We start from the raw sequence: 121,896 nt of genomic DNA on the forward strand, positions 1-121,896 counted from the left end.
ACATGCACCGACCGATATACGAAATTTTCTCCATTGATGTTGTACAACGCGGTGCTCCTTCATGAAACCTTCTGCACTCTGACTGCGCTCTGACTGACCCCGCCGCTTCTACCCGGAGGCTCATTCCTTCTATTTGCAACAGGCAGCCGTGTTAATGGCTGTAAGAACATGAGCGGCTGTAAGAACACGAGCGGCTCTGACACGCCGCCGCAGTCACTTGGACCTGCCACCACAGGCCAGGGGGAAGGCTGCTCACATAAATCTGCCAGAGAATCTCGGAGCGGCATGTCAGCGAGATGACAGGAGAGTAGCAGAGATAAGAAAAGGAGCCGGTTCACCTCGGCGCAACGTCAGATACGCTGACGATAGGTATTTGATCTCTGGGATAAATGGAATGGCTGCAGGGGCAACACAAAGATCCATGTAGTGATGGAGGACTGCCGCTTCGCATTCTGGAGAAACATGAGGAGAGGAATCAATTGACACACAGTGGAATGCCCTCAAAGTAGTAAATTATAGAGTTGATCAAATGTGGGATGTAGGGGGGAGGGGATATGTCTCAAAAGTCAAACAACTCTCAGTAGACTTCACATTCGGGGTGGATGATTATGGAAAATTTGATTGATCTTGAAACCACGATGAATAAACACAAATTGTCATTGATTTCAAAGCTTAGTATTTCTCACTAAGCGACAAACGTTTGCACCGAACGAATGTTTTTCCTCGTCAGGGTTCGCTCAAGGTCGCCAACGGCCGCAGAGCAAAGAAGTTTAGAACATCTTCAAAATTTGATAGCCACAAGAAAAACTCTTTGCAACCATTCAAACTGGTTGGGAATGTCTGGCGAACATCTTTACAACTGTTAGATTAATTCTATTACTGCCTATAAGAACAAATTGGAAGTCAACTTGGAAGTCAGGAGCGTGCAAAGAGGATTGCGGGCAACAGGGCAGCAATGTCTTTTTTCAGGCGACGCACCAGATGCATACCAACTAAAAAAAAACAACAACCCCCCCTTCCCCCCAAAAAACCTGAACACAGATGCATAAAAACTAAAAGCAGTGATTGACAACATTTTCCGCCCGCACAAAATATTTTCAGGGGCATCATATTCATTTGCTGGCCCAGGGCATCAATTGCGCTTCGCACACCACTGCAACCAGCAACTGTGAATTTGGAGCTTTCACCGTGCCTCGACCCCCCCCCCCCCCCCCCAACATCTTTTCATGCACTCCCCTCTCTCTCCATCCAGAAAGCCTACACTCGCCTGCTCTTTTTTCCGTAGAGGTGCTGACAGACGTTAACATTCACAGTTTCGCTGTTCTGGGCTTTAACGGGAGCCAGATGAAAGACAGCAGCCGATTAACATGTTTGGTACGGGATGGCACGGGACAAGTGAGTGAACACAGCCGGTATGGAGGCAAACAAAAGCTGAAGGAATGTCAAATGCAGGGATCGTGTTGCACGGGCCTTCAGGAATAAGAGGTGTTATTAGGAGTGGCTGCCCTCATGGCCGGGGAGCCCTCAAGGGACACTTGTGGTGCACCCCCCCACCCCGCTAAAAACCTCACGCCTGGGGGACTAAACATGTCTCCTGTGGATACTTCACAGGCCAAGTTCCTGCCACTCAGTGTTGAATACGTTTTAAGAAGCCGCTAGCAGAATATGCAACGCCTCGCGTTAGCTTTTTAATAATCTGTCAGTGTGTCTTCCACTTGCGGCGCGCAGATGTAAAGTTTACTGCCTAGCATGACATTGATTTATGGCTTGCGATTGAGTGAGCATCATAAATATTTCTCTTTAAGTCCAAGACCGTTTCACTACCTAGGAAGCTCCAAACACAAGCTAGAGCTAATGTACACGTTTATTGCATCTCACTAGTTTATTAGCAGAGCACAAACAGTGAATGTAATTCATTTGTTAAAAAGTACATAATACAGTATTGAATCTTAAAATTCGCACTCGAATCAGAATAAATCTTAAAATACTGCTTGTTGTGTGTGCTGTATGTGGGGAGTGCGCATGCGTCATCTCGCGGGAAGCAAGTTCCTTAATTCAGAAGTAGATGAGCGTGTATGTGAATAGTTAGTTAGCTAGCTAATGAGTTTTAAATCAACTGTACAGTCAATGAAGCCCATCTTGGCAGTGGATCAACACTTCTGTCATTAGCCCCTTTGTCACGCCGTCACAGATGGCAAGAAATGATGCCGGTTTTCCCCAGAGAAAAAAGTCTCAGCTCATTAGCTTAGCTTTAGGATGCAGCTGATCCCCAGAGAGGGGTCTGCACGGCTGCAGCCAGACTCGACACCGGCAACGAGAATTTATCTTGTTTGACAATGATAGGCACAATAACTAAACTGGATTTTACCTTTGGCCACACTATGACATGCGATCCTGGTTAAAGGAAGCCGTTTTCAACTAAAATGAAAAATAGTAATGGTTGTCATCATAGCAGTCTTATGTCATGTACAACATATTTTCCTTTCTTTCTTTCCAGTGAAGACAGTAAAAAGCAGTTGCAGCCCTACCCTCCTATGAATCACACAGGTGCAGTTCCAAAACATTCAAATAAACACAAATGTTAGTGGCTTGACACTCCCAATTCAAATTCAAACAAAATGACTGAACATGTAGAACGACAGGTCACCGTTTACTGCTCTCTTGGACGGCCGCCCATACACAAAATGTTATGTGCTATTTTCCTTTCCAATTTCTCTTGCAGCAAGACAGTAATAGCAATACACCATCCATTTTTCTGTACTTACTTATTTTTCGATTGCGACTGATTGGCGAGGAAGGTGGGGCACACCCAACCCTCCTCGCCAATCAATCACAGGGCACAGACTGTCCAGACAAACAACGAATTACACTCACATTCACACCTATGAACAATCAATGAATATAGGACAACACCAAAACTGCAAGATTGAACCAGGAACCCCAGAACTGTAAGGCAGGTATGACAACCACATACAATAATCATGATCACTTTTAAAACATCATAATGGAAACTTTTTTTTTTTCATAGCAAGTCACAACACGTATTTTTCATGGCTGCTACAGAAGTAGAATTATATTCAACGATCAACGAACAGTTATTGGAATAAAATATATATGTGTGTTTGTATATATATATATATATATATATATACATATATATATATATATATATACATATACACACACACATATGCACATACACAATGCCATATATACTTAGGCACGCACGTTAAATTCTCAACTGAATATTTTACTCTGCATTGAATATAAACTACATACAGTATGTGAAGTGAAAACCAGCGCCATCTGGTGGAGCAGTCGCCAACATGTCACCGGCTGCAGAGTGGTCATTGGACAAGTTTTCTGTTTCTATCCAACGGATCAAACCATCTCAGTCCATTGTCAGTTGATGTCAATATGATGCCCATTGCGACACAATCGTAATCCGAGTGCAGGACACAGTGTGCCAGAGTGTGTGTGTAAATATGTGTATGCGCATACACACATTCCAGAACCCACGCTGGCACAGATACACGTGCACGCACGCATGCACCCCCTCCCCCACACACACACAACAGGTATATGTCAGTGTGCGTGGCCGTGGAATGTGTAACTTGACCTCTGCAGCCTCCCCACTCATCTTCTGCCTTCTCACCAACAAGTGATGGCTGCTCCCTTCCCACAACACTGGATGAGCATCTCGAGAACAACTAGACAGTCAAGTACAGCATCAACTTGACTTACATTTGATTCCTAAACAGCAGCAAGAAAGGCAGAGCACAATGATACTCACAGGCATCTACTCGTCTCGTATTGGTTGTTTTCCCTCAGATGTGGTGGTTTCTTAAATCAGTGTTTTCCCAAACTTTTTGGAGCCAAGGCACACTTCCTTCATTGAAAAAATCTCATCGCACACCACTAGCTGAAAATGTGGAAAACCCCCCCGCTTATTTTAACAATTAACGTGTTATATTGTTACGATAACCGTGTTTAACATTGAAGAATGACGTTATAACAGCTTGAATTGGAATCAAATGAACACAAAGAAAAAGGTATTTTTTCATCTTTCATATTTATTGTTTCACCGTCAACCTGCATTCATGCGTCACAAATTCGCTTGTCTCTCGTCTAAACACAAGGCAATTGGCTAGCTGTTGCTGCTCCCTAGCGGTATGGGAGGGTACTACACGATTACTTTCTGGGCGATAGACCGCACAGGCATGCGAATTGGATATTTTCCCGCGGCACACCTGACAATGTCTCGCGTGTGCCGCGGCACAGGGTTTGAAAAACACTGTCTTCAACAACCTAGTTAGAAGTACATGAATTCATTTCGGACTGAAAACCGAGCAAATGTTTATTTTAGTTCGATGGCAATTTTTAAAAAAACACTTCCGTTGACTTCACCAAAGGTTCAAAAAAAGGGGACTGCTTGTTCGTGGCATGCGTCATGATTTAACTGCGATGACAACACGAGAGGAAATTACTAAGTGCAACCAACGGATGATTAAAATAAGACAAACAGGTTAATGAAAGAGCTGACGTGGTTGGGCTTTACGCAGTCTTTATTCACAAATTGTAGCCTTATATGTGGCTTTTATCGTGAAAAAAAGGGGAACCTCTAACTTCTGACCTCCTCTGTGCACTTGTACACATCAAGTTGACATGAAGCTGCAGGATGTAAACACAGGTCGAAGAGGGAGAAGCAAACAACCCGCGAGGCGAAAGAGAAGTGGCGACGTGGACATGTCGAGGAGGAGGGAAGGCCACATGAGCAGCACGCAATCAGCCCGCCTGCATTCAACCACCGGCGACGCATGCCAAACCTCAGACTGGAAGCTTGGAAGGCAACGCAGTGTGACTGCATTTCCTGAATCCACCCCATTTAAACTCACAATATGGAACGTATTAGGAGGAAGGGAAAAAAAAAAAAGAAAGACAGGAGGAGGAGATGGCCGGGGTTAGAGATCCTAGATCTTCTCTTTTACGGTTTCTTGGAAAAGAGCTTGACGTCCTTTCATATACAGACTTCTGAACACTACAGAACACATTCCACAATGGCGGAGGTGGCATAAGTACTCTGTACAGAAGTGCAGTGGATGAACAGATACTTGTGTCAAAAAAGGACTTCTTGGTAACAGTAAAAAAATTAATACAAATTGTGACTGAAATGTACAAATAATTACTGGGCATGCCGTCATAAAGTGTTAGAATAGGTTTGACAATGTTGTGAGCTGACTAACCCAAATAGAACTGATAAATTATCTAATAGTAACCGAATTGAATTTTTTTTTCAGATGACATAGACATTTTGGGTTTTTTAGGCCAACACAAGACACAAGTCCAGCGAAAGCTGATAAATAGAAGGCTGAAGTGACTACAGTCATACCTCGGTTTTCAAGCATAATCCGTTGCAGAAGGCTGTTCGAAAAGCGATTTGTACGAAACTATTTTATTAGCCCATGATTAGGGGCTAATACACTATGCAGAAATAACAACCAAAAAAAACTGTCAGATTTGCGTAAATCACAACAAACACATAATTGTCCCACGGGGATAAATAAAGTTTTCTGAATCTGAAACACGTCTGCTCACAATGAACATTACACGAGGACTTCCTCATGTAAGGAAGCGTATTTGGGTTTGCTCAGTTTGGTCGAAAAACGGTTTTCGTTCGTAGTCCGAGGCGTAAAAGTCTCGAATTTTCTGGTCGAAATCCGATTTGGTCGATAACAGAGACGTTCGAAATCCGAGGTTTGGTTTCTACATTCAAATCCTGCCAGAGGTTTAACAACTGCAAACTCCCCGCCAAGTGCAGTAATTAAGTATTTCTACTTTGTTACGTTCCATCACCCCACAATGGAGCGCCCCCCGCCCTCCGCAAAAAAACCTCCCATTTCCCCCTCAAAAGTGCCCACAGGCAGAATGAGTATGAGCATGGCGGCATTCATGTGCTATTGCCTCACAATTTAGATAGCAGGGTCTGGAAGAGGTTTGATTATAGCCTGTAAAGGAGCTCTATTAAAGGCTCCTCTAAATTACAGGGCCTTTTTTTTCCTTCATACTTTTTGACACACTGTCACATGTACACACACAAACACCTCTCATCAGTGAAACTCTTTGTGCGGGGGGGGGGGGGGGGGGGGATTTGCACGCATGCTTTGCAAGTTAACGCAATGAAATGAGTTTCTGCAATGGTGTAATTAAAAGCAAATTGAATTGTCGGTGAAAAAGAGACAGACGCCTGCATTGTATCATATTGAGTGTGTGTGTGTGTGTGTGTGTGTGTGTGTGTGTGTGTGTGTGTGTGTGTGTGTGTGTGTGTGTGTGTGTGTCGGTGTGTGAGAATGTGAGACTCTACTCGGAGAGGGGTCGACGGCATGATTTGGATGGAGTAGAATGTGAATTTGTTTTGTTTCTGAAAGCCTTTTTTTTAAACATACTTCCACACCACAGGAGTTTGTTGTGCTTGCACGATCGTGGGGGAATTAAACAAGGTGATATGGTGTTGATGAATGCTGTCAGATAAATTTTTTTATCCAAATGTGTGTGGGAGTGTGTGCGCGTGTGTGTGTGTGTGTGCGTGTGTGCTCGCGCACTCACACTGTGGCATTCTTTTAACCTCTGTGGAAACTCACTAAAATAATTCCTTTTTGTACGTCAGAGAGGCCCCTTTTGCACCCTGTAATTACCCAAGGGCGGGAAGAGACGCTGGAGGGAGGGAGGGAGGGAGGGAGGGAGCAAGCTACAAGATTTGCAGAGGAGCATCCCCATTGCTTTGCTTTTTGGCTTCTGACAAAGTGGCAAGTCGTGTGTTGACGGCTCGCTTGGTGGGCTGACAGAGCTTGTAAAATCCCCCCCCCCCCAATCAGAGCCATGACAGAAGATCCTGCCTTGATCTGTCTGTCGCTTTTCCACAGCAAAGCAGGATAGACAATGAGGGCCGGAAAAGGAAGGAACACTCCACCATCATTGACTTCAATCCAGCCTTAAATGGGTTCATGATTTGGGTCTCCTTCATTTTCGTTGTTTTTGTTTTTTTTGCCGTGGGTGAACGAACGTCATGTGGTCTTTCCATTCACACTTCCTGTCGGTGTTCAGAATTGTCTCAACACTTTTGTCCAGGTCGTGAAAGCCATTTGAGAATTTACAGTTCTGATAATCATCTCAACGTACTACCATGTACAGGTAATAGTAGTACACTCTTTGTCTGACACCTTGGTAACACAATTCAGTGCACCAGTAGAACGACTGTCATACTTGTACAAATTTTCCCACGACTAGTTCTTATTGTTAAAAAAAAAAAAAAAAACTACCGGTAACAAAATGAATACAACTCAGTTGAAAAAACTTTTTCCAAAAAAGCCATCGTGTTTTTCGGGGGGAATTAATGCTCATACGGCTCAAATCTTGATATCCGGCAACTGATAGTGTAGTTGCACAAGTGTGCACACCCTTAACTCATTCAGTACCAGCCAATTCTAGACCAAGTCTGAAAAGACGTTTAAAAACGTCTTTGGGAGTGAATGAGTTAAATATATGGGGAGGTGGCTGTGGTCAGAATTAACTGACATTCAAAATCAGGTTAAATGGAGATCAGCACACACTTGCAACCGTTTAACCCTTTCAGGGACAGCCGTCACTACAATGGACAGCTTATCATGTTATCAGGTTACAGGTTATCACTATTGGTGCATGAAAGGGTTAAAGTGCCCCTGATTGATTAACCCCAAATATTATCCGGGTGAAGGTCTGTGTACACAATTCATCTAAACTTGGCGTACATGATACAAGTGAGGAAAAGCCATACACTGGCTGACATCTGTACACTGCTAGCACCAGTGAAGCACTAGATGTTAAATGGTAGAAATTTTAAATGGTACTACGTATGGGACTAGTAGTGGTAGCGCTAGTTAAGTGCAGTTGCCCTACAAAGACACAAAAGTATCTTACGTGTGTGCAGAAATGTAAAATAGAGAGAAACACATGACTAGGAAGACACAGTCATGCTACTAGTGTACTGATTTGTCTTACTTGTGAGGGAAAAGCTCTTACGAGTACACGCATCTGAAATTGGACTTGAAGGATATCGAAAAATGCTCAAATGGCTTCCCATAAGCCACAGCATTGGACAATCAGGATTTGGCGCATTTTAGTGAGCCAAATGGTGCTGGCGTGCCTTCCCATAATCCCCCATGAGAGCGTGGATCCCCAGCACGCTGGCATGTGTCGGCACGCCCCGTAAGTGGTGAGCACGGCAGCTGCGAGGAGCCGTAATTAACACCCTTCGCTGCAGAGGTGAGAAGAAGACACGTTGTGGGATGGCGTTCATGACAAGAGAACAGGAACTAGTTCCGGACCGCTCTGTGTAATCTCCATTCGTCTCCAAATGTGCTATTAACTCACTTGTGTGTATGTTTTTGTTTTTTTGTTTTTTTTGGAGGTGCCAGATGTGCAGCACGGCGAGGTCATGAAATAGAGTGGCAGCAAGCTGCTCCACATCTGCCTGACTTAACTAAACAATTGATTTACAGCCATGTTTCCTCCGAGCTTGCCAGTTCACTTTGGCGCAGCTCTGTACAGTTTTGAACGGTACAGTCAGATCTGGCTCGGTGTCCATTATGCAATGTCAACATGGGATGTCCTCCACCTCAATAGCAGTGGTGGAAAAAAACCCCAAATCAAACCAAAACAATTATTTGTTACCGTAAGTAATTAGATTTTTCAGGTATCTGCACTTAAGGCTCAACACAGAGAAAATCTGGGACAGTATTCCTCCCAAGGTTCTACAGAAGCATCCTGAACAACTTCATCACAGTCCGATTCGGGAACAGTCCCGTACAGCAGCGGTCCCCAAACTTTTTTGCCCCACGGACAAGTTTTATGTCAGACAATATTTTCACGGACCGGCTTAAGGTGTGGCGGATAAATACAACAAAATAATATGATAAGACCTGCATAAAAACTGTGGTATTTTCTAAACATAATAATAAACATGACATGAGGAACGTCGTCTCTGGCCGCAACACTCTCTGGTCACTATAGTAATGTTTAGACATGCCTTCAAATGAATCACTTTGAAATGTACCTTTATTTTTCTTCTAAGTCGAAGGCTTCTGTCTCTTGGCTGGGCCGTTTCCCCTTCCCAAAGAAACCGTCCACTTTTGTTTTGTTTTTTTACTCATTTTGCGAGCTCCTGCGTTTCGTTTTAGCGTAAGCTATCAGGTGACCCAGAAGCGTGCCTCGACGTGCGTCAAGAATGACATAGACAGATAATCAAATAATTTTTCAAAATAAAACGTCTTTCGGATTCCAAAATAAATACAACGGAATTAATATAGGTTATTTATTCTTTCTGTGCGACCCGGTACCAAATGAACCGCGGACCGGGGGTTGGGGACCTCTGCCATACCGAACAGAAAGGCTCTCGAGCTTGTCAACAGAACGGCACAACCCATCCACATAAATCCACGCCACATACAGTATATGTGCTGCACAACATACCGTATATCAGGCGTGCCCAAACTTTTTTTGACCTAAAATCGACTTTTCAAGCCACCGTCCTCCCGCCATCGACCCGCTACCGCACGTTAACGCATATACACGCGCATGGCATAATTAGCAACAGCCAAAACAACTGAGAACAAGAACGGAACGGAAAAATAAAGTAGACACAAGAGCTTGTGAGTTTGTAAAAAAGAATCCGTGCCTACCTTCGTCGAGACCTGACGCGGCGGCATGGGACGCACTTTGGCAGCGTCTTCAGTGGAACAACGTCACTATCGTAGCTCATATGGATAGTTTTAAAATGTTTCTCCTGGGAGTTCAGATTCCCATTCTTTGCCTGTGCCATCGGTGAATTGTACATGAAACAACCTTTGAATGAGAATAATAAAAATAAAAAATATATATGGCAACAGCTCTGATCGCAAACTGCGAGTAGACTGCTGACTGCTAACAACTTCCGGTGACGCAGGTCACCCGCCAGTGGAGGTTAAAGGTGACCTGCTTTGTTATATTATTAAATTTTTTAAAATAATTTTTTTTGTGTGTGTGAAAGTGAAAACGAGAGGATGCTTAGGGTGCCGTGTACACTAACACAAACATATTGAATATTAAAAACATGCACACAGACACACATCACATTTTTAAAAATCTATTTTCCCCAGACCCCCCCACGATCGACTTGGGACCAGATCGCGATCGACTGGTTGGGCACCCCAGCACAGTGTATATGATAGCCCTGCCACAGAACATTAGCGTCACAGCCAGATCAAGACTAAGAACAGCTTACCCACAACCCATCTGACCTCTGAATCAACGACATCACAATTTGTCAATCACAATGGACAATTTTTCTTTTCTCATTCTGTTTACTTGACACGATGAAATACCGCTGCAAATGGCCAAATGCCTGCATCTTTTCTGTTGCCTAACTCGGACACTGTCCTTTTTATTAAAAAATAAATCACAATTTTTAACGATGTATGCTGCCTGCCCCCCTTTCCCTTCAGTGTTTATCTTTGATTATTATGACTTTTTTTTTTGTCTTTTGGATTTTTTTTTGTATAAATGGAGGAGGACTAGCAAAGTAGGAATGTCTTTGCTCAGTGTTACTGTTGAGTTTTTACTGTGTGTATGAGAAATATCTATAATCTTAACATTTGATAGAAGACAAAACTATATGATAATAAAATATACTCATTGCTTTCTGTAAAGCATCTTTGCTTATTTGACTCGTTCCTCCCACTTGTTGAAGACTCCCCATTTGTCATGGCCGAGATCGCCATAAATTGTCAAGCTCTCCCAATTTGTCAGACAAATGGGAATGTAACCAGCAATGTGAAAAATATGACTCACTTTTGCCAAACAAATAAATCAGGACAATTCTGGATTGGACAATCAGCAGGTTGGTGTCGAGCTCCACCCTTTTTGGTTCATGACCCCACTTTTATTCACGAAACTCCCTTTGCTTATCTATTGTACCAAATGTAAACAGATTTTTTTTTTTTTTTTGACTCAGCGTGTTTGTTGATTCTTCAGATTCATTGAGTGACTTAAGAGGAATACGGGAACAGCTCTCATTGCTTTGTTGCAGGGTTCCCGGCGTCGGGAAAAGGCTACAGTCTGAGGAATGCAATGAGGCTTTGGCAGCGCACAAACCCTAATAACAGGCTTTGGAAATTCTGAGCTTTAAAAAGCAATAATGTGCTCACACACATGCTTGCGACACAGATACAGCAAAATCCGGCATTTTTGGGGTGGTTACAGCGCACATTCTGCGATATGGTGGAACAATTTTCTGGGGTGACTTCTGAAAGAAATGATTGAGGCGTGCGAGTCTGTAGTATCAACAAAACAGCTTACAAGGACTTTTACTTTCAGTGCAATTAACAAAAACAAGATGTGCGCATATGAACTGTGACCCCCCCCCCCCATCTAATTAAAGCCCCTTCTCTCCTCTGTGGTGGCTTGTATAATGCGGCCACGAGGAGCCTTAGTTCTTCGCCCACCCCCGTATATTGTATATAATTGTCTGCTAGTTCCTCTCCAGTGGTGATCTGGACCCTTTTTTTCCCATAACAGAGACACAAAGGAGCAGGATAATGGCCCCCAGTTGTTGGGGAAGAGAGCAGAGGCAGAGCGGAGCCACTCCTCTCCACAACGTTGGCTCCAGACAGGCAGCGGGCCTGGAGGAGGCTGTCTGGGCCGCTTTATGTAAAGGGAAGAAGGAGCGAGGCGCCTCGCTCAGCAGCACATTCAATCGGAAAATCGTATTATCGAGTTTAAAAGCGCTCCTCATTGTAATAACTTTTTTTTTTCAAATGCTCTCTTTAGCGGACGTTGATGCCGGGTCTATTAAAAGCTGCCCATGAAAGCAGAATGAGGGGAGCTGAATGGCTCCTTTGCTGAATGCTGGCAAACACTGACGCACGCTCACCACCAGCACACCACCAATCGAACCCAACACCAGCAATTATGAAGGAAGCCAGCAAAACCACATCCACCCTGGCACCCTGGCAGATTCCAGGAGGCTTGTAAAAAAGAAAGAAAAAAAAACATGCGCATTCCACCATCTCAGAGGCCGTTCTCAAGTTGCTGGGTCCCCCGGACTCTTTCAACGTGCATTGTGAGATCCCGTGGATGGATCATGCTCATGTCTGAGCTTGACACCTACGGGAGGACGGTCATTTTCTCCTTGCACTGCATCATTGTCTTTGGCTTCTTAGGACCTCAAGGACAAGTTGGCAAGTCTAATTAATTGAAACAATGGTTGGGTGACACATACAGCTACCTATGGCCAATAGTTTATGGAGTGAAGGTCATCATCTATCTATTTAATTTAAAAAATGTAAATTTAAAAAAAAACATTTCGTAAAACGAATAACGGTCAGCCAAAACCGAACACATACAGTCATACCTCGGTTTTCGACCAAAATCCTTTCCAGAAGGCTGTTCGAAAAACCGGTTTGTTTGAAAACCGAAACCACGCTCTTTAAAAAAAATAAAAATAAAAAAATTATTGAACATGTCTGCTCACAATTGGAACGCTACACGAGGAAGCGTCACTTCCTTGTGTAAGGAAGGCGAGAGGAGTCAAGTGGCGCGTTCAAGTGCGCTCAGTTTGGTCGAGAACCGATTTTCGGTCGTAATCCGAGGCATAAAAAACTCGAAATTTTTGGTCGAGAACCGATTTGGTCGAGAACATAGAAGTTCGAAAACCGAGGTTTGACTGTATTGACAAACATTCACACTCAAATGAATCGAAACATTTGAGACTTCAATGACCCCGTCATGTTTTTGGAATACGGTAGGAAGACGGAGGACCCAAACATCCGCAAAAGCAGCGTAGAAACAAATTGGAAGGTCCACGCTGAGATTCGAACCTTGAACCTGAGAATCGTACGGCAGACGTACTAACCACTCGGCGCTCAAGCTGCCGCTCCTCTTTTAATTGTCGAGGCAAATGAAAGGGCACGGACGGAACAGACGAAAACAAGTCGACGTATTATGCGAATACTTTATTATCAATGTGTGAATGGTTAGCTTTTCGTCTGGATATTAAGAGTATATAAAATCTATACACCAAATCCAGGCTCTGTCCTAATTTTGCTGTATAATTTCTCAAGTTGGTATTGAAATTTTCTTTCTCTTTATATATACTGTATATGTATGGGTTCATACATATAGATGAGCCAAAGTGCATATTCCATTTTTTTTTCCTCTTACACATTGCACCATACATAAATAATGACATTGTAAAAAGGACTCCGTATTTACAAGTATAATATATATATATATATATACAGTATATATATATATATATATATATATATATATATATACAGTATATATATATATATGTATTTCATATAATATATAAAACTTTATATTAAATCTAGGTAGATGATATTTGGGATAGTGTGTGGGGTCCGTTCCGTGTTATCTGTGGTTGTTCAGGAGGATCTCCAGCCAGCAGGGGCAGGAGGTGATGAACTGTCTGGAGTAGCAGGGCCCCCAGCCCTTGGCGAAGCTGATGCGCACGCTGTTGGGGTCGTAGGGTCCGTCCAGGAGCTCGGCCTCGGCCGTGTAGCGCAGCAGGCACGAGCGCTCGTAGTCGAACACCTTGATGGAGAAGCCCGGCATCACCTTACGCACCACCAAGCTCCTGCCGTTGGGCGCGTCCAGCGTGGGCGAGTTGACGAAGATGGGGTGCTCGCTGCGGTTGTACGCCCACACGCCGTCCGGCTCTTTGCTGAGGAGGATGCCGTAGCCGATTTTGCCGCGCGTGCGCTGCACCGTGCTGCTGCGGTGCTCCAGGTTGAGCTGGCCCAGGCAGAAGCCCGTGCCCTGAGGTAGATCGTAGAAGATGCTGACGGAGTGCTCGTACACTGTGTAGAGGCGGCCCACGCGCGTGCGGTGCTCCCAGTACGCCACGTTGCACCAGTGTCTCTGCTTGGGGGCATCGGGTGACATGCTGGCATCTGCGAAGACACACGCAGGGAGACGCGCTGGAGTCAAAACATCAACACGAGCAAACACGGCGAGTAAAAAGGAAGGCTTACGTTTGGAGGGATCTGCTTTTTATTGTTGGAAGCAGATGGCTACGCTATAAATACCGACGAAGGCACTGTATTGAAATCGAAGCCTTGTATAAATACCGCCGCTTGCGCATCCATCCAACACACACACACACGCACACGACTGACTATATATACATATCCCGAGGGTTTATCGAGGTCAATCCGAGGGAAGACCTGCAGTGCCCGCCACCGTCTCAAGAGGTCCCCATCACGACTGAAACCCGGGCGACTTACACACTCACTCTTTCCACTGGTGAAATAAAGCCCAAAACGTGTCCTTGACACAGAGGAATGAATTTGGCATTTACCAATGACCAGTAAATCCGGTTGCTAATCCACTTTTCATGGCTGCTGTCTGTGAACACTTTTCAGCAACGGCCCAGAGGTGACTTAGTGCTCTCTCGGTGGATGTCTGTTCTGCGCACACGCGTGCTGCCCGTTTTCATGCCTGATGAAATATGTCCATGGTGAATAAGAGGGGTTTTTTTCTGCACCTTTTTACTCCTGGAGAATAAGATCCCGTCTTCCTCCTCACATTCCACAGTAGAGGGAGGGGGTGGGGGGGTGATAGGGCTGAGGCAGGGGGTCCCCTCCCCCAGCGCATAACTCTTCCCCCTGCTGTGGGCCCAGGGACGGCATTCAGCTCCCTGACAACTTAGCACAAGCCCGTGACCTGCTGACCCCCCCCGGCCTTCATGCTATCAGCTCCCATTAACTCACACACAGAGTGATGCCATTATTTTGCTTCACAGTGTCTATTGGCACAGAGGATTTAAAGCCCAAGGCCTGTGGCCCCATTCCTTTCAGCCTGTGAGCTTTTGGGTGTGGGGTGGGGAAGGGGGGGGCCGTAATGACCGCCCACCGCATTAACAGACGCCTTGAAGGTGGAAGAACTAAAGACACGTCCGAGTGACGCACTGCGCCGCGTTAATGAAGTTTGCGGAAAAGATTAGCGGCGAGCCAGACGTGCGCAGACACAACCGCGCCTGCTGGCAACAGGCTTTTCGTTGCAGTGCAAGGACCAGGAGTGACTGAGTGGGAGTCGGGGGCAGTGTCTGTTTGCGCACACACTGGTGGCTGAAACGACCCCCCCCCCCCCCAAATACCCCTCACCTCACCCTGTTGTCTGGGGCCCCAAAATGCATGTGCCATTAGTGAATTCCACACTGCGACGCCTCCACTCCAAGCTGAGCGTTCACTGCAAGCGGCCTGTACAAAGAAGTCAGACCCAACTTGTTTACGGCCTCCTCCATTGTCTCAGAAATCAAATAGGGGCCACACATCAAGGTAAACTTGCAAAGTGTGCAACGCAGAAGGCCAAATGGCTAAATGTCTCCTCTCTGGTCAACGCGATTGATCTACCCTTCACACGTAGGCATAGAATGACTGGGCGATTAATCGAAATATAATCACGATTTCCAATTTGACTTCTCACGATCGTTAAAACTTCACACTTGAGACACTCTGTTTTTCTCTCTCACGTCAAGTTTTCGACCTACAGGATGCCTGTATTCTTCAAAACCCCCAAATAAATGTGTTTGTAAATATATATAAAACACTAAGATGGAATAGTAACAGGCTTTAAAAAAAAACAACAACAACAAAAAAAACCCCCAGCATAGTACAAAACAGAATTTACTACGGTATGCTCACGGTTACGAGGTTAAATGAAAAGACAGCGCGAATACTTTAAATTCCTACTATGTTAGCTTTGTGTTGGCAGACATTGATAGCACGGATTAATTTTTTATTAATGGGAGCTGCATGCACCTCTCACCGCATTGTCTCAATTGTGACTGCACAAACGGGTTGCCACGTACTGTAGTTCCAGATGAGTCCAATCGTAATCAGCTCTTCTTACTACAGTCTTACTCCGTTTTATTGTATCTGCGCCAGCTAATCAGTGAAATTTTTCAGATCTAGATTAAAAGCTGTGGAGAAAAAATGGGCGCTCAAAAAACAAAACAAAACTGACTACAATTTCTTCAACATCGACCCGATTTTAGGTCTAATCAACCTCAAAATCGAACTCAACTGAATTTTCCAAATTGTTCCCCAATGTGATACAGTAATCGAAGAAAAATGATGTGCACGCGTGCAAGTTTCATTTTTATCTATTGCTTTGTATTTCTATTATTTAAATACATTACTATTTTACTTTGATATTTATTTTCCGGTTGTTCTTTCGAGTTAGGTTTCAAGTTGTGTTTTGGGAGGTGAAGTTTTCAACCCAATAAATAATCGTGCTTATCGATTGTGATTTCAAGATCAATCAAAATAATAATACATTTTTCAGAGACTGCTAAGTGACTTTGCGTGGACCAGTATGAACGAGCGGGACAAAGGTTAGAAACGTACCTAATGTTAAGCCAGAGGGAAGACAATGAAGGCACGGTGAGCCAAGCCTTTTCCTGCTTCTCTGTTGTGTCAAAAGTGAATACGTGTGCTTTTGCGCACGTGTCTGCAACCCAGACGCGTTTGTGTTTTTGTCCTCAACTTGTATGTTTTGGCTACGGGAAGGGGGGGGGCACGGAGGTGAGAGCTTTGAGAGAAGGGCTCATTAGGATCTCTTTGGCTGAGCGCGACTATCCGCAAGCAGCTGGACAGCTTGGAAAATCACCAAGGTAACCGCGCGCCTTCTTCAGCTACGCATGTCTTAGAAGTTGAGCTGAATGGAATTATTCTTTTGCAGTGGAACCTCTGACTTCGTACGACTCGGAACTGGACCAAATGTTTTGCCTAGGCCTCGGAGCGTGACACACTTCTTGCAAAACAAAGAGCAGTCGGAGCAAAGGGCGTTAGGTAGGAGGAGAAGATTTTACAACAGAATTTAGCTCTGCCATATTCAGTGTTTTGAAATATTTTGTCCTCGCGCCCTATTTGTTAACCCGTTTTATGGTTTCACTTCTTTTGACCCAAGAATGCAAATGGGGAAAATCATGACGACACAATCCGTCTTTGCACAACCTAAGTCTGATGTCCAGAATGTTAAAATGATTGCTCGGCCAGTTAACCCTTTCAGGAACAGCGGTTACTCCAGTGGACAGTTTATCGTGTTATCAGGTTACATGAAAGGTTTTTTCAATATTTATTTTGTGCTTGGAACAGTTCAATTGATGGCTAGCTTTTTTTGCATCATTTTGCTAACAAACCACTTGGCCAACAAATGCACAAACATGGCCAATTTTACAGCTTTAAAAACATCCGTATCGGTTGATGATTTAAATGATGATTTAAGAACTTGCTCGAGTTTTACATGGTCTTTCTCCTTCACTCCATGAAGTGCCTCATCTTTTCTCACGATGGTGATACACACTTTCTTCTACCTACTGTGACACATACGCTGTTGAACCCATACATAAACATACTCTGTTCAAATATGAGGTGTTCTGTTCATAATCGTCATGACGAGCGGAACTTCACCGCCTAATCCTTATCTTCTACTTAAAATCTGTGCTGATCTCAAATCCAAAGCGATGCAACGGCGCCATCTGCTTGTCAAAGCTGAATTTCACAAGCAAGCTAGGCAAGAACCTCTTCCATCCCTACCAGTTGAAAATACATTCGCGTGGAAGACTAAACACTTGGATTCCAGTTATGACTAAAGATTTCACCAGTCAACAATCAAATCACCCTGCTCACAAACAAAGACCTGGTGGTAAAGCCTCAACTTCATTGGCCATGAATGTGAAACTCTGTGAGCAAACTGCGACAGAAAGAGAGCGAGCGCGAGGAAACGCACAGGCGGGCCGGTCAAATACGACACGCGGCGGTGAATTAGGGGAGGGCGTGCGTCTTCCTCCCCTCTGACCACAGCAGAGGCGCCCAACTCTTTGAATCCATGTTGGCCTTTGAGAGGGTCTGCTCAGGGTGGAGTCGTGGCAGGATGGTAGCAATTACTGCTGCTCTGCATCCATTTAACCCCATCACCCTTTAACAGCTCCGTTTACCCATTAGAATAGTAGCACGTGTTATTATTGTTATTTTATTCTCAAAAGCCTCTCCTCTTAGTGTCACTCTCGGAGTCCACGCACCCGACCGCAACGCGGCATGCGTACACTTCCTCTTCCGACGAGGCCGACGCGCAAAGGAGTTAATGAGCTGCAACCCGTTACATAACGGGATTCAAAGTGCGCCGTTGTTACGCACAAACGACTTTGGAAAAAAAAAATTCCTGACACACTTAAAAGATAATATATCAAACCCGTGCCTTTGAAATGTCCTCCATTATCCACTGTAATGACATTAAAAATAAATGACTTCATTCGAGAAACATGATCTGCCCAAAAAGGAACATTTAATTTGGCAATATTTCTTAAAAATAACTAGCCCAGGAAACTTCAAAAACGATAATTATATTAATTAATTGTATGTAGAACTTATTGTAAAGAAAATATTTGACTCGCCTTCCACTTTAAGGCTCATTGCTAGTCGAAGATTATCATTGACCGTCATGCAGCTAATGCAATTCATAATTTCATAACCCTTCAAGTTATTCAATGACAATTTTGAGACTGACAGTCAAAGACAAAACAACATTAAAAAATGATGATAAAAAAATGTTAGGGTGGCCGTTATAGTGCCCCCCCCTCCTCCAGGATGGCTAATAAATCACAACTGTTTGCAAGGTGGTGGAGGACCCCAAAAAGCAGGCAGGAGGGAGAAGCAGGGTGAATTTGAAGAATTGTATTAAAACACAGAGAAAACTAAATCCTAAACAAACAAAGTCTTGACATCAAAAAGAATCCAAAGTAACAAACAAAAAACATTGCAGAAGCTAAAAAAAAACCTCTCAAAAACAGAAACATGACTGAAACAAACAATGGCCCGACAATGAGTGTTCGGGCGGGAGTCCTTTTATACAACTAATTACCTAACGGCCAACAGGTGTGCAGCTGTAGGCGGAGCCCTACAGTGCCACCTGTTGGTCACAAACAGAATCATGACAGCAACAAAGAAGGTTAACATCTGAACATCCTTGAGCAAATGACACAAAAATGGAAGCGTTGAAAGTTTACTTAACAGTCCAGAAATGACTTTAAGTGGGTGATAAAGCCTAAAAAGGAACTAATCCGTGTTAAAACGCCACAACCTCCAGGAGGGCAGCCAAACAAACAACGGTTTCCCCTCCGTGTTCACTGGGCCACCTCCGTGTCACTTCATCTCTGCTAATCCAGAGCGGAGTGCGCACATGAACTCATTCCTCTCCCGGTCTACAGCGGAGGGGAGGGAGAAAAAAAAAAAAAGACGCCAACAAAAAAACAAAAACACTGTTTCCAGTCCAGCTTTGAGCAGCCCAGTGGAGGGGAAGGGGGCGGCAAGGAGAAAAGGGAGGAGAGGGGTGCAGCAGCCTCTCATCCTGTGCCAAGGATTAGATTCCCCTCCGGCTATTAGTCTCTCCCAATGAACTGATAGGCTGGAGGGGGCCTGCGGTGAGGGGGGGGGGGGGGGGGGGTGGAAAGAGCGCAGGCGGACTTTACGTTGTGGTCTTTGTATTGCGCTTGTAACATTTTGTGAGCATTCCTGAGCAGCTCGCCCCGTACATTCTTTACCTTTTTTTTTTTTTCGACCTAAAACAACAACCCAAGCATCGGCCTCCCCCCTCGTGCTTGGAGTCGGCCTTTCATTCAGCGCACAATGGCTCCCACTGGCAGACTATAACCCTTGAGCAGGCAACATTTAGGCTGGCGTCTGGGCTATCTCTCCCATCAAAGTCAGCTTTATCAGTCGGACACGCCAACTGAAGCTGCTTTTATATGTCGATGGATTTTTTTTTTCCTTTCCCCGAGGTCTGGTGTGCTTGGCAGAGAGGGGGTAGGGGGAGAAGAAGAAAGAGAGATATGCGCCCCCTACAAAACACGGCCAAGGCAAAACTGAGAAACCGAATCCAGCAAAGCGCGCCCGGCTCGTCACACTGGGGAATACTTGACATTGTTACCCACGTCATCTACACTTTCTCTCCATTCTGCGACGGCGCCTCCAGGGAGGAAAAGCGCTGCGCCCTTCGCGTAGCAGATAACAAACACAGCCCATAAATTAAATCAATAAATTACAGCAAGGCTAACAGGGAGCAAAAGGGCCTAACGCGGAGGAGCGGCGTTGGCTGGGAAGGACAGAGGAAGACGACGTGCTACTCATTTCCTGCGAGTTTCCTCCATAGCTCCGCAAAGTACCAAAAGCCTGGCGCTCAAGTGAGTTGTGTGATCGACTCCTTCGGTGCCCTTCGTAAGTGTGTGGCTGGGGGTGGGGTGTTGGGGGGGGGGGGGGGTGCTCCTATGAAGGTCGTGTCTCCAGGACGCCTTCAAGGCCCGCAGACGTGGAAGAGGGCAGGCAGCCGAGCACCGAAAGCAAAACACTCAGTGAACATCCTGCTGGGTGGCTGCGCTCTTTGACCCCCCCCCCCCCCTGTACAACCTACGTGTGCATGTGTGTGCGCGCTAGTGTTTGTTTGCGAGTGCGCGAGGCACATTTCAGCCAAGTAGGCTAGAGCCTTTGACTAAAGAGGACCCTGCACATTCCTCAACCACCACACCCCACCCGCCCCTCCCCGCCCCCGTGCCTACAAACTTCCTCCTCTGGTTAGGATGTGGGGGCAGGGTACGGCAAGGAGGCCCGCTTTTTGAACGGAACCCTGCAAATGTCGATTATTTTTTCCATTGGGCAGCATGGTTGGGTCGTGGCTAGGTCATCGGTATCAGTTCTGAGTTGGGGGTTCGAATCCCAACTCTGATCTTTCTTGTGGTTTGTTTGGATGCAGGGATGGATTTTTTTCTTTCAGTTTTCCGCTTGAAAATCGTACAGCGGGAAAGGGCGCAAAAATCCCGACACGCTTAATGCGCCCGTTGGAACGAGAAACGTGAACAGTCACAAATGAAAAGAACTCTTGTGCAGTTTTTAAGTCGATGCATAATAATTTAATCCAAGAGGGGACTGATGGAGGCAAGAAAATTGAGCACTGTAGCATCATCGGAGAGAGTGTGGGGTAAAATACTGCAAAGCATAGTGACGGGGTTAGCTAATGGTTTTTGAACGTCTCTGTTCTCGACCCAATCGGTTTTCGACCAAAAATTTCGAGTTTTTTATGCCTCAGATGATGACCGAATTTCGGTTTTAAAAACAAATCGGTTTTCGAACAGCCTTCTGGAACGGATTATGGTTGAAAACCGAGGTATGACTGTATTTAAAAAGTATCATCTCGTCGCGGTCGGGAGGAATCTTCACAACTCCAAGACTTTTCTGAATTTTTTTTTCCCATAATCATGTTCAGTTGCTAATAAAGTTATATATATTTTTTAAAAATGCTTTAAGACTTAATGACAGCCAAGGACTCCAATCTTGAGATGACATAATGCTGAACTGCCGCCCCCAGAATCAACAAAAGTTGGAATTCTACAAAGCTTCTCAGACAGTCAAAAGTGCCCAACATCGGTAAAAGATTTGCCCTCGAGCTATTTCCAATCCATGAAATTGGTTAATAATTTGTAAAAAAAAATAAATAAATGAAGGACCACATGGGGAATGATCAATGGCATCAATTTGTGACAAAATACAAGATTGACCATATTTGGACATATGAAGACAATATGTAAAAACGCAACCGAATCGAACAAACACATCACGTCAGTGTTCAACACTACCGTTGCTTTAATTGTGATACTCATGTCTGACAACACTGAACACTGCACAGCCAAGTGCTCAGTTTTCAGTTGCCGGACGGAAAACGGTTACAGCAACTTTGCCATGAGCGCAAACAGGCTCCGAAGAGCTGTTGCCAAACGAAACGAAAAGGAAAAAAAAAAAGTCCTAAAGGCTTGGGTGTCAAATGAACAGTCACAAGAAACTCTTAATATTCCGAGTTATATTAGCGAGACTAATTTAAGGCGAAGGGCATGTTTTTGCTTTGCAGCGTCTGGGATGGACGGGAGTCGTAGTTGAAACGAGTTGAAACTATTGATCGGGCCTACTGGATCAGAGTCAGTGAAGAAAAATGTGTTCTGTCAGGATAATGTGGCACCAGAGTTTATGTTTCAATCACAACACTCTCGCCGGCCTGTACGACACACCGCTCCAGCGTGAACATCCAGACACCAGCTCCACCAAACACAGACAACAACACCCCCCCCCCCCCCGCCCCGCCCCCACTTTCCATTCAGTCCGTTTCACAACAAGTGAGACATCAATTAAAAATGCGGCAGTGAACATTACCGATCGCCGGCACGGCCCTTCCCCTGTCAACATCTGCGAAAAGTCTTGGAGCTAAAAGGCGATGGCAGGATTTCATTAAGAAAATGATGTGCTGGCTTTCACAGAGAAGGGGAAGAGGGGGAAGTTACAGCCAGACCTCTAATTGAAACCGTACCCTGAAATGCGACAGCCTGACTGCACGTACTGAAGTCACACAGCCAAGACTTGAAGAAAAGCACATTAAAGAAAAGACACGGAAAGAAAAAATATATACTGTGTATATATATATATATATATATATATATATATAGTTCAAACATCAACAGATTTCGTTTTCCAACTCGAGGCCAGGGACAAAATTAATAGGAGTTTACACATCAAATCTCTTGATTTTCACGGCAGTTTCACCAGTCAACATTGTTTGTCTGTCAGGTTGTCTGGGGTCAAAAATCCACAATATGGACTAAAGCAGTGGTGTCAAACATACGGTCTGCGGGCCGGAACCGGCCCCCAAGGAGGTTCCATTAGGCCTGCGGGATAATTTAAAAGACAAAAAAAATGCATAAAAGACATGGAAATAATATTTTAATAAGGTGCAATTCATGGAGTATCGCTAGGGGACACACTGATTTAATCAGAGTAGAAGACAACATTGTTTTGATCAGAGAAGAAGCCAACTGCCACTTGATCTCTCACTGAGTCAGACCCAACACAGCAGACGCTATCAAGGACATGTAAATACTTAATTCTTTTCACATTTAATAGCACTCTCCCTAGTTTGTAAGGTGCAGGCAGGGATTACATTTAGATTTTATATGCACATGTCTTAAAGTGCATTACTATATTTTTCAATACCAATCACTTGTTAAAGTTTCGTGCCTTTGTACAATTAGTGGGATCGGTTGCAATGCATATATGTGAACGATAAAAGTAAATTGCACATTTGTCAAAGGAAATCTAAGGTGCTTAATGAAATGTTTTATAAAAGATGTGTTCATTACATTTCAACATTTTCCGAATGTTCTTGGTGCTTCCTTAGACCAAAACAAAGGAAAGACATATTTTGGTAAATTATAGCAGAGTATGGGATCATTTTAATGGTCCGGCCCACTTGACATCAACCGAGGCTGTATGTGACCCACAATGTGAAATGGGTTTGACACCCCTGGACTAAAGTATTGAGACAACCCGTGAATTTAAAACCTGCTACTTATCATTTTTAAGTCACCGCGGATGCAATTTTGTGGAAACGGTTTGGGGAGCGCCTGTTTCTTTTACGAGGGCCAAGGGAAGAGCCCATAAAGTCAATGCTCGGTGGGTTTTGGTGTGGAAGAACTGACCGAAACCCCGACTTCAACCTCACCCAACACCTTTGAGGCGAACTCAAATGGAGACTGTTGAGCTCCTTTGGCTTAATGAATGCAAATTCCCAGACACACTCCAAAATACGTTTCCCCTAAAGAAGGACCAACTCCGTATTTTCAACCGCCAGTTGTTTCAATATTTTGGTCCGTATACTACACTGCATGGATAACTTAGCTTAGCATGGTCAAAAAAAAAAAGCCTTTAGGCAATTAAAAATAAGGTACTTTGCTAAAGCATCAAACAAATGTACCGACTTTTTAAAAAATGATGCCGATGTCGACTCTTGGTCCCGTGTTCATTGTGTGAGAGATTTATGGCCGGCAGATCAAGTTTAAGATAATGAAGGAGAGAAATTCATGTTTCTCCAGTTACATGTGAACAGCCAGAGAAAATGAAGCACTTTATTGTTCCTCTCTGTCCACAATGAGCTTCTGTCCTTCCCCTCCTCGCTGTAAAAAGGCCTGTTTGGAGATGTCGACCGACGTGGGCCTCAGTGGCTAATCCGCACACGGCATTCTGGTGGCTCAATGAAAGCACCGGCTATTCTGAGTTTTAAAAATACTGACGGCTATAGATTGGGGCGCAACTGTCCGTGCTCCTCTGGGGAGGAAGAGTGGGGGGGGGGGGGGGGGGGAATCTTGAGTCTATTTTAGCCGGCAATCAGACCACAGGCCAAAAATCAGGACCGACCAAGGCCAGTGTCTGGATTTATAATTGTGGGTAAAAAAACGGTCAGAAAATAAAAACAGCCTCCGCAACTGGCACCTCCTCCACTCGTCTTTGCCAGGCAAGCACATTTACAGTGGCTGCTCAAAGGGGAGCATTGTCCCCCCCGCCCCCCTCTCCCTCTCAGCCTTGAGAGGAGGCACACTAAAACACTAAACTAACAGTTGGACATTCCATACATTTTTAATGGCATTGCACGCTCCTTATTTGTTGCTGTAACCCCATGCCCCCGAGCTGAATGAATGGAGCTTTTGCTGCTGTGCTGCGGTGTGAAGCCAGCGAAGATGGCGGCGGCATCCCCCCTTCCCCTGCACGATTAGGTCACTTGCATGGCAAAAAAAAAAAAAAAAAAAAAAGGGACTTCTTAGCGCACACGTTATTCTGGTTGAACACAGCGCACTGTGTTAACTTGAATGACAAGCGTGGTGCCGGGAGATTAGATTCAGAGTCATGCATGAGGTTTTTGATGAATCTATATCCGCGCGCCCTTCAGAAGTTCGTCAAACACCCAACAGCGCTGGCACCACACTGGCTGGCCAGAAGACAGATAAATACAGAGCCCGCATGCTTGTTTCTCGTGGCACGTAAAAGGTTTTAGGGCCATGCCGAGGACTGCTTTCGATTAGCAGCGCAGCCGCGCTATGTATGTGCGCTGGCAACGTTATATGACTTCGTCAAGAGGCAGAGGTGGGGGGGGGGGCAGGCCAAACAGCAGAGTGGCCATGAAATTTGTTGTTTTAATTATACAAAGACCATCTATATCGCGACAATGTGGCTCAATTTAGCACGGAACTTCAAACAAAGCCGAATTGTTAACAAAAGGGACAAAAATGTGACGCGGTTGTATTCTGGCCAACTTCCCGAGACTTGTAGTGCCATTATAGAATTGCTTGGGTGGAAGGGTCTCTTTAATGCCAATGTGACTCAAACCATGAAAATAAATATGGTCCAGAGTAGGGCGGAGTGATTTACTAATTGCAGGTTTTAGGGGAGGGGGCGGGGGGGGGGGGTTCCCCCTCAATTTTGCGATCATGATTTTTTTTGGTGTGATTTCTTTCAAGGTCTTTGCTTGTATTTTTTTTAATGAAAAAAACCATAAGCAATACTTTGATCCATATAACAATAAACAATTACTATACAGAAATGTCCCCCCCCCCAAAAAAGTGAAATTAAAATGAAAGACAGTTTATCCATTTCTATTCTAGCTGTTAACTTACTAAACACCGGCAGTCTTTTAAGCGTTCACGGTGACAACTTCACAAAATTCTCCCAAACAAGTGTGGCGTAAATATAAATCAGTAAATCCTAAATCGGATTACGATCATAATCCAAGCACACCGGCGGCTTTATCACTTCGACTTTTTTTTTTTTTTAAATAAACACCACCCATCAACAAACCTAGTAAACAGTAAATAGAAAGGACATATATAATATTTAATAGAAAGGACATATATAATATTTACTGTTTACTAGGTCACAAGAACTGCTGTTAACTATTTGCGGACTAGGACAGCTATGCACATTGTCAATTACTCTGCATCCAATTTTAGCTTCCTTTCTTTGCAGGACCAAGCTCAGAGGTGGTCTCTTACGCAAAGATTGAAGCTTGACCAACTGCAGACAGTTGATTTATCAAAAAAAAAAAAAATCACATACCTGTCAAATTGTACGTTTTTCCCGAATTTTGTACGTTTTTTAAAATCATTTCAAATCATGTACGGCGTATTACAACTTTTATACATGGGGAAAAAAAAAACAATTGTGAACCGATTTCACAAAGATCATTTTGGCTCAAATCCAGATCGTCTCACCTGCTGGTAGCCAACGACAATGCCGTCGTCAATCGCTACTATTGTCACGGCAAACCAGCAAAAGTAATCCTCAATCGTCTAATTTTTTTCATCGCTTTAAAGCATGACGTGCGCATGCGCGGTAAGCCGTTGTACGGGTTTTTGTTGCTTTGTAAGGGGAATCGTAATCATTTATAAGGGCAGGTCTTCGCCGAGGTTGACAGGTATGAGGATCACAATTTCATTCCGGCAATTATAACGGGAAGAGCGCAAAATACGCCTTCTTCACAAACAAAGCGTGTCTTGTAATATGCAGACACATGATCCTCTTTGTAGAATTCATAAGTGGGTGTCGCGCCGCCGCGATGCCACACTAATTACGGCGCAGACACGGCTATCGCCATCTTGCGCGACACACCCCGCAGGGGAAGGATAAATCAGATCAGAGATTAGTGTGCTAAACGGTCCCATGGCGAGCTGGACTGAACTGGACACAGCAACAGACTCCTCGACTCGGGAAAAATCATAAAAGGTTTTAAATATAGCTCAATGTTTACTTTGCCTTTTGTCTACATGTCTTCAACCGAGAGTAAAAATATGGATACCTCTTAATCTAAAGGCCAGATGAGCACTTTTTTTTTTTCTTGGTCAGAGTGGAAACAATCTAGACGGCAATCAATCTACAAACAATCAAAACAACTACCAAACATGCACACACCCTTGCGTACACAACAACGGGGGTGTGGGGGCGGGAGGGGGGCATGTTTAACGAACCGCTGCTGTGGACTCGAGTTGAGGACATTCGGCGGCACAGCCCCCGAGAGGAAAAGTTGAAAGTGGATTTCTGATCGCAGCCTAACAATGCTGAGAAAGGGAAAATGAAAAATGTGCTTATCGCTCTTATCAATGGCTCGTGCGTGTGTGTGTTGTTGTGTGTGTGCGTGTGTTACGTAAGAGGAAACGGAAACCAGCCTCCCAGGACAGGAACAGATACTTGAGACAGGGATTGTGGGTAAGGCCTTTACACGGCTACACAGAGAATAGAGCACAAGACCCTTCAGGATGTACAGCATCGAGCTGGACGTGACAAACGGGGTGACGAGAGCCCCTACAAGACCGCCCAAACATCGCGCTCCTCTCTCCAACATTCCACAGTCAGAGGGGCAGTGCACCTCCCCGCTACCGCTACAAAACCCAGGCCACTGTTTTTTTTTTTGTTTTTTTTTAAAGCAGGATGTTTGTCTGAGGACTCCTTCCCCTCAAATAAACAATCCGCAAAACCTGATTTCAGGAGGCAGGGTGGAAGCACTCCAGTCACATTATTTCCACATCCCGTATCCTGGAGCATCGCTGTTCCTGAGGGAGTGTGGGCAGCGAGGCGCTGGGAAAGACTCAGGTCTGCGGTGGAAACCCGAGGATATGTGCCAGGCTGCCCGGGGGGGGATGAGCCCAACCGACAAGATGCCGATCTGGTTGTTGCTACGTGACAACCTGGCAGCGACATGCCAGAAGCAGATCTTGTTTTGCCATAAAAACCAAATTCATTAATTGCGTCTCACGTTGCATTTATCGCCATTCATTTGCCAGGACATCATCTGAAGTCACATCGATTCCTTTGGTGAAAAACACAGCTTACAGTTTCATTGACGGAAATTTACATTTTTGTTTGTCTTGTTGTCTTTTTGCATGATCAACCACATTGTGGTTAAATGCCCATTGGCGGCATCTCCACCTCGGCATGAGTTGCTAATCGCCAACTACAAAAGAAACGTTTTATCGATCCAGAATAGCATTCTAATTTCAGATAGTCCACCAGCGTGGGTGGTTTAGAGTGCCTTGTTGTCAGCCGTGAGCGCGGTGTCGTGCAGAGAAAGTCAGCATGCGGACTAGGGCTTTGGGCCGGTGTCGCCGCTTTAGAGTGCCTCGTGGTTCGCCATCAGTGCGTGCACGTCTCGGAGAGAAGTAAAAAAAAAAACAAACAAAAAAAAACAAAACAAAAAACGTAACGAGTCCAACGTGATAATCACCGTGTGGACAGGGCCTTCCTGCTGGCGTCACCCCTTTAGAGCGCTTCGTTGTTGTGACAACCCGGGGGCTTGAAATGGATCCATTTTGTGGCTCAAACATGTAGTTACGCGTCGATATAAGAGTACTGTAATAACAATGCATGGAAGAAGGTGCCTCCCCATTCAGTCCACACTCACATCTGTTAAGCTCCGCTTCCAAGGGCTTTGCCAGGGAATTGTCTATCACCAGAAGAAATCCAGCTGGTGAAATCAAGTTTTCCCTGAATGAGAGTGCCATAATAAAGTGAATGCGTAGGGAGCCGGCGGCCCTCAGACAGTCATACAGGAAGCAATGAGGCTTGCTTCAAAGGCCTTCATTCTGATGTGCACACGACGAGTCCCGGGCGCTGAGGAAACAGGTGTGCGGGCACACGTGGGGGGGGGGGGGGGGGGTAGGAGGGGGGCATCGCAGGCCAAGGCACACACAGACACACACAGACATACTATGCGTGCAAAGGCTCCCAAGTCGACCTGACGTAAACAGACATCCCAGAGTGTCTGGTGGAGGCTGTCTTTCTCCCACAATGTGACGCAGCCATGTTTAAATAAAACGCTGAGAATGCTCCAGATGGCTATGAGCACATATTGGCTAAAGATAGCAGCGCAAGCCTGAGATATTGATAACGGCCACACGGTCTTTGATGCTTCTTAATGACGTACGCACCAGTAAAGACGAAGGATATATCAGCGACGTGAACAGAAATTTGACGTGAATGTTTTGTCGCGTGAGGGCATAAAATGATGCAAATGATTTGGAAAAAAAATCTGCCGGAACCATTTGTAATGTGTTTCAATTGTGCTACACAGAGGAATGCGCATCGATCATTTCTGTGGCTCCGGCTCGCACGCTGGGTTTGATTATTCCACACATTACACCCCACCCACTCGTGTTTACTTGTTCCTCTGTCAGGGTTTGGAGTCTGGCTCCCATACAAGCACCACGCACGCTCTCGAGGCGAGCTGCGGGGCGGATCACATGGAGTGTGATTTCCAGGTCAGCAACATGCTAAATGTAGGATGACTTGACAATATGCATGGCGACCCTGGAGGTTGGAGTGAGTTGAGCTGTGTGGGAGACGGCACTTTGTCTGAAGTCTCTGTAATCAGTATAACTCAGTGATAAACGATGGAGACTTCCTCGAGGCTCCTGATGATATTTTACATCATTAGCTCCACCAGGGAGGTTATGTTTTAATCTGTTTGTTTGTTTGCAGGAGTACATGGAAAAAAAAAACAAATAAAACATTCTCCATTTAATGTGTGTCTGTGTGTGGGCTGCGCGGGGGTGGTGACTGGAGAAAAGCGGTTTTTGTGCCAAGGCAGAGAGCCAGCCTGATCTAAGATATTTATTTAAAGTTTAGTTGAAAAGGCAAAGAAGAACATTTTTACATGTTCCTTGTTTTTCATTGAATAATGCATCACTTTCTTATATACTGTATCTAGTGAATGCTGACATGATTATCGCCCTTCAGACAACATGCACGGCAACTCTATTTGGTCTCATATTATCACGTTATGATACTATCACAAACGTAATGAAAGCATTCTGTATTAAACGAACATAAATAATTAGAAAGTTTGTGCATCATAATTCATTCACTGCAGCATTATAACAGTCTCAGAGACAACTGAAGACGTTCACTTAATTCTTGTCAGTAACCTGCAGTAATATTAGTCGTGTGTCACAGAGGATAAAGAATATACGCCGGTGCGTGTTGTTAGACTGTCCATCGACAAGTGTTGCTGCACCATTTGTGTCCAAACAACCATTTTTGTTGTTGTTTTTTTTACCCCAAGTGTTATAACCCTGACTATTAATGCTATTCCTTCGCCCAACTATGGCGGTTCTCATTATGTGATCGTATTAAGCTCGGGGAAGTGATGTGGTTGTTTTCAATGCCCAACCTGTATTTCTCTGTGCTTTGTTTGGTTTGACAGTGAAGTTCAAGTGGGGGTGTTATTCAACAGCTTGCAGATTTTTTTTTTTTTTGGAACATTTGCTCCCGATGCCAAACTGCTGCTTGTTGTCTCCTACTATTCTTTTGTAAAAATGTCTCATTCAATCATAACCGACTCATCGCGGGGAAAATTGCTTGCCTGTGCATGTTAAAAACAAGCCGCACGTTTAGCCTTATTCTCAAAGCTGAAACACACGATGGAAGCCAGGGCGGCTTCAATAATTAGCGCACAGTACGGAAAAAAACACCACCTTCTGGTCCACTGGTCAGCCTCTCACCCGAGTGCGGCCCGCGCTAGCGGCAACACAGTAGGAAAGTAACCAAAGCCTCACGTGTCTAGCGACTCCCTGCTCACCGCAGTCTCACAAGAATTGCGGTGCACGCTCTGACAAGCCCCTCATTTGTTGACTCAGGGAGTGTCGCCTCATTGGGCCACACTGGGTGGTGACAGCCGTCGACCAGAGGAGCAGCGAGGCCTCTCTGACGGAATACTTCCCTGCCAGGTAAGCAGCTACTCAACCCTCCAATGAATGTGCTCCCTAGCAAAACGTCAAAATGAGGGCTCGTACGTACTCCCTGTTGATGCGACGCCACCCGCGGCGCTGGTGCGGAGACGGGCGGGTGGGGTGACGGGTTTGTGAGCTCATGCTGTCACCAGAAAGGCGTGTTTCATTTCAAATCAGAGGACAGTCTGTTTGCTTCTACTCACTTCCTTTGGCGCCACCCCCCCCCCACCACCACCCCCCAAGCCTCCCTTCCACGACGGCAACGGTAGAATGACTCTCGTACGTTTGCACGCACGCATGTGCCCAAGTTCTGCGTGCGTGAGTGTCTTTCTGAATGAGCCCCCGGCTCTTATTACGCTTTTTATCCCACTCAAATATTTCTGAAAGGAAAACAGAGGGTGGGGAGGCCCGCACACCCTGTGGAACGGCTACTTACAATGAAACCTTTATCTGGGCAGCTCACGCTCTTAATAGCTTTTAATGAGAAGGAATAAAACACAAGGCCAAAATGAAACCTGGTTGGTGCATTCATTCACACCTGCTCAGCAGCTGGGCCAAATACTGTTCTGACCTGTTGTTGTCAAGGTGCACGCCGTAAAGAACTATGATTAGACACACAAATTGGTGTCAGGCAATTGGGCCCTGTGCGTTTCACTTTCTTAGTAGTGGTCCACAAATTGTGTGTTTCACAAGAGTTTGGATAAAGTTTAGCACTTGGAACTATGCTCACCACATACAACCTACATTCATTTTTCCGAACCGCTCTATCCTCACTAGGGTTGCGGGGGAGCTGGAGCCTATCCCAGCTGTCTTCGGGCAGTAGGCGGGGGACACCCCGAATTGGTTGCCAGCCAATCGCAGGGCACACAGAGACAAACAACCGTCCGCGCTCACACTCACACCTAAAGACCATTTGGCGCGTTCAGCCTGCCCTGCATGTTTTTGGAATTTGGGAGGAAACCGGAGTACCCGGAGAAAACCCACGCAGGCCCGGGGAGAACATGCAAACTCCACACAGGGAGGCCGGAGCTGGAATTGAACCCGGTACCTTTGCACTGTGAGGTCGACATGCTAACCACTGGACCACCGTGCCGCCCATACAATCATATAATATTAAGACTTGAACAAAATACACAAAATTTCAAAAAAATATCAAGAAGATTGCACCACTTACAAAAACAACCACACAAATCACACATATTTAGAGATTCTTTCCAAAGTCACCGGAATCGATTTCCTTGGCGCAGTCAATTCTTTCTCGGATAAATAACTTAACACTGTCCCGTTCAACTGTACAGATGTTGTTGTTTTTTTTCCCTCTCTTCTGGTAATCGTTATGAACAATTTCCAAAACAAGCTCCTTCTTTGAAGACTGACGGCAGTTGGAGGAGCACACCCACCTGAGAATTCCCCCAGAGTGACGTTGGGTGAGCTGGCTGCCTCCGTTTCAGTGTAAGACAATGTGGAGTCTGACAGGTCTGCAGGGAAGGAAAGAGGAATTAGCCCCCTCATTAGGTGCATCAGCCTCCCTGCAATGTTGCTCCAGGCGTTCTCCTGCTTCTATTCATCATTGCCGGTGTCAATATCATGTTCCCCATCCACTAAAGACTATTAGTTTCATCCCATAATAGATAACAGCACAGGCTCCCTAACAGGCTTTAACTGATGACATCCCCCTTACAAGTGCTTCCAGAACGCCCAGCTGGTCTCGCGCTAGCCGGCCCGGCGGCCCATACAACGCGCAGGCACTCACCGCGGCGCCATTCAAGCCACTCTTTTCGAAAAAAAACGCACGCATGGGAGGAGACTGGCCCGGGCGCTTTTTGGGTTTAAATTGCATATAAGTCGTGATTGAAACAACTTGAAAAAGTCATTGTTGAACAAGGCTGAGGAGTGAGAGGTGTATTAAGACATGCGTCGGCACGTGAGGCTGAGATAATTCGCGTCACTTACCCAGTGGCTTGTGTTCTTCATTAGGGGAAAGCCTTGAATATGGAGGTGGGGGTGACTCTGCAAAATGAAATCCATGATGTTAAACACAGCAATGCCATATATGAAGTATTTAAGTAGAATAAAATACAACCTGCGTGTGTTTATGTTTCGACAACAGCCATAAGGTTTGTTGTAATAGTGCCTTGGTGTGTACGCCGGCGCCTGATCGATTAATTACACTGTAGGACGAATAATGATAAAAAATAGGGAGACTTTTGCCGAGTTTACTCTCACTTGTAAAATTTAAACAAATATTAAAGGAAAAAGTAATGTAAAGCAGTCAAATGCGATGCCTGTCATCAATACCTTTCTTATTGTACGCATGAATGGACCACAAAAAAAGTTATTTTACAGGCTAATTAATTAGCGGAATTTTATTCTGCCACATACTGTCAGCGGCCTACAAAAAGAAAAAATAAATAGTATCGGCCAGGCCTTAGGGAGTACCCGCAAGATGCAGATATCTTTGGCAAATTGGGACATGATCCTAATTTTATACAGTCATACCTGTCAACTTTTCGGAGCGCCAACCTGTATAAACTACCAAAAAAATCCTTATAACATACCAAAGCATTTTATGTCAAAATAACGGCAGAAAAAACCCAACGAAATTTTCAATGATATTTATTGTAGATCTCCATAATACAATGTCTGGTTAATGTCTAATCATCATTCTACTTCGTGGCATTATTGTGTTCAGAGTTGTATTCCTGCGTTACTTTTTTTCACCAACTCGAAATGCTGACCCATCGGCTCGAAGTTACAGCATCCATTCATATTTACTTTGGAAATTAAAGCATTCGAGTAGACTAGCACCATTCTGGGGGGGGACGGAAATTTTCAGAATCCGTATGATTTGTGCGATACGGCCATATACGTAAGATTCACCACAAAATCCGTATGAACTATGGCTAAACCGTATGAGTTGACAGGTATGTACAGTACAAACTTCTTTGCAAGTGTGGCAAAAAACAATCAGAGCCACGTATAAGATCCAATAGAAACCTTGCAGTGTAGAACTGTAGTTGTGTGCACGGCTTATCGAATATCATAGTTTTGTGTGTAGGCATTACAGTGGGAATCAAAATGTGAACATGATGTACAACAGTCGCGCTTATGAAAATTAAAGGTAACATTTACAAGCCCCAAAAAAAAAAAAAAAAAAAAAAAAGACAAACGACGTCTTGATCCAAAACACCCCGAGCGCTAATACGCTAACGGCGCCAGTGTTTAACATAAACTTACGGGAAGCGCGGTTGCAGGCGCCGAAAGTAAACGTGAGCTTTTTTTCTGACAGAATGATTTCGTCTTATGTAAAGAAGAGAAATTAGGAGAGTTCTTTGCACAAGGAGGGCAGGGAGGAAAGTGTATGACCTTGCACCACGGAAAAGAGGAAAGGAGAAACGCATAATGGCAGAAGGTCCTTTAAGAGTGGCGGCAGTAATTGCCGGGATCCGAGCTCAGTCATATACACGGCGAGTCAGTCTGGCGCCAGTCATATGCAAACTTTATATTATCACCACTCCTCTACCTAAATCGCATGACAAAAGGGCTTTTAAAGGCGCAACTTGAAACGGATCTCATTAGAAATGTACAATGCCCGAACAAATACAAAGGGGGGAGGAAATTTTTTTTTTTAATCCATTTCAAATCTTACAGAGCCCTTGTACTGTATCTCCAAATCTGATGAATCTTACTTTACAATTCCCAAACAAGGTCCAAGCCAGTGATTAAGATCTTGATTCAAAACTTGGGCCTTGAATAGCATGAAAGAAATACCATCTCTGTCGGGCCACGCATGAACGCATGTGAGCTATGTCTACTACGAGCCCGGGACCTGAAATGTGTCATGTGAAATCCAGCTCCCGTTTTTTTTTTTTTTTTTTAAAGTGGGGAAGCAATTTGACAACAACACAAGAGGAAAGAAATTCCCACCTTTGTCTTTTTAAAGTCATCGACTCAAAAAACAATACAAAACACCCAATCGTTTTTTTTTTGTGTGTGTGTGTATGTGAGTGCGCAACAAAGGACCTGCATTTAATTTGATATCGTTGCACGCATGCCTTTGAAGAGCCGAAAGCAGCCAGCTGGCTTGTAAACGTGGATGTTATGGAAAATCCACCTCCTGTGCCAAAGAGGAGACAGAAATACTGACACTTGGCATCTTTGCACATGATAGTGTGCGTTGTCATGGCGTCGGAGGGGTCAAGTGGCCCCGGTGTTGGGGGTTTCGCCAAAATGCAGGCTTGCCCGCTGCCTGACGTTTAATGTTTCCAATAAGTCAAGGAGCCCCACGACGGTTGCACAATAGCCCGAGGTTCTCCTAAATACAATTCGTATGACAATTCTTGTTGTTCAATGGAATTGACTTCAACAAAAGTTGGGAAAAACGTACAGAAATCCAAACGACTTACATTTTAGAGAGTCTAAAGTCAGACAAGAGTGAACGGATGCAATGACAACATGAATTTTTAGGGAAGAGGTAAACACACGGCGTCATTGTGAGGCCGATATGTCACGGGCCAGCGTGAGTGACGTTCTGGTACATATACTGACAAATCCTTTACTTCAAGGCAGTACACAAGTTGATGGAACATTCACATTAGCCAGAAGACAAAAAAAGCCAAGAACACAAAAAAAAAAAGATCCCCATCTCAATAACTTCCATCGAATTTGGGACACGCAGAGTAAATTGACACTTAAAATCTGCCAGTTTTATTCCTGTGAGATTGTTATTGTTCGCTTTGGGCAAAGAGGTGATGAGAATAATCAGTGATGCTTCAGTTAGTGAAGAAGACAAGTTAGTTCACGTGTCGTCAAAATTCTTAAGAGTAATAATGCAAGATTAGGAGCGGTTATTTTGTATTTTCTGATAAAAAGTGGCTATCTGCCACGAGAAACTATAAATCAGGCATGCTCATATAAATTAAGGTACAAAGGATAAGTCAATTTGAGATATAGATGAGTGATTCCCAAACAATGTGCTATGAGATATCATCAGGTGAGCTGTTGGAAATGATCCAATTTCATGTAATTGGTCCAAAAATGATTTATGTACAGGCTAAGTAATGTATCTTGGTTCCTCCACCAATGCCAGTGCCATCTAGTGGCAGGTCAAATAATGAAATGACATTCTACTAGAAGGCAATGCACATGAATATGTATTTTTGTGTGATGGTGTGCCCCGAGAACGTAAAATATGTTCCTTGGCTCAAAAACACTGCTCCAGATCAGTGATTCTGTACTACTGGTGGGCTCCATCTAGTGGTAGACAAAAGTATCACTGAATTAAACGTTCAAACTGTGCATGATTTTACAGTAGCTCTAATTATACAAAATTGTTTATTACGGTGAAGTTGGATTCAAATTTGAATTGCAATACATTAGTATTTAATGTTTTAGAGCCGTTTGATGAACATTACGCTCGGCATATGCAGAATAAGTCATTTCTTTCGTACTTAGATTTAAGGGCGATGCTAATGCTCAACCTGTGCATCTTGCTCACAATACTTATTTTTAGGGAATAAAACCCAGTGTCCCGGTTTTTTTTTTGTATGAACACTTACACCTACTACCCGACTGTATTTCATTGTTGGCAGTACTGCATTTCATTTTTGGAGGTGGTACTTGGTGTAGAAAGGTTTGTGAAGCACTACATTCCATGATTGTGCATGCATGGATGAGCGAGTGGAGTTCTTACCTGGCCCACAAAGGCGGCTGTAGTGATAAGGGTTGCAGCATACAGTTGGACTGTCCGGGCCCCAAAAGCTCTTACACTCACAGAGCGGTTTGAGCTGGGCCGGGTGCTGGAGGTCGGACCAGCGGTACAGTTTACACACAAGCAGCTGCGGGGAAGCCGCATGGCCACCCAGTCTCAGCTCAGTCCGGGACACAAGGACGCAGTCGCTGGGGAGGCCGCCTTTAGACTCCACCGCCTCCAATAAAGTATCCAGCGCCTTCTCCTTGAGCTTTTTTAGAAGCGAGTGCGTGGCCAACTTGAGTTCTTGTTCGTGCACGGTGCGCGGCATCGCCTCCCGGCCGGCCTCGGGGGAACCGGCGTCCCGCTGACCGAGGCCCCCGAATGCCAAGTGGCACGACCCGAAGTCGCTGCTACCCGGGGCCGCCTCTGGAGCCCTGAGCTCGGAGTGGTCACGCTCTTTAAATAAGCAGCACGTCACCGTCCTGGAGTCGCTGTCCTGCGCGGAGCGGGGGCCCCGCTGGTCCTGCACGCAACCCGCGCACCCATCTTGGTCCACCACTTCCACGGGGCCCCCGGCGTCGCAGACAAAAGACCCGCCGGGGGTCACCGGTCGGAACTCCGTTTTGGGAATCTTCTGCGGGTTGTTCGCGAACGCATCGTCCCTGCACCCCTCGCTTGTTTGGCCATTTCCGTCGTGCCTCTCTTTATCTGGAATCAAACGGCTTCTCCAGAGTCGCCGCACAAGACCTGAGCGTTTCGTCCTGAACATACGACAACTTGACTATCTATTCGGGGTCGGGGGGGGTTACACGTTTAAGGCCGTCCCAACGTTGCACACACTCGACATGAAGAAGTGAGCGAAACGCCGTGCAAGGCATGCACAGCCGACCGACAAGCACTGCTGGCCAAACGGCAACATTAGATGCACGGCGCACCGCTTGCGTCTACGCGCGCGACGATAACGTTAGCGACCAAACGCCACATTCCGAGCATAATGCAACCAAATTAAAAAGGAGGGGGGCAAAAGCGCGTGGTCAAGTGGGTTAGAAGTCAGCTAAAAACACCGCAAAAGACCTGGAGTCCATCATTGAGGTGGAGGGGGGCTAGGGGGGGAACGTAACACCCTCAAGCTCCGAAAAACCTGCAGACTTGAAAAAGTTTGCCACTTTGTCACACGCCGGGCACAGAAGCGCCGATTAAATCCCAAAACAACGCGCTCGGTATTAACATCCTTGTCCTCCTGAGACGCCACTGCTTCTCTTTTCTTTTTCTACAATCCCAACGATGGATCCATGCGAGCGGACGCGAAGAAGAGGAGCGATCCCCGGGACCAAGAAGCGCATTCCTGCTTCTCTCCTCAGAGTCCAACCAAACTGCAAGCAAGCCAGCTCGCTTTCTTTCCCCGTTTCTCTCTTTTTCACTCCCCTCCTTTCCTCTCTCTCTCTCTCTCTCTCTCTCACGCACACACACACACACACACACACACGCGCACACACACACGCGGGGCCCCCGAGGAGAGCGCTGGAGCCATTGGCTGACTACCATCATGTGCTAGTCTAGACACTTTGGCGGCTGTGAGCTGCACTGATTGTTGCGCAAACAAGGTTTCAAGTTTCTTAACTCTTAAAGGCGAAACGGCCACCTCTCGCTTTAACTTCAACGGACTCTCCTAAAACTTATTTACATTTGAGCTTGTTATCGTGCACGGCTGCAAAAGAACAAGCAACTACCATGTTGTTTTATTCCCCCAAGAAATGTCTACAGTATATGGGAATCGTTACAGTGCGGATACAGACGCATGTTATGTTTTCAACTAAATGTTGTTTTTGGTCCACATTTTACCAACAAAAAAAAAAGAAATAATAGCATTAAGCAAAAAGGTGTCAATTTGGGATGACATTTTCCCCCAAATGACATTTACAAACCCATCATACATGATGTTCCACTAGTGGTGGGCCTTCTCTGCTCACCTAAACATGAAAAGAAGCGCTGACCGACAAAAAGGACATTTTATTGATTTCTTCCCGAGAATCTCTTCCTTTTTCCTGTGTTTACCTTGGCTGCGTTGCTTTCAGTACATGTGGATATTGAGATGTAATTTTTTTTGGGGGGGGGGGGGGGGTCCAGTCACATATCAGCGTCAATGTGCAGCCATAGTCTGCCCTTCAGATTTAGTCGTGCTGGCCCATAACTTCAACTGTCATACTGGCTTGTGAACGTCACATGACCAAACCCAGAAACAGAACAGTGACAGCTGAGACGGTCATTACCTGCCCCCTTAGGCACTGTGATGTCATTTTCAGTCGACAGCAATTGACAAAATGACCGCCACTAAAATGGATACAAGCAGGTGGATTTTTTAAAAACATTTTTTTGCTTAATTCACATCCCACAAACACAATACTAATCAGAATGCCGTTTTTAGACAAGTGGCAGCACGTAGCACAGATTATTGGAAATATATATATTTTTTGACTTGACTTTCCCTTTGAAAGGATCAAATTTCAAATTCATCCTTAGAGGGTTAAAGTTGATACGTCAGCAAAGCTTGGTCCAACCAACTTCGACGATAGCAAAACACATATGTAGCCGTCGACACGCATAACTACGTTTGATTACTAGCATGTTGTAGATAGTCTGTGTTAGCTCAGTTTTGATTGTCAATTCCAGGTACCTGTGTACCAAATGCACAGGGTGCCACTGCCATAATCAAAATACTGGTTGTCGATAAAGTCTCTTTCCAATATATGTATACAAAGCTTACGTAATCTATTAATGAGATGTTTATTTTGATAAGTTCTACATACAAAATGGTTCTGAAAGCTATTAATTACGGGAAGGCTGCGGAACTGTAGGGTGTGAAGTGTCAAGGTGCCTTTGAGCAAGGCAACAACTTTACCCCCTGCAAGCTCACTTTGTGTTTTGTTTGCGCACAAATATATCACAGAGTACAACAAATCAAAAAACAATTTCTTGGTTCATGTGTAGCTAAATAACAGCGTAATTGGCCATTAGAGGGCGCCTACATTTGGGGGGGGGGGGTCAATTAACATACAGTACTTGAATTAAAGGCTCTGCAAAATGGTCACCCTCCCGGTGACAGTCTGTTCCTTTATTGCCGTCGAGATGCTTTGATAGGTCAGAAATAAATTAGCGGCCTGTAAGACACTGATGAAAAGATATGGACATGCCATTAGACATCATGTTGAAATCGACGCCAAATGCACTTTTAATGATCATTTAAGAAGAAAGGGACAGGAGTTGAGGAAGATTCTCAAAATTGCTTAACATATATTGTGTACTCAAGTGGGGAGTATTTTTCAAGGGTAACACTGTCGTTTGGGACGAGCAAATACGTTTAGCGCAAGTTATGCGGAGGCACCTAAGTTGTGTTATCATAGTAGTAATTTTTGTAAAGGGACATGCAGGGGTCAAGCTGTCCCCCCATCACCTGAGCTGAAATTCGATTACTAGCAACAGCGCTTCCATCGCAGCCGTGCGTTTTAACAAACACAATTAGTCGTGTTTGTGGGCGGGGAGGCCAGTGAGGGGTCACGGTTTGCGGACTGAGACTCGCAAGTCAACACAAACTGCAACATGCATCATTTGCGAATAAAACATCTTTGATACTGCGATTGGCTGGCAACTGATTCAGGGTGTCCCCCGCCTACTCCCCGAAGACGGCTGGGATAGGCTCCAGCACCCCCCGCGACCCTAGTGAGGATCAAGCGGTTCGGAAAATGGATGGATGGATGGACATCTTTGATATAGTTGCTTAACCCTTTCATGCACCCTGTAACATGATGATGTAACATGATAAGCTGTCCACTATAGGTTAATATCTTAATCAGAAAGGAGTAACTATTTGTGCATGCAATAATAGCTATTTGGAATGAGAGGATGTGTTTGGCTAGCAAGATATTGTTAGGATTATCATGAGCAGTACTAGTAGTCGGAGGTTGACTGAGATTGCAAAGAAAGCCATCCGTTGTGTAATGGGTATAACGTAAACATTTGTTTGTGGTTATGTTTGATCCCATAAATAGCACTGGTCAACAGCAAATTTTATTCAGAGATGGCTTTATGTGTCATGTGTAATCTGTGCCAGGCATGGAACCAAAAATCAGACCACATTTGAGCATTTATGCTCCATTATGATCAAAGTTAGGAATGGCTTAATTCTCGGATGTCTCATTTGTTTATTTTTCTTCCCTGACCTGCTCGGTAAGGACGAACACAAAAATCGTAAATGTAAAACCGCTTCCTTATTTATGAGTGCAAATCCTTGTGTGGCATTATGACTTTGAAATGACATAATGGAGCCAAAAATCATTCACCAAGACAGTTTGCAATGGCACTGTAGCTACCAGTAAGCTAGCATGTCATGCGTGAGATCTCTCACATTAAAAACATCATTTTGAGAAGTCAAACATTGGTGTGTGTGTGTGTGTGTGTGTGTGTGTGTGTGTGTGTGTCCTGCTTTAACCCTTTCATGTACCAATCATGATAACCTGTAGCCTGACAACGTGATTAGCTGTCCACTGTAGTAACTGCTGTCCCTGAAAGGGTTAAAATCACTTCAAAAGCTTCATCACCCAGAAAACACACGAGAATATTCTATATGGCATACGGTATGTTGCTGCTTTTTTTAATCAATAAAAAAAAAACGGAACTCCTTCTGTACCAATTCATACCTGTTTATGTATTTTGTAGTCAGATAGACTGTTAGTGTCACCATTACTAGCCACAATTAGATCGACTGACTGAAGGCAAAGGTCATAACGCCGGGCGGTGACGAGCTCATCAGGTGCCACTCGAGGTTAAGTTTCTCGCTCAAGGAAGGTTTGATACTCGCCCCGTCGCCACTCTTTACTACTATTCGATGACCACGGGGGAAGTTAAATGTGATCTGGACTTGTACTAGGTACTGTATCCCGGCTCGCAAATCAGCGTGGCAAAGACAGCGGCCAAGTTGCAGTAACAAGATGCTCGGGGGGAACGAGTTCAAGTGTATGAATGCTTCATTGGCAGGCGACCCCTCCTTGGAAAAAGTCACCTCCTACAGTATACAGTGGAATCTCTGACGCCCCCCGAGCTCATATTTGAGCAACGTTTTCGGGCAAAAATATGTAGATATGAAATATATAGATATTCATATCAAAAGTCGCACAAACACGCGCGTCTCAAAATGTCATCAAGTAAGTCAGCATATCAGGTGAAGATATAATGCTTGATTTTGCTCATGCTTCACCAGTCAAAGGATTTAACTTATTTTTACACTTAAATGACAGTCAAGAATGTTGAAATGCTGCTAAAACATGTCCAGTTTGTATATTTTACGAATGGCATCCATTGTTTGTAATTGGAAAAAATATATATCTTCTAAATTGTATTTTATTGTTAATATTTGGGCAAAAGCATGATTTGTCCAAATATTAACAATAAAATATAGCAATGTCATAACGAAACGTGCTTGAAAAGTATATGTGTTATTTTCGGCCGTGATGGCGTATTTTGTGCGCACATGCTCACCGCCGTCACCAGGACCATCTCTGAGGCTCTCAGGGTTGCACCCGCGTCAGTGCCAGTGTCAGCACGGGAGTCAGGTTTCCCTGGCAGGCTGGGGTGGGGGGGCTTTGGGCCACAGGGAGGCTACAGCGGGAGGACACGGAGGCCATCACGCCGGCACTGTGTTACGGGCACCTGTTGCAAATGCATTCTGTTCTGCAACTCAATCACATGTCAGACAAGGAAAAGAAAACGGTTATTCTATACAGCCACTTCATTGAAATCAGTGTCATTCAATTTGCAATAAATTCCAACGAAGCAAAATGTCTCATTGATGACTGAGTCACTTACAAGAGTTCAGTGAAACTCGTTGATGTTTGCCTGCATGGCTATTGTTTTGATTTTTTTAAAAGTACCTTATACAAGAGTGCTATTATACTCACTTTTACTTTTCAACAAAAAATGTTTTGTTTTGTTTTTCTGGGCATTGGAGAGTGTTTTGCATTAATAGAGTGGACACAGAACAAATCAAATTGCTATCTCGAGGCAGTCACAATTGCGCAACTGTCCCGTCAGCAAAATCATTTGATACATGTATAAAAAAAAATCAAAAAAACAACAACTCTGAATAAACCAACCAGTGACGGGAGACTGCAGTTGCCACTCACCAAGCGGCGGTGCCACCAAGTCATTAACAGCGTGAGATTGTGTTGTGCACCAATCGTCTACGCTCGCTCATCCCACTGCAAATTCAGCGTGTCAATAAATACATGCTGAATTCATTTGCAACCCGTGTGAAAGTAATCTCCGTTGTCAGGCAGATTGAATCAATGGTGATAATATGCGCCCGGAAGCCTTATTGGGAGTTAACAAACGATGTACATTCATTATGACATTAATATTTCAAACCACGTGTCACACTCGAGGCATTCATATCATACAACCTCCACCCTGGAAGATTTGCAATAATTAAGATGCCCACAGTTCGATGCATTACAATCCCCATCAGGCAGCACAACACATTACCTCGTCGGAAGTCCAAATGCAGCTCAAACGCATTGGCTCGGCAGCACCGCACATTCACACTGCAACCATTCATAATTATGTGTGAACATATCGAACTGCGCTCGTATTAATACATCAGCGGTTGAGGAGGATTCCCTCCGGGAAAGTCCAACTGCGCCCCACACTATGCTGACTGCATGCCTGGCATATTTGACAGCACGTAAAATCTTCCGCGAGGACTATCCGACGGCTTTAGTCAAATGAAGAGCATGAACAGCTCAGCAAAGATAATGTGCAGGACGTGTGGTTAGTATTTGGATATTAACTACACACTAATACCTGCAATTTTTTCATTTTCACATTGTGAATTTCCGCGCATATAGAACATTCATTCATTCATTTTCCGATCCGCTTATCCTCACAAGGGCTCGCGGGTGGTGCTGTAGGTGGGGGACACCCTGAACCGGTTGCCAGCCAATTGCAGGGCACACAGAGACGAACAACCATCCGCGCTCACAATCACACCGAGGGACAATTTAGCGTGTTCAATCAGTTTGCCATGCATGTTTTTAGAATGTGGGAGGAAACCGGAGTACCCGGAGAAAACCCACACAGGCCTGCGGAAAACATGCAAACTCCACACAGGGAGGCTGGAGCTGGAATTGAACCCGGTACCTCTGCACTGTGAGGTCGACGCGCTAACCACTGGACCACCGGGCCGCCACATAGAACATTATTTTCAATATCCACCCAATTATCTCTAAAGCACTCTTACACTCTTAAAACAGCTGAGTCAAAAGTAACCCAAATTGGGAGAAATAGCTAACCTAACACTGGGTCTAAAAAGGGACTAAGACAGTCCTGGGTCATTCATGCCCAGCGCATTGGGTTGAGGATTTGACCCAGCACATTGGGTCAAGATTTTGGGAAGGGTGTAAACCACCCAAACTGCTGATTTATAACTACCAAGAAATGGGTTACCGGTTTATTAGTACAACTGTCGTTAAAAAAAATCCTAATTTCAGGACCAACATTTTCAAAGAAGAAGAAACAACTTTCCCCTGTCAGATGTTGTCAGTCACATGACATGTTTGGCACAGTTTTTACAGCAGATGCCAATATTCCAGACGCAGCCCACCTATTTGCCGTAAGTAAACAGTCCACCCTGACCGTGATTTGAACCCAAATCTCTGTTTCCAAAGTTAGTGGTGTGACCCACTGACCGCCCAGCCTTCCACCAATGTTTTCCAAGAATGTTATATGGAATTTACTTCATTTAGAGTACACTCGGAATTGGCGATCAGCTTCAATTTTTTTTTGTCTGCCCAATCGAGTTTTAAAACCAATTTTCTGGGTCAAAATTATAAACCCAACTTTGGGTAAAAGTAACCCCATCTGCTCAAATTGCAGCGCTACCCATGCAGCGAGCGGGTTAGTAAAACAACCTGGCTTTTTGTGTGTGTGTGTATTCATAATTGTAGAATCTGCCATTTTTCCCCCAATTATTTTTATGAGTGCAACCCCAAAACACGTGGCTGGAGTTAATCAAATTTGTAAAATGCGCTTATGTATAATATTCATTCATCACGATCATAATTGGCAAACAACATTACAATTTAATCCCGCTTTACGATGCTGGAAGCGCAAGCGAAAGGAAAGGAAACTAAGTTACATGCTTCGAGTTAACTAAAGCAAACAAATGATGACGTGAATTAAAATGCCATGCGAAAACAAAAAAAGTGATTTCGAAGAGTTGGCCAGAGTACAGAGCTGAACATTGGCTCGCTTGTTCTTGGCGATCAAGGTGCTGCGCTGTGGTTAAACGGTGCTTGAACTGATAGCAAGTGCCAATTAAAGCAGTTCACTTCGGAAGGTAAGTTGACAGGCGACCAGTTCAGGGTCTCATCTGGCTTTCGGTTCACCCGTGACCTTTAACAGTATAGAAAATGGTATGGATGTTGGGAGGAAACGGTTCTTTCTTTGGATACACTCTCAACCATCCAAGCAGTTTTGGAGACGGCAAGTCCAAGGAGACCGTGACTCAAGCAGAAGTTTTGTGATGTCACCTGCAAGTAATTCCTTACTCTTCATTGTCCCCAGGGGGCTGGCTGTCAGGAGAACAGATTCCTTCTGATCCAGACCACTATCAGCCCCATTCAGTGAGTCGCGGAAGGCCTGCTTACACGGGCCTCTCTCTCTCTCTCTCTCTCTCTCTCTCTGGGCTGACCTCCCGCGTCTTCGCCTGACTCAACACTCCCACTAATCCGCACCTCAAAGACTACAAACACAGAGTTGAGATTAAAAGTCTGGAGATGGAGCCACCAAGCAAAGCAGCCGCATGAGCAGGACGTGATCAGAAAGGCGTGCAGGCCTGTCGCCACATAACAAACACACAGACGCACTCGTCAAAACAACTAACAATACCGAGTTAGGAACTGCATTCAAGCGAACGAAAGGACGTGATGTAAGAAGTATTGTATGTATTTTGGGCGTGACTTCCTTAACATTCAGTATTTTAAGAAGGCTACAGCTTTACGGTCAATGATATGCGTACAAATAGCCTGCATATCTTTCAGGCGTGATCGCTATTGTCTCTCTTCTGTAACGTGCACATAAACAATAATATTAGTTGGTCAGTAATTCCCAACCAGGCTGCCGTGAGAGATAATGTGGAGTTTTGCGGGAAGGGATCGAATTTTACCTAATTTATCCAACAATTATATTTTTGTTAATTGCATACATTTGTTAATTTATCTATGCCAGCAACCTATAGTGACAGACAAAGGCCATTCCACTAGATGGCAGAATGGATAATAAACCTGTGAATTCACCCGTTGCCATTCATACAACAGAATTAACTTGTGAGGAAATTGAGACGAGATCATCATGATTTCTGTATTTATACTTTTTGTGGTATTTTTGGTGGTGTGCCGTGAATTTTTTTTTTTTTTCAAATCTAAAATGGTTGCCTTGGATCACGTCAGGCGGGAAAGAACTGAAGGAAGTACATGACTTGTATCTAAATATTCATTCATTCATTCATTTTCCGAACCGCTTTCTCCTCACTAGGGTCGTGGGGGGTGCTGGAGCCAATCTCAGCTCTCTTCGGTCGTTAGGCGGGGGACACCCTGAACTGGTTGCCAGCCAATCGCAGGGCACACAGAGACAAACAACCATCCACACACACACTCACACCGAGGGACAATTTAGACGAGAGTGTTCAATCTGCTTGCCATGCATGTTTTTGGAATGTGGGAGGAAACCGGAGTACCCGGAGAAAACCCACGCAGGCCCGGGGAGAACATGCAAACTCCATACAGGGAGGCCGGAGCTGGAATTGAACCCGGTACCTCTGCATTGTGAAGTCGTTGTGCTAACCACCGGACCACCGTATCTAAAAATAATGATATCATTTAAAATTAGTAGGGCAGAGGTACACTGCGGACATTAATAGCTCAGCTCCATAGGTAAAACATTTGTATTAAATTATATGATGTTGATTTTGTCACAATTGTTTGCATTTTTAAAATAATGACATCAAAATCCACAGCGCAGACTCTGGCCCAAAATGTTGCTTTCGGCCATAGTCTTAATTTTCCGGGATCAAACCCATGACCTCTGCACTGTGTGGTCGACGCGCTAACCACTGGAACGCCGGGACACCTCGCCTTCAGGTGTTTTACTTGATGAAAAAGGCTCACTGAATGAAACCTTTTTGATTACATGACTGACTGTCCACATAAAAATCATACATTTTGGACGCAGGGGCGATTCAGTTCATCAGCATAATGCCACTTGTGTGTTTGCGAAGGTCAAAGTGGGCAAAGGCGCACGCAGTCAGCGGATGCCGTTTTTAATGTTTGATAATGTCGCACACTCGTGTTCGCAGTCAGTTGTGAGCGCCTGTGGATTAAGAGGCGATTGCAACGTTCAACTTTGATGTTGGGAAGATATGATGGAGTTATAAATGGCTGCCTATTTGCACTCAGCTCAGTGTAACTGTCTGAATGTGTCAAGAGTGTTCATAAACATTCATGGTCGGTGAACTCTTGCCCTCCGTGCCATGCTGTAAAAAAAAAAAAAAAAGAAGAAAATACTGTTCCTACTGACGTGCATTGGAGCCAAAACCAACTGGCACCGAGCACATTTTCACACCTCGGGAAGATATCATCCACCCACGCTAGCACAGCGCTCACATGCAAATGCTCGGTAAAGTTTCAAGTATCCGCCTCCCGATTAGTCCGAGCTCATTAAATCCATGTTTCGTTTCACGTCAGCGGGCAAATGGTCCAAGTTATTAACAGCAGGCCCCATGAATGTTTTGACAAAAACAAACCCTCAATCCTGTTTGAATACCTACTTAGCGCTCTCATTTTTTATTCAGTGAGCGCATTTTCCATCGTTCCACAGTGGTCGTGCGTTGCATGAAGATGGGAAGGGTGGGGCGTGCAAAGACACTTAGTAGGAGCCATTGTACAGTTTCTTAGTCGCTTGTAAATCTAATCCCCCTAAATTCCAAAGCGAAACATTCTGCCAAGTATGACTTCACATCCTCGCTGACACAATTTATGGTTTTTTTGACACAATTTACAATGGTCAGGGCCAAGCAGGCCTCAGGAAGCAGTTTGGAAATGAGACGCCATACTCACCAGCGGAATAGCTGAACAAGTTGAGTCATTCACTCAGAGTTTGTTCGTTTTTTTTTTTTTTTTTTTTTGAAAAGCGTTGCAAAATTAAATTAGAGTCAAAATATGTAGTAAGTAGCTGGACTCTTGTACTGTATATCAAGGATGGGCAATTTAAATTCAGGGGGGTGGGGGGACAATTTTCATCAGTGCTACTGGGGGGCCATGTAAGACCAGGCACTCCCGAAACCAAATGTATGACAAAAATGCTATTTTAAATATGGACAAAATATATGCATATATGCAAAATATGCGTTCTTAATCTATTTAATTTTTTATTTTTTGAAAATACTTTTTTTTTCAATGCGTGTATAAAAGATCCACTCTGCAAACCCAACAGAGAAGGGTTTGAAGCAAACAACAAAATCACCACACACTGTATTTCCAGGGCAAAAAAGGACCATTCAAGGATGGCACAAAACCACGAAACATGAAACCAACATTAAGTGGAAGAAATCATATTTTTGCATTAATCTCAACAAACACTCAAAATGTTAATATTATTGCGCTACTATGTTTGTCTTGCATATAGATCCAATTCTGAAGAAAAAAAAGGTTTCCTCACATACTATGGGGCAGTATAAGTGCAAGTAAGGAATGCCTGCTATTTAGTGGTGATTGGTGATTTTACAACTTGAAACTACAGTCAAGTCTTGAATATTCAGTTTAATTTGGATATTCAGATTTTGTTTTTTGGACACCCCCCCTCCCCCCGCTCGCTCCCATTTAGCCACGCTGTTTATGGAAACTGTTTACTGAATGCTTATCTCAGTTTTTTTGGGGGGGGGGGGGAGTCTTTTAGTTTCTTCTAACACGAAAAGGGAAAAAAGTATTCCCCATCTTGCTCATGTGACGGATTTTAAGGCGAACGTACCGTCTTGACGCCTCCATGAATGATGGTGTTGTTCACCGATACTCTCTCCTCCATTTCCCTGTTCAAGGATGCTCATTAGGAGGCTGCAGCAGCTAATCTGGTGTCGGGGTCCTGATAACTGCCCTCGCTTGGCGTCACTCAAATAAATTGCCGTTACTCCCTGTTAAAAGCCGGCAGCAGATAGCGGTATCAGGAGACTGGCTGCAATGGGGAGACAGAGTGTCCGGCTCCAAATGACCTCCAGAAATAGACAAGGGCCTCAAGACCAAGAGCCGCAGGCACCGACAGCCAAAGCAAACCATCTAAGACGGGGCATTTTCAGGAAGGGCATGTCATCACAGCCATTGCCGTTAATGGTACGGAGATATGCGAGGAAGGCGGCAGATATCGAGTGAAGCCGACCCAAAAAAATGCACAGGGCTCTTCCAACCGACCATTGACACAGAGTGGGATCTATTCACCCTTCTTGAGCTGATGGCAACACTTTGTCTTTATAGTAAGCAATGTGGCTCAACAGTCAGCCTGTAAGGGTTGTGAAATAGGGGCTTGTGTTTGTTTTGCTCCAGAGTGAGGTCAAGGCTTGCGTCTCCACTGCTCAACCGTCATTTTTTTTTTTTCCGCTGAAGGCCTTCTGGTTCAGAACATCCAGTCGGCAAGATTTGTTGGGAGCGTTCTCTAAATTCTGTGATTTAAATCTCACTGGGGTGGGCTCAGTGATCCTATCGTTCTCCACAAAGCATAGTTTCCACTTCACCCATCCACAACGCCTGCTTTGGTCATACATGGGAAGGCTAATTACCACCCCTAATGGTCAACTGCTACGGCTAGGCTCCATGCAATGTCAATAACATGGAAGAACAGGAGGCTTTGAATCGTGCACTGAAAGCGAGCAGTTCCAGCGTACGCTTAATGGCCTTGCGCTTGAGGCGGAGCGAGATCAAGTGAGTGAATGAACCTTGGGAGGAAAACATGACTGAAAATACAGATGGAGGGTCTGAGGATTCCTGACATACCTGGAGCTCAGTTTCACATTCAAGATACGTGACGTGACTTGATGTGGGGTAGCAAACAGCAAACAGACCATCCACAAAGATTTCACAATGGATGAAAAACACTGTAAACGGTAAAAGAAAACATGTGAAGTCATTAAAATATCACCATAGCACCAATTAAAAGTGCTTGTCGGTGCCATTTTGCCCTGATTTGGGCTTTTTGGGGGGCAGGGGCGATGGAGAGAAGCTCTGTGTGCCAGATAGATTTCATGACGTGTCAAACTGAAACCGATTTGGTCAGATGCTAAAAGTCGATCACCTAACGAAGTATACACTATCTAGGGTGGTCATCGGTCCTGAGTGCGAGTACCTGAGTTACAGATTCCTCTATAATGCTCCAAAACAAAAGCTCATCTTTGTTGAGAAGTAAAGACAGTCAATCAAAAAACAAAAACAAAAACAAAACCAGACGATGGCCGCAAGTATCACCTTCATAATGCGCCATGACCGAAAAATCTACGTGCCGAGGCGACAGGAGCAGTTGCTGATTAACATTCTTAAATGGTAGTGACTCCCAACTTGATCTCACATCTTGGAGGAAACCGAGGATCGCCTGCCAGTCTGGCGCTCACAGTCTCCCTGTGTAACCTAGAGCCTACTCAGGGCTCAAAATAGGTGGTGCACTGTGACCTAAGTCACCGGTGCTTCAAGAAACGTGGGAAGGAAATGTTGGATGAAAGGATAAGCTTGAAAGAGTGCGGACATTTGCAAGTTTGTTCGGAGAAGCCCGATAACAACGTTTCCCTGTAAAACACTCGGACTCATCTTTTTGCCATTACAAAGGGATCGCTCTCTGAAATGTGCTTCTGAAACAGCGCGGATATATTTGTGATGAGATTTATTTCCACTGTTCATTCAGATTTATTCCATCCAGCCAGCCATTTTCGGAAAAGCTTTATCCGCACAAGGGTCGTGGGGGTGCTGGAGCCGATCACGGCTGTCTTTGGGCAGTAGGTGGGGGACACCCCGAACCGGTTGCCAGCCAATTGCCGAGCACACAGAGGCAAACAACATTCCGCGCTCACACTCAAGCGACAATGTCGAGTGTTCAATCAGCCTGCCATGCATATTTTTGGAATGTGGGAGGAAACCGGAGTACCCGGAGAAAACCCACGCAGGCACAGGGGAGAAAATGCAAACTCCAAACAGGAAGGCCGGAGCTGGAATCGAACCCACGGCCTCTGAGGTCAACGCGCTAATCACTGGACCAACGGCCCGCCCTGCAGAATTATTATATAACTAAAATAGTACTTAGAATAAAAAATAACGCTCAAATTTGGATCCGGGTGACATTGTCAGAGAATTTTTAATTTGCATGCTGATGGTAGTGGTGTAAGCCAGAGATGCATTTCCCAATTTCTCTTCTCGACAGCGGGGCTAACTATTTGAAACCCATCAAGAGTGCACACGTCTTGCTAAAACCTCTCTGACTTGTATAATGCTTGCAAGAAAATGTTTGATTCCGCTGATACGTTGAATTACATTGAGCGGGTGTAGCAAACTTGTGGCCACCGAGAGTATAGTTCCACGCTAGCAAAGACATGTTCATCCAAAGTTCTGCATTTTCAGAAAATGAAAACTGCCAATCGGTGAGCATCATCAGCGTAAAGATGCCCCAGGGGGAAAATGCACTTATATCGTTATATTATATCATGACAAGCCCAAGTCGAAGCCAGAAAAAAAGGGATTTCCCAGCATGCCACCCCCTCAAGGTTATTCGTGTTTTTGTTCCAGCCCCTCTCTATCCTCCAAACAATGCCTCTCTTGTGACACTGAATCCAACATGGCCAGTTGACTAGTCTCTTAGGCATCGGGGCCCAATTGCCAAAACTTGGCTGGGAAACTGTCGCTTGCATTATGTCATTTGTCATGCTGTATATTTACAATGTCAGACCAGGGTGGGTTGGATGCGAGACGTCTCCGCTCTGCGCCCGACTCCGTGGACGCCAGGCGCAGAACCTCCCCTCATTCATCTGTTTACTTTCTAAATATGCCTCTGTTTGGACTTGCATCAGTGGGGAGACAATATCTAAGAAAATGAGGAAGGAAATCTGTGGAAAACAAAGGAAAGGGAAAGAAACCCTATGTGATAGAGCCTGCCCCTCGCTGTTCCTGATTAGGGCAGATTTGCACAGCGCTTGGCGCCATCAAAATCAGCCATCCAGGCAGCCGGGCAGGCAGACTGGTCGTGACGCTAGAAAATAACAAGTAGGGGAAATCTTTCAGTGTTTATGTATTTTAGATGAATGTTTTTTGCTTTGAAGGGCAAGAGGAAGGGAAAAAAAACAAACACCTTTAACAATTACCCAACATGTTTTGAATGCGAACTGGGCAATATAGTTGCTGTGATGCAACATTTACGGCGTGTTTTTTGTTACGTGACACATTTCCTACCGTATTACTTCACAGCATGCACCGTGTCACTCATTCGATCTTATACAATGCTTCTCAATGTGATTTGTGAGCTGACGCGGTCATGGAAAGAAAGTATTTGTCCAACATTCATTTTCAAAAATAGTTTGAGAACAAATCCAGTGACTGTCTTAAACACGCAACGATTTTGTTTTTGTCTCGTCCGTGGGTCGGCATTCGCGGCAAGCATTTTTGTGGTAATAAATGAGCAATTAAAAAAAAAAAATTAACCACATTTTATTAGCGACTGAATCATTTTAGGATGGTTTTCGTGCACAGCGATATGATAACAATACAGCATAAGCCAGTGCACCAACTTAAACAATGTGTTGTTTGTTTTCACGAGTAAGAGTTCCTAAAAGGTCATTATTTTGGAAATTGGATTCTACCCGATAATCATACTGCATATACATTGTAATGTTGACGTTGATACCGGTACTCCTCTGCCACTGGTGATATCACAAGTAGAGTGTAATATCAATACTGGTGTTTTTAAAAATCATTTAAATCGATGTAGATGTGCTAAAACAGAACGCTTGGAGCGGTATTGTGCAGTTTGAGAAATCAAACCAGTAGTGGCGAGTCCTCTGTCTATTTATGACCATCACTAACCTATTTGCGAAGTCGAAATCCCAGTAAATATTTGTATACAGTAAGTATGGGTAATTGAGCGTGCTTGCTTAGGCTGTGTGCCTTCGTTACCTCAACATGTGATGTTGGGACCATCTTGAACTAAGGAACTCATACATAATCAATGAAAAACAGTTATACACTACTATTCTATTATGACTCTCTTGGACTCTGACTGCTTCTCACTTCGGGAGGGTTTTATCGGTATGTTTACAAAGACAGGGTAAATAGGCTAAATAATGACAGCATGAAAGACACCGCAATCGCACCTGATGTGTTAACTCCCCTCAGAACTATCAAGGAGGCATTTTAGCTTACATCAAAACTGTAGATAGCTCCAAAATGGAAAGGTCCACAAATCTAAAATGCCCAACTGCATTTTTTTTTTTGGCGGTTATTATAGCCACTTACCCGAACTCTGCTTAAGGAATTCCTATTGTTGATTTCCATTTCTATACACGTCCAGTTGACAGTGTTCACAATTTTTCTTCCAGGAAAGAATGGCAGGAAAATGTTTCAAACCTAAGTTGAATATTCACACAAAAGGCGAACTACAGGTAACCACACACTGGATCAAAACTAAATACCAGTAGGGAAGAGTAATCCTGGAATAACTTTTCAATTAACTTTTAAAGAAAACAGATGCCCGATGCTTCATTTTAAACCGCAAAGGAAGATGTTTCTAAATGTCATTTTCGTAAACTTCTCTGATCATTCCTTTATTTCTAGTATTCTTGGCAAGGTGAAATAGGGGGGGGAAAATGATTTAGAACACAGGTGTCAAACTCAAGGCCCGGGGGCCAGATCCAGCACCGCCAGGTCATTTTATGTGGCCCGCGAAAGCAAATCATGTGTGCCAACTTGCTAAAATCTGTACCAAAATGTCAAATTGTCATGTGTAATAAATGACGTTGAGGTTTTGCAATAATGCTATTATCCTGTTTACACTCACTTGAACAATAATTGAACAAAATATTATCATTGACTTGACTGATTTCAAAACTAGTAAACTAGTAATTTGTTGCGTACAAGTAATAAATTTGTGGTTTCACTGTCATAACGGCCCTCCAAGGGAAAACGTAACTCCAAATTGGCCGGCGACTAAAATAAGTTTGACACCCCTGATTTAGAACATTTCTGCGCTTCGGCATCTTTTTGCCGACCGTTGGTTTGAGTTGGAACACATCCAGCATGCAATTCTCAAAAAGAATGCAAGTCTTAAAATTCCATAATATAAGATCAAAAATTGTTCAGAAGCAGCCAAAGCAGGCTAATACTGTCGAAATAATGTGTTGTTATGGTGGTCCTGTGCTGCTCAACCAGTAATGCCTCTGTGTTTTTTTTATGTCGCCACAGTAACTCAATCTAATCTCCATTGAAAAGAACAAGAATGCCATAAAAACAACACGACTGGCTGGAGTCTGAGGCAAGAGTGAAGAGAAAACCAGCGGTAAAGATTTGAAACAGGAAGAGCGTGGCGTCAGCACAGGCGGGAGATAAGAGCACTGCGCTCCATACACAAACAACAGGGTTTCTGTGGCTGAGTGACTCCCCACTCTCTCGGCGCCCTCGCAGTAGCTGTCCTCTCCCAACGGCCGGCTCCGGACCACAGGCCACCACCCAGGCCTGCGCGCAGCAGATCCGGGGGCCTGATACACCCTGACGGACTCCAGGGGGTTTTAAGGGGATTTGCGCAAGCCCAGGGAACGGATGACCTCAAACAGGAAACCCTGGGAAAAAAAACCAAGGGTACTTTTATCTATGCTTGCCTTTTAGCCCTTCCTGTCCAAACGTCAGCAGAGATCAAGTCTAAGGTAACCGAAGCCGCCAAGTCGGAGAAGTCAATTCAATCTGCCTCGGTACAGGACTGAGCAGTAGAAGAACACGGAAAGCCGACAAGATTGAGTGTTGAATGGCGATCATCCACCAATAAACTCAAATGGGTTGAAATAGATCAACTGCAGTGTCTGATGCGTCACCATCCAATTGCAATATCCCATTTTTGTGGTACGTGTGCAAAAAGTAAGTGGATGGAGCGTTTGAGCCCTGCACATTTCCCGACATGCTGTAACGGGAGATAGCGACCATGTATCGGAATTTGAAATTCCGCATATTACTTATTGTACTCTGATACTTTGACTGAACCACAAAAACATATCGTGATTGTCAAGGATGAACCGGATTGCCAAAGAAAGGAAGTAGGCGAGAATAAAGGAGATATATTTGGAGAGTCTGCCTGGCACTACTCTCTGACTGTACCCAGGTGCGTTTCCTACATCGATCGCGGGCATTTTGGCGACAGAGACAACGTGTGTCCACTGTATATCAGTGACCGGCGGTGAGTTTTGGACAAGGGCCATTAGGAGGTATTTAAATGGCCTAATCCACTGCTTAATGTCACATCACAACCCCCCCCCCCCCAAAAAAAAAGTGTGCTTTTGAGGGTGAATGTCATTATTAATGAGTCACCTCCAAACAACCACAAATCTAAATACTACAACAGTTCACAATCCATATTTATCCAAATAAAAAGTTGAAATAAAGTACTTTGTACAGAGAAGAGCTGCTTTCTTTGCTCCTTCCTGTCTGTGTCTAACTGTTCTGCTCATGCATACATACTAGCTCTAAAAGTGCTCAGGAAAATCAGTTTCTGGGTTGAAACACGCCAGCCGGCAAAAGTGTGGGTTGACCTGGCCTCATAAAGAAAAGTATATCTTGAAAAGTGCGCTTTGAAAGAGAATTTGTAATCATGAGTTGACATTGCCCTCCGTCGTAACTCAAGCTCCGATGCACATAGAGCTCAACCAATCAGGAGCTAAACATAGTTCAACCAATCAGAAGACGGGGAAATTCACTGCCCGGGCTTTCTTGAAGGAGCTGAGCGGTAAATCTAAAATCTGATTGGCTATGATTTCAACGGTTTGTGTGTGTGTGTGTGTGTGTGTGTGTCTGGTCGAGGCCAGCACTCAAGATTATTCATTCATTCATTCATTTTCCGATCCGCTTATCCTCACAAGGGCCGCAGGGGGTGCTGGAGTCAATCCCAGTCGTCTTCGGGCAGTAGGCGGGGGACACCCTCAATCGGTTGCCAGCCAATCGCAAGGCACACAGAGACGAACAACCACCCGTGCTCCCACTCACAACTAGGGACAATTTGGTGTTCAATCAGCCTGCCATGCATGTTTTTGGAATGTGGGAGGAAACCGGAGTACCCGGAGAAAACCCACGCAGGCCCAGGGAGAACATGCAAACTCCACACAGGGAGGCCGGATCTGCACTGTGAGGTCAACGCGCTAACCAGTGGACCACCGGGCCACCCACTCAAGATTACGAAGGCGGAAAAATAACACAAACATGGCCAAGCGGCCAAGATACACACGATGAAATGAAGACAAAAGACTTTTGGAAATAAATTATTATCATTTCGTGTCAGCTGTAAATGGAGATATGTCCTTCTGATCGTGTTTGGACCAGCAGAGAAGGCTTTGAAGGCCCAGATAGCTCGCCACTGTTGTATATACTGTACTTGTATGGTTTGGTAGTAGCGCCGTAGGAAGCAGGGTGGATCTCGCTTAACTCATTCACTCCCAAAGACGTTTTTAAACGTCTTTTCAGACTTGTCCTAGAATTGGCTGGTACTGAATGAGTTAAGCTTGAAACACGGAAATATATTTTTTACATGTTTGTGAAAGCTCATGTGCTCGTTTGATCGGCTGTTACCTTTGCAATGTGGCAACACTGTGCGCTGGCCATCCAAATATTGAACTGAACCAGGAGCTGACCATCGGCCACTGAATAAAACAAGGTGCCGAACCCCACACACCGTGCAACCGTTCAGTTGAGTTCAGACTCGTCGCGTTGTGTACGCTCGGCTTCACAAAACCAAGACTTATATTTGGTTCAGTGCGAAACATTCGGTAGGTAAACTGTACTTGGGGCGAATTTGGTTGCTACTGATCCAACCATGACTTAAACATCAGAAGTGTTCTTCAAATGTCGGGTCCAATTTTCCAAGCCCTTAAGGAAGCATGAGAATCATATTTCCAGCCACTATGTACACTGCTGTCAAACACTACCGTGTTATTTAGGTGTACAACTAGCATGATATATTCTTTGACTTCACCACAAAACCACCAGCTATTGAAATCATGCTTCACATTCTATTATCGGAAAATCCCGAGTCAGATATCCTCCCTAGTGCATCTCACATGGCCATCAATCAGTAGTCCGATGTATGCTATGACAGAGAGGTAAGCGAGAGAAAAAACAAAAAGAAAAGCATCCCATAGTGAAAAATTGTACGATGTAATTGGGTATAATTCCTTCTTACTCTTAAAAGGCTTTCTAATTTGCTGCCGTCGGAGTGCAGAGTTTTCTTTAGCTGGCAGAGTATTTGGGTTTACGTGTGCACGAGTGGCAAGTAAACCTTATAGAACTGAGGTGAAGGCTGGGAATCCTAGCTGGGTTCATAAAACTATAGCCCGTGGGGCACTGTTTTTCCTAGCGCTCGCTGTGATGTTTGAACGAGAACTCAGACAAGCCTTCATTATGTAGCCACAGCCCCGGAGCCCCTGGTGCAGGGAGAGAGGCCCTTCCACTGACAGGATTTCAGTTTCTCAACCTCTCGTCGGTGGATAGGCCCTCCTCTTACTGTTTTTAATGCTTCTTTCCTAAAAGCAGTCTCTCCTCTGCCATACCTTATCTCATCTTTTACACATATTCTTATTTCCACATCATCTCAATCTTCCTAGATGAAAAGCAGCTTTGAGATTGTTCTTTGCGAGAGAGGGAAGAGTCTAATCTACACTGTGCGGTTTTCAAGCAAAGTGATTGTGACATGTTGGTATAAATGTAACGTGCACGACAGCCGGAACAGACACAGGTGCAGTAGCGTTTGGCCTTAGCGTGATTATTATTAATTTTTTTTTTATGTTAATAGGTTGAGCGAACAATGCATGACTTTGCAAACTGCAGCATACACTTTCCCAAAGATGGATGGAGTCCGAACGTGACATACAGCATCAAAGACAATGTTAAACAGCCATTTTCTTCCAAATTATACACAAGCAAAGAGAATAGAATCTCTTGTAAGGCAAAGGACATATTTGTGCAGGGACCAGACGGAAAATTGAAGCATCTTGAGGCAGGGTACAGACTTCCTAATATTAGTCCGGACAACTCCACAAAGACAAAATGATTAATATCCACTGACTCTACTTAACTGAGTCATCTTCGAAAAAGTATTCATTATTCATGGAGCAATGATCACAGACTTTTGTCTGCTTTGTAAACAGTAAATTCTCTTCCATGGCCCCCATTAGTGAAACAAGTGGCTGGTTCTCATCCCGTGCTGTGTTTACAGACGGGGCTTGACTAAGTGCTTACAGAAAATTTATTATGTTGTGCTGTTAAACCCATACACTTTAGAAACAGTCTAAACAAATCTCAGCTCATTTACGATTCACGGATTATTGGAAGCAACATTGAGCTGCGAATCATGAATATGCCCAAACAGGAAGCAGTACCTTATAAGCGTTACTCTTCTTGGCCGCAAAGGTCAGATAAGGCAGTGTGTCTCACATGTGGCAATGACGGGGCTGTGACACCACAACACTCTTTGGGCATCCCAAACATGCATTTCATCAAGTGGTGTTGATAAGTCAACGGAGTCGAACACTGAAGATCCAGGAAGCATTGAAGAGCTCCCACTGTGTTGGGTCTAGCAACGGGCTACGTGACAAGCAATCTGGCTGAGCTCTGTTGAGGTGAGCACATGGGAGAGGTCAGCAAAATGCATGGTGAACGCTAATGCTTCCGCCTGGGCGAAGCAGCGTTAATGTCACCAAACAGTTTGTCCTGTTGAAAGGTCAGCTAGCTTTGCATCACAAAGACCTTTGACCTGCTAATTCTTGACAAAAGTGCGGTGGTGTCTCTTCAGGCACTCTAAATCAGGGGTCCCCAACCCCTGGGCCGCGGACTGGTACCGGTCCGCACAGAAAGAATAAAGACCTTACGTTACTTCCATTTTATTAATTTCGGAATCTGAAAGATGTTTTATTTTGGAAAATTACCGGATTCGCTGTTATATCCGTCTACGGATGTCACTCTTGACGCAGGTGAAGGTGGCGCTTCTCGGTTATGTGATGATAGGTTACCACCAAAATGAAACCCAGGAGCTAGCAAAATGACTAAAAAAACAAACATCTTTGGGAAGGGGAAAGTCCCAGCCAGGAGACAGAAGAGGAGCCTATGACTTTCAAGAAAAAGCAGGCTACGTTTAATAGATAGACTCAGGAGTCCAATTAAAAATACGGATTTATCTCAATGGGAGATTCCCACGCATCAAGCCCACTCTGCATAATGGTGAGTTGTATTCTTCATGCACTTTGCATTTGAGTTGTATCTTATTTTGAAGGCATGTTTAAATTTTACCATAGCAACCAGAGAATGGTGTGGCCAGATAGAACGTTCCTCGTGTCATGATTCATGTTTATTATGTTACGAAAATACCACAGTTTTCACGCAGGTCGTATCATATTATTTTGTTGTATTTATCCGCCACACCTTAAACACCGGTCTCTGAAAATGTTGTTTGACATTAAACCGGTCGGTGGGGCAAAAAAGGTTGGGGACAGCTGCTCTAAATAACCGACGGGCACTATGAGGAGATGCTAGTAACCATGAACTCAACGTATTTCGGAGAAAGTCGAAATAAAAATAAACCACTTGTATGATTTCTCATAGGAAAACGGATTGGGACAGAAGCCATGTGGGACAAAGCCAGGACATTATGCTTGAATTTGTCAGGAAGTGGGGGTGGGGGGGGGGGGGGGGGGTGATGTGGGGAATAAGAGAAATTTGTTCTGGCAAATCTGAAGTGCCCATGGTTTTTCAGCTCAGGGTCAGTATGCCTGAAACGGATCTCTCGTGTATAAAGATGTGGCCCACTTAGATAGCGCTGTCTGCACATGCTGGAGTCTGAGCTCCTCGGCCTGCAGATAAGCCTGGGACAGTTCAGTGTTTGTGCGTGTGCGTGTGTGTCTGTGTTTGTGTGTGACGGAGAGAAATAATGCTAATGGCGCCAAGAGAGTTATGAAGGAAAAAAAACTCGACTGTGGGCTGCTGTAGATTTGAGTCCTGCACTGGATTCAAATCTACTTGCATGACAAAGAGATTTACTCACCGCACCACAAGCAATTTACCTCCATAATATTAACACCTCTAAAACTTGTGCACCCAATGTAAACATATGCTTAGCTATGCGCTAGCCCCAAATCCCCTGTTTGGGCTTGAAGGCAAGGAGGCTCAACAGTAAGGAAAATTAGCTGTTCTGTCCACCAATGAGTGTTGTTTTGTATCGCACAATAGTTTCCTTACTTTTCGGGCTCTTGAAGGCAGCAGCGTGAGCGGGCACCGTCAAAACCGTGCTGTCGCGGGCCACTGCCTTTAATTTCATAAGGGACGACATCAAGGTATTCCCGGACCAACTGCAAAATGTAATCCAGCCTCTCCAATGCGTCCGAGGTCTCTAAGCCTCGTCCCCATTGCGCATTCCCAGAAAACCATTAACGGGAAGACATCTAAGAAGCATCCAAAATAGATTTGGGAGAAGATTGGGAGACAGAATGATGTGGACTCGGTTGCCCCGTCTTCAGTTCAATCTGATGGAGACAACAATTGCCACTTTGATAACAGATTCGTTTCGGAAGCATATCAACATGGAATATTTGTATTCAGTGTTGAATTTTTGATTAACTAAATTCAGTTCTGGAGGCCGGATTTACCCAAATCTGATCTCTTGTGTGCTGGACCAGTACATATGTAGCCTAATTGTCATGTCTGTTTTGTTTCCCTCCAGCAGGTGCACCTGTTCTCCGTTTACCAATTAAGCAGGCCATGAATTTCAGGACTGCCACGCTGCCAAGTCTCTTGTCGGATTATTGACCTTGCGCCTTGCCTTTGCAAGCGCTTTTTGTTTTATGCGTTGTTTTATTTCCTGGCTCCTTGTGACGTGCGATTTCAGTTAGTACTTTGTCGGTGCGCTTTTCTGAAATAAATATTTTTGTTATCGCATTTTGTCAGCCTGCATTTCTGGAATCCAAAAACATCGTCTGGTTCGGTTCAGAACTTGACACGAATAAGTCACAAATTATGGCAATTTAACATTTTTCGAGGTACATTAGCAAAATATTCACATTTATGGATAACATTTTTTGACTAATTGTTTTTAATCAGAGATGCAAATAAACCTGTCTCGATTTTTTTTGTGCTGATTCTGAATCCATGCAAATTTTTTCTCTAGCACATCATGTTTTAATAATTATAATAATACTTATCATAATAATAATAATAATAATAATAATAGTTGTAACATATTTTGTAATATTTAAGTGTTAGGTTCAGGTCGCACAGTGGACGACTAGTTAGCATGACCACCTCACAGTGCAGAGGTACCGGGTTCGATTCCAGCTCTGGCCTCTCTGTGTGGAGTTTGCATGCTCGCCCCGTGCCTGCCTGGGTTTTCACCAGGTACTCTGCTTTCCTCCCACATTCCAAAAACATACATGGCGCGTTAACGCAATACTCCAAATTGTCCCTAGGTGTGATTATGAGTGTGAATAGTCTGCGACCGGCTGCAAACCAATTCAGGGTGTACCCTGCCGACTGCCCAAAGACAGCGGGGATAGGCTCCGGCACGCCCGCAACCACGGCTCGAGTATAAGCGGCTCGAACAATGGATGGATGGATGAGTGAGGTTCAGCAACAGGTGGATTTTGTTTTCTGAAACATCATATCTATAAATTACAACACATGGTTAAAAATCTGCATTGGGAAAGCTGTATAACTGTCCAAGATTGGCTTGGCGACCATTAACGTTGGCTTCCATTAATACTGATTAAGGAAACAATCTGCTCAGCTCAAAATCAATGGGCTTGTGTCTGTTGTCAAGCGGCTTGTTGAATGAGTCAGTGGCAATTGATTAATTAAGGTACGGTCAATTTATTTTGAATTAATTAGGGTCCTACTGCTACAGCAATATCAGTATTAGTATTGTGACTGTGTTTTGGGTTGGGTCTTTGATGTTGTCCGTTGCTTTGGTTACTTTACATTTATTTTGGCATATAGAACTGAGCATGGCCTGAAATCAGGTTGGAGATTCGGGTCTGCAGTGCCTAAAACGGCCGGGGACAGTGTCACTCATTGATCTGCGCCCAGGCACCTCCATGCAGACTGTTGTTGTGAGCAGGTCTGCAGCCCCTTTATTTGCAGAGCCGGGCAGATTTAAGCGGTGCCAGAGTCAAGCGGTCGGGATGTGCAGTGAATACAGTCTGCGAGATAAACAGTGCCTTGTTTAGCCATTTCTTTGCCGCTGCTGAGCCAGCTGATAACAGCGGTGGGAGGGGCAGGCGGCTCTCTGAGGCAGTCGAAAAGGCGAGAGGGAGGCAGACACTCTGGCAGCACTGGCCTCCCCGCCGCCTTTACTCCCCGCTGCCAGGCTAATCTCGCCTCTTTTCTTTTCAGTCTCCCTTCACAAAGCGTGATTGTGCCAATGAATTTGCAAATAAAACATGAAAACTTTCAGTCAGGATGAGGGTTGACCAATTTTGAAAAATGATCTAATTGTAACTTTCCTCCCCTCCAAATTGCGATGACGATTTAACGTGTGATTATTTTTTTCAAGGGCCTCTTCTCACGTCTTTTTATTGAACAAATACAAGCAATAATTTTCATTGTATTACAATAAACAAAATCCGATTTGTTTACTACATGCTAGCAGAAGAAAGATGGGAGATGAACTACTCTCCCACTCAACACCGCAAGCTGTCGTCTCATTGTCTTGGCCCGGCACCAGTCGCTGGAGTAATTGCAGCAGCGCGGCATTGTGGGGAATGCTCTGCATTCCGCCTTCCACAAAGACGTTTTTCTTCTTTAGCCTCGCTCGCACTTGAAAACATCTCAAACGCCGTTGTTTCCTCAGGGATGCTGACATGAGATCATCATGTAATGTACATATGTGAGATGTCTACATCAGGCACGACTTATGATGAGCTCTCAAATGTGTTCTATAATACCGGTCAATACTAAGCAGGCCTTTCACCAAAGTCTTAAATGGCTTTCCCGAGCTGGAACTTCAATTGCATTGGAATCAATAAAAAAAAGACCTTATTTCATGCGCGTTGTGGGCCTTGATCAACAGCCATCCATTGTAACTTCACAACCTGACTCGTAGAGCCGTATTTCGAGCCCGACCAAAACCAAAGCATCAGCGATCAATAATGGAGGAATGTCTTGCCTAGAACCCATGAAAAGTTTCTACGGCGACCCCACCCATATTCTGAAAGGGCCACATCTGTTTCCAATATCGCTGCCTCTGTGCTGGAGAGTTACACAATCATCAGCAAGTGTGCTTTTTCTTTTTCTTTTTTTTTTCTAAGACAGAAACAATCACAAATATGGATGAGGACCAATACCAACACCCTTTTATGGCACACCAAAGGAATGAAGTACAAGATGTCACTGTGATCACTGGGCTAGGAGGATGTGTTTAATAGTGTGCTGTTTGGAATGTATGCACCTGGGGGGGCATTGTAGTTTCAATAATCCAACTGAGACTTTGTTTATGTTTCCTCACTCCTGGACCCCCCCCCCCCAAAAAGGTTTTATTTTGTAAAATATTCCTTGAAGCAACTCACTGAAGAGTAATATTGGGAAATTACAGCATTTTGCAAGAATTATCCTGCCGTATCCTTGCTGTGTGCCAGTCTTTGAGATGTTTTTGAGAGGGCTGACATAAATCTCTTCCAGAGACAGTGTTGTGACTCCTGATCACCTTTCTTGAACCCACCCAGTTGGCACTGTGATATATGTCGATGGATTTACAGTGTTCCCTCGCTATTTAACTGTTCAGTTATTGAGTCTTTATTCTGTCGCAGGGTTTCAATTGTAGCCAGAACTTAATCTATTGCGGGTTTACGTCGTAAGTTTTCTTGCTGTTTTTCTTCCTTCTAAGATGTACCAGTCCAAAAAGGTCGGGGGGCCTAAATTTGTTTTACAAAAACCGAAAGGTTCGGAAATACACTCCGACCGCACTGCCTCACTCAGACCATTTGGAAATTCAGAATGTTGTTCAAATGTGCCGTTCGGTCATGCGGTTCCCCCGAAGAAAATGGCGTAGTTGAAGCATGAGCTGCTGATTACAGGCTGCGAAGAAGACTGATGTGAGTGGAGCTTATTCTGCCCACCCCACAGTACACACGGCCGCTTAAAGTTCTTTGTTTTTTAAATGGCTTTCTTTAACCAGAGTTCCATGTCGCATTGTGTCCAAGAGATACATTCCTGACGGGTTACTGGAGCTTTTGGTGCAGTAAATCCTTGTTGTGGAGATTGAAATCTTGTTCCCATGATGACCATTCTTCATCTTTGAAATGGAAGATGAAGAAGAACAACGCACGCCGGAAGTATAAGGATTTACAGCTCCGGTCGTTATTTTCCATTTTGCAGTTCAAAAGTTATGTAACTTTTATTACGTGTAACAAGTGTTGGTTGAGAAGTGTGGAAACTGGGGGTTCATAATGGCTCAGAGGTGCCACTCCAAACCCCCCGCCAAAAAGTCAACCTCTACCTCATGGAAATTCACCTATCACAGGAAATCCTGGCACGTATTACCCGTACAAAAGTGGTACAACATTCTTGTAGAAATCTCTACACGTGACATCCGCTCGGCTTAGTGCAACGTGGTGACTAAAGTGACAGTTGACAACATCTTGAATCCAGCCCTCACCTTATAAATGTGGACCGGCTCGTCTCATTTTCATGACTAGTCAAGTAAAGCATCCTCCGAGCCCTTGACTTTAACACTCAGTGTAATTAGCCGCTTTGTATTTTAACAATGTGCCTGAAAATATTCAAGACATCTGGCCAGGCACATTAAAGACAACTGTCTCAGTGGGAAGCTCTTCCTCACATATGGGAATTCTCACGACTGCACCGGGAAAGAGCCTCCATAAAATATCTTTACAGTCTAAATAGCCCGAATCACACATTACAAGAGGCGCTGGAATGCATTCTACCATATTTCAACTGGATGACAGACATTTTTGTCACACCCTTACTTATACATGACTCAAAATAGCTGCCAATGGTCGCAAATTGCCGTGTCATTTCATCTAGTTTGTTTCATTTGTCCAAAAATGTCCGACCATAAGTAGACTGATTAGAACTGTTCCATGTCTGATGGACCGGCTAGCACGGAGGCGAAGACCAGTGGGAAATACAAATCAAATCAGCAATGCAAGGCAAGTTGGAAAAGAGCAGCGGTGAAATCAACTTAGTAGTGAGGTTTCTTTACTTGCACAGCTCTCGTCAAGTATGCTGAGCAGTTCATGACACCCTTTACCTTTCCTCATCACATAAAACACAAACCTGTCTGGCTTTTGGCTTTGTTTGATTAAATACTTTCCGAACAATGCCCAATGTTCTCAAACTGGTTCTCTACCCCGTGCAAACTGGTGTAGACTATGATTCAGCCCAGATGAGGAAACACAATGGGCTGACCTTAATGAGTAAGATAAAGTTAGTATGTCACCGGAGCCTGGGTGATAACATTTATGACCCGTGTCTCTAGTTAGCTTTGTGCATGGGTGGTGCCCCACTGGTGCCACTTTGTCTTCGACACAGCTGATAGAATATTTCTCGTCTGTTTCCCACAGTAGAATGCAAGCTCTGCCCCTATCCCCATCCGCCATCATACGCCTATCGGCAACACTCAACTCCACCCATCCAGTCAGTCACGCCCGATGGCAGACTACGAAGCAGTGAGGGCTGCCAGTCATATCGGCTTCATCAGACCCTGAAGATAGTGAGGAGACTGGCGTCTGAACCTGCCAACTAGTTAGACCGGGGTTCGGCAACCCGCGGCTCCGGAGCCGCATTCGGCTCTTTAGCGCCCTCTAGTGGCTCCCTGGAGCTTTTCAAAAATGTTTGAAAATGGAAAAAGATGAGTGAGTGAAATTTTTTTTTTTAGGAGGACAAACATTCTGAACATTTTCCAATGCTGGAAAAATGTGTATCAAATTAATATTACATTTCAACATTTCTGTCAACGAAGATGTGCGTCATCGGCTGCGACACGTTTCTATTCGCAGGGCGGGATGCCTGAAGGAACGGCGTTTCATGTCCAATTCACAGAGGGAACTGGCAAAGAATGGCAATCTGAAGGACCGAGAGAAGCATTTTAAAACGGTACACGTCAGCTATGGAAGTTAACATGCTGCAAAAGTGCGTCCCGTGCCTCGTTCATCTCAGGGGCTGTTATGTCTGTTGCTCATTATAGCATGCGTGTGTGAGTGCTTGCGTGTGCGTGCGTGTGCGGTCACGGGTCGATCGTGGGAGGCTGGTTGATCGGAAAATAGAGATTTGGTCAAAAAAGGTTGCGCCGTTCCCCCCTGCTCTACAGGATGCAATGCGGGGGGGGGGGGGGGGGGTTAACTCATTCAGTACCAGCCAATTCTAAACCAAGTCTGAAATGACATATAAAAACGTCTTTGGGAGTGAATGAGTTTTAATCAGGAAGGCTCATTGTGTATTTGTAGCCAACTTAGTCATTTTGATAGTAGGCTAATATAGCTAATATAGATACATACAGCGTGTTGCGCTCTTTAAAAAGCTTTTAATTTGCTGCGGCTCCAGACACATTTGTTTTTCGTTTTTTTGGTCCAATATGGCCCTTTCAAGATTTTGGGTTGCCAACCCCTGAGTTAGACACTACTTGTATAAGTAGCGGGACAGTTTCTGCTCCCTGTTCTCATGCAGGGTTTTGATATTGGTTGGTTTGATATTTTTTGCGCCGCCTGTCCTCATTTGAGCCACGGGTGAGTTGGAGCCTATCCTTGCTGACTTTTGGCCCCTGGTCTGGTTGGCAGCCAATCGCAGGTCACATTTAGACTAACAGGTATTTACACTCCAATCCGTGGACAAATTAGATGATTCATTTACCCTAGGAATCATGTTAATATGAATGTGGAGGGAAATTGGTGAAGAGCCAAGATTCAAATTACAACCCTCAGAACTGTGAGCAATAAATGCGGACGATCCAGACAATGTGCTGCGCATCTCTGGAATTAATTACTTATTTCCTGTGAGAAATGGGAAAAACGGTTTCCTTCTTTCCTGGTTCACGGATAATGACGATGAATGGGCTGAGCTTTCCCATTCGCAACACACTGGCGCAAACTATGAGATGCCCAAATCAACTCCCCAATCCACACCGACTAGATTGAAATTTCTAAATTGTAAATTGTCAAGTATTTATTGTAAAAGGGTGTACTTTGCTACCACGTGGATGCCAACAGTGTATGATATAAAAACATCAATTATAATAATACAAAGCAAAAAAAAAAACGAAATGCAAGAGAGGCATAAAAGTGCACTATAAAGGAATACAACAGGGTTGAAAACCTACATGGCAACAACAAATCATAAAAGGGTGAGGCAATTGCAGTTCACAGGTTGCATATAGGGCGCAGTTTCTTGCTGGGGTGATCACAAGACCATGTTCGCTGAGTGCTGGTCCATCCTAGAAAGATTCACAAGTCGGGAGAGTTCTTCTGGATCTGAAGCAACAGAGGTCTTGACCTTTCAAGTAGCAATGCCAGGAGTGAATACTTAACTAAACACCAGCCAAGCAGCGTCTCTGATTGTAAGCTACGCTAAAGGAGGTCAGCGGGGACTCCGAATAAATGGCCGTGTCGCCAGTGCTCTCTGCTGCTGAGTCGACTGACGGAATAATGAACCGCACTGGCTTGTTTGATTTCCTCTGGAGACAGCTGAGTGGGAGTCTGATCCTCATTCAGCCTTGGCTCCCACTAACCCAATCTGCTCTTTCTCTCCGTCTCTGACCTACAGACAGTGTCTGTGCAGGCCTTTTTAGGAGCCATCTATGCACTGTGATTTATTGTAAATTAAAACACTGGGAGCTCAGTTGCGGGGCTTAAATGCCCTCTCTGACTACCTGGCCATGCTCCATAGAGTCTGGGCTGGATTCCATTTCCTCTCATGTCAACATTGTTGCTATTGTAGCTGACCAATAATTCACACGAAATTGTGTGTTTTCAAGAGGAAGGAGCGCTGAGCCCTGGAGTTTGTGGCGCATACTCATCACACTAAAATTAGACTGGAGGCATATATGAATATTTTATAGACCACAATATGTAGCAGTTGCAAACACCGAGTGTGCCGGTAGAGTGTTTTTGGGTGGATTTCACCGCATTGTGGTCATAATACATAGTAATTAGGGCTGCGTGATATTATAGCGCAGAAGTAAGACAGAGCCTCACAGGCGCAGTCATGAAAGCGCACAACGAATGCAGTATGCTTCTTCTGGGAAAGCAGCAGCCTGGACGAGCGTGGAGGCAGTCAGCGGTGATGTGTCTTGGCAGGCCAAGATAGGGGCAACCGAGTCACGGACCCAGTCATCATCATCTGGCCACACATTCCAACCCTATCTGTGCAGTAAACTGGATCTCCTTCTCCTGCTTATCAGCCGTGAGGAATTTTCTATCCAGTCTCCCCCCCCCCCCCTGATTTTTACACTTTTTATCCTCTTTCTTCCAGTCCCTTACTTTCCTCTGACACAAAGCAGAAGCGGTTAATGGTCATTAAGGCATGGGAGGAGATGGTAGGCGGCTCCTTGAACCCAAACCGCTCTGCTGCACGCTGCGTCACTATGAAGGGGGGCCCCCGTGGCCCCGAGGGAGCAGCGTTCACACGTGGGATACATTGAAATAGTCATTACTTTATGCAAATTATAGGTGCCGAAACTGGTGACTTTTTTTGATATTAATAAGAATAATCAGAATATAGTACAAAGATTATGCGGCTAAATTCGTAATTGAGATGATAAAGGGGAAAACTTGTGCTAAGAGAAGAATGAATAATTTTTCACAAATATTTCATGATATTTCTTAAACTATGGTCATGAGCTGTGGGTTATGACCGAAAGAACGAGATCACGGATACAAGCACCCAAAGAGAGTTTCCTCCGCATGGTGTCCGGGCTCTCCCTTAGAGATAAGGCGAGAAGCTCAGTCATCCGTGAAGGGCTCAGAGTCAAGCCGCTTCTCCTCTATGTCGAGAGGAGCCAGATGAGGTGGCTTGGGCATCTGATTAGGATGCCTCCTGGGCCTGTTGAGGTGTTCTGGGCATGTCCTACTGGTAGGAGGTCCTGGGGATGACCCAGGACACAATGGGGAGACTGTATCTCCCAGCTGGACTGGGAACGCCTTGGGATCACCCGGGAAGAGCTGGAAGAAGTGGCTGGGGAGATGGAAGCTAAAGCTGTTGCCCCCCCGCGACCCAACCCCAGATAAGCGGTCGAGAAAGGATGGATAGATTTCCCGATATTATACTCTGTTAATATGTGGAACTACCCAGACAGTGGTTGCTAATCGTACAATGCCGTCTTCATGTTGGTTGAAGAAATTTGAGATCCGCTCACGAAAATTATATCATTTATGTACTATGTAAACAATGTTTGTGTTATCCTAAAAACATTATTCTGTAACGCTAAGCTGCTTTGTTTTTGGAACATGACACTGTTTATTTGTGAAAGTACAAACCATTTCTCGTCATGCAATACGAATAGGACATCCTAAGTAATAGAAAAAAGATAATTTCACTTCGGATACTTGATTTCTGGATAACTCATATTGTTTGTAGGTATTATTTGGGCCATACTATCGACAGTGTGATAAAGCAGCAATGAAAATGCTCAGTATGTCTAAATACACCTTTCATCAAAATGACACGAATCCACCATATTTTCATCACGGAAAAAAATGTGGCTTTATGGGATTGTTGATGCGGTTGTCGTAGCAACAACAAGAGACAGGGGTGAGTGGATGCTTCGCTGAGAGTGGGGTGGCTTACAGATAACGACAGATCACAGATAGTATGTCACCAGCGTGTGATGACTTGCCGCCAGTCCTCACGCAAAATGGTAGCCGTGGTCTAACTTCACACCATTCCATATAGTGCATTACTCCAAATTACTCAACACGAATGTTATAGTATATAGTATAATTATAGTTTCAATCATCAAGCATGTTTTTGTTTTTTTTACCATACAGCTGAACATCAGAGCTACTGCTTCAGTGCTCGCAGTGTTACATGATATTCGCACCAGTGCCAGAGCCAGTAAATCTGAAAACTGTTTCATCCCACTTGGAGTTTCCATTGGTAATCTTCCCATTGGTGCCGCAGCTATGTAGCAATTAAGCCCAGAAGGGGCGGAACCGAACAGAAATTCAGTAACTCTTCACACTCGGTATGCAATATAAACAATTGGGTGTTTCTATTGTAGAAATACAAGGATTCCATAAGTGAATCGTTTCGTAAGGCATTCATTCTCCCGAAATATTTTTAAACTAGACTATGCATCGACTGTATCCAGATGATTTTATCGTGTGCAACTACTGAAGAAATCATGAGTAAATTCAACAAAAACTTCTTTGGACTCGACAGTCTACAAAATGAAATCCCGCCACCATTCACATTGCCTTTGCAGTATCAAAGCACACAGGGGTCTCTCCCCCTACCCGTTCACTCCGGTGTGATGATAGATGACTGAGAGGAGCGCTTTGTTGGTAACTGAACTGACCTCATTTTCAAAATACCAGAAGCATTGCCTCTTAATTAAAAAATATACCTATACTGGGGTACATACTATATCCTGGTAGAAGTTAAACAGCACTGTGCATTTCAAAATAGTGCTGCTCTTGTTAAATTTGGGTGGAAAGATGGAGAAGGCTTGTTTGTTTTGTACACAGACCGGTTCAAGTTTTTGGTTTTGTTTTTTTTACCCCCTTCTGCTTGAACTACATTGGGAGAGAGGCCTCACGGGCAGGCTGAAAAGAAGGGATTTCAGTAATATCCACAAGGGAGCATGTAATTACTGACACAATGGCGTTGCGATCAGGTCACCCCCCCCCACCCCCCCCGAAAAGGCATTTAGTTAACGTGGCAGTGTTGTTCTCACCCTTATGTTTACTTTTAAAGCAGATCACAGACAAACAAAGAGCTGACCTGTCCCTACACTTGTGTACACTTTGATTCTATTTGTTGGAGAGTTGTTGACAAAACAGTCACACAAAGTTTGTCATTTAAACTGCTTGGTACACTCAAACAAGTCATAAACGCGTTGTACTTAATTTGCTTCTAATTCTGTGAAAAGGGTCAGGCATGCTCCAGATGAACTTCAGATAAGAGTGCAACGTTGCCACAGAACTGCATGTGATCGATCACACACCAGACACGGAGAAATGCATTTTGTCACTAGTTGCGCGTGCACACATTAACACACACACACACACACACACACACACACACACACACAATCTTGAGCACTAATTATACGCTATCTTACCATCAGCGTGGAGGATGGCAGATGTGCGTCTTTTAGAAATGTGATCCTCCAAAGCCAAGGCTTGCATCAATATTTCCATCCAGAAAAACTGTTATTTTCATCTGGTGTGAATGTAGAAAGTTCTCCTGGTAGAATTACAGTGAATGCGACGTTTGTAAAAAGTGAACCTGGACAGTGTGCGAGTGCAATGAAAGAATCTATGACACGTACAGATGCCTGATTAGTGATATCATTGCAAATACATCATCATGCAAAAGACAGCCCATTTATACTGTGAAGATGAGATGAACTATTCTTAAAATCTGCAATCAATTCCACATTATCGACCAAATTAATATCGCTCAAGGAATCAATTATTATCCCCACCTTCTATATCCTGAAAATCCAGCAAAAGCAACATCTATTCTTTTGATTACTTAATATCTGAATCAATTATGAAGACAGGTCGGGTTGAAAGCGGACATCTCAAGATTTGCTGAAACTCGCAGTGACCCGTAATCATACCGGTACATCATGACAGTTTGTTTGCTTTGCTAAAAAAAAACACTCAGGGCTGTGACCTACGCATATAAAAATGCACATTAAAACAGATTGCACTGTAGGGCATCTGATGAAAGAGATGAAATTACAGCACAAAGGCTTTGGTTTGAGTCATTTAAAGAACAACAACAACAACAAAAAAGTGATTTAGTAATGACAACGAAAAATTAGAGATTCATCATGTCACAATGTGAAGGGCTATGAAATTGACTTGCAAAGATAAGAGTTAATTGGGTGCATTTTAATAATGTTTTATGAACATTAATTAACCTCATTTCAGATTCAAGGTCAGGTAAAAAAAAAATTAAATCAATGAATCAAGAAAATAATAAAGTCTTTACATCATGAAATCATCTGTGGATAAAATTGCCCTAAATACACCACTGCACACGTGTGTGTGTGTGTGTGTGTGTGTGTGTGTGTGTGTGTGTGTGTGTGTGTGTGTGTGTGTGCGTGCGTGCGTATGACTTCTTAGAATGTGGACTCACCTTGAGCAAGGATCTCTTTCCACTTCCTTGAATGCTGTTTTAGTTGTTAACTTTTCACTCAGCTGTCCAGGTTCTCCCCCCTCCACTCATCAAAACCTTCGCCCACAATGCACCTGGAACAAGGCCAGTGTTGCTGTTAATTTGGCCTCATTATTAAGTTAAATACAGCACAGGCCTCGGTGCTGGAGATAATGAGCAGTGCAAAGCTGGCTGTGCTACTCCAAGCCTCCCTGCCCCAGCTATTACATAAATTAGAGAGTGGAAAATGACTCGAGGGTTGCGGAGGCATTAATTGAAGACATGAATGAAACTGTCTCTGATCACAGTAAACTCAGACTGGGAAGATTTCAGCCCCCTCTCCAAGACAGAGTAGTCCATTTGGGAACACAACATCTTTATGGTGTAGCAACATCGGTATGTCAAGAACGAAATGTTGTATTCAGGAGCTGAACCACAGTAAACAAAATGTCTTGACAATGTACGATGAATAATTGTCAAACCGTATTGTACTTGAGTTTGTGTTTAGATGAACTGGTGTGTTTAAAGGAACTTCTTTTGGCCCTGTTCAGTCAATAAGTCGCTTTGTGGGTGGCAGCATTTCTGTGAAGCCAGTCTTGCATAAAGAACCTGAAAGCAACACTTGAGTAAAAGTACAGGTGTCCTAACAGAAAATAACCGGTAGAAATTAAAGTGGCATTGTAAAATACTGCTTGAGTAAAAGTCTCGCACGAAGGTAACAGGCCTCCAATGTAGTGAGAAGGCCAACTTCAAAATAAAATCTGCCTGGCAGTGCTTGATGGTATGGCGACTGACCTGACGTGTCTTCCCTACTAGAAGTTTAATAGTTAGCACCCTGATTAAGTTGAAAATTCCATCATAAACTGTTGCCACCAGCAATACAAAGTCATCCTGAAATCATGTTCAATCACTAATTAACTAAGTAAAAAAATAAATAACCCTCTAATTACGCTGAGCCAACGTTAGCTGCTAGTAGCTAGCAGCTGGCTGCTAAGCAAGCGGGGCAGACAGACTGAGAAGAGCCATCGAACTTCATTTCAAAGGCAGTTTAATAGGCAAAAATGACTCTGGACATGTAAATGCTGAGAACCTGATACACCTGTAGTTCCTAAAGATTAATTTTTAACAAGATGGGGTTGCTAGCTAGCTATCTTAGCTAGCTAGCTAGATGTGAACTTCGCTGCTACCATAAGTAGGGAAGTCGAGGTAGCACAGTTTTCATACTTGTTTACATTACAAGACTGTGTATCGAAGCGAAGCAGAGCACATACACTTTAAAAATATACATGAGGGACAAACAAGACACTTTAACCACCTGGACAAACTTGACATGTTCAAATAGTGGAAAAATAGACACTTGTAAGGCCTAAAAATGTTCAAAGCTGTGTACTACTCTGGAGAGTTTGTCTTTAGTTACGGCAGGGACTGTCTGTCATCTTGCAATTCAGTCAAGACCGTGAGAGCCTCGAAGGTTTAGGAGTTCCTATGTTTAGACGACTTTGAGGGTTTTCCTGCTTTAGCCTTCTCTAAATTGTCCAAACATGACCACACTGGCATTCATTTGCACTATATCCCAATGCAGCTTATCCTGACCACACAGTGACAATGTTTTTTCTGGGAGATACTAAGGTGATAGCTGGCCAAAAAGTCTTTGAAACAAAATCGGCAGCTTACGGAGCTCAACGAGAGGCTCCATCTTGATATTAAAAGAGAGGGAAAGTTCAGCTTGCTGTTTAGGTTTTGGCTGAGCAAGGCTCTGCGAAGAGATTGGCCTCAGGTTTTGGCCTCGAACCTTGGCTTGCAGATGATGGTTTTGACGATACGTTTCTCGGAATTTAAAAGGACACAATTGGGTTTCAATTTTTTTCACTTTTCACACAGCCACGATTATTCAACACTGTTGTGTATCACAGAAAAAGCAAAATAGTATGCTGCATTAATTAACTGACGACGGTAGTATTAATGTCTTTATAGAGGGACATGTTGATGCAGTTGTTTATAAACAAGAACGGCTGGTAACCTCACTTCACAGAACTTTTGCAATCTGTTTCAAGTCAGAGGTTGCATTTAAGTGAGTTTTGTTCCATTGCTCCACTGAGACCCATCTCCCCTCGCTGCACAAGTTTAATTAAGCGTGTGGCTGGCGACAGTGTACAGCAAATTCCTGTCACAGTATTGTCCTCTTGCGGGCCTGCTTCTGCAGGAGAGCACTTAGCCATGTTTATAGCTACACAGGTTCAATGAAAGGCCAGCGGCACAATAGAGCGGGACAAGTTGGCTGAAGCACCGCTGTGATGAAAACAGCAAGGACTCAAAACAAAAATATAAAAGGAAAAACTTGGTAAGGAAACGACCAATCTTCGGTCCCTCGCTCTGTCATTGAATTGAACTCTGACAAAAACATTTCCTACACAACAGGGTCTTGTTATTTGCCTTACAACCGCTAATTGTAATTTGCTACATTAGTCAAAAACATTCCGTGCGGAATCCAAAATATTTTCCAGGGTTTGAGTAGCGAAAGTGAGTTTGGAATCCGATACAGGAGCCTGTTGGCAGGAGCCATTGGCTGAGTGAACAGGTGGGGTCATAAGAAGAGAGCATTGTAAATTTGTAACAAGTTACATCAATGTGCATGACACCGCTGGATGTTTCAAACTGGGCTCCTTTCATGTTGGCTTACCATCAGTAGAAGAGAAATCTGTGCATATTTGGCGTCGGTGTTGGTCTAAGTGCAGACGGGGAGGCCACATTAAAGGGGGGGAAGAAAAAAAACCCCGGGAGTTTGGGCATTGAGTAAATGTTTAGCTAACACTGCTTCATCACCTGCTCAGCAAATCGCTAAATAGTGGGCCGACGCTGACCATCAAATAAAGTCAGAGCGGCCAGTCTTCTCCTGGTGGCCTTCTCACCCCCAACCAGCCCCAGTGACCTGTCCTTTAGATCCCCCTCCCGCCAATGCTTTAATCCAGCTAACCTTGTCAAAACCACCAGACCTCATTCAGAACAAGCAGATGACTCTGTGCACGCCAGCAGCCTCTAAAAATAGAAATTTCATTGAGGAGCAGTGGGCTGAATGGGAGGTATTGTAAACAGCATGGCAGCCGAAAGCCTCTCGGGGGCTAACCTGGGAAAGTGATGGAAAGTGACGTGCTGCAGCCATGAGGCACGCAGTACAATAACAAACTGACACCATTGGGCCACTGTCCTTCACTTCACATCTAAAGGTTTTACTTGACCTTGAAACTGCCTAATAACCACAGTGCATTCCCTAGTTTGAAGCAACAAATCATGGTGACCGATGGTTACGGGAGAAGCTCCAAAGTGACGTTGGCTGTGGAACCAAATTTTTTATTTGACTTTTCAGGCATGTTTTTCCAGGAACTTCTGCCTGAACTCCAATTCCACTTTTGGCACTTCAACTGTATTTCCAAGGAAATAATTTCGGAAAACATTCAGTGACCAACTACTTTCTAAAAGGCAAAGAAAGTAACTGTGCTGCTTTCTTTGTAGACGGATTTTTTGGCATCATGACGTAGATCAATACAGTTGCCTCCTGGTAGGAGATGCAGTCGGTTTCATTGATAGCTAGCTAGCTTGATGTGAATTTCACTGCTACCATAAGTAGGTAAGTCAATTCACTTGTAAGTCGAGGTACCACTGTTTTCATATTTGTTTACATTACAAGACTGCGTATCGAAGCAAAGCAGAGCATATACACGTTAAAAATATATACGAGGGACAAACAAGACACTTCAACCACCTGGACAAACTTGACGTGTTCAAATAGTGGAAAAATAGACACTTGTAAGGCCTAAAAATGTTCAGTTCAGTTGCCTTCTGGTCGGAGATGCAGTCGGTTTCATTGATCGCTAGCTAGTTAGTTAGCTAGCTATCTTAGCTAGCTAGCTAGATAGCTAGATGTGAACTTCGCTGCTACCATAATTAGGTAAGTCAATTCACTTGAAAGTCGAGGTACCACTGTTTTCATACTTGTTTACATTACAAGACTATGTATCGAAGCGAAGCGAATATCTGGAATGACAGATATTCAGTCATGAATGAATAAAACTATGCTTAAAACTAATTTCCTTCCATCATTATCTTCATTCACAAAGATAAATTTGTGTTTGTTTGTTTGTTTTTGCTTCAGTCGCATAGGTGACATATTCATCAAGGTAACTATGAGGTTTAGGTTTTTGGTTCTGCAATGAGACTTCAGTCCGGCACCGAGGTACAAAACGGGAGAGGGAGGGAGGGGGGAGAGTGAGGACAAGAGCGGGAGAGAAGCTGAGCCACGTTTAAGCCACTCATTTAATTCACAATTCACACACAGATCCCCGCCAGGGGGGCAGGGATTTTGAGGAGGAGAGATCAGTAGCTAGGCTTAACTTAAAATGTCAAACGCTTTACTTTGACTTCATGGGGAAAAAAAAAGACCATTCAGAGACTCACGGCAAACCACATGCTATCAAACATTTGCCTGCCTTTTTATGAGAACCCCCCGCCCCCCCCCCCCAAAAAAAACATCAATGCACAGTCTGGCTCTTTCATGGAGCTTCAGCCCTGACGGCCAGCGATACCCAACGATCAAACTGCCACTAATGAGACAATTAGTGGTCATTTATTTTGTGTATGTGGAAGAAGGTGCCAAACTCAATGACCCATTCAATGCAATCTTAACTGACATTTATTCTAAAGAGAAGGCTTGCCTTCACAGAGAGAAATAAATCAGGGCACGCACATACCTTTTTTGAATACATTAAAAAAAATTGTGTTCACTATTCTTAGAGTATATGGTATACTTGAAATCATCAACACAACACACCACACGCATACCGATAGCTGACGTAGTAGCAAGACTGACCTGTGAGAGGCAGCATGTTGTCCCAGAGCAACCAGAAAATTCTGAAGAAAGAGAAGTAGCAGAAAAAAGATGATTGTGGTGAATGACTTATACAAACTCAACCAGTTGCTCTATCTCAGCTTGCCAGTGCACAGATGGGAATGGCAAACCATCACCTGGCATGCGTGTTATATTTTTATTTATGTTAGGTGGAAACTGTGAACACTACATATAAAACAACATGCTACAGCTTTCAAGTGAATTGAAAAAGAAAGACCAAAGTGACATGACCAGAGTGCTTTGCATATGTAAGTTAAAAACTCAAACCACCTGCACGAAATGACAATTCTCAACAATCAACAGACTCCAGAGCGTTATGAAATGTGTTTTACTGCTTGGTTAGTAAATCCACATTTTTCCAAGGGCAGTGTGAGAAACAACATTGCATCTGTCTGTTTTGCGGTGCAAATTAATTGTTCGTGAAAGCGGAAAAATGGGCACGTTCCAAACAATCAGTCACAGAGGTGCTATACCAGAGCTCCGGGGTTTGACGTGCTGACTGACATCCTCCCCTTTATTAGCCTATGGCAGAGTGCAGGCAATGAGTGAAGCTCGGTACGAAATCGTTCCCCTCTTTTCAGCTCTACACCCAAATCGCCCCCCCCCCCCCACCATGTATGTATTTGCTGAACCTCCTGAGCTGAAACCACTTCTGGTTCAGGAAAATATTTGTTGTTGGGCATCGCTTGGCAAGGCAATGACCAGGCAACGCAGCCTCCTAAATTGCTCAAAAATTGAATGAAAAAAAAGCACAACCAAATCAGAAAAAGCATACATGTATGACATTTCTTTTATACTCTTAGATGGAGAAACACTACAACCGTCCTGAGAGCACCCCATTCACAACTTACGAGTGAATTTCAAGGAACGGAAGATAAATGACGTAAGAGCTGGACAGGCTACCTGGTTGTGTGCTTCACTGGGACAGGAAATGTTGTGTTTGCATTGTGTCTCATCGGAGAGGTATTTCCAGGAACTCCTCAAGTGGCTTCCTCTGGATGAGCTGCCTAAAGCTTTGCGACTGACACCACAGACGACATACAGTGCATCATAAGTGAAACTTCCATTTCATTGGATGCCTTCAATTCAGATGTGTACGGAGCCTTTTGGCCATGAAGTTTGCAAATCACTTTCAAGGTTTATTTTGGATGGCAAAAAAATATTTTCAGTACGGAATTCTTTCAACAAATCAGGACTCCTTGCTATTTGCGTGTGCAACTGGCGCTGCTGAAGGTTCACACGCTTTTGATAAATGGCACCCTCTGCTGCTCAGTCTGTGAATCACCCCCCCCCCCCCCCCACACACACACACACACACAATCTAGTGAGTGGAGAAGACAACATGCAGTAGATCAGACGAGCCTAGAAAATTACCACCACGCCACCAAGCTTTGGAACTTACACTCATTTCAAAAACAAAAGCAATAAACCCAAAGAATGCTCAGCTAAACAATAGTGATCTCAGCCGCTGTTACAAAACAAAGGACTTTTTTTTTTTTTTTTTAAAGGAGCTGCTAGCGAGGTGAGTGATCAAAAAAAGTGTTCCGACAGCATACCAAAAGTCGAGCGCAGTGCTGTATCATTACAAACAAACCTTAATTACATGAAACCGTGGAAAACTCAATGATGGAGATGCATGTTCTCACTTTGCCGAAACCAGACACCCACAGCACCGGGATGAAAAACGCAACGGCAAATATATTTTATAATCACGGATATCAAGTGCAACCCATATTTGTCACGTCTGGTTTAAGAGCCAATCTGACGTTTGTTTGAATTTGTCGAGACACATGATTAGACATAATTCCATACAATCAGTAGTGGCAGTCGTTCATCGGGACTAAAGACATTTCATCTCGCTTGCTCGGTTTCTATTCAGCTTTCCAACAATAACACCTCCCCAATGAAAGGAAATTCCACCGCCTTCTCTGCCCTCGGCTGAAACACACTTAATCCTGCTCTGGTAATGAGGTCACCTCACCAGCTCCATTTTAGCCCTGGGATTTGGTTTGATGGCACATCTATCCTGAGTGAAAGTTCCAATTTTGAATCCACAATTCCCAATTTTTCATCCTCATGCTATGTTGAGAACCAACTTCCGACACCGCACTGAAGCAGTCAGATCACAAGATCAGCAAACGCCGCCTCAAGTGGAAGTGACAGCGTGTCTGCAAGACACATTAGCAGTGGGAGGAAATTGGAGGTAAACAGATACAAAAATGCAATCGCTGCTGGAAGCGGCGAGGCACGGGGGGCAGGAAATAAACTTGTATTTAAGCTGATTACCCGAGCAGAGGCCAGGCCTCTTCTTGCTCGGGCCTCTTCAGCAGCCCAAACCTTGCCACGACCAATGTTGTTAATTAGAGATTGTTCGGGGGGAAAAAAGGCACCCTTGTCAAACTCACTGTAGTGTTCGTGATGGCTGGCTGGAGGGGGACATGCCGAGCTCTTAATTGGGCCTGTATGCTGTATCGGTGGCTGGCCGGAGCGCTGGTGATGATTGCTGTGAGCAGGTGGCCGTGGTGGCAGCTCCATGCAGGCCGTCCCGGGCCAGCCTGTCTGTTCTCGTCAGGGCCTGGAAGACTGAGCAGACAGCTCCTGAGCCCTGCGCTCATTACGCCAAGTTGCCCGCCCTGTTGCCTGGCAACGCCCCCCACACCCCCTCCATAACACTTCCTGACTGGCCCAACAATGTAACCCAGAGTCATGACAGACCGCTTCAACTTTGTCTAGTAATGAGCAAAAGGTGAATACGCCACTTCTGGCAGTATCCTCTTTCACTACAGCAAGTTGTGCATACTTGTCATTTGCCCTTACAATAGTCAGGCGCATTTAGAGAAGTAAAACTTAAACCAGATTTACTTTTGAGTCATACGTGAATATCAATTTCAGTCAAAGAGTAACAATTATGGCGTCAGACTGCAAGAATTGCATAATTTTCAGCCCCTTAAATACTTAACTCTCCATAATTGTTGGCACCACTGGTTAAGATGTCTTAAAAGCCTTCAAATAAATTAAATTCTTATTGCGGAAGTTTACTCCCATACTGAAAATTGTAGAAATGGTTCACTTAGTCCCCAGACCTCAACCCCATTGATCGCCTTTGCAGTGAATGACCTAAAGAGGGGGGTGAAAAGGAGCGGACTCAGGTCACTGGGTGAATTAGAAAGGTTGTGCAAAGAGAAATGCTTAAGAGACATCTTTCTGATCTCCCCCATCTTGTGAAACATCATAGGAGAAGATGACGCGTCGTTTTGTTGGCAAATAGGGCCTGTACAAAGTGTTAACATCAGGGGTGCTAATAACTATGGCACACATGATTTCATTTGATGTTAAATAATTATTTTGATGATGCATACACCTCCTCAAAACAAATAAATGTAATAAAACAAAGATTAAAAAAGAAACCAGTAGCACAATTTAAGAGCCTAGTCACCTTTTCATTGTAGTCCCGGGTGAGTTGGTGATACAATGCAAAGAAGAGAATTAGGAGAGTTTCTCATGAAAATAAATTTGAATAAACCACTAACATTCTTTGACATTTTTTTTGTTTTCTTTAACATAGAGCAGAACCTTGAACTTTAGCTATGAAATGAGACGACATATCTCATCCAGCCACATAAAAATATGAAATGTTGGAATACTATCAAAAGCAACAGCATTACTCACTAATCTGGCAGTAACAGATTGTATTTATACGTCTCACGGTTATGACTTGAATAAACACCAACTTTTTTACTACAGTGTGTCTACGATCCGTAATCAAATTAATTTAATCCAATCAGCAATAAACTCATGACATATCGTCCCCACAGTGCTGTCGGCATGCCGAGTGCAAAAAGTCAACTTGAAATATCTTCTAGCCGCAACCCAGAGGCTCACATACATAAAATAATAATCCAAACCACTCCAAGCCAAACCATTTTGCGGTGTTGACCTGGTTGTTGAAGCTGGACTGTCGGAGAAAAACTTAATTTATCATGCCAAGAGTCCCACAGCACTGGAAAGTGGAAAATGGGTTCATCATTCGTCACGGGCAGTTCGCATGTCTGGAATGTCTCACTTTGTACACCCAGGATATCGGACAAGATGGGCGGTGTTCGCGGAGATCAGGACCGCTCTCACGTTGGGGGCGATCAAAGCCTGCGGCGCTAGCGCTACAGCGGTCACACGCAGCTGCGCCTTCTCTGGGTTTGCACTTGGGCCGCTGGTGCGAGACCTCACAGTGGAAGTGCCCTGTAAATAAATGTTTTTTGTCACCGTGTTCACACATTCCTCCAACCAATGAGTCCTCTCAGCCTTGCACCGTCATTAGCATGGGTTGCTATCTTCACAGTGGCGTGGGGAAAATCAACTCTTTCCAATTCTAGACTTCGCGATTGGACCATAGGACAAGGTTTGACATTTTCATTTTCACGCTTTTTGCTGCTAACTTTCAATTTCAAGGCCGTGACTATCAATTTGGCAATATCTTTCGACCCAGGCTTTTTGTTAGCGGAAAAGTGACAATCAGGAGGAAACTACATACCAATCCAACATAGTATTTCGGAGAGGCATGTGAGGAATGCTCAAATGCGTTTGTTGGCACTATTTGCTGGAGATGAAATGTTAAGACGTTTTTTACTTAACACACCGTGTGCATGAAGATTAAGCAGAATGGAACGCATTCTCATTCACATTCTGTGCAGCTAAATTAGGTTTGTTAAATACAGTGAAACTCCTCTACAACGAAATCATGTTTGCAGCAAGAAATTTTTCACGACGGGGTTTTTTTCACTGTAGCAAATTTGATCTCAGATGTAAACACACAAACACACACACACGTAAGTGTACTCTTTATTTTTATTCCAATAGTGCATACACTTATTTGACACTTCATATAGTCAGTGTAGCAAGAAAAAAAAAGGAAAGAAATTGCGAAATTTATGATCAGCATTCACTTTCTCTTACATCAATTTCTTGGATAACGTCTTTTATTGTGCTTCCCCCGTCTGTCATTTTAATCACTTTTACCCTCTCTTTCAGCGTCAGAGCTCTTCTTGTACTAGCTGCTTGACATCCAAAGGTCCGTTTTGTAGCCATTTTAGCAATGCAACGTTCTTGCTGTGTCTGAAACTAACAATAACAACACATCTTTCATCACATTATGTGTGGAGGCGATTGGGTGTTTCTAACTGAACAATCGACAAAAAAAAAAAAAACGAGAGATGGAATCATTATCGCAAGCCAACGGCGGAGAAATAATTTTCTCCTGGTTGGTCTGACATGACAAGCATGTTGAACTTAAGGTGTCAAGGGAGGTGAAGGACCTGCCAAAGAACCAGCATGTGAAGGTCTACAGTATGAGGGAGAGGACAGGGAGTAAGGGAGAGGAAGGAAAATCATTAATCACGTTACACTCTTGTTCTGGTGAAGGCAGGAGAAAGGCCAGTGGAACAAGAACGCTGAGAGTACGGGTGGTCAATCAGTTTACAAATTTTAGTTGTGATCGAGGACTTCATTGCAACTCGGGTTGCAAACTGCCGCCCACTCTGCCTTGGCAAACCGCATCATATCAGGGCCAAATCCTCATGCCGTGACCTGTGGCATTCCCCTGCCTGCAGCGCGAAGCCGCTCGTTCCATTTCAGCCCAGCCTCCATCGTTTTACTGCGGTTACATTGGATCGCCTTACATCCTGGATCTGCCAACACGTTGGGTCTCTGTTCAGTTTTCCAGGCATTTGTCTTTTTCTCAAAACACACACACACTAACTTTCCCACTTCCACAAGATCCAAACATACTGCAAATCTTTTCCATTTTGCACACCGCAGTATACCTCTGCAGACACTTTCAACCCGTCCCACATAAATAAGTCACATCTGAACAGGGGGCGCAACTCGACAGGGTGTTTCATAAGTCTTCTGTATGTCACTTTACAAAAACTCCTTCCTTGGTTAGCAAGATAAAAACGGTTTCACTAGAAAGGTGAATTAAGTTTTCCACTGCGGTGGTCTTGTCAGACCATTGTTATGTCAAAATATTTTTTTTTTTGAGTAAAACGTGGTGTGCACTGATTTCATGGCTATCTACTAATAATGCCAATCACCCGGTAAGAGTCTGCGTTTTAGCTTTGTTCAGACAACAGGCAAATTTGACCCCAGTTGTTATGTTTTTTTTTTCCTTTTTTTTTTTAATGACAGTGTGAACGATTCAACTAAGCATCAATTGCTTTCAGGAAATATAAGTTGGCTTTTCATACCTTCAGCAGTCACTGAGATACAAGATGACGTAAAATGACACAGACTTATGAAACGCACCCGTATTTTCCTTGTGTGTCACCTTGATCTTTTCAGATAATAAAATGCTGATCAAACACAAGTAAGGTTTGGCTTTAACTACTGCTACACTTGATAAATGAGAACAGCATTATCGCCATCAGCGGGAACCTTGCCAAACACACACGAACACACACAGTACTGATGGACCAAAAAAAAAAAAAAAACACTGTGAAAACACATCCCCTGTGCTGTAGTTCATCTACGATTAACGCTACTATCAATCATCTTCTGATCTCATGACAACATGTCCACTGGGATGAAACAGTAGTTTTTCAATGTGCAGTCTGAAGGAAAAGCTCAATGAGTGAAAACAGAACACGAAAATAGAGACACTCAGTACAGCGCAGATCTCTTCTAAAGTCGCACAATCTTTATTCAGATCGGCGCTGAATTGTAAAGTACATCATCAACAATAAGATTCACGCATTATTCACTAGAAATGAATGCTCCTTTCCCATTCTGCTCGGCCATGAAAGGTTTTTCACTGGCAACCCCAAAAGTTATGTCAGGGCCAGAATATTTCGAAAAAATGGATCAAGTGGGGTTCGTAGTGTGCTGAGCTGATGCTATATGGGTAATGAAAACCACTGCTGGTCATTCATTGGTCGAGCAGAAATGCTCCAAATGTGAAGACCCAAGCTAACGTTAGCTTATCCTGTTGGACAAGCTAATGTTAGCTTATCCTGTTGGACTGGATGCTGTAGTATTATTCTTGACACCATGTAGAAATCAAGTACTGTATTTCATGTGTGATGACTCGCTCACAGTGACTTACTGACAAGAAATTATAACGGGTTTTACTGCCCTGCGTTTTTAACGAGTATCTCGACTGGACATTCAAAACATGGACGTAAACACCACGCTATTTCAGTTTTGTTTTGAAGACAAGCGAGCCAAAACAAGAGCCGGTGGCCCATCCTCTGTTTTAATAAACCAAACGTCATCCGCATGGGGGAAAATGAACATAATGTTTGACCCTTCCGGTATAATCTCACTTTCGTACATGCGCAACAAAATGATGGCATTAATTTGTTATTTAACCAACAAAAACATCAAGGCAATGCTTTGTGATAGCGTGAACCGTCGTTTATCTTGCCACTCATTGTAACAGGAGCAACATGCAGAGGGTCATCCTTCTATCATAGGAATCTTTTATTCTGACTATTATTTGCAGATATGCTAAGTCTGCTTCAATATTTCACAATTAAGACAAGATCATCATTATTAGTCTCATACTGTGGAAATGCAAGATGGATTTGTTTTTTTTAATTTGCATACATTAAGATGAATATGCATAATGACAAACAAGTTCACTTTTTTTTGCACTAAGGCTCTCTCTATATATTTTTAAAAATTGTAAAACACACAAAAAAATAAACTATATATATATTTTTTTGGTACACTTGTCTTTGCAGTTCACACATCAGCCTCATAGTTCTGAGCTTTGGTATTCGAATCTCCGTTTCCACCTCTCCTGGCTTAAAGTGAATCTATTGTTATCTTTTTTTCCTGCGCCTTAGCACGTCTAGTTATTTGCCAGCAACGTATGCATCCATATCTGTAACGCCTCTCAAACGTGATTATGAGAGTGAACGCAATCCTGATAATTTGGTCAGAAATGTGTGCGTGCAGATATGCACGACTATACTGTATGTGTGTGGGAGGTCGGAAACGGATATGTAAAGGCTGAGGTAGTTCCTTGGAAACAAAGGCCCCCGAATCACATGAGTCTTTCCTTTCACAGGCGCCCAAGGCTCGCATCCACCTCACTGGAACGCTTGAGAGAGAACATCCTGGAGCTGCCACCCCCTCGTTTCCCTTCACCTGACCTAGAGAACATCATGGCAATCAATAACGCATTCGTTTGTGAAACAACAGCAATTGTTACCACAATGCTGTCATAATGGGGGCTTTGGTTCAGAAAGTGAAATGAAGTCAAGTTCTTAAAAAAACAACCATATGACCTCTTTAACCCTTCACTACCCTATTACAGCACAAACTCTCGTTGGATCATCTTTCACTCTGGATAATCAACTTCTCTCACTTTTCATCCCTCCACTTTTGCAATGCTCTTATGCTTCGTTTTACTGGCCTGACTGCGCCGTTCAAAGGTCACCCCTCCACCTTCTCTTTTATGTTCTCCCGCCTCCTTTCCTCCTCTCCTTATGGGAGGCCCCTTTTCCAACACGCCCAGCACGGCCGGCATTCCACAGACTGTGGGAGCACCTTCAAACGCTCGACATGCATAGCAGACGACCGCTCACAGCCACATGTAGGGTGACTGAGCCGTGGCCTCAACTGCCATTAAGCCACGCTGGCGACTTTGATTGGGGAAAGGAACTGTCGGAGCTGCGGCGCAGTATGTGTGATGACAAGGAGAAAGCAACTGCGTCTGGGGTGATAACTGCGTCGCATTAGCCACTTGCAAACTACCACACGGGAACACGGGTGCCACTGCGGGGGCCTCTCGTGTGGGTGCTGGAGAGGGCGGCAGCTGCAGTGGACGTGCTGGCCTCTCAGAGCACTTCTTCGTCTGACCTCCCAAAATTCTTCAGGGCGCAACTACGCTGACACACAGCTCCAATTTCAGTCTCCCAAGCAAGGCCAAGTGTGATCAAGCATGGGCCTGTACATCCATGCACGTGTGACACGTCAACTCTAATAAATGGTCAATGAATTCATAAATGCAAATGCAATGTTGCAAAACTTGTAAAGCAAGCTGCAGTTGTCCCTTGTGCATTTCAGGACTTTTAGTTCCAGCACCCCTTGCGATTGATGAAAATGTGCAAGAAAAAAACAATAATTATGGATGTGTATTTGTTAAAGCATTATACCTAATAACATTACAAAATATGTATGTGAGGTTCAGGTTTTATTTTTCTTCTCCTGGGGTCGCAATCACATTCTACAGTGTAGCATCTGTGACTTTGAATGTGTGTGGCTTTAAAAGATGGTCTGCCCTTGTGAGTGATGTGGGAGTCAGTAAATGAATGTCGAGGTGGCTATTGGTGGTTCAGAATAACGGTCGGCAGTTGCTTCCCTGCAGCTTGTGTGTGAATGTACTTGTTATGTTTGTTCAATAAAGTTCTGCAACTGAATGTGCACCAAAAGCTGTGTCTGTCATGAAAGTGGACTAGTAAGTTCACGATTGTTAATATAAAACGTTCACCCAAGAAAATGACAAGTCCTCAATGATGAAGAGAGGTCGCATAGCATTTGTGCCCTATAGTTCTCAATTTAACATTTGGAAAACATTGGCAAAGTTCCAGTTTATATGACTTTAGAGTGGTTCAACTTTAGAGGGTCCACTGCCCCCCACCACCCTGAAAAAATAAAAAATACTATATGCAATATTGTGCATAATGTGTAGATCCAAACATTGAGAGATGATATCACGAGACTCTTGTTAAATGTGGAATGATCGGAAGGTTTTGCGGAGCTACTACTTCTAACACTTAGGTTGACATGAATAAGAAGAGAGACAAGTTATATTGTTCCTCAGGGCGGGGCTTTGGCGAGTCTCCAGTTGTGCCAGTGTGCTGTGATTATTAATGCTCACATCTGGAATGATTTTGCCAAGGAATCCTATAAAGAACCTAATAGGCTATGCTCCTCTAAAATATTTTGGCGACTGATGAACAGATCTTGTTCACATCAACGAGCACATCTGTGATTTATTACCTTTTTACTTGTTCTCTTTCAATGTAATGGAGAATGAAGAGGGATGAAGATTTTGTATGCAGGCCTGTAGAGGAAAGGAGGACAATCATGATGCGTTCCTCAGAAAATCGAATGTAATTTACAAGTTGGCATTGCGTTCACTTGCAATCCTGAGGACGGGACAATTAGCAGGTACAACTGAGTATACGATGCAACAAGGTGAAAGGAGCATGAGCTAGCATATCCTGCCTTCTGATGTCTAGCTGGGGTGACCCTTTTAGTTTATGAGTAGGGTTAAAATCATGAACTACTGGAGATTTGCTACAAATTAGCGTTCCTAATGCCATAATGTCACCACTTGACACTTTAGTTTGGGAAACACGTGGACATGCATTGACAGTTCCTGCACAAAAACAGAATTTGGGGGTAAACGTGAACTACATTTTACTACCGAGGCGGTAAAATGGTTTTCTCTCAAATAAACATGACAGTTTTTACCTGACTTTTTGCTGCGATGAATGCCACGTGAACATTTCTTACCGTGTAAAAAAAGAGTTGAAGACGAGCACTTCGGTATCAATTGCTCGTTACCGTTTTTTACCACGTGATGTCACCAAACGTCAAGCAAATCTGACGCTACATTTACGTACATTTAGAATGTCAGAAAATTAAGGTATTCGTTCGGTAAACATGTTCGGTTTCAGCGCTAAATTACTCAAATTTAAGGGTGGGAAGTATGAAGGATGGAGAGAAAGGTCAAACTAAACTATTAAAAGGGTGAAGAATGTAAAGAAAGGTAAAATGTGTTTTAATTCGTCAATCATCTTCTTCTATGACAGGTGAATGAAGTCCTCAAAAAGCAATTGATCCCTTCGAATGTAAAGATGTAAGTCCAGAAACTATTTGGTGATAATGAAAATTCGATTGGAACGGCAAATACACGGAAGTGACGTATGAATACGGGAAGTAAACAGGAAGCGGGTTTGCTCTTGTCGTCTGCTTCATATACTGTATCGCTATTTCCAAAACAGACTACTTGCCACCGTTTTTCTTCCGTCATCTAGTTCACCGTTAATATGCAGCTGTGAACACGACGGCCAAGAGAGGTAATGTTAATGTTCCAGTTTTAAAAATGTATGAGCATCACGACGTTATTTTGCGGACTACATTTATTCCGAATTCCGAACAGATTTTATTTCCATCTTCAAATCCATTTTCTGCAACGTCACAGTTGTTATACTGCACATTTTTACTCGTGAAGATTGAATGGCGCGTAATGCTACAGAATGCAACGCTATTAATAATAGCCAGTTATACAAATCGCTCCATTGCCTCTTTGTTCCATGTTTACGTGTGGAAAAGAATGCCATCATTTGTATTCATGTATATATACGGCATCCATCATTCATCTGAAGCTCTGTATGTATTTAATCATCACATTGCACTATTGTACAACTGCATTCTGCATACATTTACATTGCACAGTAAGCTGTACTTATTGCTCATGTTCAAAGTCATAGCCTGTTCATAGCATTTCTGTAGGAACACCGCAGTTGTGATGACATGTAAGCTGTGTCAAAAAATGTTTCACTACCGGTGTCACGGATGATATATTTCAAATCCAAACTGCGTGATTTTTCCCATTGAAGAAATCCCCTAAAGCAGGGGTAGGGAACTCTGGTTCCTCGAGAGCTATATCCTGCCTGCTTTAGATCTCTCCCTACTCCAAAACACCTGATTATATGGATTGTGATCATTTCAGGCTTCTACAGAGCTCGCCGCTGAGCTGATCATTTGAATCAGGTGTATTGTAGTAGAGAGAGATCTAAAATAGGGAGGATATGTCTCTCGAGGAACTGGAGTTCCCTACTCCTGCCCCAGAGCCTTCTTTGAGTGCTTCATGCACTGAAATGATTTTTCAGGAATCTTTGGTATCGCCATCGTTACGGCCATCTTCAAAACGGGTCCGCTTAATGACCCTCTTGAGTGTAGAAATGAGGACAAAAAGCGAGGTCGGGTAGGGAGATTGTCGCTCCAGTATGTCAATGTTTTCCTCAACCAGGAGCTGTCAGATGCTCAAGGCATTGTGAGCGGGCACGTTGTCATAGTGAAGCTGCCGCAGGTAGTCCTGCCACAATTTCTGCCTCTTCTCACAATAATGGAAGGAAATGTGGCAGCATCTCTTTAGAGATGTGCTGGTTGATCATCTGGCCAACACCGAAAGGGAAAATTATTAGTTTCCTCTTTAGTTGTGATCCGCATTGCCTTATACTTATGATGCGCTCCAACAATGAAGTCGAATATAATCATGATCTCAATTCAATTTCAGTTTATGAAATGCTGGCGTAAAACGAGTAAAAATGCACAGCCGCCTACAGGAGTTGAAAAAGGAAGAGGAGACTCTCCTCAAAATCAAAGTCATGCTACAAGACCAGCTGAACAGGTTAAAGGTGAGTGTGGGAAATTTCAACCGTTTTTGTGTGGTTTATATGATACATTTTTGTATGTTCAATCTGCGTTTTAGTTTGAAGAAGGTGCTTTGAAATCAATCATAAGAGCTCAAACTGAGGAAGGAGCACCTGAATGCCCATCTCCAGAAATTGAGGTAGCATACCAGCGCCTCTCCAATTCACCAGATAGAGTGCAAACTCTAATGAGACGATTCCAAGATATTGTCTTTACGTACAATGATCCTCAACCCTCTGTTCTGATGTCTTCAGGATATCAACCTCGACGATGAAAATAAGATAAACTGCACCAAGCTTCTGCTGAACACCGCTGCTGATTATGATATGGAGGAGGAAGAGGAAGAAGATGAGGATGAAGAAGAAGAAGAAGAAGAGGAGGAGAATGAAGAGGAGAACGAAGACGATGACAATGAGTTTGGGTTTGTGCCCGACGGGAATGATGATGAAGAAGATGACGATGATTACTGAGCTGCTTAACTTCCTTGATGCGGAACGTGACCTCAGTGTTTAAACAATCCAACAACGCGTTATATAGATGTGTTTATTTGTCCGCCGGTGGAATATTTTCATTTAATTTATTGTCGCTGAGTTTGGGGGTTGTTGGATTCAAATGTGGTGCTCATATCGTATTCTTCCCACTGATGAAAGGCATTAGGATGTCAGTAAGTTTTATGATCTATGTTTCAAGTGTAGATAGAAACGTCACACCAAAATAGCCTTTGATGTTTAGATGCTTCCTCCCCATCAGTCAGACTATAGGGTGCCACTGTTTAGCTGAAAACCACAAATCAAATGTTGAAACGTGCCTGTTAGCATTAATAGGTATGGCTGGGCCATAGAAAAATAGCATAAGCACAAATTAAACGTTTTGGTATGTGTTTTGTTTTTTTTAATGTTCTAGAAGACAACTTTTATTTACATTTGTTACTGACTTGACTTTGGTGAGAATTATGAGCGTAAATGATTTTCATATTAAAATATTGTGTCAAAACCATTCCTGTTCGATTTGTCGATGTAAATCCAGTACAGCCGATAGCAATGTTTTAATTCTTGCTGTACTCTAGGCCAATGGGTTATGCAGTGTAAACACTTTCTGCCAACAAACCATTCAGCATTTTCTAACAGCTCCAACAATGCAGCGGGCCTCAATAGGACCAGCTTTGAAACTCATAGCAGGGCCAGCTCTGCACACGTGTGCACTACGACGGGAGGTGGACCAAAATAGGGGAGCTCTCCTCTATACGTCTGTACACAGCTTTACAACTTGGTGGGCCGCAGTCCCAGGAAGCAGGAAAAAAAAACATTTGCACTGGGACTGGACTGACCTGACACCTCCTACAGATGAGCTCTTCTTAAACGACAGGTAATTGGATTGGGGATTGTTACATTTAGAGGCGTCGTTTGAAGAAGCATATTTGGAAGCTTTTTTTGAGATGGATGTCATACTTCTCAGTCTAAGGTATAATTAAGTATTTTTATAAGTAAACTATGTTTACTTAAAAGCTGTCTAAATATTGTTTTCTAAAAAGTTTTAATCTTGAAAATGTAAATATATCTCCAATAAATTTTTTTAATGTGTAGCAAGGAAATTAAGTCTTAACATGCTGAACTTCAGAGGTTTCTGAACTGGCGTGAAATTGTTTAACATCGCCTATCTTGAAGTGTGGATCAAATTGATGCTATAATAACAATAATAATAATGGGTGCATATTAACAGTTGCACAAACGTTTTGTCCCTTAAGGTTACAATAAAATAATCCACAATATTGCGGTGCGTTTGTGTCAGGATATATCTGCAAGGCATGTTCTAAAATGTTTATGTATCCATTTTCTTGAGCAAAAATGTGGACATTAATCTGCACTTGCATCAAATTCTATAAAATACATTTAAATATTTTTATATCTGTTGGGGTGGTGATAGATGATTGGACCTGAATGTCACGTTTATGTGCAAAATCTTTTTGCTTACAGATGTGAAATCAAAGTTGAGTTGTGTCAGCCTCAGCAAGATTAGTTCACAGCCCATCGAGTTTGAATGGGGGGGTGGGGGGGGTGTAGTGGAGTGTTTGGGATGAGGGACCCCTCAGGCGCCATCACATGCCTTTATCCCAGGCATGGGCAACTGGCGGCCCGTGGTCCTTGATAAATTATAATTTGTTTTTTTAACAATTATTTGTGAATATTTGCAAACCCAAAAGATTATTTCAAACACTTAAGAACATGTTTTCCATGCGAAAAGGAAAAAAAGAAAGGAAAATAAATCGCGAATACGCAAATCCACCGGTGCTGAATTTTAAATATGCAAGGGTTGACTGTCGTTATTAGTTGTAATATCAGCAATTATCACTAGATGGCAGATATGGCTTAGTGGCACTTACATGGTGTCTTATACTGCCCTATCGTACGTGAGTAGGCCGAATGGTTTTTTTCGCGGGTTTTGAATAATATTTAGGGTAAACATGGTACCTTGATATTAGATTTTAAGTGAAAAAAAAATCCCAAATGAGTTCTTGCGTGTAACGATTATTGTTCAGCAGTTTTGTGTCATGCTCGAATAATAAGTTTTAGGCGAGGGAGCCCATTTACACTGGGGGGGAGGGGGGGGGACATTATGTGATTATTTTGTTGTTTGCTTCAAACCCTTTGTGATTGGGTTAGGACAGGGGTGTCAAACATACGGCCCGCGGGCCGGAACCGGCCCGCAAGGAGGTTTGATCAGGCCCGCAGGATAATTTAAAAGTGAAAAAATGCATAAAAGACACGGAATGAATATTTTTAATGAGGTGCAATTCATGGAATATCCGCTAGGGGGACACACTGTTTTGATCAGAGAAGAAGACAACACCAGCCTCAGTCTGTCACTGAGACAGACACAACACAGCAGACGGTATCAAGGATATGTGAATACTTTATTCTTTACACACATTATAGCACTCTCCTTAGTTTGTAAGGTGTAGACAGGGATTACATTTAGAATTTATATGCTCGTGTAAATGGTTTAAAAATTCCTTTCTTTATATATCTCGTTTAATCTTAAAAGTGCATTACTATATATTTCAATACCAATTACTTGTAAAGGTTTGGTCCCTTTGTACAGTCAGTGGGATCAGCTGCAATGCATATATGTGAATGATAAAAGTAAATTGCACATTTGTCTAAGGAAATCTAAAGTCCTTCATGAAATGTTTTGTAAAAAATATATTCATTAAATTTCAACATTTTCCTAGTATTCATGTGCTTCTTTAGACCAAAACAAAGAAAATACATATTATTTTGGTTATTTACAGCAGAGTATGGTGTCATTTTTAATAGTCCGGCCCACTTGACATCTACCGAGGCCATATGCGGCCCACAATGTGAAATGAGTTTGACACCCCTGGGTTAGGATAAGGGAACTTTTATACATGCAATGAAAAATGTATCTTAAATGGAATATGTTAAGTCATACATTTTACACATATGCATGTATTTTGTCCATGTAAGTAGCATTTTAACCACTTCATTTGATTGTCTTCTTTGTCTAAATATGTGACTTGTCGAAAATGCCGAAATCAATGTAATCCAGTACATCTAAATTGTGAATTATGTGGATAGAAGTAGAGGAGATAGACCCCAAGTGCGCCGCAGGCTGAAGAATACCATGTGGTCTGGCTGTGCCCCCGGTGTGTGCCATGTGCTTGTGTTGGTGCTGTGTGTGTCTGCGACTGAGGACTTCGACTGGACAAAGAACGACCACGGCTCCTTCTATTATGGCACTTTTCCAGCTGGTATGATCATCCCGACCTACCGATGTTATTTCCACAATTCGCAAAGACGATACAGAAAGCCGCCGATTGCCATTTCCAGCAGAACTACAAATCCCTAACCATTTTCAGCAGCCCTTAGTGTCCTTATTGGCGAATGATCGCTACCGATTTGTCTGTCAGGATTTTCGTGGGGTGCCGGCAGTTCAGCCTATCAAACAGAGGGAGCCTGGGATAAGGATGGAAAAGGCCTGAGCGTCTGGGACGTGTTCAGTCACAAAAGGGGCAAAATTCAACAAAATGACACGGGGGATTCCTCTTGTGAGGGTTACTATAAAGTCAAGGTAGGAGGAGGATCCGAAGGTGATGACCAGCCGCGTTTCACACACAGAGTCCGTTTCTTCTTACAGGATGACGTGTCACTGATGAGGGAGCTCAAACTGAACCACTATCGCTTTTCCATCTCTTGGCCTCGACTCATTCCCACGGGCATCAAGTGTGAGCAACTTCAATGAATAACACATGCACTCTTTCTTTTGGATTTGCTCATTTACTCCTTCTGCTTTAATCGCTAATGTAGAGGGGAAACCGGTGGCTGAAATTTCCCCTTCTCTTCATCACAACACATACACACACACACCCGCAAGTGTACTTCATAAATGTTCGCGTGATGAATGTATTTTTCCACATTCAATTCACAGCTGATCATATCAACGAAAGAGGAATTCAGTACTACAACGATCTGATTGATCACCTGCTGGGCAGCAAGATCACTCCCATTGTAACTTTGTATCACTGGGATCTCCCGCAGGTTGGTGCGCAGAGAAAAAAAAGCCGAGCACCACGCCAACCCCCCCCCCCCCCCCCCTCCATAAGAGATGGTCTTTATTGAGACCCTTCATTCTGTTTTTTGGAGGTCTTGCAAGAGCGATATGGTGGATGGCAGAATATAAGCATGGTCAACCATTTCAATGACTTCGCCAACCTGTGCTTTGAAAGATTCGGCAACCGAGTCAAGTATTGGATTACATTCAGCAATCCATGGGTATGCTTGCATCACATCCGGTTGGATTTGACATTTTTGCTGTATATAAAGTCTGACATATTCATCAATATATAGTCTGTCGCGGTGGAAGGCTATGAAACAGGTGAGCATGCCCCAGGACTGAGGACGAGAGGAACTGGAGCATACCGAGCTGCCCATCACATTATTAAGGTAGGACCAGCGGTGGGTGAAACAGTCCCATTGCTGATATAGTTCCATTGGTTAGGACCACTGATCGTGAAGCCCCATGGGCCAGGGGTGTCCAACGCCGGTCCTCGAGGGCCACAACCTGTGTTTTAGACGTTTCCCTCTTCCAACCTAACCTGATTCAAATGATCAGCTCATCAGCGAGTTCTGCGGAAGCCTGATGACAATCTTGATTATTTGAATCGGGACCACCAGGGAAGGCCTTCCTGGGAAGTTATAACATATTATCTCAAATGTGATTCCCCCCCACCCCACCCACAGGCTCATGCCAAAGTTTGGCACACGTACGATACGCAGTGGAGGTCGAAACAAAATGGTAGGCGATCACTCAACTGAGCACACTGCATATATTTCTCTGAATCCGTTTTGTTTTTGTTTTTTAAGCGCTGCCTCCTGCATCTGCAGGTCTTGTGGGCATCTCCCTGACAGCAGATTGGGGAGAGCCCGTAGACATCAGCAACCAGAAGGACATCGAAGCAGCCGAGAGATACGTGCAGTTCTCCCTCGGCTGGTTTGCAACGCCCGTCTTTCACGGAGACTACCCTCAAGTGATGAAAGACTTCATTGGCAAGTTGACATCACAGTTTAATGCCGAGTAGAATTGCAAGTTCTTCGGAGACAATCGGTGAATGCTTTGATTAGTGTAGCAGAGATCAAGAAAGAACTGAATGAACGGCTTTATTGCAAGAGAGGGCAGCACAGTGGCCCACAGAAGGAAGACTCTGAGTTTTAATCTTAGGCTGGGCCTTTCTTTTACCTATCTTGCATCCTCATCCACAGTTCCCTCCAAATGCATTGGAACAGAAAAGTTGAGTGTCTTGTTTTTGTTGTCCATTGAAGACATTTGTGTTTCAGATCAAAAGATGAATATGAGACTAAAGTTCAGCTTTTATTTGCATCAGATGTGTTTCACAACTCAGGACAGAGAACCTTTTGTTTGAACTTCATTTCATTCAAAATGCTTTTCCAGGCCTTTACTGCGGCCTCTTTCAGTTTTTTTTTTTTTTTTTATGAGGGTTTCTGCACAGGTAGGAAGAGTGTCCAGCAGGGTCTCGGGGCATCTCGCCTGCCCACATTCACTCCCCAGGAGAAGAGCTACGTCAAGGGTACTTGTGACTTCCTGGGCATCAGTCACTTCACTACACGCTACATCACCCAGAAGAATAATCCACCGGGCCGCAGCACCAGCAGCTTCTTCATGGACCGTGACTTGGCCGAGCTGGTTGACCCCCAGTGGCCTGACCCCGGTTCGGAGTGGCTCTACTCTGTGCCGTGGGGGTTCCGACGCATGCTCAACTTTGTTAAGGTGACTACTGGTGCAAGTTTCAGCTTATTTAGACGAGAAAGGAATACTGATTGAATTCCTTTTCTTTTTTTTTAGACTCAATATGGAAACCCAATGATTTATGTGACTGAGAATGGAGTATCCGAGAAGATGCAATGCACAGAGCTGTGTGATGTCTGGAGGATACAGTACTTTAAAGACTACATCAACGAGATGCTAAAAGGTGAACACGCTAAAGCTCCTGCACATATTTGTCTTTTGCGTATGAGAAGGAACTGAATTTTGTTCTCATCCCGCTCTCAGCGCTCAGAGATGGCGTGAATGTCAAAGGTTACACCGCCTGGTCCCTGCTGGACAAGTTTGAGTGGGACGAAGGCTTCAGTGAGAGATTTGGATTGTATTACGTGGACTTCAGGAACAAGCACAAGCCTCGCTATCCTAAAGCTTCCGTTCAGTTTTACAAGCGCCTCATCAGCTCCAATGGATTCCCCAATCAGAGAGAGGTAGGAGACACTCGCTAGAATTAAATAAAAGAGTCTAAATTACTAATTATTACGCCGTATATGCCAATCTCAGGATAATGTATTTAAAAACAAAGAAACAGAATAAAAATAATTCACTTGAAGAAAAAATAATGTACCGCAGTGTCAACATTATATTTGTACTGTGCAACTCTCTACAGGTTGAGAATTGGAGGAGGAAGGCGATGGAGACCTGCTCATCAAGTAACCAGCTCCTGGCTGCAGGTCAGTCTGCCGTGTAAAAAAAAAAAAAAAAAACCCACAACCGCTCAACTAGCTGGGGTAAACAAATAAAGATTCTGACCTCAAATGTCCAACTTCAGAGGAAAACCGTGAATTAGAAAAGACAATCTGACTTTATCGATGCGACACTGCCTCACACATGAATCCAACTAGATTGGCACTCATCAGAGTGTAAACCTGACAAACGAATTACCTTGTCAGAGGTAAAGTTAATTCAGGAAGCGGAAATACCAAAACTAGCAAAGGAAATCTGAGATATCTTTTTTGTTTGCCCCTCCCTCAGCTAGAAGAAAGGCAACGGATCATACCGAAAAGCCAAGGGTTTGGCCTGTGCATGATGAAGTTTAGAACTTGCTTGAGGGTACAAGTCTTCACTTCAAGTGTGCTGTTTTTGCGATCTCGCGCTTCACCGTTTCACTAACAATTAACTTGCATGAAGTGTGCCGCCTGACCGCGATTAAACATTTGCCCGCGTTTCCGGCTACGAGTGACAAAACAAGATGATGGCTATCGAACAGCAGGATGAAATTTTGGAAGTGGCCTGGCGGTGGTGCAAAACTGCTTGTTGCGAGAGTTCCTACTAGATGCATGCAGTACTCAAAGGGTTATCGATGATTGTTCATCAACTCTGAGTTATTTCTCTTTTTTTAATAGAGGATCAGCGGAGTACTGCTGCCAATATTCTAAGACTTATACATGGTAAGACACCACCTGTGCTCAAAAGGGATAAACTATGGACGATAAATAAGAAACACATTTGAAAAACTCAAACCCTTTGAGTGCTGCGACATGCCTTTGTTTTTTTGGCAGCGTCTAATGCTTTTAAGTTTCTAAATAGTGTGTGTTCTTTACAGACCCGCTGACCAGCCACATGGAGATGGTAACTGAGATTGTTGTTCCGACTGTCTGCACGCTCTCCATTTTACTGAGTGCCATCTTCCTCATGTTCCTGCTCCAGAGGCGCAACTAAATGGTGCACACAGTCACAACGCCGCAATACACAACCACTCACACAAGAAGTGAATCAGATATTTAATGGATTGTGTGTTCACATAAATACATTCTTTTTGATTGAATTTTCAATTTGATGTGGAAAAAGTGCTCGCCCTAACAAAGAAAGCTGAACATTTTTTGAATCTTGCCCATTAAAACATTGCTGTGAAATATCACGCCCACCCCACTGTCTTGTTTCTGCTTCAAGGTTGTGGAAGTTGCCAGGGAACAAAATTCTTCCTGTGGGGTTTGTGGCGCTGAATTCACCTGACAAAAAAAAAAAAGAATGAAAAGAAGCGCCTCTTCTATTGCCTTGCGTAAATTCAGGCAAAGTTGACAAGGCTGCTGCACACCAAGGTGGAGAAGCAGACAGGCTCTGTGCTATCGTCGCCCACTGTTGCATTTGCTGTTTTGAAACGCGAAGGATGGAAAAAAAAAAATCACGTTATGTACATGGCTGGCATTTTCAGTTGGACGTGTTGAAATGGACCAAACTCACCGGTTTCAAAGTTGACGTGGTCAACCAGTGGTCTGTCGCTGACCTGTAAGGATGTCTTGACCATGTGAGGCCCTTGCCCACTGGACAATTCCACTCCCCACACAACTGGATGCTCACTGTAGTAATTGTGAACAAAATAGAAACACTGACACGGTCTCAATGCCGTGAGGAACAACCCGTGTGGTGTCAGAGGTCATTGGGTGTGCCGCGAATGCCGACATTGAAAAAAATAATGTGGCTTTGTTCATCCATCAATGCCTGCTATGTAAAGTGACAGTCAGAACAATTACATGCTCTTCCACTAGATGGCAGAATGTACAATCGACTTTTGTGCATAAATTAAGATGGAATCAGCAGACATTGTTGTTTAGCGGTGTGGCATAAGATTTTTTCTTGAAATGCAAACAAAGTACAAACAAAAGCTGCACGATAAAAAAATAGGTGACATTTTAAATCAATTCATTTGATTCAGTGCACTCATCAGTTGCTGCAAGGGATTCCCGCCTCACTAATAAAGCGGTTGTGGTGGAAGGTTACTTTTCCAACTTGCAAGCATATTTAAACTGACATTACATGAACGACAACGAAACCAAAGCTAAGGCAGAGCTTTTCAAGCCACGGATAGCGCATTTAAAGTGAAATAGTTTGGAAACAACGGAGCAGCATTTGTGCGGGCGGCCGTCTTCCTTACCTCTGGTAGAAATGAGTGATCAACGCTGGTTTGATTTGCAGTTGGAACTCATGTGCCTCATCATAGGGGGAAGTTTTGTAGTGCTGCAAACACAACCTACGAGAATGGAGAAGAGCACAGAGTAAAATTTTAGCAATGGGTTAATTTTTTATTTTTATTTTTAAAAAGCAATGAGCAAACTTGACGTACTGTGTAAGGAGGAAGAGTCTGTCATAGGGCAAATCTAAGAATGTTCTGCAGGTCACAACTACTTCCAGGAGATGGTGCAGTTTCCTCAGTCGGATAACCTGCTCCTGGAGATCCACCTCTGTGTTCAGGTAATAACTCTGCATGGAGTCAAACATACTCAATATCTGCTTTACAGCCGATGGCAAAAATGTCTCCAAGCTTACCAAGTTGTTTGGAGTTGTCAATTCTTCCCCTGAGGAAAAGAGATGAAATATCGTAAAAAGGCAAGGCGTTTGCTATACAGGTTGCGCACTCCATTTTAAATGACAAATAGGACAATCCCTTGGGTACAAAATACTCATTCGCAGTGTTATTTCAAGTGTACCAATGAGGTAGTTGAAGTAATCTTTCCTCATCTTGTCAAGGCCCATTTCTAACAACATTTGGATAGGTGTGATGCCTGTAAGCGACACATGCTCGATCTTCTGGTGGTAAGACTGCAGGATGAGCTTGCAGAGAGAGCTGCTATTATCTCTGTGAATCTGGGGGCAACACAAATAATATAAATTACACGGCAGTCAATGACGCAGCCTGTCATTTCTCTTTGTTAAGCAGTTGAGAGAAGCCTTACCCACGGCTTGATGTAGCCGTAAGTCAGGGCCTCGATGACCAATTTGAGGCTGTCTTTAACGTCCTGATAGCACACAACACCTGGAACATGTTTTTTTTTTTTTTTTTTAAACCGCTGATTGAGTTGTATTACAACCACATGAATTCGGGTTTCTCTAATAACGGAACTGACTCACTCTTTCTCAGGTGAACCCATAGCTGCTCCACAAAATCCAAATCACCTCGCACCAGGAAAGAGTGAAAAAGCGGAGGGTCGGTTTCAGGGTCTTTCTTTAGAAACAAACAAAAGAATATAAATAGGTGGGATGGGGTGTCAGCCCCACTCAGTGAAAAGGTCAAGTGTGAACCAACTAACCATCAACTACACAATACTGTTTACATAATGTACAGTGAACAGTTCACAATCTTTTATAAAATCAGGCATATGGAGAAATTGATATGGTAATTCTTTTTAAATAGGGCATATTTTATATTCATTCTACGACAACACTACTTGATGTCTTGGTTCATACATTGTGGACTTTACATCAGCGTTTCCCAACCGTTATTGAGACAAGGCACATATTTCACATGAGAAAAATCGATTCGAAGAAAATTTGGATTGGATAAGCTTTATTGTCAAATGTACTGTATGTGTAACATACAGCACAGATGAAATTTCTTCCCTCTCAACATAAAACAACATACAATGCATACACAAGTCAATTATTCTACCTTCTACTATCTAATAGGGGAGCATTTAATTGTTCTGCTTGTCACTTTATATCTCTGGCATTATTTGTATTCAATAAAAGATTTGGGGAGCAATTACCGGTAAGTGAAATTAGATAATTTCTCACAGTCCACTTGATGCTCTCTCATGGTACAGTAAGGTGCCACAACACACTGGTTGGGAATCACTGAATTAAGCAATACAGGTGTATTGTGCCATAAAATATAATTTTTTGAATACATTTTCACTAACTGATGAAAAGCAAGTATATACCGGTACCTTTTTTCTTTACATTCAAAAATATTTTTTATTGACACACCAAAGGTGAAAAATAGATATTTTCTGAAAATGTTTGTTTTAATGTACCTGTGGTGGTTTTGAACTCTGCTCCTGTTGTGACATGGTGAGTCTCTGTAGCTCTTAAAGAAAAAAAAAAAAAGTATTATTACAGGTAAACCCGCAAAACTTGTCAAAAGAAATAAATACCTTCAAGGTACTCCGTAGTCAGATCCACTGCTGACTTGCTTTCCAAAGGATCCAACCACTCTACCCCACCAGTTCTTAAACCATCAGCAAGAACCTGAGCGAACAAAGAATAGGAACAGTTAAAAAAAAATGCATTTTTTTTTAAATCATTGAAATTTGGCAGGATTGCTAAAAACACTCCTTTCTGGTGTGTCAAATGTATCCATGCACCCATTCACTGTAGCGCTTGCTTGTCGCAGCTACAAGATATTTATTTTTTGCTTTTCAAGGTTTTTATAACACAACAAATCTCTATTCTCACCTTACTGGAGGAACACACATACCTGAAGAAACTGCAGCTCCCTGAACATCTCAAACATGGGGCTCCTCATGTCTCCTGTGGCAACTTTAATATTCTGCAACATTTTAAATGGTTTGTTACCGTGTGCGTTACAGTTTGAGAAAAGACATGCGAGTGTAAATTCAGCTTACTAGTGTAGCTGTGGAGGACAGCGGGGGTGTCTCGAGGACACTCTCAACATGGCTCCACTTAAAATCCACTGTCACGCTGCTTTGTGATTCAATTTTTGTGCTTTCAACCACAATGGAGCCAAACACGTTGAACTGTGCGCTTCCTTTAATTGCCATCTAGAAGCAGTCACAAAAGGAGTCATATCTTGCAACAGCAAACCCAAAGTAGAAGAGTACGACGTTGGTTTACCGTGGATGGTTGGTGCCTTTTCTTGTGCTCTCGTTTCAACTCATCTAAAGTTATGAGTGCACTTTTGTTCACAGGGCCTATCAGTTATGTTGGAATACAGTACATGTTTTTAAAAAGTCACACAGAGGTTCATTTTGTTTCAAGATGCATGAAGCATTACGTGCTTGTACAGTACCTTTGCATGTAACAGAGTATAATTTAACACCAGACATTTTACTGGCCACACAGACACCTTCAGCTCCAAACCAGGTTGTACGAGCTGGATCCGACATGTCACATCGTACCCACAGAGGTCGTAGGGTAGGATCATCCACAGCATGAACGTTGACATTTTGAGATAACGTGTACCAGGACAGCAGCTGCCTTTAAAATTAAAAAAAAAAAACAGAAGAAAAAAAATCTTTCTGCTTCATTACACTTGATCAGGAGTCACTAATATGGCACTACAGGCACCGGGTCGCCCCCAAGGACCACATGAGTAGCCTGTGAACCTGTTCTAAAAATAGCGCACTTGTGGTAGATATTGTTATTTCCTAAGAATGTTGAAGAAGAGATGATTTGAAAATGCCAACAGACTGGAAGCACCTTGCTTTTGTGATGGTGAGAGGCTGTGGTGTCAGTTCTGTTTGAAGGGCGGTTAACAAATTGTCGTCTGTGCAGATTGATGTCTCAAGCGTCGACTCATCATCAGAATCTTTTAATTTAGGAAGCTATGAGCAAACAGAAATAAAGTTCATGAATAAAAAAATTAAGTTAAGTTACGGGCAGTCAACAAAAAAAAATCTTAAAATTAAAAAGTTCTCACGGCTTTTTCACAAATGAAGACTTCCTGGTCCTCGTAGTCCAATAAATTCAGAGCGGCAATTCTATCTCCATCCTTCTTCAATATTTGGATCTCACCCTGAAAGCAAGAGGTATTCACGACTTAATATGAAAACTATTCGAAAACGTACGATCGTCAGGAAACGCAATTACCTCATAAGTGTAACAATGATTGCTTTCATCTTCTTGAAGATTTCTGTACCGAAAAAAACCACGAAAATTCAATATTTAGTGCACTTCACAGCTAACGGCTACCAAAACAAGGCTTTTTGATTTAAACGATCTAACAGTGAATAAAATGCGACGAGACGTCTAGCTTACCTGAGTGTATTAAAAAACTCTTTCACACTTGATAAAACCTTGGTGGCCATATGTGAAAAAGAAACGATTTTTGTTGGGATTCCAACCTGGTTGTTGCCGTTTCGATTTTGACTGTCGCGCGCTCTTGCTAAAATGACGTCCCAAGGTCAGAGTTCAAACAAATAGTAATCCTTTCAAATTAACTATGAAGTAAAGAAATTAATTATGGAGAAATACATTCAAAAATCTGCTTTGCGTTCATTGTGTAAATTAAACTATTACATAAAATAATATTCAGAAAGTACTTCCGTTTTTACGTCCACTTTCGACAACATGGCGTAAGAAATAGTCCCCACGAATGGTACGAATGGTATAAATGTACACATTTGTATCTAAAAATGTACAATCTTAATTTAATTGCTTGAATAATAATTGAAAATGTAAGTTTTTTTCTTTTATCGTTGTTATAGGCCCTTTGTTAATATTTGGCTTTTGGCGGATGTAGTGCTCCTTTCGGCGGCAGCATAAACCTTTGAGGGTGAGTTACTCACTTCCTTTTTTCTGTGGCCGCCATCGCGAGTGGAGTGTGGTTCCTGGCGAGCCGAAACTTAAACAACGATTATGGTGAGGAAACTGCTGTAAAGCTGTTTATGCAGCATAGGTGTCGCGTTCTTGTAGATATTATATCTTTAGTTTGCAACGTACGAAGGTTATTTCCAATTGTAATTCAAGTATCCAGTTGCATTATTTCAGGCCATAGCAAGTAACACGAGGAGCCATTTTGGACGCTAGTCTCCTTGTGACACGTGTGTCGGCTTTTCTCGTAACTCTTGTATGGAAACTATATCGCTCGCATTCACTATAAATGTCAGACTAGCCACCTCAGGCCAATTTTTGTTGTGTGCATGGGTTTGGGATTTTTATATTGTCTTACGACAATTTCTGAAAGTAAATGCAGCGCAATTTACGGGCCTACGTAGATAAGCTAACTACTATGAGCTAACAGGCCCCGTTCGGTGTGTTTGCCAGATAAATGTCGGTACAAAAGTATTAATTCCGTGATATAAGTAAAATTTAACAATACTTATATAAGGAAGGCTAGAATACAATTTGAATTAGGCTATAAGTAAAATTTAACAATACTTCTATAAGGAAGGCTAGAATACAATTTGAATTGGGCTAATCACGTTGACTGAAATCTAGTTGACACTAATTAATCTGCACAATCACATGGCATTGTTGCTATTTAATGGCTGCTAAAGATTCATAATGATTTTTCTTATTAGGCCTGTGCCCGACCCCTAATCTCGGTTTACTCCGAGAAAGGAGACTCCTCAGGCAAGAATGTTGTCCTGCCTGCAGTTTTCAGGGCTCCCATTCGCCCTGATGTTGTGAATTTTGTGCATACCAACATGCGCAAGAACAATCGCCAGCCCTATGCAGTCAGTGAACTGGCAGGTAAGTGCATCAAACACCTGTCAGTTCCTCATTTAATCCTTTTATGCAATAATATCAGTTACGCAGTAACTTGTGTCTTTTAGGTCACCAGACCAGTGCTGAGTCCTGGGGTACAGGGAGAGCTGTGGCCCGTATCCCTCGTGTGAGGGGTGGTGGTACTCACCGTTCAGGCCAGGGTGCCTTTGGTAACGTATCCTTTTTCCAATGAGACAATGTGCCACCTCTAGGTAATTGTCACACTTGCACTGATGGTGTAATTTGCGTCTGACACTGCGTCCAGTGACAGAATGCCTCCTGTCAAATACTGGCTCAGTTGACTGATGAATGTTGTTTCTGAGCATGTAAGTGTACCATTTTAAATATTGTCGGTTTTTGCACAGTAATCTTAACTTTTCCACAAGATGTGTCGTGGAGGGCGCATGTTTGCCCCCACCAAGACCTGGCGTCGTTGGCACCGCAAAATCAACACGACCCAGAAGCGCTATGCCATCTGTTCTGCTCTGGCTGCTTCTGCCATCCCCGCACTTATCATGTCCAAGGGTGAGCTTATGCCTCAAATGAATTACACTCCTTAACTACCGATTTATCTTACTGGATCAGTTGCCATGATGGTGTAATTTGCGTCTGACCCTGTGAACAGTGACAGTTGCCTGCTGTTTCAAAGCTGTCACAGGGTGGTGATGTGTGTTTAAATCTGAGCAGGTTCAGATTGAACTCTTTCTAGTCATGTTGTTGTGGGCCAAATGTTGACATGATGTTCTTTACAGGACACCGTATTGAGGAAATTCCAGAGGTTCCTCTGGTGGTTGAGGACAAAGTTGAGGGCTACAAGAAGACCAAGGAGGCAGTGCTACTGCTGAAGAAGATTAAAGCCTGGAATGACATCAAGAAGGTAGTCACAAGTTCCAAGAATGTCATTAAATTGCACAATGGTGCCGCGCATTTATCGTTAGGTATAGCAATGTTGACACGTCAAATGTAATCACCAGTTTATGCAGCGCTTTTGATGTTGGAAATCTCCAATATTCAGGTCTACGCCTCGCAGCGCATGCGTGCCGGTAAGGGTAAAATGAGGAATCGGCGACGCATTCAACGCAGAGGGCCTTGTATCATCTATAACCAAGACGCTGGTGTCACCAAGGCATTCAGAAATATTCCGGGTATGTTATCATGTTGTTGGTGGTATGAGTCGTAAATTAGTCAAAAGGTATTCCTGAATACAAAGGCTACCTAAAATATTAAATTGTATTATTCATTGATTGATCTATTTATCAAAAGGTGTAGCATCTATCCACCGGATTACCTATTCTCAACTGTCCTAATTTTTTTCTGAACAAAAGAAACCCAACATACTTTTTTTATGTCCCCAAGTGTAGCACGTTTTCTTCTAGGATCAAACCATTTCATGCAGTGTCAAATATAAAACTGCAGTGCCAAAGTCTACTTTCAATTTGCAATATCCAAACGTCGTGTTACAGTATCATGATATTGTGGGGAGGTTGACTTACTTCATCACTTTCAAACTTCGTGCCTCTCGTGAACGCTTAAGGGACCAAACAGGAGAAAGTCTGAAGGGGCACGGTCTGGGCTGTCAGGGGGGGTGAGGGAGCAGTTCTCAGCTCAGCTCGCTGATGGTCTGCACAGTTTGGTCTGCTGTGTGCGACCTTGCGTTGTCATGACGCAAGGTGACTCCTTCTGACTGATAACCCCCCTGCGTTTGTTCTTGATGGCGCTCACAATCACCGTTCATTTTTTAAACCCGGTACTGATCAACTGAAAATTTTGATGGGCTTTGATTTGTGATCGATTGTATGAAGTTGCACTTGTTTTGCAGGCATCACCCTTCAGAACGTAAACAAACTGAACCTACTGAGACTTGCCCCCGGTGGACATGTGGGTCGCTTCTGCATCTGGACTGAGAGCGCTTTCCGCCAACTAGATAATTTGTATGGCACCTGGCGTAAACCTTCTACCCTGAAGAGAAACTACAAGTGAGTTTATGGTGGAACGGCATAGTTGCTTTACTTACTGTGATGAGCTTTCCCACTTCATGGTCCGTGTTTTTGACAGCTGTGATAGGAATGAAGTTCTGAGTCTGTTGAAGACCTCAACATTGATTACATTTCATGTTGTAAATTAAACAAATTAAGCACTCGTCCTTCCTTTTCAGCTTGCCAATGCATAAGATGACCAACACAGACCTGAGCAGGATTCTGAAGAGCGAGGAGATCCAGAAAGCACTTCGTGCACCCAGGTAAGTGAACATTTGCTTCAAAAAAATGGGAGGGAATGGGGGACTACTATGATACATCTACTTATGGTCCATGTTTCTGAATCCTGAAGTGTGAAGTCCTGGGCGATGCACTGTAAATGCATTGACACGTGTCATCGAGAGTTTGCCTTTTCCTTGCAGGAAGAAGATCATCCGCAGAGTCCTGAAGAAGAATCCTCTGAAGAACTTGAGGATCATGTTCAAACTGAACCCCTATGCCAAGACAGCCCGACGTCATGCCATTCTCAAGCATGACCCTAAAGTAAGAAACTAGCAGTCACTCTTGCTGCATGGACCTTTTATTTTTATCTGACTGCATTCCGTTTTCAACAGATCAAGGCTAAGATGCTGAAGCCCAAGAAGAAGCGTGGGAAGAAGGGAGCACCCAAAAAAGTCAAGGCTTAAATTTATTCCTGACTGGAGTTCACTGAACAATAAATAAGTTTGGTTTGAATCAAAAGACTCAGGCCTGTGTTTAACATTTTATACTCGTGCTAAATACAGTAGAAAGCAACGTATTTTGTGGTCAGAGAACTCAGGGTGGGAATGCACTACAAAACTAATTGTACAATTAATCATGGTTTAATTTTGTGCAACTGTCGGCACTTTTCAAACATGGTTTACGGTACTTTTTGTTTTGCACCGCTTTTTTTTTTCTGATCGTGGAAGCAAGCGGTTTAGATAAAGGTCAGAACAGGTAAGATGACTTGCATGTGAACCTCATCTTTTAGAATGTTTTTCATGTACTCATTAAATTTTCTTCATGAATCACTGCAGAATGAAGGCAACCTTTTGAGAATGTCTGATGCTCCCAACATATGACTTGGATGCTTCCGAAGGATGATTAGCTGTAAAGCACCCGTTGTAACCTGCTTGCCTCAAGGTCCACTACAAGTGAGTTTCTTGAGTGACCGCTATCAGAAATGTAATCGATTACTGTGGTGAGCTTTCTTACTTCAACGTCCGTGTTTGTGACAGCTTAGACTGAAGTTGAGTGTTGGCACAATATTGATTTAGCATTGTAGTGACTCATTTGAATAATTCCTTCCATTTCAGCCTGCCAATGAGCAAGATGACTAGCACAGACTTGAGATGGATTCTAAAGCGCGGCGCCCATATTGAACTTTCTGCATCCAAGTAAGCAAATATTTGCAACTTATTTTTATTTTTTTCAAGCTATGGTGATGCTCCCACTTCTGGTCCGTGTTTCTGAATCCTGATAAATTGGAAGTCCTGAGCAATGCACAGATTATGGACCACAGTATTAATTTGGTTAAATCTTTAGTGACTAAACATGCATTCCTTTTCAGCCTGCCAATGTGCAATATGGCGAGGAGCTCAAGCAAGAAGGACTCAAAACAAACGTACGTACTTGCATTTTTCCCCCTTATTTTATGGTTGCAAAATGATGATACTCCCACTTTTGGTCTGTGTTTCTGAATCCTGATAAATTGGAAGTCCTGAATAATGCACAGATTATGGACCACAGTATTAATTTGGTAAAGTCTTTAGTGACTAAACATGCATTCCTTTTCAGCCTGCCAATGTGCAATATGGCGAGGAGCTCAAGCAAGAAGGACTCAAAACAAACGTACGTACTTGCATTTTTCCCCCTTATTTTATGGTTGCAAAATGATGATACTCCCACTTTTGGTCTGTGTTTCTGAATCCTGATAAATTGGAAGTCCTGAATAATGCACAGATTATGGACCACAGTATTAATTTGGTAAAGTCTTTAGTGACTAAACATGCATTCCTTTTCAGCCTGCCAATGTGCAATATGGCGAGGAGCTCAAGCAAGAAGGACTCAAAACAAACGTACGTACTTGCATTTTTCCCCCTTATTTTATGGTTGCAAAATGATGATACTCTCACTTTTGGTCTGTGTTTCTGAATCCTGATAAATTGGAAGTCCTGAATAATGCACAGATTATGGACCACAGTATTAATTTGGTAAAGTCTTTAGTGACTAAACATGCATTCCTTTTCAGCCTGCCAATGTGCAATATGGCGAGGAGCTCAAGCAAGAAGGACTCAAAACAAACGTACGTACTTGCATTTTTCCCCCTTATTTTATGGTTGCAAAATGATGATACTCCCACTTTTGGTCTGTGTTTCTGAATCCTGATAAATTGGAAGTCCTGAATAATGCACAGATTATGGACCACAGTATTAATTTGGTAAAGTCTTGAGTGACTAAACATGCATTCCTTTTCAGCCTGCCAATGTGCAATATGGCGAGGAGCTCAAGCAAGAAGGACTCAAAACAAACGTACGTACTTGCATTTTTCCCCCTTATTTTATGGTTGCAAAATGATGATACTCTCACTTTTGGTCTGTGTTTCTGAATCCTGATAAATTGGAAGTCCTGAATAATGCACAGATTATGGACCACAGTATTAATTTGGTAAAGTCTTTAGTGACTAAACATGCATTCCTTTTCAGCCTGCCAATGTGCAATATGGCGAGGAGCTCAAGCAAGAAGGACTCAAAACAAACGTACGTACTTGCATTTTTCCCCCTTATTTTATGGTTGCAAAATGATGATACTCCCACTTTTGGTCTGTGTTTCTGAATCCTGATAAATTGGAAGTCCTGAATAATGCACAGATTATGGACCACAGTATTAATTTGGTAAAGTCTTGAGTGACTAAACATGCATTCCTTTTCAGCCTGCCAATGTGCAATATGGCGAGGAGCTCAAGCAAGAAGGACTCAAAACAAACGTACGTACTTGCATTTTTCCCCCTTATTTTATGGTTGCAAAATGATGATACTCCCACTTTTGGTCTGTGTTTCTGAATCCTGATAAATTGGAAGTCCTGAACCATACATGCCATATTTTGCTAGTGCTTAAATTGGGAAGGAGTGTTTCACAAAGTGGTGTTATGCTCTTTCAGCGGCGACTGAAGAACTGGTGGAACCCTGGGAACAAGCACCTGCTAAAAACCAAGGCATCTCAAGCTGGAATTCGAAGAAGGCAAAGGAGACATGTTCACAGTTTAATTCACCAAACTTGTCACGACAACAAATCTGAGCCATAAGCACGTTTAAAATGGCATTATTCGTTAGAAAAAGATGGCTTTTCAGGCAGGCTTGCAAAGCAGCCAAAAATTAGTTTCACTTTTATAATTTCACTTGGCATGTAGGTTTGAAATGAAAATACGTACTATTTGATTGCACTTTTTCGCCTGACACTTCATACAAATTATAGAGACCCTGTTAGAGTATTTAAAGGGCACGGATTTTACGGTATACTAGCTGGTACGGTCACATTCCAGAGCCATGGGTTGGCGTCCCAGGCTGCTTGAGGCCAATGGTGGTGCACAACCAGCCGGCAAAATCGACTTGCGCTGCCTCTGACTGTCTGATGAAAGGGTGCACCTGTTGGGAAGAGGAAATGTCACGTGAGCTCAAGCTTGAAGCGTGCGTCATGGCGACAATGGTAAATGCCGTATACACCAACCATTAACTGTTTCAGGTCTGCCCTTTCTGCTGGGTTCTTTATCAAACTGAAACGGACGTTAAACAGGTGATGAATTAGTTACAAATATTTGTGGTCCTAGATGAAAACAATTGCAGACCTTTTACCTTACCATTTATTGACAAAGTCTTGGAATTCTGAACTGAATATCATCCCAGGCAACTTTGGTGGAGGCTACCCAGAGTGTAAATGAATCCCGTTAGTAAATCGGTTACCATTTTATGCTCTTAAATTGTGTGAACCCCTTACCTCATTGACAATGTAGTCAAGTAACTCAAAGATGGCCATTGGAGGCCGACTGTCCGATCCATACGCTGCAAGAATAAAACGGATGCGGGGTTAACGTCTGCAGCGAAGGGCTGGAACGTGGTCCTTAGACTCACAGCTGCCAGGTCGCCCAGGAGGCCCAGCATTTGGTGAGGACTCTGCAGAGTTGGAACCGCCCACTTGAGTCCCAAAAACGTGTTCCAGCTCCTTTGTGTCAGGCGGTGGGATAGGGAAACGGCCAATGGCCATTTCAACTAAGGACAGACCCATGCTCCAGATGTCGGACTGGACTGAGTAATGAGTGCCCTGTAAACGCTCCGGCTGTGTAAAAGAATAGAACAGGGAAGTGCGGTCTGCTCACAGTGCAAGAACAAAGATGGCAACTCATGAGCTCTTAAGATTTGAATCTCCAATCTCTTGACTGTGTGCTGATCTATGATTGCAAATTAGTTTTCCTTGTCAACTTACAGACATGTAGGATCGTGTTCCCACAAAGGAGTTGGCCATGGAGTCAATGAGCTGTCCACTTACTCCAAAGTCACACAACTTGATCTCACCGCGGGAATTCACCAGGATGTTTGATGGCTTGACATCTGACAGAGGGAGAGATGATGTGAGCTTGTTAAGGAAAACATCACTGAAAATCGAAAGGTGATGGACAGGCAACATAGTCCAAATATGTGACCAAACAAAAGTTGATGATTAATGCCGAGTTCATCCAGTGGTTAAGGTAGGTACTATTGTCTGTATGTATGTACACCAGGGGAGGCAAGTCATTAAATAGTGAATGACCTCTGTGCATGATCTTGTGTTTCTCCCTCAGGTAGGAAAGCCCTTTAATGACCTGTGAAAATAAAAATGGCATTTAAGGATTGATTTCAATTGCTAATAGCCTTGAAATGTCAACATGCTGTAGTGTAGAACTTTTGAGTGCCCTGGCCAGGGTGACTCACTCAACACTCGCAGTGCAAACAGGAAAACATACAGGAAAAAAAGAAAAAGCAATGTTTTGCCTAACTTAATTCCCGAGAAGTTTTTCAGCCAGTCAGTTGTCACGCACGAATTACACCATTTTGAATACTGCCGATACATGGCTTATTCAAAACATTTCCAAGTACAATAAGTCTTTTTTTGTTGTTGTTGTTTGATTTGTTTTCGACACTTCTAAATGTTCCTTTTAGTGATATTTGTTCCTGCACACATTGAGTTTGGCAGGGTTGGTCTATGTGAATTGTATTTACCGGTAAAACAAGTGTTGACTGGGGGTGATAATGACTTCTTTCCCATGTTCATTATGTGCCAATGTGTGGATGTAATCTTGAATAATACATAAAAGTATCAAATGTTACATTACCCCTAAAAAAAATGTGTATTCTGTGTCCAGATCTTAAGTGTCAACACTCATTTGGCTAGATGGTAAATCTCTAAAAGTCTGGTGGCAGAGCATCCAAATGACTTTGATCTCTTGAAGATTGTTGAAGCTGTAAAAGGTCTTTTCAATCCCTGGACGGTTAATTTAGGCTCACATGAGTGAATCATTCCGGATGTTGATGAAATGACAAAAAGCCGGAGGGCGGGCTACATACAGCAATGCTGATTTTGCCAAGGATTTGCTCCGGGATCTTTCCAGCTTTCTTCAGCGACTGATCCAGGGAGCCGCCATCCTAAATCCAGCAAGGAAGGAAAACTGCTAAAGGATGACTTAAAAACAAATGGCCAAAAGAAAACATGAAAGCTACCATGTGCTCCATGCAGATGCTGATTTCCCCATCACTGTAGAAAGCGCCATAGAAGCCCACAATGTAGGGGGAGTTGCATTCGTGCAGCACTTGAAGTTCCCTTATAATCTGGTTCCTGATGGCCGGTTTGATTTCCAGGTGGATGAGCTGCAACACAAGATAACTCTGACTACTCATAAAAAAAAAAAAGTTTAGGGTATCGGGATGCAATTTTCAGGAGCACGACGGCCTCATGCAAAGTTATCAGGAATTGGGTCACGGCCATTTTCACAATCCAGAGGACAGCTTTTACCTTCCTGGCCATGATCAGACCAGAAGGTCTGTGGGAAACCTTGAAGACAACCCCTCCGTTGCCTGCGCCGAGCTCGCATATCTTCTCAAAGTCATCATCCTTCAGCTCTCCCACTTTCTGCTTCTGCGTCAGGAAAGCTTCCAGGCGTTTGCGTTGCTGCTCGTCCAGTTCCAGCTCTTCAAGTTTCTTCTGCAGGGCCTCCAAGTTTGTCCTTGCAGAAAGACACACGCGTGTTATAAGAGCTTTCCAAAGCCCACTTCAACATCACATACCTGTCAACTCATACGGTTTAGCCATAGTTCATACGGATTTTGTGGTGAATCTTACCATATGGCTGTATCGCACAAATCATACGGATTCTGACAATTTCTGTCGGTCCCCCCCCCCCCCCCCCCCCTAACAGGTAGTTCTGTTTGCTTTTGCCCAGAATAGTGCTAGGCTACTCGAATGCTTTCATTTCCAAAGTAAATATGAATGGATGCTGTAACTTCGAGCCGATGGGTCAGCATTTGGAGTTGGTGAAAAAAGTAACGCAGCAATACAACTCTGAACACAGTAATGCCACTAAGTAGAATGATGATTAGACATTAACCAGACATTGTATTATGGAGGTGGCCCGGTAGTCCAGTGGTTAGCACGTCGGCTTCACAGTGCAGAGGTACCGGGTTCGATTCCAGCTCCGGCCTCCCTGTGTGGAGTTTGCATGTTCTCCCCGGGCCTGCGTGGGTTTTCTCCGGGTGCTCCGGTTTCCTCCCACATTCCAAAAACATGCATGGCAGGTTGATTGGATGCTCTAAATTGTCCCTAGGTGTGAGTGTGGGCATGGATGGTTGTTCGTCTCTGTGTGCCCTGCGATTGGCTGGCAACTGCCCGAAGACGGCTGGGATAGGCTCCTGCACCCCCCGCGACCCTAGTGAGGATCAAGCGGTTCGGAAAATGGATGGATGGATGTATTATGGAGATCTACAATAAATATTGAAAATTTCGTGTGTGGGGGGGTTAAATTCTTTGGTATGTTATAAGGATTTTTTGCTCTTTATAAGGATTTTTTTGGTAGTTTATACAGGTTGGCGCTCCGAAAAGTTGACAGGTATGACATCAGCAGCTGTTTTGTTCTTGGGAAGCATCCGACCCCTTCCAAAGGGACACAGGAAATGTTATCTATTAACCTGATGCCAAATGGAAAAGACACACGTTGATTCTGGTGATTGATTTGTCTTTCGGGGAACATGACAAACAACCTGTTGCGAGTCACTGAGTTTTATGTTCACTCGCACATCTCTTCGGTTTCGTTGGGCAGCTTCTGTCGCTCTGCTGTCATGGCAACCAATTACCTTGAGAAGCCCAACGGGATAAAGCAGTAAAGAGCTCTTTAGACAGGCTGCTCTTTGATTTATTATTGCGGAGGGAGCTGCACTGCGTTGATCCTCGTAGTATTTTAAATACTGAGTCCTCGTATTGACAGTGTCACACACCTGGCGTTGGATATGACTGACAGCAAAAAAGGGTTACGCTATTTTATTTCTGATCCATAACCATGGATACTGCATGGCGAGTTTGAGTGGGCGGCGTGGGCGTTTTGTCGACAAGAGCGGAAAAGTGGAGGACGCCAGAAATACTGAACACACACAAAATGCTCCACGCAATATGTGGGAGAGTCCAAGAGGAGTCACGCGCTTGCTTGTGGCGGAGGGAAGCGGGCATGACGCAGGCCTCTTGAACTCCATCCACACAATGACCAAGGAAATCTGCTAGTCGAAATAAAGGGTAGTCTTTAAACCACGGGCGTCAAAGTCAAGGCCCGGGGGCCAGACCTGGCCCGCCGCATCATTTTATGTGGCCCGCGAAAGCAAATCAAGCATGTCAAGTTCCATGATGCTTGCTAAAGTCTGAACCAAAAATTCAAATTGTCATATAAAATCCACAATAACAGTCATTATTTTTGACTTCTGATTTTAAAACAAGTTATTCATCAATTTGTTGTGCGCTGTATGTGTAATATGTAGAGGGGATTAAACATATGGTTTCCCAAAATTCAAAACGGCCCTCCAAGGCAAACCGTAACTACAATGTGGCCCGCGACAAAAATGAGTTTGACACCCCTGCTTTAAACGCCTAATGTTAAAAAAATAAACAAGCTTAACGTCAGAAGACTAAGACCAGTTGTTGGCAAAATTCACACGCACATCCACTCGTGCCCACCTCAACCTCGAAAAATATCAAAACAAACGCCGCTGTATTTTCTCCCCAATGGATGGTCAATATGGAGAAAGAGCTTAATGTTGCCTAATGTTTGAAAACTCTGGCCAAAATTCATGTGCCCTTATATGCACACGCCAATCTCTGAAAATGTCAAACCAATTGCCACAGTAATTTGGAGATTATGGGCGTTAAGGGGTTTCCGTCCATGAGCTGAACATCATTTGATGTCAGAAAACTGATATTCATCTTTATCAAAATCCACGTGATTTATCGTGAAATATCGAAATGATTGCACTGATATTTTGCGTTTTATGGAGATTAGCATCTTCCTCTCCATAGGTGCTCATTGCATCTTAATATCGGTTCATGAGGAAGACGCTTCATGCCGGCGTGTCCAAACTTTCGTTTGAGGGCCGCATACAGAAAAATGGATGAATTAAAGGGCCGCTTTAAAATTGTTCAACTTTTTGAAATACACGAAAGTCAGTCAAGAAAGCAGTTGTATGTCGTTTGTATTGTCTAGTTACTGTCATCAGCTTTCTGTTTAAAGTGTTCAAGCAAATAATTGAGGATTTTTCCAATTTTTTGGGTTGGCCAAAAGAAGATTTGACATTTGAATCTAGTCCGGGCTTTCCTGTGTAGATGTTGCACATGCATGTTAGCCTCATTGAATTGTCCATAGGTGTAAATATAGGAGTGTGAATAGTTAGCTATGTGCCCTTTGATTGGCTTCGGGCATTCAAGGTTGAATTCTGATGATGACCGAACACTTAGACTGAGACTTTCAGCATGTAATAAATTCTTCACTGTCGTTTCATCAGGGTGTGCTGTTCCTTGACTAGTCACTACTTGCCTCAAGCAACCATGCAGGAATGTGTTCAACTATCACGCCAACACCATTTCGTCATCAGCGGGAGCAGGAAAGCCAAAGCAACTTTTAGCACACACGAGCAACGTGAGGTATGTTCTTCAATTTCAGAGAGGAATGTACAGTATAGCTACTTCTTCCAGATAGCTAGGGAGAGGGAAGTCTGGGCTTCCCTGCTAAAGCTGTTGCCCCCGCGACCCGGCCCCGGATAAGCGGTAGAAGATGGATGGATGGATGTACAGTATATGCAAAGTCCTGGAATCGTTTATAAGGTGCACCTTAGTAGATTGTCAAACAGAACAACCTTTTCAGGGTTGGGTTTTGCATTTGCAACAATATATTTTTTTGTAATCACACTTGTACGGTATATTTCGAAATGAATAGATCTATAAAAGTGTAAGTTAAAACTGAAGCTTATTAAAGGGATTATTACAAAAGATTTGGTTGGATCTCTTGAGCTTGTGCAGGTGTACCTCAGGATGTGCCCAGCGAATTTATATTTTACACGGCAGTTACTGCACTTTCCTGCAACGGGAAACAAAAAAATGAAAATGCAACAAAACAATAGCGTGCGATGTTGCAATATCCTCAGACGCATGACGACACAATGGCAACACAATAAGCCTCTTTGCCACCTTCGAAAAAGCAGCCGGCATGAGAGTTGACACATTATATAGTTCCCACCCAGAATGTTTGTTTAAGGCTGGCTGGAAACTGATAACGAGAGCCTGGTGTCACGACTGCTCACTCTCTCAATTACAAGTGGTGCCAACACACCAAACTTAGTGGTGGTTGGTGGGGGGTGGGGGAAAGGGGAGTCTGCATCCATCATGAAGGCCAATTCATGAATAACCACAGCCATATGCCGATTATGATTTTATATAATAGAATCTAAGATCTGCAGTCATTGCAAAGCCCAAATCGAAATATGATCTAAATCTCCGATGGTAATAGGAAACCATGCAACTCCGAAATATAAGCACACGCGTGGGGGTGGTTGGGTGACACTCACTCTGTGGCTCCGGTGCCGTTGATGATGTTCCCATCGGGGATCGGGTTGAGTTGGATGGGCTCGGGCTTCCTTCTCTTCTGCATCGCGTTCACAAATGACAAGCGAAACCGCAGCGATGTTAATGAAGATTTTTGTTGTTGTTAATAGTACAAAGGGCTAAAATGAGAATGAAGTGTGAGAACGTGTTAAAAAGCGACTGCGGCGCTGTGACGACTTGCGGGACTGAGATAGTTATTAAGGGCTGGATGGGAATCATCCGGAAGATGTGACGTCACGAAAATATTGACACTGCTCTTCCGCATGGCCATGCGTGGCCTGGCGCCCCCTCTGCTGGCTTTGAGACGAATTACAATTCATAACTTGTAGCAGTGTTCACCCAGAACGCCAATTTTACATTAAAAATATTTCATGGCACGCCACCAAACGACTATACCGAAATCATGATAAGATCACAAATTTGATATACTGTATATACCCAGTAAGCCTTGAATTATTCTGTTGTATGAACGGTGACAGGTGGATACACAAGTTTGTTGTACCTTCTGCTATCTCGCGTAAGATCATTTCATTGTTTGGCCTGTCACTATATTTCACCGGCATACAGTAGATAGAGGGGAAAGCTACATCAATTGTAGTCTGTCAATAAATTTATTCAATTCAATTCAATTGTATTTATAGAGCACTGTCGAACAGCCATCACTGCATACAAAGTGCTGTACATGGAGTAATTTAACATATACAATAAACAGTAAAACAAATCGGTAACAAAGACGGTAGAAAGCACCGAACAGTAAAACCAAGAACAAATTACATTTGATAATTTCCAAAGCATTATATTGTCATGATTCGGTTTAGGGACCAACAGGTGGCACTGTAGGGCTCCCCTGGCAGCTGCTCACCTGTTGGTCATAGGTAATCAGGCCTTTAAAAGGACTCCCAGCCCGAACACTCGGTGTCGGGTCATTGTTGCTTTTTGCTACTGTCATGTGTGTTGCTGTTTGCTTCTGTTATGTTTAGTTCATTGTTATGTTTTAGTTTTAGTCATGGGTTTTGTTTGATACTTTGGACTTAGTTTGTTTTGGATTTAGTTTTCTTTGTTGGAAATACAATTCTTCAAATACACCCTGCTCCTCCCTCCTGCCTGCTTTTTGGGGTCCACCACCACCGTGCTACGTGACAGAATGACCCGACCACCTGGACCCCGCAGGTAGTAAGGACTGGTCCCTGTTCCGCCATGTGCCTGGCGGAGCGCGTCTGCGGCCGACACCCCTTTCCCCTTTCAGGCAGCGCTAGGGATGCGGCTGTCCTGTTTTCGTCTCGTCAAGCCGCGTCTACGACGAGCCGTGCCACGTCCACGCCCACGTCAGGCCGAGCCCCTGTTCACGTCCGGCTGTTCCATGTCCCCCGTTACGTCGAGCTCCGTCCACGTCAGGCCACGCCCAGCCAAAAGGATTGCCGTCGCTTTTGCTCCTGTTCCCTGGCGAGGTGAAGGTCACCGTCGCTTATAGTTCCTGTATTTCGGCGAGGCGAAGGTCGCCGTCGCGTTTGTTCCCGTTTTGCGGCGAGGCAAGGATTGCCGTCGCTTTTAGTTCCTGTTCCCCGGCGAGGCAAGCTTTTGGACAACTTTGGGACGTCTGGGATCCGTCCCTTGAGGGAGGGGTACTGTCATGATTCGGTTTAGGGACCAACAGGTGGCACTGTAGGGAGCTGCACACCTGTTGGTCATAGGTAATCAGGCCTTTAAAAGGACTCCCAGCCCGAACACTCGGTGTCGGGTCATTGTTGCTTTTTGCTACTGTCATGCGTGTTGCTGTTTGCTTCTGTTATGTTTTAGTTTTAGTCATGGGTTTTGTTTGATACTTTGGACTTCGTTTGTTTTGGATTTAGTTTTCTTTGTTGTAGATACAATTCTTCAAATACACCCTGCTCCTCCCTCCTGCCTGCTTTTTGGGGTCCACCACCACCGTGCTACGTGACATATATGGTGTTGGCAGAGCAGTTCCCACATGACTCTGACAGCAAGAAGAAACCAATCTATTGACAACCTGTTAAGATGAACTGCAGTAAGATGTTTTCGTGCATCTGGTTTGGGTGGATATTTTCATTGCAAAACCGTCTCACACGTAAATGGAGACTGCTTTGCAACAGAGTGCAAAAGTGACATTCCGTCTCTTTGTCTATTTTGTATAAATTTGGTGCCCTTTTAAACGTTTGGGTGCGCTAAGCTTAAACCACCCGCATATCCAGCGGTACCATTTGAACTCACTGCCCATGTACCATGAAGATCACACGTCAAGTGTGACTTGAAAGCCATGGAAATGTGCTGTGACGTCTCAGCACATTGTGCTGGTTGCGGACGCACGAGGCCGCTGAGACGTGTCATCCTGACCAAAGAGCATCTTGCTGCCAGAAGAATCTTTTTCTCTATAAAGCAACACTGACAGACATGGAGGAAAGATGCTTTTGACAAATTGGCTTTCGTGCTACGAAATGAGAGCAGGTCTGTAATAACCGTTCTCCCGCGTGGACCATAAAACAAGTACGCTCACCGAGAATTTTATTTTCACCGCATTTAACCTCTGAGAGTGAAATGTGTTCTTTAAGGCTACGCTGTAAAAAACAAACAAAAAAAAAACGTCTTTTTATTCGACAGAGTTATTTTCCAAGCTTTTGGGATATTGTGGTTCAGATTTATGCTCTGGATGAAATCTAATTTGTGAAACTCTCCCCCCAAAAAAGTGACATTCAAAAAATTGGTTTTACTCCTTGTTACTTGGTTTGGATGTTTGACCTTAACTGTGCCGCAGGATTTATGTGCACAAACACCAGAGTATTAATCTGCTCAGGGGCCAAAGTGAATCAAATTAAGACATAAACCTACGAGCAGAATTTTATCGCAAAGCATCTTGTTGGGAATCTAGCTGAGGCTCACAATATCTCGACGTTGCCAATGTGGAACCATTACCATAACCATAATTTGTGGAAGACCATATGTTATATATATTGGATTATTTTAGAGTGATATTCCCTGGATGGAACGGCATTTTTTAATATTTTTACATTGTTGTGGTGACCATGCATCACTGCCTTTAGTCAGGCCGGACACCATGTTATGTAGGAACTGTACTTATAGTTATCATTTTCAATGCTGCAGTGTTTCTCAACCTTAATTTAGTTAAGGCATACATTTTACACCCCCACCGCCACACACAAACGCAAAAATAAATAAATCCCACGGCACACTACCAAACAAAAATGTCATAATTTTAAAGTACTGCAATAACTATGATCTTGTCAAAGTTTACTCACAAGTGAACTTTGTGTGAAATGTGGGCCTCACACAAAGAAAAGGCTCTTAACGGTCTATGCACTTGCTTTCAAATAGCTATTCTACTTTGTAGATCTTAAAATTCAAGACGCATCCCACAACTTCTAAGATGCGCTTGAAGTCATTTGTGAAATTTTTGCTCATGAATACTATATCAGTCGATTTGTCCGCCCACCCCCTTTAACTTGCATGAGGAGTCAGTCCAGAGCAAACACACAAGAGAGGGGCGATGGGAATTGCCAAGTGCCTCGCGCAGCCCAATAAACTTCCCTTTCCAGACTTCAGTCCAACATACTCCAGACAGCGTCTCAGCAACTGCCAGCGACGGCGAACGAGACATAAAAGAGTCGCAGGCCGGAGAGGCAGAACACACTACGTCGTTTGATGCTGAGGATTTGTTGCCTCATCCGCCGCTACTCCGTGAGGGGACTTGGGGATTTGTGGTCAGGGATTACAGCGGGCCACGACGGCCGCTTCTGAAGCTGATGATAACAGCGGCCGCTCGCCGACAGGCCCCGACCGTACAAGTGTAACAACTGAGGCTGGCGCAGGATGGGACAACTTTTAAATGTGTGCAAGATGACTACCGTCTCTTTGCTTGTGTGGCTTTTTTACGGATGTTCAAGATGCCTGTCGGTGTGGATGCGAGTGTGACTGACTGGTTGTCTCTCTTATTTGTCAGTCTTGTGACTGACAGGTGATGAGCATAAGGTCTACCCTGCTAGGATTTGGCTCCAGGGTGTAAGCGGTATGGAAAGTGGAAGGATTCCGCCACGGGAGTCCGCAGCAGCACATGTAAGCCTTCACTTGCATCACTGTTTGATGGACAGGATGGAGGGCAGACAAGACTGTTTTTGTTGCCTCTGCTGAGTGTGAAAGAAGGAAACTGAAAGCCTGTCTTGTTTTGATGAGCGTTTGTTTGTAAGCAGGAAAACTACTCTGGGTTTCTACATCTCAAATAAAAGACATTTTGATACGCGTGTCGATACATGGGGTGCGATACAGTTCAAGGACTGTACAGTTTAAAGTCGAACGATTTGGTTCAATTCACACTCGCATTTTTAAAAATCAAAACGGCATTTCCGATTCAAGTTCATTTTTTGTTGAACGAAATGGGGAAAAAATAAATCAAGCTCAAAAACTACCCGAAGGAGTACCCCACTTAATCGTGTGGAAGGGTGACACATATATACCAACACACGTTTTACATTTTTCTTTTTATTGTTTGAGAAACATGGGACCCCCATGCCCCCCACCCCCCAAAAGACAAACAAAACATGATCTTTTGCAAATTAGCCAAGCCCTAAAAGCCGTAGGAGTTATTCAATTGAATTATTAGTTATTGGCTACAAATAATATATCTGTGTTCTTCAGAGGTCCAAGTAACCTAACCAAGCGCTCCTTTTTTTTTTGAGATGGTGTTTGTATTTATTTATTTTTTGCTGGCTTGCCCTTTGAGATAACCAGAGCAAAGACTCATTTGAAACTAGATCCTTATTTCGGTGTGATAGTGTTTGATAGTGTGCACTGAAATAGTTTTCTTTTTTTTAAAATTTAAACTACCATGGCTTGACAAAGGCCGGAAAAACACTGTACTAACTAATTTACAGAGATACAAACAAAGACATTTTCCCTTTTCTTAAGACGGACACTTACTGTCGACTTCATCGCCCCTTTCTGTTGTCGTGTAGATATCATCATTGGAAAAAGTGTCGAATATGGCCACGCGCCGCGTGTAAAGAAGGGCCAGTGAGATATTTCATCCAAAAAAAGCACCAAACCTTGCAGTCTCTTGAGTTAAGTGATGGATTGTGACATTTCATTCCGATCCTCATGTCACTTCGATGTCGCCCGGTGCAGCTGGTTCCCATCTGTTTTTGCAAAGATAACGCAGTGAACCAATACAAATGCTCCTTGCAAATGTTGTCTTTAACATTCAGGACGAGGAAAGCCAAAGAGCACACTCAGAGGACGGCACGTGCACAATGTGTCACAATCCACATTCCGACAAATGTATGACTCGGTGACAGTGAACTTCAAGAACTCAACAGATGTGCACGAATCTAACTCTAAAGTTGTGTTTTAAATACACTTTGTGTGCCCCATCTATCAATAGCCTGCATTCATATCACACCTTTCCATTTTCAGGGTTCACAAATTCCCGCAATGACGATGGGAGAGTGATGAAGCAGCATCAGGCGCTGCCGGTTGTTGAATTTCTTGCCCAAGGACACTTCAACTGGACTGAAGGACAGCCGTGGATGGAACTTGCAACCTTGTGGACAGCCAAGCTGGCACTCGAACTAAGATGTCCCAGGACACTGTGAGCTTCCACAATTTCACTTTGCAAAAGTGCGGTATGCTGAAAAAGAGCTTCTGCTGTCACTCTCGTTACGCTTGGGAGATGACAGATAAGACAGACGTGATGTGATAAATAATCATATGACAGATGCAAACTGCCAAGGATATGCTATAGATATTGTATGATTGATCGATATGTTAAAGGGGAAGTCAACGCAAAAATGTTCCTTCATAATATGTTCAAAGTATCCCCGCTCGTCTAAACACGTGGCAAT

The 121,896-nt window shown here is 43.6% G+C and overlaps 7 protein-coding genes, 2 long non-coding RNA genes and 8 other non-coding genes across 33 annotated transcripts; 13 read left to right on the forward strand and 4 right to left on the reverse strand.

Annotated features, from left to right (window-relative positions):
- Window positions 1-13,007: 13,007 nt before the first annotated feature.
- On the reverse strand, window positions 13,008-37,809 carry smad6b (SMAD family member 6b). The gene is made up of 4 exons (XM_086108841.1): window positions 36,372-37,809; window positions 32,633-32,689; window positions 32,080-32,157; window positions 13,008-13,985 (listed from the first exon to the last, which is right to left on the reverse strand). The coding sequence occupies exons 1-4, from the start codon at window positions 37,138-37,140 to the stop codon at window positions 13,444-13,446; spliced, it is 1,446 nt and encodes a 481-aa protein (XP_085964967.1). The 5' UTR covers window positions 37,141-37,809; the 3' UTR covers window positions 13,008-13,443.
- Window positions 37,810-81,213: 43,404 nt separating this feature from the next.
- LOC147206362 (uncharacterized) lies at window positions 81,214-86,231 on the forward strand. Its single transcript, XR_015100718.1, has 3 exons — window positions 81,214-81,303; window positions 81,933-81,972; window positions 84,970-86,231. It is a non-coding gene; the product is annotated as an uncharacterized LOC147206362 (long non-coding RNA).
- On the reverse strand, window positions 81,821-87,580 carry LOC147206363 (uncharacterized). Of its 2 annotated transcripts, none has more exons than XR_015100717.1 (3): window positions 87,426-87,580; window positions 86,907-86,970; window positions 81,821-82,588 (listed from the first exon to the last, which is right to left on the reverse strand). It is a non-coding gene; the product is annotated as an uncharacterized LOC147206363 (long non-coding RNA). The 2 variants fall into 2 exon arrangements; XR_015100716.1 differs by having other exon boundaries at window positions 87,384-87,580.
- Window positions 87,581-87,845: 265 nt separating this feature from the next.
- On the forward strand, window positions 87,846-90,347 carry snapc5 (small nuclear RNA activating complex, polypeptide 5). The gene is made up of 4 exons (XM_086108861.1): window positions 87,846-87,991; window positions 89,215-89,335; window positions 89,410-89,490; window positions 89,606-90,347. The coding sequence occupies exons 2-4, from the start codon at window positions 89,246-89,248 to the stop codon at window positions 89,819-89,821; spliced, it is 387 nt and encodes a 128-aa protein (XP_085964987.1). The 5' UTR covers window positions 87,846-87,991; window positions 89,215-89,245; the 3' UTR covers window positions 89,822-90,347.
- A 12-nt stretch (window positions 90,348-90,359) lies between these two features.
- On the forward strand, window positions 90,360-97,572 carry lctlb (lactase-like b). Of its 4 annotated transcripts, XR_015100673.1 has the most exons (16): window positions 90,360-90,716; window positions 92,948-93,120; window positions 93,280-93,440; window positions 93,507-93,594; window positions 93,798-93,907; window positions 94,013-94,141; window positions 94,217-94,312; window positions 94,610-94,664; window positions 94,754-94,919; window positions 95,381-95,654; window positions 95,730-95,856; window positions 95,937-96,136; window positions 96,316-96,379; window positions 96,681-96,758; window positions 97,052-97,096; window positions 97,252-97,348. XR_015100673.1 is itself a non-coding variant. In XM_086108856.1 (15 exons), exons 1-14 carry the CDS (start codon window positions 90,487-90,489, stop codon window positions 96,743-96,745), a joined length of 1,938 nt encoding a protein of 645 aa, XP_085964982.1. In that variant the 5' UTR covers window positions 90,360-90,486; the 3' UTR covers window positions 96,746-96,758; window positions 97,252-97,572. The 4 variants fall into 4 exon arrangements, 3 of the variants coding, with proteins under 3 accessions (XP_085964982.1, XP_085964980.1, XP_085964981.1); XM_086108856.1 differs by lacking the exon at window positions 97,052-97,096 and having other exon boundaries at window positions 97,252-97,572; XM_086108854.1 differs by lacking the exon at window positions 96,681-96,758 and having other exon boundaries at window positions 97,252-97,572.
- zwilch (zwilch kinetochore protein) lies at window positions 97,415-102,625 on the reverse strand. 2 transcript variants are annotated; one of them, XM_086108857.1, is made up of 19 exons: window positions 102,420-102,625; window positions 102,252-102,294; window positions 102,082-102,177; window positions 101,862-101,986; window positions 101,452-101,639; window positions 101,277-101,353; window positions 101,048-101,203; window positions 100,900-100,971; window positions 100,577-100,670; window positions 100,457-100,509; window positions 99,555-99,648; window positions 99,380-99,459; window positions 99,134-99,290; window positions 98,973-99,001; window positions 98,770-98,906; window positions 98,581-98,676; window positions 97,890-98,005; window positions 97,744-97,796; window positions 97,415-97,657 (listed from the first exon to the last, which is right to left on the reverse strand). In XM_086108857.1, the coding sequence occupies exons 1-19, from the start codon at window positions 102,467-102,469 to the stop codon at window positions 97,505-97,507; spliced, it is 1,869 nt and encodes a 622-aa protein (XP_085964983.1). In that variant the 5' UTR covers window positions 102,470-102,625; the 3' UTR covers window positions 97,415-97,504. The 2 variants fall into 2 exon arrangements, with proteins under 2 accessions (XP_085964983.1, XP_085964984.1); XM_086108858.1 differs by having other exon boundaries at window positions 97,415-97,796; window positions 102,420-102,622.
- Window positions 102,626-102,868: 243 nt separating this feature from the next.
- Window positions 102,869-106,588, forward strand: rpl4 (ribosomal protein L4). The gene is made up of 10 exons (XM_086108860.1): window positions 102,869-103,022; window positions 103,685-103,856; window positions 103,940-104,046; window positions 104,258-104,396; window positions 104,624-104,748; window positions 104,887-105,016; window positions 105,691-105,847; window positions 106,027-106,110; window positions 106,270-106,390; window positions 106,462-106,588. Exons 1-10 carry the CDS (start codon window positions 103,020-103,022, stop codon window positions 106,531-106,533), a joined length of 1,110 nt encoding a protein of 369 aa, XP_085964986.1. The 5' UTR covers window positions 102,869-103,019; the 3' UTR covers window positions 106,534-106,588.
- On the forward strand, window positions 104,098-104,196 carry LOC147206368 (small nucleolar RNA SNORD16). Its single transcript, XR_015100848.1, has one exon. It is a non-coding gene; the product is annotated as a small nucleolar RNA SNORD16 (small nucleolar RNA).
- LOC147206369 (small nucleolar RNA SNORD16) lies at window positions 104,458-104,557 on the forward strand. The gene has a single exon (XR_015100847.1). It is a non-coding gene; the product is annotated as a small nucleolar RNA SNORD16 (small nucleolar RNA).
- Window positions 105,882-105,953, forward strand: LOC147206370 (small nucleolar RNA SNORD18). Its single transcript, XR_015100841.1, has one exon. It is a non-coding gene; the product is annotated as a small nucleolar RNA SNORD18 (small nucleolar RNA).
- Window positions 106,589-106,838: 250 nt separating the features above from the next.
- On the forward strand, window positions 106,839-111,232 carry LOC147206371 (uncharacterized). Of its 12 annotated transcripts, XM_086108740.1 has the most exons (9): window positions 106,841-107,022; window positions 107,185-107,265; window positions 107,439-107,492; window positions 108,120-108,173; window positions 108,347-108,400; window positions 108,574-108,627; window positions 108,801-108,854; window positions 109,029-109,573; window positions 110,350-111,232. In XM_086108740.1, the coding sequence occupies exons 2-8, from the start codon at window positions 107,192-107,194 to the stop codon at window positions 109,036-109,038; spliced, it is 354 nt and encodes a 117-aa protein (XP_085964866.1). In that variant the 5' UTR covers window positions 106,841-107,022; window positions 107,185-107,191; the 3' UTR covers window positions 109,039-109,573; window positions 110,350-111,232. The 12 variants fall into 12 exon arrangements, 3 of the variants coding, with proteins under 3 accessions (XP_085964868.1, XP_085964866.1, XP_085964867.1); XM_086108742.1 differs by lacking the exon at window positions 108,347-108,400 and having other exon boundaries at window positions 106,839-107,022; XM_086108741.1 differs by lacking the exon at window positions 107,439-107,492 and having other exon boundaries at window positions 106,844-107,022.
- On the forward strand, window positions 107,302-107,369 carry LOC147206372 (small nucleolar RNA SNORD18). The gene has a single exon (XR_015100842.1). It is a non-coding gene; the product is annotated as a small nucleolar RNA SNORD18 (small nucleolar RNA).
- On the forward strand, window positions 107,529-107,596 carry LOC147206373 (small nucleolar RNA SNORD18). Its single transcript, XR_015100843.1, has one exon. It is a non-coding gene; the product is annotated as a small nucleolar RNA SNORD18 (small nucleolar RNA).
- On the forward strand, window positions 107,756-107,823 carry LOC147206374 (small nucleolar RNA SNORD18). The gene has a single exon (XR_015100844.1). It is a non-coding gene; the product is annotated as a small nucleolar RNA SNORD18 (small nucleolar RNA).
- On the forward strand, window positions 108,210-108,277 carry LOC147206375 (small nucleolar RNA SNORD18). The gene has a single exon (XR_015100845.1). It is a non-coding gene; the product is annotated as a small nucleolar RNA SNORD18 (small nucleolar RNA).
- LOC147206376 (small nucleolar RNA SNORD18) lies at window positions 108,664-108,731 on the forward strand. Its single transcript, XR_015100846.1, has one exon. It is a non-coding gene; the product is annotated as a small nucleolar RNA SNORD18 (small nucleolar RNA).
- Window positions 109,118-116,242, reverse strand: map2k1 (mitogen-activated protein kinase kinase 1). The gene is made up of 11 exons (XM_086108739.1): window positions 115,993-116,242; window positions 111,911-112,121; window positions 111,619-111,765; window positions 111,466-111,543; window positions 110,672-110,723; window positions 110,348-110,472; window positions 109,996-110,200; window positions 109,862-109,926; window positions 109,725-109,786; window positions 109,595-109,640; window positions 109,118-109,512 (listed from the first exon to the last, which is right to left on the reverse strand). The coding sequence occupies exons 1-11, from the start codon at window positions 116,073-116,075 to the stop codon at window positions 109,399-109,401; spliced, it is 1,188 nt and encodes a 395-aa protein (XP_085964865.1). The 5' UTR covers window positions 116,076-116,242; the 3' UTR covers window positions 109,118-109,398.
- Window positions 116,243-121,896: the final 5,654 nt, after the last annotated feature.

This window comes from Hippocampus guttulatus, chromosome 4 (genome assembly GCF_054856545.1).
Source record: "Hippocampus guttulatus isolate MCC_2025c chromosome 4, RoL_Hgut_1.0, whole genome shotgun sequence".
Classification (NCBI taxonomy): domain Eukaryota; kingdom Metazoa; phylum Chordata; class Actinopteri; order Syngnathiformes; family Syngnathidae; genus Hippocampus; species Hippocampus guttulatus.

Bases quoted from the DNA above. Each gene is read 5' to 3' on its own strand.
- smad6b (XM_086108841.1), bottom strand. From the start codon at position 37,140: ATGTTCAGGACGAAACGCTCAGGTCTTGTGCGGCGACTCTGGAGAAGC. The intron at 32,690-36,371 runs GTAAGAACTCCA...TTCATTTTGCAG, and splicing joins CAGCCGCCTTTGTGGGCCAG to AGTCACCCCCACCTCCATAT. The intron at 32,158-32,632 runs GTAAGTGACGCG...CCTTCCCTGCAG, and splicing joins TGAAGAACACAAGCCACTGG to ACCTGTCAGACTCCACATTG.
- snapc5 (XM_086108861.1), top strand. From the start codon at position 89,246: ATGCACAGCCGCCTACAGGAGTTGAAAAAGGAAGAGGAGACTCTCCTC. The intron at 89,336-89,409 runs GTGAGTGTGGGA...TCTGCGTTTTAG, and splicing joins ACCAGCTGAACAGGTTAAAG to TTTGAAGAAGGTGCTTTGAA. The intron at 89,491-89,605 runs GTAGCATACCAG...TGATGTCTTCAG, and splicing joins GCCCATCTCCAGAAATTGAG to GATATCAACCTCGACGATGA.
- lctlb (XM_086108854.1), top strand. From the start codon at position 90,487: ATGCAGCGGGCCTCAATAGGACCAGCTTTGAAACTCATAGCAGGGCCA. The intron at 94,142-94,216 runs GTATGCTTGCAT...ATCAATATATAG, and splicing joins TTACATTCAGCAATCCATGG to TCTGTCGCGGTGGAAGGCTA. The intron at 97,097-97,251 runs GTAAGACACCAC...TGTTCTTTACAG, and splicing joins TATTCTAAGACTTATACATG to ACCCGCTGACCAGCCACATG.
- zwilch (XM_086108857.1), bottom strand. From the start codon at position 102,469: ATGGCCACCAAGGTTTTATCAAGTGTGAAAGAGTTTTTTAATACACTC. The intron at 101,987-102,081 runs GTGAGAACTTTT...GTTTGCTCATAG, and splicing joins TCTTCATTTGTGAAAAAGCC to CTTCCTAAATTAAAAGATTC. The intron at 101,640-101,861 runs GTGCTTCCAGTC...TTAATTTTAAAG, and splicing joins CTCACCATCACAAAAGCAAG to GCAGCTGCTGTCCTGGTACA.
- rpl4 (XM_086108860.1), top strand. The intron at 104,047-104,257 runs GTATCCTTTTTC...CTTTTCCACAAG, and splicing joins GCCAGGGTGCCTTTGGTAAC to ATGTGTCGTGGAGGGCGCAT. The intron at 104,397-104,623 runs GTGAGCTTATGC...TGTTCTTTACAG, and splicing joins CGCACTTATCATGTCCAAGG to GACACCGTATTGAGGAAATT.
- LOC147206371 (XM_086108740.1), top strand. From the start codon at position 107,192: ATGAGCAAGATGACTAGCACAGACTTGAGATGGATTCTAAAGCGCGGC. The intron at 107,266-107,438 runs GTAAGCAAATAT...ATTCCTTTTCAG, and splicing joins ATTGAACTTTCTGCATCCAA to CCTGCCAATGTGCAATATGG. The intron at 108,628-108,800 runs GTACGTACTTGC...ATTCCTTTTCAG, and splicing joins AAGAAGGACTCAAAACAAAC to CCTGCCAATGTGCAATATGG.
- map2k1 (XM_086108739.1), bottom strand. From the start codon at position 116,075: ATGCAGAAGAGAAGGAAGCCCGAGCCCATCCAACTCAACCCGATCCCC. The intron at 109,927-109,995 runs GTGAGTCTAAGG...TTATTCTTGCAG, and splicing joins TCCTGGGCGACCTGGCAGCT to CGTATGGATCGGACAGTCGG. The intron at 109,641-109,724 runs GTAAGGTAAAAG...CGTCCGTTTCAG, and splicing joins CAAGACTTTGTCAATAAATG to TTTGATAAAGAACCCAGCAG.